Here is a 119,824-nt window from a genome sequence, read left to right as displayed (position 1 = left end):
AGCCTCTCCAGGCCAGGGCTTGGCATGAAGTCATCTGCCAGAAAAAAACCCATGTTTAATTACCTGCATTAATATTCAGGTCCTGAAGTCCTCAGCATTTGTATTTATTCACTTTTATAAATGAAACAAGCTTTCCAGAGCGTGGCTGCTGACAGCAGGTTCCCCTGAGGCCCTGTCTGAGGGAAGCATTTGCCATTTTGCATACATACATACATTTCAATTGATTACAATGGGTTGATTGATTAAATGAAAGAAGGTGATTATTTGACAGCTGTAGAAATCAGCTAGGGTCAGAGTAAACACATGGAAAAGACAGGTTTTCACTCAGTTCAGTTTCACCTTAGATCAGTGGCTCTTTGTCATTTCTTACAGAGGGGGGTTGAGCACTTGATTGGAACAGGGCACTTGTTCCCCTTCTATTTCTCATCACTGATGGACACTGATGGAAAATATTCATTGATCCACATGGGCTGCTCATGATGGCCATGGCTCGAGAGGCTCTGCATCCCCTGGGGATCCACAGGGGTGAGAGATCCACCCACAGCCCCTGGGGATCCACAGGGGTGAGAGATCCACCCACAGCCCCTGGGGATCCACAGGGATGAAAAGATCCATACACAGCCCAGAGGGATGCAGAGATCCACCCACAGCCCCTGGGGATCCACAGGGGATACAGAGATCCATGCACAGCCTGTGGGGATCCACAGGGATGAGAGAACCATGCACAGCCCCTGGGGATCCATGAGGGATGAAAAGATCCATAAACAGCCCACAGGGATGCAGAGATCCACCCAGCCCCTGGGGATCCACAGGGATGAAGAGATCCACTCAGCCCCTGGGGATCCACAGGGATGAGAGATCCATGCACAGCCCCTGAGGATCCATGAGGGATGAAAAGATCCATAAACAGCTCACAGGGATGCAGAGATCCACCCAGCCCCTGGGGATCCATGAGGGATGAAAAGATCCATATACAGTTCACAGAGATACAGAGATCCATCCAGCCCATGGGGATTCACAGGGATGCAGAGATGCTGTGGAAGAGCCCCACACATGGACAGCTGGGGGAGGTGTGATCCTGGGAGAGAGGGGTCCTGCTGCCTGGAGCAGCCTGTCCTGGCAGGACTGCAGCAGTGGAGCAGTGAACCATGCTGCAGCAGCTGGGGAGGACTGTTGCCTGTGGGATGGACTCACATTGCAGCAGGTCACAGAGAGCTGTGTTTGTGAGATGAGCGCACATCAGAGAAGTTCCTGGAGAAGTGGAGAAGTGTCTCCCATGGGAGGAGCCCCACGGTGCAGCAGAACAACCTGAGAGCAGGAGAAACCTCGTGTGATGAACTGACTATAACCCCCTTCCCTGTCTCCTTGTGCTGCTGGGGTAGAAGGGAGGGTGGGGGGAAAGTTTTTTAAGGGCTTGTTTTACTTCTCATTGTCCTGGTTTGATTTTGTTAGCAAAAAATGAAATCACTTCATATCTCTAAGTTGAGCCTGTTTTACCCTTGATGGTATTTAGTGAGAGATCTCTCCCAGTCCTTGTCTCAGCTCATGAACCCTTGGGTATATTTTCTCTCCTCTGAGAGAGGAGAGCTGCTGAGGGGAGTGAGAGAGTGAGAGAGTGAGAGTGAGTGAGAGTGGGAGAGTGAGTGAGTGACTTTTGTGGGTCAATCATGACATGCTTGTATCCAGAGGTACCTGCAGGGGCACCTGCAATTACTAAAAAATGGATCATTAAATAATGGAGTTTGGATATTGCAAGAGGTCAAATCAGAACAAAACTTGTGAGGCTGATGGTTTTGGAGCAAGTGATCTCATTTCATTCCTGGAAGGGTAGGAGTCTAAACAGTCTGGAAGTGGATATAAACATTACAGAATATACTGAAGAAAGATGCATTCTAATACTGAAAGAATAGCATGCTTAAAAACTTCAGATCTGCAATAAAGAACTACTTGGGTGGAGTCAGAGGGATGATTTACATTTGGTTACATGAGTAGGTATCAGTATGTATATTAATCTGTGTATCATATATACACATATGTACACATTCATGTATCAAACATTCAGTTCTAGACTCCTCTTGCTACAATTGCAGAAGAAATGAACTCTCAGCTGCTTTTAATTTCTTTCTATTTGCTCACTCATTCTCCTTCCTTTTCCCTTGGGTCTCCTGATTATTAATCTTACAGGTCATGGAGCTTTATTAAAATAACACACCGGGAAGACATTATTAATTATTTAAAAAGGCTTTATATATTTCTTTTCAATAATTTAAACTCATTATGGTCAAAGCTATTACATTAAACAGCAGATCAGTTAGTACAGATGGGATTGCTGACAGGGAATTGTCACTGTAATGTTATCCTGACTTGGAAGGTGTCCATTAATTAACACTTAAAGCCCAAGTTGGAGTCATAGGAGTTTTTTTCTTGCCATCTCACATATAGTGATTATCTCTCATTAGCAACCCACTGAAAGGGCTGTTGAGGAGTTGGTGACCCAGTGCCACAACCTTACAGACCTTCCATGAGCCCTGGTGCAGGCTCAGATCACTCAGCCCTGCCCTGCCCTGCCCTTGCCTTTCCCAGGACATTCCCTCCCCTCCCAGAGCACCACCCCAGCCTGTGCCTTCACCCCCAGCCCCTGCTGCCCTGCCAGGGGGCTGCAGAGACCCTGGGGCTGGGAGAGGAATGACTGACCACTCTGGGGAGCAGAACAATTTCTGCTGTGACCCAGAGTGAGGGGCTGGCTGAGCAGTGAGCTGCTCAGTGCTCCCCATGGCTGGGGAATGCTCTCTTTGGCAGGACACCTGCACTGGCAGTGTTGCTCATTAATTTTTCTGCAGGCACTAATTAGGGGCCTCAAGTCCTCCTCACTTGCTGTGTCTTTCATGTGTCACTTCCATTTCTTCCATCTGCTTGTTTTTGTTTCTGTCTTTCCTGTTCTGACTCATCTGCCCAAGCCAGGCAGCTCCCTGGCTGTGCCTCTGCAGCAGCAGCTGCTCCATCCCGTGCTGTGGGTGCAAGGCTTGCCCCATGCCAGGGCACAGAGTGGAGCTGGCATTCAGGCAGGGAGAGGGACAGGGATTGCACACCAGGTAAGCCACAGACAGCCCCAGCACTCCCAGCTGACCACAGCTGGAACTGAGAGCAGCAGTCCCAGTCTGAGTCACTCTTTTAGGGAGCCTGGTTCCCTCCACTGGTCATGCAGGAGTCCAGGGTCTCCCAGGCAAGCTCCATCCCCAGCTGACCATGGAGTTGCCCACCAGGACAGCTCCTGTCCTCCCCAGCTGGGTTGGATCCTCCTGCACACCCAGGAGGTTCCCTGGGTGCCTCCCCTGCACCCAGCAGGCTCAGCAGGCACTGGGCTGGGCCCACGAGCCTTTTCCATGGCTGCAGAAGCCACAATCCCCCACCCTGGAGTCCCCAGATGACAGTGCTGGGTACCTGGTGCTTCTGAACAGGAACTTTGATGCTTGGGAATAAAGGCCATGGCCACATCCCCCACATCTACTGCTGCCTTTTGTAAATTCCAAATTACTTGCCACTACCTTCAGCAGGTTCTTTGGAGCTGTTCCCATGCTGACCAGGAGAACATCCCAAACTTTCACTGACTACTCTTCTATCTACTCCTACATATATATGTACACAAAAGACTCCCAAACTTCTCCCAGCAGCCTGTGGCTTGGTTTGGAGGAGAAGGGACCCAACAATGGATTCCTTTGGTCTGTTCTGTGGTTGTGGCTCTTCTTGTCTGCTTCAGACTTTTTTCCTTTTTTTTGCCTTTTCTATTATTTCGATTTTGCTTCCTGTTTTGTCTTGTTTATTCCTCTGTAGAGAAGGAGAGTGAAGGAGAGGAATTCCTTTGAAAAGTCTGGTTAAATGAGCTACTGTGGGAGTCCAAACACTCTTTATTAGACAAGAAAGCTGGTGGAGAAGGAAGTGCCAGAACATTAAGATGCTTGCTGCATCGTGGCTGCAGAGAGCAGCCCTGGAGTCCTCTGAGGAGGGGCAGAGAAGGGGATGGGGACATTTATTCGCCCAGAATTCAATCCCACTCTGAAGCCACAAGCCCAAGCCTTCAAAGAAGGCTTCAAACAATGTCTGGGATGCATACATGTGTGACAGATGCATGCTTTGGGTTCAGCTCAGCTGTGGCAGCATTTGCATTTTGGCTTTCATTGGCTTCTCATGGGCTGCACGTTTCTGTGTCTAAATCTACTTGGGTCAGGTCTGCATCTGAGTCTGGTCCTGCTCACTCTGGCAGAATGCACATTTTTTGGTTGATAGAAAATTTTTTGTCTTTTTTTTGTTGTTGTTGTTCTAGAAGCAGCTGGGCACAAATTACTTTCACTCCAATGTCATTATTTTCATACCATGGGCCTCCACCCAGAGCACTAGAGAGGGGTGTGAGGTGGGTAGAAACGACACTTCCCTCCAGTACAGGAAATAAATTAACAAGAACAGAACAAAAAGGTTTTGAGGAAGATCCCATCCTTTTTGTGTAACCCCAAACAGCTGCTGATTTTCTGGCACTGCAGCTTCACCTGGATGGCCATGGGAAGCAGAGAAGGCCATGGAGAATGCAGCTGCCTCTTCATAGAGGCAATTCAGGGTTCCATGTCCTAAATCCCTTACTGGGGAGCATCTTGTGGCAGTGGGCACAGGAGATTCCCCTGAGTGTGACTAACTGCTCATAAAGCCCTTACTGAGCTGCAGGTCTCCATGAGCTCTGATCTGCTCTGCCTGCCCCACTCTGACAGCCCTGAGCCTTCCCCAGGGCACAGGAGCAGCTCCAAGCACTGGAACAGGAGGTGCTGAGCCTTCCCCAGGGCACAGGAGCAGCTCCATGCACTGGATCAGGAGGTGCTGAGGCTCTCCCAGGGCACAGGAGCAGCTCCCTGCACTGGAACAGGAGGGGCTGAGGCTCTCCCAGGGTACAGGAGCAGCTCCATGCACTGGAACAGGAGGTGCTGAGGCTCTCCCAGGGCACAGGAGCAACTCCATGCACTGGAACAGGCAGGGCTGAGTCTCTCCAGGGCACAGGAGCAGCTCCATGCACTGGAACAGGAGGTGCTGAGGCTCCCCCAGGGCACAGGAGCAGCTCCATGCACTGGAACAGGCAGGGCTGAGGCTGTCCCAGGGCAGAGGAGCAGCTCCATGCACTGGAACAGGAGGTGCAGAGGCTCCCCCAGAGCTCAGGAGCAGCTCCATGCACTGGAACAGGAGGTGCTGAGGCTCTCCCAGGGCAGAGGAGCAGCTCCAAGCACTGGAACAGGAGGTGCTGAGGCTCTCCCAGCTCCCTGAGCTGAGCCTTGGGAAGTTTGGCCTGATGTGCTGCACCAGAACCTCAGCAGGGCATGTGGTAAAAACTCTCAGGGAGGAAGTGCTGCCTTGCACAGCCCCTCAGGATGGATCCTGGAGCTAAGGATTTGCTTATAGGGTGAGCTAACAAGGTGGAGCCACAGCAAGTTTAAACTGATCAGTGACCCAGAAACTGCTTTTGTAGAGACTGCCACATTAAATTCAGAAGTCTAAAAGATGCTAGAGCACAGTAAAAGGGAAGGCACTTGCTGTGTGTACGTGGAAAGAAAGAAGTCATAGTGACTGTGACATGAGGATGGTGAGAACAACTGCAGATTGTGAGGAGTGGGCAGTGACACTTGTGTGCCAGACCCAAGCAGGGATCTGCTTTTGTTCAACATTTGCAAAGACTCTGGGGAACCTGCAGAGTGCAAGAAAAGCATCAGGATGCTGAGGGTTGCTCTCAACACACTGCCTTGCTCAGCTCTTCCTCCTCCCAGACTGCAGCTGGGTGTTTTCATGCTCCTACAACCTGCACACAGCACAGGTGTCCAGTCACTGATGGAGCTTCTCTTGTCCTGGTAAATCAGCAGCTCCAATTCCCCAAAATGCCTTCCATTGTGCAGATGAAGTCTAAGACCTGGGTGTGAGAGCAGACACAAAATCTTGAAAAAAGCTATTGCTGTAGTGAGGACAGAGGCAGCTCCTGTCAGTTCAGGCATAGACAACCTGCAAAGGCTCCACAATATTTAAGGAGTCAGGCCAGAGGGAGAGGTTATTCACAGCAGGTGTTTCAGCTCCAAAATGAATACATGCAGATAAATCCTCTGGGTTTTTCACTGAAGGGTGTGCATAAGCATATTTCAAGAGCTAGAGAGAGACATTTGGATACAAAGATAAATAGGGCAGTAAGAGATTTTGAGAGGATGGGTGGTTTGACTTAGAAATGAACACAGTGGAGCACCACAAAATTTCCAATGATGTTTATTTTTCCTGTAGCCCACAGACACAGTTGGATCTGGCAACAGAGCACATTCCATTTTCCCATGAAGTGTCCATGTGACATCAAACCCAGGCTAATACTGTCATCAAAGGCATTCAGAGAGGGCAGCAGCAGAAGCAATGGGAGATGCTGGGAGGCCAGACAGCAAGGCACAAGGGCAGGGAGCACCTCCTCTCCCACTGCCACAGCAGAGACAGGGTGCAGATATGCATAAAGTCATTTTTCTCATCTATACCAGACAAACACAGCACCATGCAACACAATCTGCAGCTGGAAGTGGGTGGGGAGCAGGATATGGATTGTTATTGCAGTTACTGTTGGGAGCTGTGTGTGCAGGACAGCAGGGAGAGCCCAGGGGGTGCCCAGGTGTCAGTAGCTCACACAAAGCTCTCCAGGGGCATTTGCTTGCTGAAGGGAACCACAATTCTCAGGATGCATCTACTGGGACACACCTTTCCCTTGGAGCCAGATCCACTCAGCTGCATTTCAAATGCAGTTCAAGTATCTAAAATACTGTGGAAAGAGGCATCTGCCTATTTTCTTTGCAGGAGGTGGACTCCTGTGGTGTCTCATTAGGTTAAGGTTCCTTCCCAGGGTGCCCTCCTTCCCAGCTCTGCTCCAGACCTGCACCTTCCACGGCACTTGCTGTCCAACCTGCCCAAGGGCAGCATCACCTCAAACATCATTTCCCTTCTAAAGGAAGGTTGGAAGAATACCTTCTCCTGATCACACTCTGCTGCTCACAATCCCCCTCCTCCCTCCAGCCCAGGTCCCACACAGCCCCCACCCCACCCTGTGTGTGCTGTACAGCTGCACACAGGCAGGGCCTGGGCTGTGGGTACAGGAGGGTGGCACACACAGCATCGCTCCCTTTTACTTTGTTTCACCCAGTCACAGACCTTCCAGCACCCGAATACTCCTCTGCCAAGTGGTTCCTTCATCCCAAGCAATCTGCACAGCAGCAGCCAGCCCAGAATTCTCCACAGTGCAGGGCGACTCGTGCAGCCCTGCTTGCAGCTGGGACCTTTGCTCAGCCCTAGAGACTGAGGAAAAGGCTTTGAAAAGGCAGGCTAGCTCCTGCAGCCAGCACCATGCCCTTGTCTCAGCCAGTTACTGTACAAATGGACAACACACACACATTATTTACAGCCCATTGTTCACATGATGGAGCAGCTCTTGGCTCGGTCTTTCCTGATCTCTGTGTCGCTCAGTAAGTCTGTCCTGCCAGGCATCTGTGACGCCCGCTTCAGTCCCCGTTTGGAGTTGCTGCGCTTCAAGTTCTTGTGCACTCTGTTGACTGAGGCCAGCGTGGTCACATGGAACACGTCCCTCACACTGTTCTCTGACACCTTGGAGGAGCACTCTGCGTAGGCCACCGCCCCAATCTGCCGTGCCAGTGCACTGCCCTGTTGGGGAGGATGAATCAGGAAAACTTTATAAATGTGATTGTCCAGCAAAGGATTTTGAGAATATGGAAATTATAAGCAAGATGGAAATGATAGTAGTTTTCAGCTGTGTGCCTGAGAGCAACAATGTGGATGCTTGAAGGCTCCTTCCTTTGTTTAGATAATGCCAGGTGCTACAAATACCAAATACCAGCACAGATCCTCTCCAGGCATAACAGGAAGGGTCTGAGATAAGGTTTAGAGATAAGAAAGCAATAAAACATGGTAATATAGGGATTTCTATAGGTTGCATGCAAATGTTAGAGAATTTGTATTTTGTATTAGATTGGTTAATGGAAATTAGAATATTCAACATAGAACACTACTTATTGTATTGTAACGGGAAACTTGCTCTCTTAGCTCTTTATTCTTTGTCTTAACTTGGTTAATTCCTTCTCTTAGCTCTTATGTCTCTTACCTCGTCCTCTTAGAGCTCCTACCGCCCTACACCCTCCTTCTGCCCTGCTCTGAGCTGTGGCTGGCAGCTCCAAGCAGGGCCCTTTTTACCCACACCCTATGCAATAAACTGCAAACTTCAAGACCTGCCTGTAGAGATCTCTCCATTTGTCCTGACTGTCCTGCCTGTCACCATCACCCCCACAAACATTCCCACACTGTCCTGCAGCCAGAGAGACAGGGGGAACAGGGAACAAGGTCAGGAGCAGCATCACACAGCCAGCAGCCCTGCCTGAGCAGAGTGGCACCATGGGGACACTCAGCACCTGTGAACAGTGCAAGGCTCTGAGAGAGCTCCAGAGGAGAGGCAGCCTCCTGAGCAGACAGTGCTGCCAGGCCCTGGGTTAGTGGCACTTTGTCCCTCACACAGTGCCACCCCTGCAGCTGACCACCCCTCTGCACAACACAGAGCCAGGCACAGCAGCAGCTCAGAGCTGGGTCTATCACCAGCCTGGGGACATTGCTGGGTCCTCTGGAGGCCACAGGCAGCAGCCCCTCAGACCTCCAGCTGTGGCTTCTTCCCCTCTGTAGTTTTCCCCAACACAGAACCCAAGCAGGAGAGTCACCAGGAGCAGAAAGAGCTGCAGTGAACTAGGAGATGCAGAAGGACAACACTCCCCTTTAGTCAGTCCAATTTGTCAAATCAAGCATTTCCACCTGCTCTGAAGAATGACATTTTGGCTACTAACTGCTCAGCAGAGAGCATCAGGAGTAAGTCAGGGTCTTCCAGAGCTGGGGACAAGAGCAGCTCTGAGCCCCTGAGCCACGATCAAACAGCTGCAGACTGGGTGCAGTGGGTCACAGAGCACTCCTCTCCTCCCTGAGCACTGCCCAAACTCACCTGCTCATGTGTCACAGGGATGAGGCGCTGCTTGGAGAGCTCCCGGAGGGTGTTGAGGTCTGTCCTCATGTCCAGCTTGCAGCCCACCAGCACAATCTTGGCGTTGGGGCAGAACTCCTGTGTCTCCCCTTGCCACTGCAGAGGGAAGGAGAGGCTCTGGTGTGTGTGGCTTTTCCAAACAGGGTGTCACAACTGTTCAAACACTGATTAGCATATCAGGGCTCTTTAATGACTGCCACAGTCAAGGATGGGAATGGCCAGAGTTCCTCTTGGACAACTTTATGCTCGCCTGCTCCAGATTATGCCCTGCAAACCTGCCCCATCCAAGCAGGCAAACCATGCCCCACCCATGCAAGGCCAAAGGAGGCCAGTCCTGGCTGTGGAAAAACAACCACACAGTCTGGTGCTCAGATCTGGGACCCCAAAGGTCAACTCGGCCAGTGGAGAGCTCTTCCCACACTTTTTATTACTGGGAGCCACCTGTTAAAGACATTATGATATTCAGAGCATAGCTACAGCCAGGGAAATTAAGAATTGTACAATGGAAAGAGAAGGCCAGGGCAAACATCCATGTCCTTCATATAAATGGCTTCTTTCAGAGCTCCCAAAGTGAATGCCTGATGTCAGCTGTGTCTGCAGCAGTAAATAAATCCATCACCTGTGACCTCCCCCGGGGGAGACCTGCACAGCTCCATCAGCATGTCAATGCCCCAGTTACTTATCTAGTGGTGCTGAAGTAGAAAGCAGATAATAAATAGAGATTACCCCCAGCTGAAGTGTCATTAGGAATTAGCAATTTCCTGCTACTATAGCTGGTAGTTAAGCATATACCCTGGGCAACTAGAAGCAGAAAGAAAACCAAGCCACCAAGCCCAGTGTCCACAACCTCCTGGGAAAGGGAGTGCCAAAAACCACCCAAATGTCATTAAACCATTATCAGAAAAAGCAGCTGCAAAATATGAAATATCATATTTTCTATAAAGAGATTGTCTTAGGTATCTTCAGGTACCTGCTTCCCAAAGACTTTGGTTCCCCAGGGCTCAGGCACCCCTGGGCAGCATGCTGCAGATCACGGTGCTGCAGCCAGGGCACCAAAGGCTACACAACCTCTCAATGAACAGATCCAGTTCTTTTGGAGCTGGAATTCAAGCACCCTAATTTACATGAAGGATTTGAGCCACAAGGTCTGTTCACACCTGGCAGAGGTCACAGCTTCTGCAGTGACACAGGGCTCCCTAGTCTGTGGAAGAGCTGTGACCTCTTCCTGCATGACTAACACCTCTGGGAGCCCAAAACCTGTTGTGCTATCAAGCCTTGTCAGAACCAAGGCACCACTTCAAGAAAACTTGCTCTGCATGAAAGGCAGAGCTGCTTGCTTGCACTCCCTCAGATGGCTCTGTCCCTTCAACTCTACATGCTGCACAGCAGCCCAGGCATCAGAAGGAAGGCATTAATTAAGATTTCCTTTGCTGAAATTTTGCCTGAGGCTTGAACAGGAAATGTTATTTTCCTTATTTGCCTGATATCACAAGCTAAAACCCATTTCAACTTCATGGTGTCTTAGGAATTCTCCTCACTGCCATAAAGCTGTGAGCCTGTACCAAAGGAAACAAGGCATCTTCTCAGAGGCACTTAAGAAATCCCCCGGGATTTAGGGTTTATTTTAAGTTACCATATCAAAAAAACATTGCCTAACAGCACTCAAAACATCTGTGAGGCTGTACAGGGAAAGCCACGCACTGAGCAGGGTGGACTCACATGAAGAGTATGCAGACACAACTCCCAGCCCCACCTAATTATTGAGGGGTTTGTATTTCATTAAGGTATGAGTGATTCACTTGCATTAATATTCTGCTGACTCCCAAGCTGAGCAGTGAATTCTTTGAATCCACATGAAACACCCTCCCTCCACCCAGCCTGCTTGGTAACCGGGACCTGCTCTGGAAGCCAACACTGAGCCATTGACCAATTTATGTGAAGGGTCTTTGTCCCCTCACCAGGACACTCCTGAGACAAAGATCCACTTCTCAGCCCTCCCAGCAGCTGAGTAAGAGGCACTTGCTTCAGCACAACATTTGGCAAAATGTGGAGAGGCCAAGAGGCCAGCCAGTACAATGTGACATGTTCAGGCTGTGGCCATTCCAGCCTGGGGCTCTCTGAGAACAGGCATGGGAGCCACTGCTCTGTGGTGCTTTTCATGCTTTGGTGTCTCAGGGAGTGTCACAAATGAGATGCCAGCCAAGGTTTTCCCCAGGACAGGATGCAGCTGCCAGATGCTTTCTGCACAGCAGAACCACAGCTCCCTGAATTGCATGGGAGGAAGCAGGGTACAGCCAGCAGCAAGGGATGCAATCACCAGGAAGCCACTTACCCTCACTCCTCTGAGCAGCATTTGGAGGTGCTGGATTTCTCTTCATCTCAGAGGAAAGCGTTGTGTGGGACCTTTAGCCACAAGTGACCCACTGGAGACCAGCCAGGGGTGCTCCACAGCAGATCCCCAGCCCTGGGAGGCTCTCTGGGACCTGCCAGCTGGAATATCAGCTTTGCTGAAAGGCACTAAGGAGCAGGTAGGAAACTCTCAGAGCTCTGCTGGGGCAGGCTTAGGGCCTTGCCTGCTCTCCAGGCCAGTGGCATTGTGCCATCTCATCTTATTAATCCACAGGCTTGAAATTCAGCACCACAGCTCATTATTTTTGTTGATGAGCTATAGAGAACTGATTGCTGTCTTTTTTTACCATGCAGATGCTGAACTGAGGGGAGAGCCAAAAGCTGAGCACTCTGCTTGCTTGGAAACAGGCACCAGGGGCTACTTCTGCAGGCAATCCATAGTTACTGGTGGTTCTGCTAACAGAGATCCATAACACCTTCCAAGGTCTTAATGAAAAATAGAACAAATGCCCTACATTTCTCTCTGTCCCCACACACCTGCTGCAAGCTGCCATGAGCTGTACCACTCACTAGGCTCCTCTCCAAAGGAAATACCTTGCATTCTGCACAGAGCAAGCAGAGCACCTGATCCTCTGAGCACAGACTCCAGCCAAGGCCTGAGCTTTGAGCCCTGGGGCACAGGGAGCCCGTGGTGGCCCACAGAGCACCCCTGGCACTGGCCAGGGCTGGGCACTCACCTTCTTGAGCACACTGTCCAGGGTCTCGGGCCGGCTGATGTCAAAGCAGATGAGCACCGCATCCGAGTCGGGGTAGGCCAAGGGCCGCACGTTGTCGTAGTAGGCCGAGCCTGGGGAGAGCAGGGAGGTGAGCAGGGCCCAGCCCTGCCTGCAGGACAGGCTGATGAAATGAAGGAATTTATTCCCCACAGCTGACACCACAGCCCTCCCCAGGCAGGGGCTGCAGCTCCAGTAACAACTGGAGACACTGCCACGGCCTGCAGACCGCCCTGCTGAAGACAAAGGACATTAACCCGAGCTTTTGACCAGTCACACGCCATAAGGTTCAGCAGAGAGCGGATTTTAGTTTAGGCATGGAAGTCAGAGGTTTTGTCCTTGTTTTCTCATATTTACCCCTTGCCAGAGTGAAGAGGCAAGTTTTGCATGCCTCTCCTTCCCTGGTGAGCACCAGGCAAGCGCTGGTGGAGCTGTGCTGGGGATGCTGCTCAGGCAGGAGAGCCCAGCACAGCCCAGCCTGGCTCAGCACATCCCAGCCTGGCTCAGCACTCACCTGGGCTCCAGCACTTGTCATGCCAGTGCTGCACCACTGACAGTGGAAAGGTGTGGCTGAGAGAAGGCAGGGAGTGCTGCTGCTGGCTTTTATCCTTCCTTGCTATCTTTATACAGGAGAGCTTGAGAGAATTGGTGACAGGTAAAAATGAATTGCCTTCTTTCTGGATTTGTGCTGGAAAAAGTCAGATTCTTTTTGATATATAAAGAAGTGACAGCATTTGGTGAACAAACTATAAATGGAAGGGGATGATTCTGCATTCCACAGGAATTCTGTGAGCAGGCAAAGAGCCCAGCATGAATCCTGCACAGTTTCTACTACACACACACACCTTCAATGCAAATTTCAGGCAGTGAAGTCACTGTGCCATAGCGGTTTTATTTGCACTGCACTCTGTTAGTGAGTGCAGACACCTCAGCAAACAGTCATGGAGCAATCAGCTCACTGCTACTTAAAAACACTGTTTTGGTTTTATACTGTAAAGAAAAATGACTTAAACTTCCTGGAGGGATGAGAAGCAGAGGTTTATTTATGGAAAGAGGAAACAGACACCAGAATCCTTGTTGAATCTGCCTCCTCCAAACGCAGGATTGCCCACCCCAGGCTGAGGAAGCCAGACTTGCTTCCTCCTGCAGCTCCCAGCACTTTCCCACCCCAGGAGAAGGGTGCAGCCCAGGTGTCAGGTGGCTCCTTGATGAAGTTCAGCACCTGATGAATTATGGATGATGGTGGCTTATGTTTCCAGAAGGATGGAAATCTGCCTGGGCTAAGCAGGGGAGGAGATCGGGCTGATTCTCTGCAGGAGCTCCAGTCCTGGGTGCTGTGTGCACACCCAGCTGAGGTGCAGCCCAGAGTGGGGCACAGTCCCCCAGCACAGTCCCCCAGCACAGCTCTGCACACCAGGCACTCCACACACCCCCCAGGCCCCTCTGCAAGACTAAACCTGGGGAGCAGAGCCTGATGTTCCTGCCTCTCCCTACACGGGGCAGGCTGAGGGCTATGTGCAGCCTTCTCAAACCCTGCCCAGTGCCAGAGACTGGCCAATCCAGCCCAGACCATGGTACCAAAAACTACAGAGCTCCAGGACTCCAACAAGCCCAGCCCTTGCCACTCCCACACAGCCAGGGCAAGGTGTCCTAGATTTGATGTGCAATTGGATTCCCAGCAAAACTGGCTACAGGTGTCTCCAGCTCTTACAGCCAACTCACAGGAGCAAAGGCTCCTGCACCCCCTGCTCCCGTGGGGAGGGATGAGTCTCTGTCCCTGCAAAGTCACTGGGAAGGGAAGCAGTTGGGATCAGCACAGAATAAACAGATCCTGATCTCTGCAGAGCCCAGCTTTCTTCCTAGAGGGAAAGTCATGCTCCCTAATGGAAATGAGCCAGTCCCTGTGGCATCCTGGACAGCTCAGGGGACAGGGATGCCAGACAGGCAGGCACAGTGAGCCAGGGCAGCCCAGTGTCCCTGACAGAGGTTCCTGACCTCGCCTCAGGCTCACACTGCTGTTCACAGCTGGCAGAGTCACACCACTGCCATGGCACAGCCAGGTGAGCCAGCCCTGCTTTCACAGGCAGCACCAAGCACTGCAGTGCTGAGCTCCCCTCTGAATGGGCTTTTCAGTCTCGTGTTTGGCATGACAGGACAGGAGGGGAGGGGAGACCCACGACCCACATGCCTGAATTAGCCTGGTCCTTTCTCTGAGCCCTGCCCTGTCCCCCACGCTCACAGGGGTGTCTGACTGCAGATGGGGGCCCTGGTGCTGGAGGAAACGTTCCCACGCACATCCTCTCCCTGCAGCTTCTCAGTTTTACATAAACACTTCAGATAAATCTACCCCCTCCCAGCCAAGGAATGCTCCTTTTGTAGGGGTAGTTTTGGCTCATTCAGCACAGACATTGCCACAGCAAACTGTATCATAGCAACCTGCTGCTCCTCAGCAGCCAGCCAGCCCCTCAGAGAGCCGACAGCGCTGCTGCAGCCCCCCACTACCCCATAAAATCCCCACCGACTCATCCCAGTGCCAGGAATCATGCCAGGAATCATGCTCTCATCACCTGGGACCACAGGAGGAGAGACTCCTGTGCTGGCAGGAGGAGCTGAGGGAAGGCAAGCATGAGGTAAAGAACCTTATCTTTTTAATGAGATCAGAATTTGCTTCACATTCATTAACTTTCTTCTCCATCTCCAAAGAGCAGGAGTCACCCCTGGCACCTCAGCAGCAGCTCAGCCCACAGCCAGAAGCAGCAGCTTCTGCCCACCTCAGGAGCCTGACAAACCCACAGTCAGTGCTGCCCTGTGGGGCAGGAGAGCTGCATTGCTCCCAGCCAGGGTAATGCCCCAGTTTGCTCTGGAAACATCTCTACTGAATCTAAAATTCTGTTTAGGTGATTAGTCTTCTAGGTTTTGCACCTCTTTTTCATTGCTGATGACAATTAAAAAAACCAAAAACAAAACAACAAAACACCCTTGAAAATCCCACCTAAATAACCTAAAAAAGCCAGTGCCTTCAACTCTAGCTCTTCAGTTTTGTGGATTATGAGCACTTGACACCTTACAGATACACCAGCAAGACACTCCAGAGACCCACAGTCTGGCAATTGCAAACACACACAGGAGCCCAAGGCTGGTGTGTCTGCAGATTCAGCCTTCCTTTACTGCATGAGTCATTCTCCCACTTGGCATCCAGATCTGCAAGAAACAGGACCTAAGTGCATCTGTTCATGATTAAAGAGAAAACTGGAGCAAGCCTACAACCAGCTTAAAAATAAAATTCACACAGTTGTCTGAAACTCAGGGCTGGATACAAGCATGAGTAGCTACTGTTTCCCCTTGGCTGGTAGATCCTGGAATGCCTGGCACCACAGCTCAGAGATGCCACTCTTGGGCAGGGGACAGAAATATGCTGCTTCATCTATACCAACATTGTGCTAATCTTCATTTGCTCCTTATTAGCTGTTCTAGAGATAATGAGCCTCCTCACACAGGCACCCTTCATCCAACAATAGGGCATTACAACCCAGGAAAGCCATGTGCTTGCAGAGCCATAATCTGCTCTATAAGGAGCTCCTGCAGCCCTGCTCTGGCTTAAAACAGAGATGAGCACTGCCAAGACCTCAATTTCTCAGCAGCACACTTGTCTTGGGGGGCTCACTGTAAACTCTCCCCAAAGAGCCAGCAATGCTGAGGCACGTGCTGCTTTCTGCAGGGACTGCCAAGAACAGCCTTGGTAGAATGAAACAAATTCATCCCAGCTTTCTGGAGAGCTACACTGACAAACTGAAGAGTTTTGGGTCACCTCCCCACACAGAGGTGTCAGATGGGCACCAGCCTTTAGAGATGACAGAGGATGTCCACTCTGCCAGACAGATCCCACACCCATGGTCCAGCCAAGCTCTGGGGGAGAGGACAAAGCTGCCAAACCAGGACCAAGCCAACAGCCCCAGGACTTCCACAACCTTCTGTCCTGGCTGAACTTTGACATTTGTCTTGCTTGTGCAGCATCACTGCAAACCTCTGAAGTATAGGAAAGGAGGAAACTGCTCTGTGACACAGAATAAACACTCTTCTGGGAAGTGCACGACTGAAAAAACTGCTCATCAGTTTGGACAATTAACCTCTGCTCCTAATTCTTCAATGCACGTACAAAATTAGTGAATTACTAAAGAGCCCAGCTGGCATACCTTCAGGATGAAGGGAATAGTATTTGCATAGGCTGAGGTGGCATTTCTGGGCCCCTCTCCAGATCTTATTACTGGAAGCCTGCCCCTCAGGAGGAGGCTGTTCTGCTGGATTTACCAGTGGAGGAATCCCCAGCTCAGGCAGGCACAGAGCACTTCTGCCTCATCCCAGCCCTGTGTCCTGCTCACATCTACAGCTACCAGTGGTCCAGAGAAGCTTGCTCAGATACAAACTCCCTCCAGCAACAGTGAGGAGTCCCTGAAAGCTCCTTGTACCAGTCCCTGCTGGCTCCTGGGGGAGCATCAGAGCATCTGGCACGGCAGGATTGGGTCTGCAGGTGCAGCCCAGGAGCCCTCCCAGCCTTTTCACAGCCATGCCTGCAGCAGCTGACCAGGGAGACAAATGGGGGTCACAAGTCCCCTCCTGGCACTCGTGCCATGTCACAAGGACAGCTGGCATTGCCACAACCTGCCTGTCACCCTTTCTACAGGCTACAACAAGGACCAAGAGTGGCAAGAGCTTCCTTCAGCACAGCCAGCTCACACTCTGCCCTTAAGGAGCAGGGCTGAGTGAACACACTTATCTTGGTGCAATGCTGCACATTTCAGGTTTACTGTTCACAAGTATTAGATCCCTCCCTAACCATTTGGCTGCCAGATAAGGTTTCTTCCCACAGGGAAGGCTGGGCCTGTACATTTGCAAAGTTTAATGGAGTGGAGATTTTATCTTTAGAATCTGGGGCAAGTGGAGCAGGGAGAGCAGAGCCTAGGAGAGAGCAGATCACCTCCAGGCTGTGGGAAAGGGGCCTGCACCTGAGCTGAGAACAAACCTACCCCACAGAACATCCTTCCTTGTCCATGAGGTCACAGCAGCCAGCAGGCTCAGCTAGCTGTCACTAAAGGCAATGCTCCTCAGCACCCCCATAACTCCAGGACATCCCATGGCCCCACAGAGGCCAAGCCTCTCAGATCTGCAGGGGACAAAGCATGGATGATGCCACAGGGCATGCTGCCCTTCTGCAGCAGAACCAACCTCCATCCCTGAGCCACACAGCACAGCAGCATGCCCCCCACACTGTGCACAGCCCAGAGAGATGATCCTCCTGGGCACTGCCCTGCCCTGTCATGTCCTGTCATGTCTCCTCTTGGTCCCTCCTCCACCCACTTCAGTATCAGCATTTCTGCTGCTTTAAGAACTCTTTAAAGTTCTGTCTGACTGGTTACTGACCTGCGTGAGAATGTGACCCAGCTGCACGTATTTTTAGGATTAACTACGTATTTGTGCTGAGGCACAACACAAGCATGCTGGTTTTAGGCTCTCAGTCTGAACAGGAAGAATGGGAGGAGCTCTTTTGGTATGGAAAGGGCAGCTCCACATTTTTTTCTCTGTCTCAGAGCGCAAGTAGAATTGAACTCTTTCTGAGACATAACTTGTTCTTACACTTTGCAAGAGGCAGCCATGGCAATCCTGGAGCTGCACACTGGGAATCCAGGCACAGACAGCCGCAGCATCCATGGAGATGCCATTGCTAAACTCAGTCCCTTTCAGCTCTCTAATCTCATCAACATTCCTCAGTAGTTCCCTTAAAAAAGGATCTGTTATCACAGCCTGTGGGTTCCCACACAGGCCATTCCAAGGCAGACTGTTTGCTGAGTACAGGCAAAGAGGAAGGCGGAGGGGGATTTGCAATTCACAGTGTTATTCTTGTCTTGAAAGCACATCTGCTGAAGAGACAGTGGCTGTGGAGGGCTGGCAGCCACACAGCTCCTCTGCTGTGAGCTGAGCAGGGCACTGCTGAACCTGTGAGCACCGACCTTTGCAACACTGCAGGCTGCAGCAGACACTGCAACTCTCCACCACACTGCATCCTGATGGTCCACAAAGGAAAGTGCCCTCCAGCAGCTTTCCAAGGCAGCAGTGACCTTGTGCAAGGCACAATGCCAGCCTTGGTCTCCCAATGAGCACTGGCAAAGATGTCCCTACCAGATCTACTCTGCAGCTGAATCTGCATCAGCAAAAGATGCACAAAATAGCTCAAAGGCCTTGGATCACTCACTGCTCTGCCTGCCTGCACTTTGAGGCCACAGACACAGCAGGCAGAGCCTCCCAGCATAGGGGCGTGAACTAAAAGCAAAGAACTCAGTCCAGGCTGCAAGGCACAGTGTAGGTTTCTCACCATTATTATTGAAAACAGAACAAAAAGTCTACCTAGATACAGGGTAAAGCCTCAGACCTGCCAGCATCAGTGCTACCACATCCAGGCCTTGCCAAGGCACTTGGCAGCAGCATGGCTTGAGCTCCTCTCTCCCCTTGCTTGCACCCAGTGCCAGGGAAGCTCTGCAGAACAGGCAGGGCATTGTGCCAGTCCAGTGTGGGCAGCAGGTTCACTGGGCACGCCAGGTCATGGTGGGAAGCACTCCAAGCACAGTGCCTGGGCAGCAGGTCAGCCCTGGTCACTGCAGGCTCTCCCTGCTGAGCACCTCAATGGCTCCCAGAGCTGGGCAGGCCCACGGACACTCCCTGATCCCACGGGGAAGAAGGATTGCATGGCTGAGGAGAATGTCCCTGCCCATGCTCGCCTGGGGGTAACAATGCTCCCCTCCCTCCCTCCCAGACCTGACGCACTGGAGCGAAACTCGCCCACTCCTTGCGGAGCATCGCTAATGATCAGCAGCCATCCACCCTCCTCCACCTGCCGCAAGGAACAAAGCTCTTCCTGCTGGGTCCGGGGCACCCCGGCTCTGGGAGGCACCCAGCCCTTTGGGAACAGCACTCCCAAGCCACCAGACATCCGACTGAACAGGAGTTTCCCCCACCACAAGATACCAGCCCTGTGCAGAGGAGTTGTTTCTGTGCTGAGCGTGTTCAGCCAAAAGAATTTGCCAGAAGAGGAACAAGAAGAGCAGCAAAGCACCGTGTCCTCTGTCAGGCTCCTGAGCAGAGGTGCCAGGGCATGGGCACTCCCTGGAGCTGTAACCCATCCAGTCTGCAGGCTCTGCAGCCCTTCCCTCAAACTGCTTTTCAATGGAGGCTTTAGCAAACAGTAGCACAGGCTTCCCAGGGGACAGGAGGCATGGGACATTCCTGACATGCTGTGAAATGGCACCTGAAGTAATTTTACTCCCATGGTCTGTCTGGAGCTGGGACACAAATGGAAACAAAACATGAAATGCAACCAGCACCTGCAGATGCTGGACAAGGGGATTTTCTCCGAGGCACATTTGAGACAGTGCAGAGTCCCAGCATTTGCCCCGTCAGAGCACCACAGGTTTCACCCTCATGACACATTCTCAGTGCTGGAAACTCTCCAGATTAACCCTCCAGCCCCAGAAAACCTCAATGGACAGAGTTAAAAGACATTTAAAGAAAATCAGAGGTGCCAATATAATGTGGGAGCCATTCAGTTCACCACTTCTGTCCACTCTGTGTCACTACTCCTCCAATGAGAGCTCCTGGTGCCAGCTGCCAATGTCACAGCCTGTGTTTGCCACTTAGGAGGGTCCCTTCAGCTCAAAAGGCTGCACTTTCCAACACACTACTGCCAGCCAGGATGACAGGACACAGGGAGCAGGCAACACCCTGGGCTATACAGGGTTTACCAATGATCCCAAAGATCCCATTGAGAGGCCAGGTAGACTTCAGCCACACTCAGTCATCATAAAGGGAGTTTTCCAGGCCAGATAGCACTTTCCCACTTCTCAGTTCACTCTGTGCAGCTTCCAGAGTCTCCAGCTGCTTCCTCAACTAAGGATGGGGTGAGGGAAATCAATAAAAAAATAAAAAACAATATCCACCTCCTCTCTCCAGGTCTCTGCTGATTTCTCAGGGAATTTCAGCTCCAGTCACTTATCTAAGAAATGGAAAGCATTTAAAATACAAAGTATTCCCCTCCTTCACCCTTCCTCAACACCTCCTTTTTCATTCCTGCTGGGATGGAATTTATCATGAACATTAAACTCCATATGAAAAGCAGTTTAAAATAAAGAGTGGGTAGCCCAGAGAGAAGGGGAAGTGCCCACTGATGCCTGTCATTCTCCATGGGGGGGGCAATGAGCTACTCCTGATCCCTTCAGCCCAGCTGGTTCAACTCGCTATTGTGCAAAACTTCTTTTGCCAAAGCTCCCATTTATAAGGGCCTCTGAAGGCTAATGGAAACTTGACAATGATTTGCACTCTACAGCTAAAAAATTTCAGTTTGATTACTAGGAAAAACCCCTCTATAGTGCTTTGCAGGATTGTTTATTAAGAACTAGCTCCTGTATATTTCAAATCAAAGGGAATTTATCTGGAAAACTACCTGATGAACTCTACAGCAAAGTTGTTAAAAAGGTCTGACATTTTTGACAGAAGAGAAAGAATTAAATCCCATTTCCTTTTGGCTGCAGAGACAAATATTGGAAAAACATCTTCTGTCGCAAAGGGAAAAATGAACATGTGACAGCATCAGATGCAGGTGTCAGACTCTCACTTTAAGGACTTTTTATCATGTCCCTTTCTTTAAATATTTGTAAGACCAAAGCAAATAATTCTGGAGAACTCCTAAAAAGCAAACAATACTTCAAACGTGCTTCCACTGCCTCCAAAGATGAAATTTTTTACATCAAATACAGATACTCAAGAGCAAAGCCATTCAGTGCCTAGCAAAGACAAACCACCCCAGTCCCTTCCAAGGCTGCAGAAGGCCAAGGTTTGGAACTCCCCAGCTGTGGCTGAACACTCATGTGCACCCCAGTGACATTTGGGGTCAATCACCCCTGAGTCCTGGTGCACCCTGAGCAGCTCCAAGGAGCCCTCTGCAGCCCCAGATCAGCCAGGATGACACATCTGGGTCTCCAAACACCAATCAGCCCAGCACCAACCACCCTGCAAGAGCTTCCATGTGTTAACCACCACTCTGTGCTTCAGGCACAGCTCCTGGTCGAATCTGAGAGCCAGCACTTCATCCACAGCCCCAGCAGCTGCCCCCAGAGCCAGGGTCCTCATGGCTCACATCAGCACACTGCTTGTGAGCAAAGCTAAATCTAATTCCCTTTTTGTCTCAGGGAATAAAAATCAGCAAAGCAAGGTCTTCTGGGTCAGGAAGCTCCAGAAGAAGACCCAAGCATATTTTACATGTTTGAGCTAGCCCAAGACTCAGTAAAGCTCTACTCTAGGTAGAGCTATGCTGATCCTATAGCTGACATTTAATGAATGCAAAATTACAGCAAGGAATCTGAATGAACAACAGGGAAAGGAATTCCTAGGTTATGTTTTAATTACCACTGCTCTTGGACACTGAGAGGACTTCATTTGTCATCAGGCTTCCAGAAATTATGAGAATATAGGGAAAGGGCCATCAGCAAGCACATGATGTATATTCATCAGCAGAGCCCAGCACTCACCTGCACTGCCCGCACAAAAGGATCCAAAGGTAAATTAGAAAGTGCATGGGAACTTTGGGGGAAGCCAATATTTCTATTAGCTCTGCATCACCCACTCCACTTGCGACTCATGCCTCCAACGAGGCACGAGCAGGCACAAAGTTTGGGACGGGTCTTGGTGGGCTGGGACAGCCGTGCTCAGCACTTTGCACAGAGCCACAGCTGAGGGCACAAAGAGGCAAAACCAAACCGAGCCAAAAAGGCGCCAGCGAAGCCCAGAGGCTCTGTGGCAGCTCAGTAACAGGTCAGGGCATCCCTCCCGAGGTGAGGGCTCTCTCCTCCAGCAGCGCTCTCCTCGCTCGCTGCTCCGCACACATCGCTGAGCACCGGGATGCGGGACAGGGGAGCGCCCGCCCGGCGGCACCGGCGCTGCCCGCGGCCCCCGGGAGGCTCGCAGGGCTCGGAGCCGCTTTCCCAGCCCCGGGAACGGGAACCGGGAGCCCCTCGGCCGGAGGGACGAGCCGGCCCCGCCGCCCCCCGCGCAGCCCCCGGCCCACCTGAGGTGTCCCACATGTTGAGCTCCGTGCGCTGCTTGTCGATCTCGAAGCTGGCCGTGTAATTCTCGAAGACGGTGGGCACGTAGCTCTGGGGGACGGAGAGCAGAGCAGAGGTGAGGTGAGGTGAGGAGATGCGAGGCGCAGCGCCCGCCCGCCCCCCGCGCCCTCCGCACCTCGGGGTAGCAGTCCTTGGCGAAGACGTGCAGCAGCGCGGTCTTGCCGCACTGCGTGTCCCCCACCACCACGATCTTGCAGCGCGCCAGGTGCCCCTCCATGGTGCGGGGCCGCCGCGCCCGCGCCGCTGCTTTACCGGGCCGGGCCCGGGCTGGCCGCGCCCCCGGCCCCGACGGCACCAACCAGGCGCGGAGCGGAGCCGGCGCTGGGCAGGGCCCGGGAGCCGCCCCCCGCCGGCCCCGCCGCCCCTCGGGCCGTCCCCTCGGCGCTGCTGCCGCTCTTCGCCAGCCCCGGGACGCGGAGGGAGGAGGGGATGGAGGATCCGCGGTGCTGGCTGAGCTGTGGTGCCTGCCCGGGACCGGCCCCAGCGCCGTTCCCTGCCCCGGAGATGCCCTTTTCGGGAGCTGTTCCCGGAGGAATTGGCAGGCACGGGGACAGCCCGGCGTTCAGAGAATCCCGCATCCCCGGTGTCCGCGGCCGAGTGACATCAGCAGGGGCAGGGGACCAGGCTCTGCAGCAGCTGCGTGACCCCAGGCTCTCCTCAGAGCTCTCTGCAGAGGGCAGCGATTTCTGCTCTCCATTCCTCCTTGAGCCCAGACAGCACATCTATAAATTACAGGCTGTGGTTTTAATTATCAGCCTTCTCTGCTGCTAATATTTTGCTGGCCACACTGCAGAAAGATTCACCTGAATGAATTGCAAACTGACAGGCTGCCTGTCACAAAATGCAGTAAAAATAGACACAAGGAAGACAAAGAAGGCCTGGAGAAGTGGAAATGAAAATGTTTTGGCAGCAAAACAAGATTATTAATGGACTGAGGGGGCAGATTGCTTTTGCTGAAATCACAGTCATTTTTTGTGTATAAATATTGGTGCTGTGCATGGTGTTAGGACGAGTAAAGAGCAAAGACAGGGTGCAAGGCATGGGGGGCTGCCATGCAGGTACCCAGGGGTTTCAGGTGCTTCTTGGCTTTCTGACACCCTGCCAGCCGAGCCCCTGGGACACACCAGCCTCAGTCAGTGCTTTGGTGAGCCAGAAGCCTCCATGTAGTCACAAGCCACGCAGGAACCAGGTCTCAGGATGCACCCCTAGGATAGGAGCCAAGTGCAAGCAGGTCTGAAGGTGTGTCTGCAGCACATTCAGCTGCCTCAATGGGAATTCAGGTCCCACCTCATCATCACATACCAGAGAAGACCTGAAAGCTGAAGGAATGAGGTGGTCCCAGGAGGTGAGGTAGTCCTGGAATCCCTGCAGCTCCTGTCCTCAAGTGATCTGATCCCTGCATTTTGTAGGCCAGGAGCTGGTTCAGTCAGTTCTTTGTTCTGCAGCTTTGCTGTGGGTTTTGCTGCAGCATTCCTGGGCCTCCCAGCTTTGTCTTAAGTAAAATGATGAGTGACTGTCTCATGCTTGTTTCCTCCAACCCTCCCTGGGGAAAGGAGCTTGTGCAGCACTGTGACAGGTTTTATAAGGCCTGTAGTGAATTTTTGCCTCCTTATATGTGCACACGTCACTTCATTTCTATGCAGAAGAATGGAAAGAAAAGTTCATTGTCTTGTGACTGCAGGTAAAGAAGTGCAGGGTATTCATCAGTGTCACCTGCAGCAAGGTTTTCCCCTGGCCAGTGCCCTTTCTGACAGCTCTTTACCACGTTTCTCAGTAGGAATTAGGTTTTTGCTCCCAGCCATCAGATTGTAGAAACCCTGCTTCAGTGGAGGCACGACGCTCTCTGCAGGGAGTGCTCAGACCTGTGCAAATCCAACAGCTGCATTTTCCTTCAGGACAGGGAGAGGCAGCAAGCTGCCCCTCTTGCTCAGAGCTGCTGGGCACCATCACTGCTGAGCCTCACATCCCCTTCAGTGCAGAGCACCCCTTGGCAGGCAGCACTTGCAGAGTGTATTCAACAACCCTTCATCATGGTGTGAATTTTCTGAGTAGCTACAGAGACATGCTGTGACTGTCACTGCGTGTGGAGAGGCGACAGATGGCTCTCACACATTTGCTCCTGGAAGTGCTTCCCCAGTGGCTGGATCCTCCCTTGCTGATCCACCCTCTCGGGGTCTTAATTGTTATTATGAATTAACTTCATTGTGTTATATTTATGCCATTTCCCATACAAAGAAACAGGAAGACATCCTGCACTGGGAAAATATACAGTGAGAAACCAACTTTCACTGAAGGAGCCTGAAACCTGGAGCCTGTGACATCTTGCTCTGGAAAGCAAAGCCCCAAAGTTTGGTCCTGGACAGCCAACCACAGGCTCTGGACTGAACCTCAAACGTGGTGAACAAGTGAATTCCTGGGTGAGCAATGTCCTGTAGTCTGTCACATGTGCAAGAAGCACAGATACACCTGGTGAGAGGTGCACTGGTGTCACCCTGGGGTCATGGACAGAGCTCCTGCACGTCACACCATGCAGTGACAATTTCCTGGATTTTTATGATGATTTTTCACTTTTTACTCATCTTCTCTTTGACATTTGTCTCAGTGTGCAATGTCTTATTTCCCAGCCTGGGACAGAAATAAGGGACACGCTTTAGTGTCTCACCAGATCTAGTCTTAAATATCTTTTGGACAGCTAGAAATTGTCCAGTTCAAGCTGTAGAGTATTGCTAACTATGAATAATCAGAGAAAAATCATTCAGACCAGAGTAGTGTGTTATTTGATGCTTTCCCCTAGAAGATGAAGAGGTAGAAAAGCAGTAGAGATGCAGCAAAAGAATACAAATCAGCAGCAATTAGGAAGGTTAAAAAAAGAAAGAAAAAAAAATCCCAGCCAAATCCCCTTTCATGTGTCCAGCCTGTTTACATTCTGGGCTAGAGTAGCACTGATCTGACTCACTGCTGGCATTAATGAAGTTTGCACCTCTGGGTGAGCAATTTAATTTATCTCAGCAAGCCAAAGCTCATTATAACAGTCCATAAATGCTATCAGATGAAAGCAGCATCCTTCAGCAATCTCAGGGATTAAAGCAAGGAGGAATTCAACTGCCAGGGCTTCTGCTGGAAAGACTGCAGTCAGAGCATGTGTGCTAGAGGCTGAGGAAGCACAATGCCTCAATTACTGCTGCGGATTTCTCTGTATTGAGACAGTGATCTGGAGCCTCTGAAGCACTCCTCTGGAGGTGAGCAGCTCCCTTTTCTCAGCCTCTCTCTCTCCAGACATCTGTCCTCAGGGCTCATCAGGCTCAGTAGCAGCTGGAGAGAAATGGGGGGTCCTGGGGGCTCCACAGGTTGGCCACAGCTGGTCACTCTCCTCAGGAACAGGAGGCTCCTTGGAGGGGCACTGCAGCATGAAGGCATAAAAAGAGATTTAGGGTGGGAGGAGGAAAATGGCTGATTCTGCCCTCTTGGATGTAGAAACCTCCTTGCCACACATGTTCTGTCCTGGGCTGGATCCAGTTACTTGGACTGCAGCTCCCAGAGCTGCACTGGCCTTGCCCTTGCTCTCACTCTCACTATCTCCTCACTCTGTGTGGAGGCAGTGCAGCACCCACGCATCGTTCCCATCCCTCCCTTTCTGCCAGGGCTCCCTGCATGGCTCCAGCTCCAGCACACAGCCCTGGCTCTCAGGGTGATGGAGCAAGCCCAGCTGAGTGTTCCCTGGCAGAGGTGCTCAGTGGAAATGGCTTCTTCAGCAGCAGGAGTGATCCCCACTGCCTTCACATTTGATTTTATGTTCCGTTTTGCAATTCTTTTTCATGTGGAGAGTGGTGGAGGCAGGGTGGGCAAACCTTTCAAAATGAATTGCATATCCCAAGCACAAACTGGAGGAAAAGCAGTTTTCAGAATCTTCCTTTCTGCAGGCCCAGGACAGTGAGGCAGAATCCTCTCGGCTGTCTGTGCCTGTGGGGCTGAGCCTGGTGGGAAGGTTCTGCTGCCTCTGAGGGATGGGGCTGCTCCAGCCAGGCTGGGCTGGGCTCAGGTGAGGGTATTGCCTCTGCAGACCCACCACTGTGTCCTGATGTGATTCAGTCCCACCCTTGCTTTTCTCTGCAGAGCTGCTCATGTTCCTGGGGTGAGCTGGGGGAACACCAAGCAGCTGGCGCTGCCAAAACACAGCAGTGGCAGAACCTGGCAGGAGCCAGGGCCCTTGGACAGCAGCAGAGATGGTGATGGAGCACAGAAACCCAGCCAAGACACAGCCACACTGCCCAGCACTGCCTGCTGAACCCCAAAAAGCCTCAGCACACAGAGGCAAGGCTGTGTGTTTTCAGTGAGGTAAGACACACTGACCAGATAATGGGATTCTCATGGATGCACAGCATGTGGATGTGCTAAGCCTGTAATTTTGGGACCATAATTGTCAGTAAATTATTGATGCTGTGACATGAGGTTGAAGCTAAGGAGGCTGATTCTCATTTCACACAATTTCTCCAAGGACTGCAGTGGAGAAAGTGCCTCCTTCCAGAAGAGCACACAGTGGGATGCTGCTCTGTGCACACCTGAAACTGGCCTCGTGCCAGCCGTGGCATTTGCTCGTGCTGCACATCCACAGCCTCTGCTGCCGGGGCTGTGCAGGGGAAGGGGCTGGAGAATTCCCACAGTCCATGCAGTGTGGGAAGGATGCTCTGTGCTGGGAGGATTTCTTCAGTCTGCTGCCAGTGTGAGGAGTGAGCCCCCATCCACCGAGCCTCAGTTAGCACTTGACAACTGCCTCAATTTGTCCCTGTGATCAAAACAGCAGCGCAGGGAACTGCAGCTGTGAGTGGCAGGTATGTCTGAGGGGTTGTGTCAGATCTCTTCCTCCTGCTGCTCTACCTGTCAAATCTAAATGTAATTTACTGTGATACAGGCACAGTGTCACCCAGGAGGCACAGCATTCCTGGTATGTGTGATGCAGGTGGCACATCCTGTCTGTGTCTTCCTCACTGTGCATCCCAACACGCTGCGTACATGGGTGAAGAAAATGCAGAACAGAGGCAGGAAGAATCTTTCTCTTGAGTTCCCAACAAATCCAGGTAGATGGATTGAGGTCAACACTTGCTCTAAAGCCAGGACACCCAGCTGTAGAGCCCTGAAAGTGTGTGTGGACCCTGGCACCCCATGGGAGCTGACTGCAGCCCCACAGCTGCTCCCCAAGCCTTGCCCTGGCCTGTAGCTGGGGGACAGGGAGCAAGGGGGCTCGAGGAGTGCAGAACAGAAGAGGGGGATGGTGGCACCAGGTCAGGGCCAGAGCTGGAATGGGAACACCAGGTGTGGAGCCCCCCCATGTCCAGCAGCCACCAGAGGGGTCTCAGGAACCCTGCCCTGAGAGCTAAGGGTTTTGTGGGCCTGAGCCTCTGGGGTTCTGTCCTCAAAGAGCCCTGGGAGCTGGCACAGGCAGCTGCCTGCTGACGAGAAAACTGCTGCCAGGTTGGTTTTTTATTATCTTCTGCCTGGTCATTGTTAAAATGCCCTTGAGAGCAGAAGAGAGGGACTGCTAGAACCCTTTGTAGAAATTAAAAGACAAGGAACAAAGGGCCAGGCAGGGGAGCTGGCACTGCTCCTACTGTGGCACATCCTCCTCAAGCCCTTTCAGGGGATCAGGGCGGACTGCAGGAGGCTGGAAAAAGCAGGACAGCAGCTTGCAGGGAGGTGCAGGGCTGCTGGAAAGCTGAGTGTCTGGCAGAGAGAGAATGAGAACAATTACCTCGGTGGCCTGTACCCACCTCTGGCTGTAAATCACCATTCAGAAGGGCACTTGGCCATGTGCTTCTGGGCAGCAAAAGCTCACATTTGGAGAGCTTGCTGGAAAATGGGCTAGAGCAGTGAGCACCAATTCCACTGGGAAAAATAGTTTTCTCTAGCTAATGCTCCCTTACTGTTCTGTGCCTGTCCCCAGTGGGCAGCTGCTGTGATGAGCTGGGGATCCCAGGTCTGCAGGCTCAGAGTGTGCCAGCTGCAAATGCCCAGCCCATGCCCACACACCAGCACCTCCCTGGCTGCTCCCCAAAACACCTTCACTCACACCAATTCCAGAGCTGCAGCAAGCCAGGACTGACCTTAACCCTGCTGCTTCTCTACAGTGAGAAAACTGCCCCAGCAGTGATGCCTGGAAAAGGTGTCAGCAGGACACAAAGTGAAGTGGGTAAGGATTTACAGAAAAAATGTTACTGACTGAGCTGATAAGAAAAAACTGACTCAGAAACATGAAAGAGAACAAGGCAGAAAGAGTGTCCTGCCCAGCCACAGAGCCCTGCCACTGTGCAGAAATGTCCCTGTCCTGCCCAATCTGCTCCAGAGCTTCACAAAGCTGGGAAATCTCGTGGAAGAGGAATCTGACTTCCCAAATGCCTTCACTGGAGATCATCCCCTGAACCCTGGGGTTGATAGAGGCTCCCTTTGGACCAGCATGTTTGATCCACCACAAGAGCCTGACAGCTGTGAATATAAATCACTGAAAAAGGAAGGCCAGGAAAGCTCCTAGGAGGAGCCATAGAGATAGAGGATTGTTTTGACTGCATCTTTCTAATCTGGGGTGTGGGAAATGCCCACACATCAGGAAGGCACATCTGTATTTCTCAGAACAAACCAATGGCAAACAAAGGGTGAAGCTAGACTGTGCTCCTGTTGTGCAACTGGACTTGAGTCTCCTCCTTGTTCCCACTGCAGCCACCCCAACATCCATAAATCTGCCACACAGCAGAGCCTGATGTGCAGCCTGCCCCAGCTCTGTCCTCCTGCCTCCTTTCCTGTCTTTGTGCTCCTCTTCCTGAGCATTCCCAGAGCTGTCAGTGTCAGGGCAGCCCATCCCGGAGCCTGGCCCTGCAGGACACAGCCACAGTCATGCAGAGCTCCCGCAGCCCAGCTCAGCAGCCCGTGCTTGGGCTCCTGCACCCAGCAAAGCCCAGCAAAGCCCTTGGAGATGCCAGGGTTTGCTGATCCCTGGGCCAGCCAGAGCTGTCACAGAGCTGGGAGTGCCCTGCCCTGCACTGGAACTGTGCTTGGCTTGGGAATGACACAGAAATTTCCCAGCACACTGATTATCCATCCTCCAGGTGGTTTGCGTTTTCTTTTTGGGCATGGATTTTTTTTCTGCTTCGTGTTCTCTTTGATTTGCTCGCTTGAGCAGTCATCCTGCAGTGGCTGCGGGTGGTTAGGGATGGGTTCACCAGGACCAGACAGCTGAGGTGTGGATTCCACTGCGCTCTACACACATAAAATGGCACCGAATCGGCATTGCCGATGATGAGTGAGCAACATGGGACCGAGCAGGAATCCGAGCGCTGAGCTCACGGAGGAGGCTGATGTCTGCTGGCAGAGAGGCTGGATCCAGCGATCTGTCAGCACACGCTGCCTAATTTATTTTTCTTTAGTAGCAAGACTAGAACTCTGCTCCTCCCTGCGACCTGTGTGCAGCCCCTGCTTCCTCCCTGCCGCCCGCAGCCATCGCGGGGCCGCGAGCAGAGCCACGGCCACTAAACCCTCCGCAAGTGTCAGGATTTCCGCACTATACATTGTAGGAGTAACTCAGGGAAATGATGCTCCAGCAAAACTGCCATTTCAACCATGTCTCCAGGAAGGACGCAAGCAGAGCGTTTACCCAAATCATGTAGCTAAAAAATAAAAAAAAGAAAATAAAAAAAAAGAAAAATAAAAGCCAAAAAAAGGCGGCATGGAGAAGAAGACGGTCCGTGGCGGCGGGGGCCGGGCGCGGCTGGGGGAGCGGGCCCGGGGCCGGCGCGGGGGCTGCCCGGGAGCTCCGCCACGCCCGCCCGCAGCCGCCGCCGCTCCGCGCTGCCCCGCCCGAGCCGCTCCGCCCCCGGCCGCGCCCAGGCTCTGCCGCCGCCGCTCCCGCAGCCGCTCTCGCCGCTCCGCACCGCCATGTCCGACGAGCCGGCCCCGGCCCCCGCCGCCCCCGAGCCGGCCCCCGGCCCCGAGCCGCCCAAGGAGGCGGCCGAGCACCGGGCGCTGGTGCTGACGGGGCACGGCGGCTACGATAAGGTGAAGCTGCAGACGCGGCGCGGCGCTGACCCGCGGCCCGGAGAGGTCTCGGTGAGCGTCCGCGCCTGCGGCCTCAATTTCGCCGACCTGATGGGACGGCAGGGCGTGTACCCCCGGCTGCCGCCGCTGCCCTTCTGCCCCGGCATGGAGTGCGCCGGCACCATCCGCGCCCTCGGCGAAGGCGTCCGCGACCGACAGGTGAGGGCTGCCCGGAGCGATGGCCCCGAGCCGCTCCGCTGCTGCGGCTCCGACCGACCCCGCCCCTGCCCGGCCCGCTGCCCGCGGCCCCGCCGCTCCCCGGTGCGCTGGGGCCGTCCCGGGGCCGGGACTCCCCTTCGGGCGGGGGACCCGGCCGGACAAAGGCCATGGACAAAGGGGCAGGGCGGGCAGGAATCCGGGACCGCTGCCCCCCGACGGGCCGGGCTTAGGGGTCGGAGCCGCGGGGAGGAGCTGAGGATGAGCGTGTGCTTTAGATTCGGGAGGTTTCCCTAAGTTTGGCCGTGCATTTTCCATGATTGATGCTAGTATTTCCCAAAGGCTCCTGCCTCTTGGCAGGATGATGCTTACAAGAACCAGAAGTAATATTTTTTGGTATTTAGACTTCTTCTCCCAGCTTGAGCAAGGAGGGCAGGACGTGGTCCTCATCCCTCTTGCCTTGTTGAAGATCCAGCATGGATCCAATGGTTGGTTTGGGCAACCACAATTTGGGTTTGGGTACTACTAGAAAACCAGAGCCTGGAGTGCCTGTGGTCTGTCTGAGGTTCCTGGGGTGTGCCCAGATCTGTGGTGAGCGATGCTGTGGTGCAGTCTCTGGGTGAGGAAGGAGCAGGCTGTGCTCTGCTGCCTGAGTCCAGACTGCTGCAGTCCCTGCAGACCTTTGCATAGAGAGCAGTGTGCATGCACCAGCTCTGACATAGCACGGGCGTGATGGCTTCTTCTAGCCTTGGGAGCTTGCTTCAAACCACTTTGTCCTCTAATTTTAGGTTGGTGATAAGGTAATGGTCCTGGCTTTGTCAGGGCTCTGGCAAGAAGTCGTGAATGTGCCGGTCAATCAGACTTTCCCAATGCCTGAGGGGATGAGCTTCGAGGAAGCTGCTGCTCTTCTTGTTAACTACATCACTGCCTACATGATTCTGTTTGACTTTGGGAACCTGAGACCCAACCAGAGTGTCCTCATCCACATGGCTGCAGGTAAATAATTCTTGCCAGACCATACTGAGACTCTTGGTTTCACACCATGCAGTTTCTGAATAAGTCACATGGGTGAGAAAATTATTTGAATGGGACTAGACTCACAAAATGTCACCTAGCAGAGATGCAGGCTTTGTGCTGACCCCATTTCCCAGCAGCTGGGGTCAGTCTCTCCCTGTGTGTCCCAGGCATCAACCTCACCAGGCAGAGCCTCTATTCCCCAGGCTGCTGTGCTGTGTGATTGCTACAGGCAGGGATAATTTGCCTATTCAGAGGTTTTTCTGACTGCTGAGGCTGTTTGCTTCTAAATCTTTGTCACTGCTGGTTTTCAGGTGGTGTGGGAACTGCTGCCATCCAGCTGTGCAAGACTGTAGAAAATGTCACCATTTTTGGCACAGCATCTGCCTCCAAGCATGATTTCCTCAAGGAGAGCGGAGTTGCTCACCCCATTGACTACAGAACGATGGATTACGCAGAGGAGATCCGGAAAATCTCTCCCAAAGGTATAATGTGGTGGAGGACTTCTGCAACTGTCTTGCATTTCTTTCAATTGCAAAGAAGCTTCTGTTTACTTCCAATTCCCTGTCTAGGTGTTGACATTGTCCTGGACCCTCTGGGAGGATCTGATACAGCCAAAGCTTTTAACCTGTTGAAGCCAATGGGTAAAGTCATCAATTACGGTGAGTGTGAGCAAGCTGCCCAAACCCAGGTTCTGTGTGATGGTGGAATGGGATCCCCACAGGAATGCTCCATGTCTGGGTGCATGGCTGTCAGGGACCATCACTATTCCTTCCTGCACCCTGTGTTGTAGTTCTGTTATTTCATTAAGGTCTTCAGGATCCTTTGGCTTGGTGAAACACTGAGGGGAGTGAATTTGTGTCTTGTCCCCAGAGCTGTGCTCACAGGCTCCAAGGCTCTTCCCTCCCATGGTGAAATCTCTCTTGGAGCAAAAGCTGGTGCCTGCAGGGGAAACTGGAATGTCCTCAGGGAGGAATACTGGCATAGCTGCTTTGTCTAGGCTGAGTTAATGCACAGCCTTGCTTTTCTTTTAGAGGATGTGTGGGAGATGAGGTTTGAGGCTACTGAATACTTATCTCTCCATTCCCCAGCCCTGGAACACTGTGATTTTGTCCCATAGACAAAGCCCTCACACAACCCCCAGTGGGATTCCAGACACTTGCACCAGTGTGCAGCTTTGGTTGTCCCAGCCACTGCAGTGTGTGATTCCCCTGAAGCAGCAGGGCTGTAGGAGAAGGGGAAAGCTGTCCTGCCTGCCTGGCTGGATGTCACTTGTAACCCTTTCTTCCCTCTGCCAGCACTCCAGTCTAGCTGCACTGCTGTTGCCTTAGGAGGGTCAAAGAGTAATTGTTCTGCATTTTTGCCATAGGAGTGCTGATAATCCAAATTCTGCATATCTTGAGGCTGAGGCAGGTGCCTGTTTCCATTGCAGGTTGTCCGGGCAGGTTCTGCTGTGCTCCAGTTCTCAGCTTTGTCCCTCCCTATGCTGAGTGGCTGTTCCCCCTGTGCATGGTCTGAGCTGTTCCATGGGATTCCTGTTGCCTCTGGTGTTGTGTTCCAACTTATTGTGGCTTTCCTCTTTCCTTCTTTTCAGGTGTAGCAAACCTGATCACTGGGCAGAAGAAGAGCCTCATGGCTATGGCTAAAACCTGGTGGAACCAGTTCAGCATCACTGCCTTGCAGCTCATAAATCAGAACAAGGCTGTGTGTGGCTACAATCTTGGATATTTGGATGAAGAAGTTGAGCTTCTTGGAGGTGTTGTAGCCGAGCTGGTTAACCTTTACACTCAAGGCAAAATCAAGCCCAAAGTTGACTCTGTATGGCCCTTTGATCAGGTGAGTCAGGGCTAACACAGGGGTTGGCAGTGGTACACAGTGAGCACCCTGTTAAAAATGTCTAATAACCATCTGTTCTCTGACATTCAGTCCTTATTCCTTTTAAAATATTAGGGCTGAGTAAAGTGACTGGGTTCTTCTGCTCCAATGCACAGGGCTGGGCAATGCCAGACAGTGTCCCTGTGGAGCAGGGCAGGTGCTCAGCTGTGCTCCATGGGCAGCAGCAACCAGGAGGGGGCTGGGTTCTACAGCAGACTGCAGTATGCCCTGAGAGTCTGTACCCTGTAATTAAGCAGACAGATGGGAAGGTTGTTGCAGCCCTTCCAAGAGTGCAAAAGAGCCCAGGCAGTGAAGCAGAATGAGGATATTAGAAGGGAGCAGCAGGTTTTTCAGCAGCTCTGCTCTGCTCAGGGTTATTGTATTGATGTGTCCAGGCAGAGTCAGGCTCTTCCCTTGGGAATCCTGTGCTGAGGCAGGACTTGATGCAGGGGAGCAGAGAACTCTGTGATGATCAGTCAGTGCTCATACATGAGAGTTAGTCTGATGCAAAGGCTTAAGGAAAGCTTTGATTCCAGGACTGGCCCAGGAGCTTAAAAATAATGATAATAATGATACAATTCTGTGCATATATTGTTTTGTGTAGCTGTGGAGACTTTGTCTTCCTGGCAGGCAGCTGGATTCCTCCTTTTGGAGAGGAAGCTGTGGTGACACACACTGCATTTCCACATTTGTGTGAGCAGAGCATCCCTGTGTGTGTTAAGGTTGTGCTGTGTGAATTCTTGAGGATGGTTTCCTATGGACCTTCTGGGGTAGTTGCCCAGGTCTGTCCAAAACACACCTGTGCAGAGGGACCTGAATGCTTGAGATTTGCTTGAACTGCCAGGAAAGCTGCCTCCCAGTTATGCCTCAGACTGGTCTGAGGATGTTGAGGGGCCCAGGAGGGGCATGGATACTCTGCAGTGGGTGGGGGCCTTACCAGACTCCTTTTGCTTCCAGGTGGCAGATGCTATGAGGCAGATGCAAGAAAAGAAGAATGTTGGAAAAGTCATCCTGGTTCCTGAAGCACCCAAGGAAGAATCTAAAAAAGCAGAGAACTAAGGAGAAGAGATGTATGCAGATTATGAATTCATGGTTAAACTCCCTGATCTCTTTGGGACCAGGAAATGGACAGATCAGTATCTTCCATCTTTCACCAGTACAAGAACATCATGGTTATCATTCAGATGAGGTTTGCATGCTCTTGTTGTGACTGACCCTTTGCCAGATATGCCTCCTGCTCTCTCTTTTGAAGCCTGTTTATTTCATACTGTTTTCTAACCACTTGTTTCTCCACTGAATTTCCAGACTAAACTTATTTTTCTCTGGCAGTGAGGCTGAACCTTCCAAGCAGTTGGTGACTAACAACTGCACAGCCTGTCACTGTAAATTCATGGTGCAGTGTACTGTAACAGCTGCCGAATATCTCTGCAGAAACTGAGCCCTGCTGAAGCATTTGCACTGTCAGCTTTGGGAAGTTTGTTCAGCAGAGGATTGGCCAAATGTAGGATGTTTCCTCCACAGCCAAAGGATAACCACAGCTAGCCTAGTTTAATTGGAGCAGGGGTTTCTCTTCTGTTCACAGTAACCCAGCTCTATTCCCTCTGCTTTTTGTAGGCCACTAACACAGCCAGATAGTAACAGCTCATGTTGTTTTTGCCTTGACCATCCTGGCAATTTGGAGTCTGTGGCATATCGTACTTTATTTGCAGTCACTTCTCTCTGCAGTCAGTAAATACCCTGACAGGTTGGGCTGGGCTTTATCTGACTACAGAATGAAAGTTTAATTTAGGTAACCTGTTTCTGTCCATTTTCTATTTCCAAATTGTATAGAGAGGTCTGATCAGTGTCTGATTTTTAGAGACCATAAGGACTCAACTGTGTCTCAAACGACTGGAACAATTGATGTTGGCTCTGTGCTTTATTATGTTGGGCTCCAAGTTGGTATTGTTAGGGCTTCACCCTTGTCTTTGTATTTCCAAGGGCTGCAGTATTGAATTGGACTTCATTGAGATGGAAACAAAATAGTCCCCTGTTAATGCTTTGTGCAGTGCCCTGTGCACTGAGGAGGTGTTGCAGTTTTTGGGAAGGAACTTTCAAGAGCCAGTCCTGTAGCCTGGGCTGGCTCTCCCTGTGGCACACTGGTTAGTGAAGCTGTTGTCAGGGTAGCAGGTAGACAAACAGCCCAGCTGTCAAGCCTCTTGACCTGCAGTTTTCTGAGCAGTTTTCTGTTGTGTCCTGGCTCCTTTGCTGTGGCAGGGCTTGACTCTTCTTCCCTTGAATCTGTGTCTTGGGGCTGCAGCACTGAGGGTTTAGGAGCTGCCTGGGATGCTCCTCTCTATGCCAGAACTTCTACTTTTCTTTGCTTGTGTGCATTTGGAAACAGAGCTTTGTAGAGACCCAAGCCCAGCTCTGTGAGCACCTTGAGTCCTGGATGATGCTGTCCTTCCCTGCTTGCAGCCCTGGGTAACTCTGGTGCTGTCAGTGCTCTCTTGCCAAGGATTGTAGGTGTGGGGGGGCTTTTGGGCTTCATTTTGGATTTGAAATGGTAAACCCAAGGGCACCAAGAAGAGTTGCCCATCATGGAAGAAGTCCTGTTCCAGAAACAAAACCTTGAGACTAGAATCTTGCTTAACTAGCCCACAGGGAGGGCCCAGGGCCCAAGGAGGGCAGGTACCCACCACAGCCCTACCAGCCAAGAGAGTCCATGCCACAAAGGGCTGGGGTTCCTCTCTGGTTTCCCCCTCTGCCTGCTCCAGTGGGACTCCTGTCTGTCAGTGCAGCTTGGTTCAGGTGCTTGGGCTCAGTCAGAGTTCTTTAAAAATGCAAAGGCACAGCTTCCAGGGGTCTTGCCCTGGCTAACTTTAAATATTGCAACAACCCTGTTCTCTAGAACCTCAGAGGAGTGCTGAAGTCCTCTCACAGATCCTTGTCAGTTCATCTCTTGAACTTCATAAACACAGGCTGATGGAACTCTCAAGCACAACTTTTTACCTTTCTGAATCCAAAATCTTGCTGCCTCTTTCAACCTGCCCCGTTGTGCTACTTTAGATTGAATCCAGCAATGTCAAATGCTGCTTTACCAGATGTGAAAACAGAAGGACTGTCTAAATTGCTGACACAGAAAGTCTGGACCTCTTCCTCTGAGAAACTGGACTTCACCTTGATGAAAGGCACAAAGCCCTACACATCTTTCTGCTCTGCAGGCTGGTAAGAAGGAAAGCTGTTGTGGTGTGTTTCACAGTAACATCCTCTCCCTGCTTTACTCTGAGGTTTGTGCTCAGTGCCTTACGTGGATGGCCTCGGGCCAGGTGCTGTGGCAGGGCTCTCACAGACCCTGTGCCCTGTGTGCCACAGCAAACAGCATCTCGGTGCCTTCTGCTACATGACTGGGAAGTCACTGGGGCCTTTTCCATTCTGGCCTTTCAAAGTATTGCCAAAACCCTCTTTTGAGTCTTAATAGCTCTGTTTTGTGAATGCTGGTGATGTCGTTGGACTTTCTGTGAATTAGCTGTTCTCTCCCCAGGTGTTCCAGCCTCTCTGGGGCTGACCTGGTGGTTCTGTACCCCCCAGTCCATAAGACCTGTTGTAAAGCCCTTGTCTTTCCCAGGGCAGCTGTTTGGCTCCAGAGTGAGCCTTGAGTGAGACTTTATCAGCTGTTCCTTGGCAGCCTTGGCTCTTTGGAAACAATCCTAGCTCCTGGCTCTCTTTGGGCTCACATGTCTTCTACCTAGCAATTCCTGAAGCCTTTATCAGGGCAGGAATGCCAAGCAGTTACTGCCTGTTCGAGTTCAGCACTGGCTATTTTGTGTCTCTTGATAGCAACAGTGTTTTCTACAGGAAGACCAAGATTAAATGTAACCTTGTAATCCTCTGCCCCGTGCTCAATGCTCTGGTCTAGATGGGTATGGTTGGTTGTGTTTTGGTTTTTTACTTTTTTTTTTTTAATGGGCCAGTAAGTATAGAACCTATGTAAAACAACTCCAAGTGTCTTAATCAAGTTAACCAGCCAGTTTGTATACTAAGGACCAAAGCAAAAAAACCAAAATGAAACCCTAGGATAAAAATCATCCCATTCAATGTTGCTTCTTTAGGGCAAAGTTGTGCTACTGAGGAACTGGGAGATTCCTGTACTTATCATGTATGCCATTCCAGAAGTGCAATTTAATGTTTATTTTACTGATTGTCTGACTCAATGGTTGCGCCATTCCAGAAGTGCAATTTAATGTTTATTTTACTGATTGTCTGACTCAAAGGTTGTGCCACGAGGAGTCCAAGTTGAAGTGTAAGGAGTTGGTGAGTGGAGGAGGCACCCAGGGCCCTGCCTGCTGCAGGGGGCTCGGTGCCAGTGCCACTTCTGTCACTGCTGTAGTGACCTCCCAGCCTGGTGCTGCTGGCCTTGGACAAAGTGCAACTCCTTTGCTATCAGCAGGCAGAGATTGTCACATTTTTGGCTCCCTGAAGCTCACTTGTGTTGCAAGCTGACTTCAGGAGGGGAAGGGAGCAGAGGTGGCTCTGCTTGCACAGAGGAGTGTGGTCCCTGCCAAGTGCTCTGGGAAGGAGTTCAGCTCTATGCTTTGTTTCAGACACCTGCATTAAACTAGAATTGATTGGCCAGGGAGAAGTAAAAAGCTCTGTGTGTGTGTCAGGCTTCAGCTAGTGCAGGATCCTGGCTGCTACCATAGGTGTTAAACCACTCTGGTTGCCTGAAGTCTCTGGTATGCTGAGCCCTCGTGATGGCAAAGTGTTATTGGCAAGTAGAACATGAGCATGAGGTGAAACGTGTTAGACTCTGAGTGAGCCTCTTACAGCATATGGTCTGGTCTGTACTGTCTGATTGTGTTGATTTGCAGATTTGTGATATGAGTGATGCTCATCCTACAGACACATAGTAAATCTTTTGTTTAAAAAATATATTTCGCTTTGTATGTGTAACCAAGTTGGACGGAAGACAACTGTGCCACTGCTGTTTACATGACTACAATGTGTACTGCTCCTCTGTCAAATGTTACCATATGCCTTATGTGTTTCAAATGTTAATTAAAAGCATAACAAAACCTTCCACATATGCTGCTCAGGTTTCTGTTGTAGTGAATCCTCTGCCCACAGCTCAGGGCAGGTTCAGTTGACAAAGTGTAATGCTCCCAGCATGAGGAGATGCCTCTGCTCTCAGGGACAACTGTTGATTGTTGGCTTGAGTGCTGTTCCTGACACTCTTCCTGGAGGGTAGCCATGGTGATTTTTGTTTGTGAAGCCTTTAGCTGGGCTCTGCACTTTGTATCTGGATGTCTCAGTAGCCAGGTGGGGCTGAAGTGGGTGCCTGGGCTGAGGGTAAGACAAGGCATGAACAGCCACTACCAAACATGAGAATAAATCCTATTTATTTATCAGCATAGAGACTGGCCCTGGGAGGCAGCTGCTGTGGGTGCAGAAAGCTGTCAATGTTCTCAAGAGAGCACCAGGTCACCTGCTGGCCTCAGAGCAGGTGCTGGGGAGGGGCTGGAGCATGGGGCTGTCAGTGACAAGAGCTGACACTAAGGACAGCTCATCCCTGAGCTGGACAGCAGCTGAGCAGCTGGTGGAAGAGACTTCTGGAAGCTAGGGCTGGACTAGGTGCAGACTCCTGCCCGGGTTTGTGTCTGCTGCTGAAAACCACATAGGGCTCAGCCTGCAACCAGCTGAAATCAGCTCTGTGAGTGCTGGCAGGACACACATCCCAGAGGAGCTGGGGTTTTTGGGAAGCACTGAGGCCTGCATGGGACAGAGGTGCTGCTCTTTGCTACTGTGCAGATTTCTGGCTCCATCTGGGGAATGCAGGAGCTCCTTCGACAAACATTTGCTTCTTCCTGAGCTGTTTCTGTTAAGCTGCAGTTTTCTCAGCAGGAAAAGAAGGCAAAGGGAAGCCACAGGCTGTGGCTGTGGGAGAATCACACAAGGCCCAGTTTATCCAGAACTATGCCAATCTCATACATGTACAGGGCATCTGGGTAGCCATTCCTGCAGGGCAGAGAGGAAAGCACTAAATAAATAAATCCTGCTGAAGTGCCAAAACCAGAGAGGGAAGCATTATGTTTTGCCCCAGCCCTTCAGCAGGAATAGAAGAGAGTGGAAGTCCTGCTTGAGGGATGTCCTGCTGCCTGCAGGCACAGCTCATACCCAGCACTGTCACAGGAAAGGCTGTAAATGAACAGGGCCCAGAATTCTTGTCCATGGGGAACTTAGAGGTTTCCACACCACTTATGGTTGTGGGATGGGCAAGAGCTTTTGCTCCACCTGGAGGGTGCTGGGGCTGGTCTGCCCTGTCATAGCTGCCTTGCAAGCTGAAGCAAAGGGAGGCACCAGCTCTGCCACTGTGGGAGGGTGGAAGAGCCATCCCTGCCAGGATCTGTTGACCTGGAACCCATGGTTCTCCTCCTCCAATTGCTAAAAAACCCACAACCCTACCCAGAACTTAGGATGAGCTGGGCCATACCTGTCTCGGCCTCCATCCCAGGAGGTTTTGTGGGGGATAAGGCCCCAGGTTACTCTTTCCTCTCCATCACAGGACTTGATCTGGAATGTCAGCCCACGATCAAATGCTTTCTTCAGCAGCTTTGCTGTCTTCAGCCCTTCCTTGTTATCAGGCAGGAAGGCACAAAAATCCCCCCCTTTGTAAGGCTGTCCTGGGTGAGGGTGCCCAACCTTAGAAGAGGAATAAGACATTTTAAACAATGGCTGGAGTGCTGAGCCTCTGAGGGGATTTCTAAGATTTGTCTAGGTTGAAAACTACACTGATGAGCATGGTCCCCATTGTCAGCTACAGAGGTCACACATGCTCTTGAGAAGCAGCAAGCTGCCCCAAAACCTGGTGGCTTTTTGCCTTTCATAGGTTAATACCTCTGCTGCTCTGCTGCTTTATATGTAGGGCAGGGAGCTGTGGATGCTCTTTTGCCCCCCACACCACCCTGAGAGACCCCCCCTGTGTAGGCTGCAGTGGGATGGGGAAGCTCTGGGGTGGTACCTACCCCCTGCACGCCATCAGGGATGCTGTAAGCAAGGTAAAGCGTTGAGCTCTGAGAGTATCCAGGCAGGCTCTGAGGCAGGGAGGAGATCTTCAGTGTCCCTGAGATCTTGCAGCTTGGGACAGCTGAGGAGGATCTGCAGCAAGCTGGCTGCATACTGTCTGCTGCAAAACATGCCCTGCACAAGGTGTGGCCACAGGGGCCCTGGCAGGTCACACCTGAGCTCTGGCAAACATCACACTGGCCCAGAGGGACTGTGCTGCTTTCCTGTTCAAGGCTGGGGTCTCTTCTCTGCTGTGATGGCAGGTTAGGCTCCTCCTGCTCATTGCTCCTGCCCCCTGGGAACTGGGCCCTTCCCTGATCTGTGGGCTCTGCTGCAGGTGCCTGTTGGGCCACAGCTGGTCGTGGCTCAGCAGCCATGGCCCTGGGTAGCCAGGTGGGCAGAGAGTGAGGAGCTCTGTCAGCTGCAGGGACTGGAGAGTGCTGCTGTCCCATTGCTTCATTGTGGCCTCCTCTGCTCTTGTCTCTTGCAAACTGGAATTTGTCTGGCAAGACTTTTTTTAGCTGGGTGGTATCAGGCTCCCCCAGAGACAGTTTTGTCTTCCGCTGTTCCTGGGGCTCTCTCAGGTCAGGAGGACTTGGCTTTTCCCCTAGAGCAGAGCCCAGAAAGCCGTTTCCTCCTCTCCCAGGCCCAGAAACAATACGGCCCCTGGCCTCCTCCTGCCCCCAAGCCTGCTGGAACCTCCAAGGACTGGGGGACCTCTTTTCCTCTGCCTCTGGCCCCCAGGAAGCTCTGAGCACATCATCTGTAGAGTTTACTTTACTGCTGCTGTTCAGGTGCTGTAGGGAATTCAGACTGCCAGGAGAGGCTGGGTCCTGGCTTCTGCTTGACTGGATGAGGCTTGATTTCCCTGTATTCTCTGGTGCAGGAGACATGGATGAAGACTTCATGGCACAGAGCCTCCTGGATGAAAACACATGGAAGGCCTCACTCACTCCTGGCAGCATCTCCTTGGGGCAGGCAAGGTAGAGCTTGTACTTGTCTTTGCTGAGTCCAACCTGGAAGGATTTTCCTCGCAAGAGGCTGCACAGTTCACTCAGGGCACTGTCATCTGGACCACTGACAGCGAGCTCTGAGTAGCTCACACTCTGACACACCAAGTCAGGGCACTTCTGCACAAGACCTTCTACCTTCCATGCAGCCTGGAGCAGCCTTCTCCTGTCTGCTGCCTGCAGTGTCAGCACTGTGCAGTGCCCAGCGTAGCGCTCCGAGATGTGCACCCCTCCAGCCCTGCACAGCTCATCAATAGTGGCATGGCACACATCCTTCAGGTAAAACCACTTCAGAGAGTCCAGGCTTATCTCCTGACTCACCCAGCTGCTGCAGTCTCCAGAGCTGTTGCTTTCCTTTGCCCTGGGTAGGGAGAAGCTGTTGGACCGTTGCAGCACAGGTGTGGATGCAGAGGATCTGGAGCCTGAAGGAGAAGAGGTCCATGTCACATCACAGATGCTGGAGATGCCATTGTAGGGGTGGTGCCCAATGGGACTTGAGCCTTTAGAGTCCTCAGGATGCTGGGAAGTGCTGTTTTCTTTGCCTGCAAAGGGCAACAGCACTTTTTGTCCTGGCGGTCTGGCATCTCCTTCCACAAGGTCCCTTTCTGTGGGGTTCTGCTGAGGCTCTGCTGCTGACCCCAGAACTTTATCTGTCACAGGTGTGGGAGACCGATACAGCTGGGCCAGTGTCCTCGGGTCACTCAGACCAGAAACATCTGTCTCTGATGGATGTTTCCCAGAAAGCTGCACCTGTCCCACCAGTGGAGAGTCCTGATTCAGCAACAGTCCCTGGCCAGCCTGAGACCTGTCAGCTTTCAGGGCACTGAAGTTGGCAGCTAGCTTAAATTCACCTTTCAGCTCCGGCCTGCTTGAGCCAAGTCTCATGGGTGAAGTATCCACAGGCACTTTGGCCACGTGTTGTGCAGCTTCTGTGGTGCCAGAGGGCTGGAAGCTGCTCAGTGCGTCAACCGTGTGTGCAGCACCTCCCCTGCTGACGGAATCCTGAAGGAACTGCTTGGCCTGGGACACATCAACAAGGTTTCCAACAATATAAAGCTGCTTCACGTCCTCATGGCAGAGCAAGTGGGGATACAGCTTCTGCAGCTCACATGTCAGAGCCCTGAGAGCCTGGCTGTCCATTCCCAGCCCTTCCTTAGCGATCTTCTCCTTGCGCAGGCTGCCCTCCAGCTGCTGGTAGAGCTGCTGCAAGGCCAGGTGGGCCTGTTGCAAGGCACCCATGTCCCCAGGCACATCTCCAGCTGGTTGGAGGTACAATACAGCAACACCATCACCAGTGACATCCACCACATCCACGTGATGTTGGTGCAGCACACCTTGGTACTCAGCAGCACAGAACTTCTGCATGTACAAGTAAATATCTGAATCCATTGCTAGGGAAAAGTTCTCCAGCTTCCCCAAAAGTTCCACAGCTTCCCCAGCCACTGGGCTCTGAGGTGATGGGGCTTTAGCTGCTGTTTCATGCACCTGGTCCCAGTTTGGCAGCTTTGCTGTCTCTTGTGCTGACTCAGTGGAGTCAGGCACTTGCTGGTGACCATGCTTTCCCATCTCTTTGGCCCCACAGCTGGAAGCTGGCAGGAGGATCTCACCACTGGCTTGGCTCCCGAGGTTCAGGCTGCCTAGCAGGTCTCTGCTGAAGGTCTGCAGCTCAGTGAACGGTCCCTGGACTACACAGTGCATATTCTTTGGGTCGAAGCTGAACTGTGCATTGCTGTAGTCTTTGTGTAAGTCACTCAGGAGGGTTTTGCCCATGGGCAGCTTGCCATAGTCAATTGTCATGCACACGTGTATGAAGATCTGCAAGTAGATAGCAAGGAAGTGAGAGAGCAAGGACCAAACCCAACCCCTTTCAAAGGCACAGGAGAAGGCAAGTGCACCTGGCCCCTGAATTATTGTGACAGAAGAAATGACACACTCTTCCACCTCTCTCTCTCAGCATCCTACTTTCAAGAGAGATGGACCCTGAAACAGGCAGCACCGAACGACCCAGACCAAGAAACTCCTTGACCCTGTGCACCTTTTGACTTGTCAAAAGTTTTCTGCAAACAAGGAATTGGAAGGGGAAATGCACAGAGATAGGGTCACATTTCTATACACTAGGAGCTCTTAAAAAAGCCCAAACCCAAGAAATCCACTATTGTTTCTGCATCTGAAATGCAGTTGTTCTTTTGCCCTTGCAGAGAGTTTCAAGCAGTTTTGGCACCACAGGCTTGCAAAAACGTCTGCAAGGCCAGGCTAATTCCCATGCCCTTTTTTTTGGGGTTCAGACATGAAAACATAAGACATGGCTACTGCCACAGTATCTTGAGACTAAAGGAAGAGGCGAGAACTCTCCAGAGCTCCCTAGACACCAGCATGTCTGTATCCTAAGCTTTCCTGAGAAGGAAAGAGGAACAATACACTGTACATCCAGCTGATGACAAGGCAGAGGCATTAATAGGATCCCCTGTGTGGCACCAGATGGACTGGGGAAAAGTGCCTGTTCCCTCCAGCCTGACTACCCTTCATTTGACAGGCACAAATGCCAGATGACTGAGCACACAGCCTGCCTGCCTGTCCCTGTGCTATTAACACAGAAAAAAAATCTTCATTTGAATATGAATGAAGATGGATTTAAGTGTAATTAAGATGAAAAGAGAGAGTGAAGCTCCCTTCTCGAGCTGTCTGCCAGGCACAGGAGTGTGTGTGGGAGCAGCTGGGGCTCATGGCCCCTCAGTACCTCATCGGGGCTCAGCTCTGCAGCGTACAGCGTCACCTCCAGTGGGTACTGTGTCCTTCCAATTGCCAGCACGTGGTTTTTCACCTTCAGGATCCTCTGGGCCACTGGTAGGAAAAGCCACCCAAACCTGTGTCAGCCCAGCCAAGGGACAGCAGTGGGGCTGTGGGCAGTGGGACAGGAAACGGTGGGGCTGGGGACAGCAGGACAGGGGACAGTAGGACAGAGGATGGCAGGACAGGGGAGGGTGGGTGAGGCAATGGCAGGGTTGGGGATGGTGAGACAGGGGATGGCACGGCTGGAAATGGTGGGAGAGGGGATGGCAGGACAGGAGATGGCGGGACAGGGGATGGTGGGGCTGGGGATGGCAGGGCTGGGGATGGCAGGATAGGAGATGGCAGGGTTGGGGATGGTGGCACAGGGGATGGCAGGGTTAGGGATGGTGGGACAGGAGATGGCAGGGCTGGGGATGGCAGGGCTGGAGAGGGTGGCACAGGGGATGGCAGGGTTGGGGATGGTGGCACAGGAGATGGCAGAGCTGGGGATGGCGGGACAAGGGATGGCAGGGTTGGGAATGGTGGCACAGGGGATGGCAGGGTTGGGGATGGTAGGACAGGGGAAGGCAGGGTTGGGGATGGCGGGACAGGCCGGGCCCCCAACGGTCCCTCGGGCTTTACCTTCTGGTGCCTCGAAGGTGATGAGGGCGCAGGGCGGGGACCCGGGCAGCACCTGCACATCGGCAATGTCGCCGCCGCCGTTGCGGGAGCGCAGGAAGTGAATGGTCAGCTTGTCGGCCGCTCTGTCGGGAGGCAGCTCGGCGGGGAAGCCCCGCACCCGCAGCGTGCGGCCCGCCATGCCCGCGGGGGTCTGCCCTCCCCTCGCCACACCGGGCCCTCACCGCCCTCTCCCACCCCGGCCCTGCGGCCCCGACCCCGCTCCGGCCTCCGCCCCGGCGGGGAAATGAAAGCGAAAGCGGAGCCGCCCCACCCTGGGCCCCGCGGGAAGCGCGGCCCGGCCCCTCAGAGCGCGGCCCGGACACGGCCCGACCCGGCCCCGACACGACAGACACGGTGGCTGCTGCCAACAGACGCTTTAATTTCCCCCGTGCCCAACGGCCGCACGGAGCTCCTCGTGTAAGGCTGACTGGGCTGGCCAGCTCTGGCCTGCAGCCGGCCAGCACTAGCCCATGTCCTCCACGAACACGGCCAGCCCCGTCCGCCCCGCCGGGACGTAGGCGAGGGCATCCACCTCCCCGCCGCCGCGGCTGGCCTTCTGGAAATGGATCTCCAGGGCGTCCCTCATGGACTCCTCACTCAGCACATCGGGGATGCCCAGCAGCAGCACGGTCCTGGGGCAGCGGGAGGGCTGCAGCTGTGGGCAGAGCAGGGGGTGAGAGCAGAGCAGGGCAGGGAGAGGGGCTCCGGGAGCCCTCCCGGCTGTGCTGCCCCAGCCCAGGCTGGGCGGTGCTGCTTGCACAGCCCTTACCTGCAGGTTAGAGATGTCTCCGCTCATGCACGGTGAGATTTTGACTTTGTATTTCCCTTTCCCAATGGGCACTTGGATGTGTCCTTTTTCAATCAGCGGCTCTGCCACTGCAGATGGAGAGGAAAGCCCTGAGCTGCCCAGGTAAGCTCCAGAACCAGGAGAGGTTCTGTCCCTGTCATAGGCACCAAGGCTGACACTGCCCAGCTCATTGCTCAGCTCACCCACACCAGCACAATTTTGGGGGAGGCAGGACAGCCTGGGGCTGTTCCCTGTTCCCTAAACACAGCTTCATCTGCTCTCAGGAGATTTCCTCCCAGAGCAGGCTGGGCTGCTTCACCTTTGCCAGCCACTCAATCTCAGCATACCCCTCAGCATACCTCCATCCTGTGTGAAGGTCATCACCACCTGGTCAGAGTCCTCCAGGAACTCCCTGCTCTCCACCTCACTGCCCCCATTCTTTTTCTTGCTGAAGAAGAGCTCCAGCTTGTCCAGCAGTGCCTCCCTGGTGATGTCCAGGCTGGGCAAGGCAGACAAAAGGATGCTCCTCTGGCTCGGAGTCAGCCTGATCTGTGGGTGACATGGGCCAGTGAGTGCCAGGGCAGGGCTGGCCCCAGAGCTCAGGGGAGCAGCGCTGGGCATGGCTGGGAGCAGTGCCCCGGTCAGGCAGGCTCAGATGGGGGAAGCAGTGTGCCCAGGGCAGCTCCATGGCATGAGGAGCAGGAGACCCACGGGCCCTACCTCCAGGGCAGATGGCAGCGGGAGCTCCATGGGCACTGCCTGCACTCGCATTCTGCACTGGTCAAGCTCCTCCAGCTCCCCACAGCTCAGCTCCACCGTGTGCTCCCTCATCTCTATGATCCTCTGGGCCACTGTGAGCAGGGACAGACCTCAGCACAGGGGAGTGACTGCCACTCCCAGTGCTTTCCAGGACAGGACACAGCACAGCAAAGGTGTTGTGGAGGGGGCACAGCCCCACACAAGGCAGGGAGAGGGGCAGCACCAAACTCTGGCACAGGGAGGGGACACAGGGCAGGCCCCAAAATGATCGAGGACACCTGGCTGGAGCAGTGCTCTTCTCACACTTACCCTTTGCCTCCTCAAAGGTGATGAGAGCTGAACCCCCCGGCAGAGGGTAGTGGATCAGTGGGGTGAGCATCAGCTTGTTCATGTCCTCCTTATTTGCTGTGAGTCCCTTAAAGATCACTTTCTTTTCCGGCAAGGAAGACGACATCTAGGTTCAAGTACAGACAACACCTGGAGGAGACTAGACCCTGCACAGGAGCATATCTAGACAAACAGACTAGAAATAAACTCATGGCTCAAATAAACGGCTGGAGAATCTCAGCAGAGTCTCTCCTAATGTCTGGCTGTGCCTGGAAACCCAAAGCCATGACCAGAGCTCCTGGCCCTGCTAGAGGAGCCACCTGCTAGCAGGAGCTGTTCCAGTCATTACACAGTGCCCTTGCCAGCAGACTCAAGTGCCCATGCACACTCTGTTACCATCATAGGATTATTCCAGAGGGCCTTGTTCTTCAGTTCTTCCAGTTTATTTTTCAGAATCTGCTTCTCCTGCATCAGCCTGTTATTCTCCTCCTTTATTGTAAAAATCTGGAAGGAAGGAAGGAGCGGGAAGTAAGGAACACCAGGATACAAGGGGCTGCAGTACACTACTCTTCTGACCATAGCACTGTTCTTGGGCACACACTCCAGCCCCTTCTCCTGGTCTTGACTGCCTGCAGCTCTGCCCTGATTCCTCTTTGAGGACAACCCTCCCCTCACCGTGGCACTGCACAGGCTTTGTATTTCCCATGAAACCTCCATAGGATCCCAAGTGATCTCAGAGCAGTGACCTGTGTGACACAGCCCCTGCACCCCCTGCCACCCTTCCAAGCCTAAGACACATCCACTGAGCACCAACCTGGTGGGCTCTTTCTTCATCTCCATGTAAAGTCAGTTGTTGCACCAAAACTTTATGAAGTTCTTCTTCTCTTTTCAGCTCTTGTGTCCTTTGCTCTGCAGCTTCCTTGGCCATTTGTAGGTTTATATGGTCTTGCTCCAGAGCATGGTAAAGCTCCTGTGAGAAGCAGCATCAGTGTCATCCCCACCAGCCACCCAGCCCCAGCACAGGCTGTGCCTTTGGGAATGAGCCTGGACCCTCTAACAGGCTCTCCTCTCCATGAGATTACTCCTCTCTGACACTCTGAGCTCCTGGGAGGGCTGACCGGGCAGAACCTGGATAGTTGGGATCCGACCGACCAACCCCCCTCGGGGGGCCGGACCCACCTTGCACCGCTCGATCTCTTCCCGGAGCCGTTCGGGGCTCTCCGAGCCATCATCCTGCGGGGCCTCACTGAGGGGCAGCCGGACGAAGGAGTTCTAAAAATAGGAGAGGTCTCAGCCGCGCTGTGCCGGCCCCCGCCCGCAGCTCCGCCCTTCCTCACCTCCTCCGAATCCATCCCGCGGCCGCACCGAGCGGAGCCCCGGGCCCGAGGGCAGCCCTGACCGCCGGGGCCGCTCTCCCTGCTCGGTCCCTGCTACCGCAGACCCCGCATCCGCTCTCCCCTTTCGCTTTCGTTTCGCTGCCTCGCCCCGCCCCGGCCCCTCCGAGCGCAGTCCCGGGGCGGCGGATGGTCGGGCCCGCCCAGTACCTCATCATCACCCCCATCATCGCCCCACCTTCCCTTGGCACCCACCTGCCCTGCCAGGAACGGACCAGTGAATAAATATAAGCTCCTCCTGTCCCCCTCTTGGATTTACAACCCGACCCAGCCCGTGCCCCCCAGCAGGCCAGCAGCCAGTACTGCCCCGTTTGGGAAACTAAAATCCAACATCCACAGCTCATTCATCATACCAATCACTGTGCACCCAGCTGACACCCAGAATCACCCACTTGCCTGCCCTCTTCTCTCACATGGATCACCCCAGTTTTGGAAATAAGAGATTTCCCCTGTGGCAGCTGCAGAAGAGAAGTGCAGCCCTGGCCACATCTGGAGCAGTCCCAGAGGTGACACCTGCACCCATGGCACAGCTGCACAAGGCTCCACAAATGTACTGACACTCACCTGGACTGCAATGGCTTTTCCCAGCTCTTAGAGACACAGAGCAAGCACGACCACACCACACAGACCACTGCTTGTTTGGTAAATAACAAAAAAACACATGGTTTTTAATAAACATTTATTGATGCAACTTTGCTACACCCTTAGAATCGCAGCTTCTGGAAGAACCACTTATTCTTGCCGGTTTTGTACCTGAAAGAAAACACACAGGTTAGAGAGGGATGTGTCCTTCCCAAACAGCAGGTAACAGCCCCAAACCCATACCTGAGCTGTCTTAATCAGACAGAATGTAGCACCCAGCTCACCCAGAGGCAATCCACCTGGTCTCTTTGGCCTGGCCGACAACTAAACCCTTTAAATATTTTACAATATTAAATATTGAAATATTTAATACTTTAAATATTGAAATTCCAAGGGAGGCAAGTGCCAGGCTCCAGATTTCTCACAAAGGACACCTGCACAGTGGCAGTTTCCACCCCAACAGGCACAAGCACAGGACACAGCCATCCCACTGGACACCTCGTGTGGCAGGGAGAGAACTCTCTTGGACAACAGCTCAGGGGCTGCCTGAGACACTAACTGTGTGTCCCACTGAGGTCACACAGCTCCTTCCTCAGAAGGAAAAGAGCAGAAACCCAAGCACTCACTCAAAATGTCAGCACTGCCCTGGCCCACCCAGCCCAGTGATAAGAGACAGGATGAACTGGCAGCAGGTTGTCAGATCATCCTCTGGCACCTGGAAGGCCCCACATGTGCTGGCACAATGCTGCACACACACACAGGTGAAAGGAACACACTCAACAAACATGCATGCAAAGAAGCTGGGGCAGGAGTGTCAGCTTGGAGACTCACAAGCTGTGGAACAGCTGCACCAACATCACTGAAGAGATGAGCTCCCAACTCACCTTTCCTCAAATTTCACCTTGGCTTCACGTCTTGCTTTGCGTTTCAGAGCGGGATCCCTGAACACATCCTTATTGACCACTGTTTTATCCAGGGGAATATCCACAGAATACCTGAGAGAGAGCAGAACCAGTCAAAAGGGACACGGTACCTGGCACAGGGCTGAAAACCAAGCAGAGCCAGGATCAGCCAAACACTCATTTTAGTGTCCAGTCAAGGAGCTACAGCTTGTAAAGGTGTCCTCAGTTCAGGAATCAACAAACCACTAAAGCAGTCTGAGTTCAGCCCGTAAAGGAAAGAGCCACACACTGTCTGAGGGATATGCAGCTCTGTTCCATGTGGTGCCCAGGAATTGCTCTGGGAGCTCTGAGGCACAATAAGCCAGCTTCAGACCCGCACATATCTCAAACTGCTCACTTGCTAACACCCCATAAGCAAAGGTAAGATCAGTGTGGCTGAAATAAGAGCCAGTTGCCTCATTCCAGAAGTTCATTAATATTTCCACTCAGGCTCAGATCCCCAACTCCCTGGTTCTGCAGAGCCTGAGCCTCACACTCACTCAGCCACGGCATTAAAATCCTTGGTAACTGCCGGTGTTCAGCAGAGAACACAACCACAAAAGCAGCCAAGACTCCTCGGGCCCTGCCGGCAGCATCACTCCCGGGGCCGCACTCACCGGGTGGGCATCAGGTGGTTGTAGTTGTAAACCTTCACGAAAGACTTGATCTTGGACCTTTTAGCGATCTTTTTCTTGCCCATGGCAGCAGTCACCTTACGCGGGTAGCGGTCGATGCCGGCCACCAAGGCGTGGCTGTACGGTCGGTCCGAGGTGCCATCGTCGATGTTCTGGAAGACAGGCCGCGACGGCGATAGCACCGAGGGGTCGCGGCCGCGCGGGCCCCGCAGGACCCGCGCCCGTGCCGCCCATGGGCTCCCGCTCGCCCCGGTAGGACAGCGCGGACCCGCCGGCTCAGCCCCACGCTCACCTTCACGATCACGGCCTTGCGCCCCGAGTAGCGGCCGGCCAGCACCAGCACCACCTTCCCCGGTTTCATGAACTTGCCCATCTCTGCGGAGGCAGCAGTTGGCAGTCAGACCGCGCCCGCCATCCGCGCCCCGGCCGCCACCCCCGCGGATGGCGGCGGATCCCGCGCCCGCCCGCAACTCACCGAGGCTCCGCTGCGATGGCGCCCAGGCCGGAAGAGAAATGGAACGCCGCGCCCCCGCCTTTGGCTCAGCGGCATTGCGTCACTTCCGCCGCTGCACCGGAAGCCGTTGCCGGCGCCGTGTCGCGGTACCGGGTGTTTTCCTCAGCCGCCCCATCCCCGGGCACGGTGATGCTGGATGTCCGCCTCATTCGCCCCCTCCCCGGGCACGGCGGTGCCGGGTGTCCACCTCCCCCGTCCCCCTCGGGCACGGCAGTACCGGGAGTCCACCTCCCCCGTCCTCCTCAGGCACGGCGGACGCCGCGTCACAGCCCCGGTAACGGACAGAGCACACAGGACTGCGGCCCACAGGTACTACAGCGGTATTTAATACACCCCGCGGGACACCGGGCTGCGCTGACCCCCACACAAAAGCCTGGAACAAGGAGCTGAGTCCGTGGGACAAAGCGCCCCGGCAGCCCAAGGGACACAGACTGCAGAGCCGGTGGAAGAGCCCCCGGGCACCTCTGGATCGGCCCCCATCTTCTACATCCACCGCGGGCAGGTCAAGGCCCGTGTGACCGGGCAGCTCCCAAGGTGCCTCAACACCTGCCAGCTCCCTCCTCCATGAGGGGTTGTGTGCAAAGACTGTGAGAAATAACCACAAAGGAGCTCAGCAGGCCCTGTGGCCAGGCCTCTGCCCCCTAGCCCCAAAGTCACTGAGCACAAAGTCACTGGGCAGGGCAGTTTGGCCCGAGAGCAGCAGGGAGCAGGCAGGGTGAGGTGCTGGCCAACCTGCGGCATCAGACAACACACTGCCAACAGCACGACACCCTAAGATTTCCCTAAAAGCAAGTACCAAAGACACAAACTTGGTCTTACAAAAGCCAGGCTTCTTGAGCCCAACAGCTGCCTACTAGTGGAAAATGGATGATCTACAATTAAAACACATCAAAAAGCATCTTTGATGTTTTTCAGCTGCCGAACAGCCAAGTCAACCGGGAGGTTGAACTTCAGGTTGCTCAGGCGGCTGAGGAGGGTGAGCGCGCTCTCAAATCCAGTGTTGGCCATGTAGCTCCAGGGCTGGTAGTGAGACTGAACCAAAGCTCCAGATTTACAGATGAGGTTGAGCCACGAGACCAGGCGCTGCTCGTTCAGCGCCATGCACACCAGCGCCTTCAGCTCCGAGTCTGCGCTGCGCTTGAAGGGGCTGTGCTCCGTGAGCACCGTGTGGATGGCTGTCAGCAGGCTCTGCTTTGGGGTAGCCACCACTGCTCCCGTCACAGGCAAGGCAAAGGACTGGGAGAGCTTGCGAGCTGGGGATTCCACAAAGGCTTGTCCGTTCTTAGCGTTGTAATACTTGACAAAGAGTTCCCAGGGGTGCATGGTCCGCGGCGAGGGCGTGAACGCGGGAATCAGGCACGCGATGGGGGCCAGCACCAGGCTCATGCCTGGGGAAGAGGCGTAGAGCCCGTGAGCCAGCAGATCCCGCAGAGCGACCGTCAGCTCCCTGCGCACGGCCAGAGTCAGCTCGTCTCTGCCTCCCAGGGGAACGTCCTGCAGCTCAGAGGAGCAGATCACATGCTCTGCCTGCTGGTGTTTCAGGGCAAGCTGCCTCACCCGCTCCACCGACAGCTCCAGTTTCTCAATTAAGGGGGAGAAGTCCTGCTTGTCTTGGTCCTTCTGCCAGAGGGTGCGAGGGATCTGACCCGTGGCACAGCCGAACTGGCTGACAGCAAAGATCTGCAGCACGGCCAGCATGCGGCGCATGAGCTGCAGGCCCGTTTCTTGCATCCTTCTGGCGTCTTCTGGGTTCACTGACCAGGTTAGAAAAGAGAAAAACATACTCTCATTAGGGAGTTAACAACTCTGCTCGTTCATACATACAAAGGGAGTGCAAATACCCAAAAATCCTTCAGGCTAGCATTCTGAGTAGCAGCATATGCCTCGTGCTACATTACTGTATTTCCAGCAGGTTCAAGGGGTAAGGGATGGCTCAAGCTCTAAAGAACACTGGATCCCCCAGCTCAATGTACCTGCTCACAGAACTCAGAGCTTGAAGTGCACAAATTAGTGTGTTTTGCACCAAGTATCAGCAGTCTATTCCTGACCCCCACTGAGGAGTGAGCCCACCCTCCATGCCACATTCTCAGGCTCTGTGACTATTCTGAGAATCCCATGGAAAGAGGGTAAAAGAACAGGACACAAGCCTTCAGCAGAGGGAGTGCAGAAGCACAGAAACCAGGAAAAAGGAGCTGACAGTGCTGACCCCAGCAGTGCCCACCTCTGTTCCCAGAAGGCCGAGTGCTGGGTTTGTAGGAGCCTCCACAGTCACAGTGGCCATCTTCTGCCTTGCCAGAGCTTCCAACTTCATCTACAAAAAGGATTTCACATCATTATTTTACATTTCTGAATTTCAGCTGCATATCCCAAGTATTAAGGTCAACACTCCTCAGATCCCTCTGGACCTCTTTTGTCACTCTATCAATAATTTTCTTCACCATCAGTTTAGAGAGATTTGTACTTTCCCATGACCCAAAAGCAATTCCTGCATCTCCTGACATCCGTGACCTTCCTCCTTATGACTACATGAGGGAATTACAAAGCAATTCAGTCTGCTCATTCAAAAACTCATTACTGACCCTGAATGAAGTTGATGAACATTTCGAGGTCCCTTATCTGGGTCTTCAGTTGTTCCACCAGCTGCTCCTTCACCCTGGCTGGATTCACAATCTGTGCTATGGCAGCATCCACCCGCTGCCGCAGTTCCTCTGGAGAGAGCGTTGCAAAATCTTCACTCAAGTCCATGTCAAGCTTCTTTATCAACTCATTTATAATCATCTGCAAAACACAAGTGAGCAGTGCGATTTCACCTTGTGGCAGTGCTGCCCCAGAGCTTCAAGGATTCCTTTCCCAGAAGTTCAGAAATGGGATACCTGTGCTGCACAGAAATAATTGCAAAAGACACAGGACAGGTTCACACATGTAGACAAACTCTTGACACTCTGTTATAGCTGCTGGTGAGAAATACAGACTGATGAGTGCCTACAGTCTGTAAGACACTAACAAGGGATAGGAAATACAGCAGGAGGATTTGTGAGCCTTACCCGTTGCCTTTCCATAACCACAGACTGTGGCAAAGAATCATAGCTGCCCTCTTGGTAAGCAAAGGTCTCTAGGTCATCCAGCTGTGTCTTGAGCTGCAGGATCAGCTCTCTCTGCTTCTCCTTCTGGACCTCAATTTGCTCCTGCTTCTCTCGCTCACCCTGAAAAAAATTATCAGTAAATAAAATGGAAGTCTTATTGTCATACTCAAGCCACAGAGAACAGGATTATGACATGAGGAGTATCTCCTGCAGCTCATTGTACTTCACTAGTGAGCACTGCAAACTAGCCTGAGAGAGAAACGTGTCTGAGCACCAAGCAGAGGTACCAGCTACATCTTCTCAACTGATAAGGGGGGGAAGCACCTCTCCAGACCACTTGCACCTACGTCCTGTCCCATAGGGCCAGGATCCAGGAAGAAAGCGGCCAAATAACGTGTACATATCACAGATCCTCTGAGTCACCTGTGCTGTACCAGGGCGTGGAGCAGTGACACACCTCTCAGGGCTCTAGGGCACATCCCTTCGAGTCTCCAGGGGCCTGTGCCCGCCTGGTGCTGAACTCTGTGCAAACCCGAGCACCGCGGGCAGTGCAGCCGCCGCTACTGGGGCTTCAGGCCGGCTCAGGCCCACAGACCGACCCCGGGGCTATGCCCAGCCCTGCCGCGGGCACTCACCGGAGCGGCGCCGAGACCGTGGGGAAGCGGCGCGGGGCAGCCGCGGAAGGCGAAGTCCTCGAGGTCGCGGAGCAGGCGCTGCTGCTCGGCCGGGCCGGCCCGGGCCACCTGCCGCAGCCGGAACTGCACCTGAGCGAAGTGCGAGGCGAGCGCCAGCAGCGCCCCGTGCAGCCGCCGCCGCTCGGCCCGCAGCCGCGGCACTGACTGCGGCGACTCTCCTCCCGTGGCCGCCGTCTCTTCGTCCTCCTCATCCTCGTCCTCCTCCGCTGACACGGCGCCCACCGGCGCCCAGCGCTCACCGGGGCCCAGCGAGCCGCCCTCTCCCTCCATAGCCGCCGCTACCGGCGCCGTGACGCCGCCGCCATCTTGGCACCGGGGGCGGGGCCATGGGCGGGGCGGGGCCAGCGCGCCCCCTCGCGGCCCGGCGCGGTGGCGGCGGCGGCCCCGGGAGCGCGCACCGGGGGCCGGGGGGCGGTGACGGGCCCGCGGGTTGGCTGCCCCGGGTTGGCTATCCCGGGTTGGCTGTCCCGGGATGGCTATCTCGGGTTGGCTATCCCGGGATGGGATAGCCCTGCGCCCGGCAGCTGCGCCCCCGGCCCAAAATAGCGCGGGGCGGGGTCGGCACCGCCATGGCGAGGTGAGCGCGGCTGGACGGGACAGGCAGCGCTAGGAACTCATGCACGGCTCCCCGTGCCCGGCCGAGGCACCGCCCGCAGGGCTCTCCGACCTGGAGCAGCGGGGAGCGGTGCCGGGCCAGGCAGAGCGGCCAGGGGCGTGTGGGACGGGAGAGGGGAGCGGCACGGGGCCGGTGTGCACCCCCCGCTCCCGGCCGGCACCCGCCCGGCTCCCGCTGCCAGTCCCGGGGCTCGGGCCGGGCACAGCCCATGTCCGCCGCCCCCCGTGCCCCGCGCGGGCCCTGCCGGGCACCGGGGAAATGCCCACTGGTGATAGCCGGTGCTGTGTGCTCTTCCCCAAGGCAACCTGCAAAGACGCTGTGGTACGACCGGCCGCGGTACGTGTACCTGGAGTTCTGTGTCGAGGACAGCACGGACGTGAAGGTCGTCATCGAGGATGACAGGCTGGAGTTCAGGTGAGCTGCCCTGCCGACCGGCACGGCCCTGCTCGGGGGGTGCTTAGGAGGATGGGGAGGACTCTGTGAGAGGAGAGCCCGCGTGGTCTCAGCTCTCTCCTAAGCCCGGTCGTTACGATGTTTTGGCAGTTGCAAAAATGCAGACGGTGTGGAGTTCTACAACGAGATCAACTTCTATGCCAGGGTCAACTCCAAGGTGAGGTTTCCCGCCACCAAACTGTTCTCTGACAGCCTCTGTCAGGCTCAGAGTCAGAGCCAATCCGTGTGGTCTTGAGCAACACTGTTTAACTGAATAACGTCCATCCTCTGTTTAACTGAATAATGTCCGTCCTGAGAGTTTCAGCAGGGTGAGCCTCATACCCCCCAGCCCTGGGGCTGATACAGTGCTGCCTTGAGCCAGAAACAACAACCTGTCTCTGTGGTTCTGTGACCCCACAGCCTGCTGGGCTTTAACCCTGTGCAGGGAGGAGCCCAGCAGACACTGAAGCACCCCTGATCTCTTGGCAGGACTCACGGGAGAAGCGCTCTGACCGCTCCATCACGTGCTTTATGAGGAAGTGGAAGGAGAAAGTGGCCTGGCCGCGCATCACCAAGGAGAACATCAAGGTGTGTGTGGTGCCTGGTGCCCGTGTGCTATCACCACTCAACACCTCGTGGCTCCTAGGAACCAACCTGTTCCCAGGACATTCACAGAGACCTCCACAGGGAGCCCCAAGACATAGCACCCAAAAAGCCTGTCCTGATAATCACCACTATTCCATAGACTTCTGCCCTCCAGCAAGGATGTGGCACCCCTTTTCCTTGACGCACTCAGGATCTGAAAGAGTGCCTGTAGGCAAAGGGACACTAATGCTCCCTGCCCCTCCCCAGCCTGACAAGGCCCCCCCAGTGCAGGAGCTGCCTCTGGGCTGTGTGTCCCTGCGGTGCTGCTCCCCCCTCTCAGGGGATGCTCTTTGTGCCCACAGCCAGCCTGGCTTTCCGTGGACTTTGACAACTGGCGAGACTGGGAAGGGGACGAGGAGGTGGAGAGAGCCATGGTGGAACAGTATGCAGAGGTGAGCTGGGCCACCAGCCTCAGGATCCTGGGGCACGTTGTATGGTTGTGTGGGATGGAGGGACACCCGGCATTTGGGGATCCAGCCGTTTGTTTCCCATCCAGATGCTGGAGAAGGTGACAGACAAAGGACCCCCGCCAGCCATGGATGACCTGGATGTAAGTACCACCTGCCAGCTGCTTCCTGATGCCCTGCCGAGCACAACCCAGCCTCAGCCTCCCGCCGGCTCCGGGACACCGGCAGCACCTCCTCCTGCACCCCCCGGGCAGCGTGTCCTGGAGCCGGCACGGAAACGCTCCCGGGACAACTGGCTGGGGACACCCGCTGCAACCGGGGCTGGCCCGGTCTCGGCCCAGTCCCTGGCACCTCGCTCCTCCCTCCCGCAGGATGACTGACGCCCTGGGGCCGCCGTGGCCGCAGGAGACCCGCCGGTGCAGCGGTAGCACCGGGGAGCAGCGCGGGCCGAGTTCTCCGAGGGAGCGGAGCCGCCTCAGCTCGTGCCTCCCGACCCTGGGCGGCGGACGCGGTCCGGTCTCCCGTAGCTGGTTACTCTCGCGGGGCACGGGGCAATAAACGTGAACTGCCGTAGCTGTGTGCCGTGCGCTCGGGCCGCCGCCGCGCCGGGCACCGGGAGCCGCTCACCCGCACCGGGCCCGGCAGCGCGCGCCGCCGGCGGGAGCGCGCCCGCGCGTCACCGTGCAGGCCCCGCCCGCTCGCGGCCGCCACCGCCGGTCCCGTCCCTGTCTCTCCGCGGCCGCCCTCGCCGCCAGTCCCGGCTGGCTTGTCCCGAACGGTGGCCATGGTGTTCCAGTGCCAGCGGGACAGCTGGGCCCGGCAGGTAGCGTCGGGCCGGGGCCGGGGCGCGGGGCAGGCCCGGGCGGGCCCTCACGGCGCCGCCATCTCTCTCAGTTCACCACCAGGGTGGTGTCGTGCCGGGCGGCGGAGCTGCGGCCCGAGGGCGGCGGGGAGCCGGTGAGCGGGTTCCAGGTGGTGCTGGAGGACACCATCCTGTTCCCCGAGGGCGGCGGGCAGGTACGGGCCGGGCTGGGCTGGGCCGGGCCGGGCCGGGCCGGGCCGGGGCCGGCGGCACTGACATCCCGTGTCCGCAGCCGGACGATCGCGGCCTCATCGGAGATGTGCCGGTGCTGCGGGTGACTCGCCGGGGCTCCGAGGCCGTGCATTTCGTGCCGGCCGCGCTGGAACCGGGCGCTGAAGTGCTGCTGTCGCTGGACTGGGAGCGCCGCTTCGACCACATGCAGCAGCATTCAGGTCCGTGCCGGTACCGGGGGACACCCGGTAACCCCCCGCGATGGGGTGGTCACTACCCAGCGTGTCCCCAGCCTGGTCAGGACAGGGAGAAACAGCTGTGTGTGCACAGTCTGTTCCCGGGACTGCTGGGGGCAGCAGGTGTCCCTCCGCGTGCTCTCCTTGGTTTGTAAACAAACGCACCGAAAACAGGTTTGGAAGGGAAAGTTCAGCCTGCCTTGCTGCCCCCAGTGTGTACTGCAGTGCATCCCGGAGCCCAGGGTTACGAGGCCGGCGCTGTCTCCTTGCTGCTCCTGGGCACTGGCAGGAGCCCCTCAGCGCCCAGCACTTGCCTGTCATGGAGAATGTCAACAGGAAAGGCATGACCTGACTGAAAATACCAGTGGCACTCACAGCTAGTGCTTGCCCGTCTCTTCCAGGACAGCATCTCATCAGTGCCGTTGCAGAACAGATGTTTGGATTCAAGACGACTTCATGGTGAGCAGGATAAAGGTTCCTTTTGACCCCGGTATTTTCTTGTTTGGCACGTGCCACCATGCTACCCTGCACAGAGTCTGAATGCTGAAACACCAAAAGCAATTTGGACATTTCACTTGAGTTCAGTTGTTGCAGGAGATGTGGCTGACCTGGGTGTTGCCCGACAGAGAGACACGAAACAACTAGGTTGTTTAGTGCGGTGCTTTATTGAGGGCCCTGGGGTCTGAGGACTAGTGTCCAAAGTCAGAGCCCACCATACCCCTTTTCCGACAGGTTTTTATATCCTTTACAAAGTGATTTACATACAATAGTACAATAGCATATATTCTTCAAGACAATACAGTTACGTAAATCTCATAGATATTATTTCTATAAAGTCATAAATTCTACACGCTTGTCTACTCAAAACTATAGGTTACCCCCCTTTAATCCCCCTTGCTTGTCATCCCACCACCAGAACCCTTTATCATTGATTATACATTAACCTTTATCATTTATTTATTTTACTGTGTTCTGCATGCCCTACTAGATCCTTTAATTATTTATTTTGCTGTGTTCTGCATGCCCTACTAGATCCTTTAATTATCAGCTTGTGGTTCTTAGTACATTCCCAGGGCCTGCTTGTGAACTGCTGCTTTCTAAGCCTTAGCATAACTACTGCTATTGCTATATCTACATTAGCTCTTTTCTTGTTATTTTTTGGTATCAACTCCCCCCTTTTGAGCATTCTTCAGATTTTCTGCAAGGATGCTCAATTCTTCAGGTAATGGTTTCTAAGTAGGATGGTGAGTCTTCTCTTTGACTTGGTAGGATTACTTCTTTCCGGGTTAGTGCTCTCATGACACGTCGAGTATGAGTTCCTTCTCTAGCAATCATTCCTAAAAGACATCTATACATAATCATGCAGACTACAATAATCAATACAATCATTATTACATATTGTACAATTGATGATATCCAACCAGAGACCTGGATTCCTAGGGAGCTAAATAGTGCTCCTACCCAATTATGTTGAGCTTCTTCCTGGACTTCATGCACTTTTATTTCAATTTGTTCCAATTGACTTATATCCTTTTCTACTTCTTCTGTGACATTTGGGATATGTACACAGCAATGATCAACCTTTCCTTGGAGGTATCCACAGACTCCGTGTTCTTTTAATAAGAGCAAATCTAATGCCATTCTATTTTGGACTGTCATTCTTGTTGTTGCTTGCAACTGTAAATTTAGATCCCTAAATCCTTTCTTTGTAACTGCGGCTAACCTCTCAGTTTGTCCCAATAATTTATACAGCATCTCCCGGTTTCTATATGTAGAAATTTGTGCAAACAGGGATTCCAGTACCCATCCAAATTTAACTCCTGATGAGGGTTCATGCCACTCATCTTCATCTCCCAATCCTAGTTCTTCTGCCACCTCATTTGTTTCTCTCTTTGTTCGTGGCTGTATCTCTCTTTGTGTTAATTTAGACTGTTTCCAGAGAGGGCAGAGGGTAGGGACCCCTAACGTAATCTGTGTGACTGGGCCGTTAATGGGCATATGGGTAGTCCATTGTCCATGCCCCATTACCCACACCGAATGCCCTGGACTCCTGACGGTAGTCGCCTGACAATCTTTCCAAGCCCCCTTTATTTCTCCTGTTATTGTATGATTATATCTTTGACATTCACAGCCCCATTTTAGTAGTATCCGGACTGGCACTAAACCAATTTGGGATTCAGGGGTATCACATGTGATGATTTTGCTACAATTCCAGCTAGGTGTAGGGGTCATTCGATCCCGTCTTACTGCTTCGGTCCCTAGCATTCTTAAATGTTTTTGTTCCCTTTGGCCTGACCATTCGATACACCAATGTACTGGTCCTATGTAGCTGTAAGATTCTAACAAGCTGGGACCCCAAATCGTTTTCCACTGTTCCCATTCTTCCTTCCCTTCTTGACATACTATCTCATAAGAATATTCAGTGACTGGTTTTTGTCTTTTTTTCTTTATGTCATAAGAACACCATCCTACATCCTTGAACCGCCCAATTTTTGAAAAAACTGCATTTGGTAATTTTTGGCATTCACTCCTTTGTCCTGGTGATGACCATTGCCCTCGAACTGTATAGGTTTCCTCTACCATCTTAGTATGGTTCTGCATTACTTTATTACATCTTTTTGTCCCATTTATGGTTTCTGGAGGCATTTCCCCAACGGGAATAATGCCCCATGGTATTGGATCTCCCGCTGCTTTAGGTAAAGGTAAACAGGCAGTGATGGACGTAATATTTTGTACTTGCCCAAAATCTCTAACTAATCCCACTATTAAGTTTTCTTGTCCCAATTCTTGTTGTGTTTTTCCAACTTCTGTCACCTGTCGTACTCTCCTATTCTTTTTTAGAATATCTACATTTATTTCTCCGTAGTCAAAGCTTTCTCTAATCCACACAACACATGAGAATTGTCCTACCTGGTCAGCTTGCATATGAGATATCATCAATGTGGTGCTACCTCTTTGCTGTTTCATATCCCAAAGTGTCACGATCCCTTCTGTAAATACTTCGTCTGTGGTGATTTGTCTCCAAGCTGTATTTACTTCTTTTAATCCAGCTCTCTGGTTGCTAGAAAACAGACAGGTTAAATTTACTCCCGCACCTTCCGGCACTATTACATCTGGCTCTGGAACTATGATTTTAACAAACGCTTCTCCCACCTGCATTATACAGACTAATGTTAAAAGAACTAAGGCCTTGCCCTGAACACCATTTTTGTTGCTGACAGAGGCTGTACTTCCCATCTTGGCTGGACCTTCTTGATTCGAGTGTAGTGAATCCAATTTTCGATCCCTTGGACTTTCACTGCCGTGTAGGTGGTCATGATCACCTGGTGAGGACCGTCCCATACTTCTTTCAAGGGTTCCGTATTCCAGTTCTTCACATATACTTGATCTCCTGGCTGGATGTCATGGACAGGATTTTCCAAGGGCAGAGGCCGGTTCCACTGCAATGCTCCTCGCAGTGCTGTAAGGACTTTATTTAGAGACAAAACATAACTTAGCAATACTTGATCTCCTACTAAGTGAGGGTCCCCTTTGTAGGTTGCAGCATGATATGGCTTGCCATACAAAATTTCGTATGGACTTACTCCTATCCTTTCTCTGGGTTTAATCCTGACTCTTAGCAAGGCTAGAGGTAGTGCCTGAGGCCACTGTATCTTCGCTTCCTGACAAATTTTCTTAATCTGCCCTTTTAATGTCTGATTCATCCGTTCTACCTGGCCGCTGGATTGTGGTCTCCAGGGCGTATGGAGATCCCAGGCTATCCCTAATACTCTGGCTACCTCTTGGACTACTCCAGCTACAAAGTGAGGTCCCCTATCTGAGGACATTCCTAATGGGATCCCAAATCTAGGAATAATCTCCCGTAGTAAGGTTTTAATTACTTCCTTTGCCTGGTTAGTCCTGCATGGGAAAGCTTCTGGCCATCCTGAAAAGGTACACACATACACCAGTAAATAACGGTACCCTTGTGCTTTTGGTAGCTCTGAGAAATCTATTTGCCAATAGTCTCCCGGTTGCGGCCCAACTCGTAGCTTTCCTAATTGTATTTGCCTTCGTGTCACTGGATTGTTTTTAATACAGACTGGACACGTGGCATTAATCCGTTTTGCCATTGTTAACATCTGGTTGGAAATCACCTCATGTTTTAAGAATTGTACTAATGCGTCTGCCCCCCAATGGCACTTGTTATGTTCGATTTCTAAAATTGTTTTCATTACCTTTGTTGGCAACACAACTTGACCTACAGCTGTGACATACCATCCTTTTTCATTCTTCTGGGCCTGGAGAAATTGAGCAAGTTTCTCATCTTCAGGTGTATAGCATGGTTTCTGCTCAAGAAAGGAAGTGGCAGGGTTAAATCGTGCTGGTAATAAAGCTAATTGTGTCCATACCTCTCGGGCAACCTGTTTGGCAACTCTGTCAGCCAACTGGTTTCCTTGGAACGCTTTTCCTTCTTCATTTTGATGTCCTCTTACATGCATCACTGCTACTGCCTGAGGTTTATGCACAGCTTCCAATAGTGCTAATATTTGTTCTTTGTGCTTAATTTCTGATCCTTGAGAATTTAACAGTCCTCTTTCTTTCCACAGAGCTCCATGTACATGTATTACTCCAAAGGCATATTTTGAATCAGTCCAAATATTTACTCTTTTCCCTTGGCTCAATTCTAAGGCTCTTACCAGAGCTTGTATCTCGGCCTTCTGGGCTGAAGTTCCTGGGGTTAAGGCTCGAGCTTCTATTATTTGTGTCAAAGTCACTACTGCGTATCCCGCATACCTGGTTCCGTTTTCCACAAAGCTGGATCCATCTGTAAACAGTTCCCATTCCGGATTTTCCAAAGGCTCGTCTTTCAGGTCTTTCCGGCTGGCATACACCTGTTCAATGATTTCCACGCAATCATGCGTCAATTCGCCTCCTTCTTCCTGGCTGCTGCTCCTAAGAAATTCTGCTGGGTTAAGATGATTAGTTGTTTTTAATTCAATATCGTCCTGTTCTCGGAGAAGTGCCTGGTATTGTAACATGCGGCTTGACGAGAGCCAATGCCCCCCTTTTTGTTCCAAAACTGCAATGACCATGTGGGGAACAAATACTTCCATCCTTTTTCCCAGAGTCAATTTTCTGGCTTCCCGAATCAGGAGCACTGTTGCTGCCACAGCTCTAAGACAACCCGGCCATCCGGCACTTACAGTGTCTAGCTGTTTTGAGAAGTACCCTACCGGGCGTTTCCACGAGCCCAGTTTTTGGGTGAGAACCCCTATTGCCAGTCTCTGTCTCTCATTCACATATAGTTGAAAAGGTTTTGTAAGATCTGGCAATCCTAGTGCTGGGGCTTCCTTTAAGACTTGTTTCAAACTCTGGAATGCCTTTTCTTGCGTTTGTCCCCACTGAAACACAGGACTTTTGGCTGCCTCATACAGGGGTTTTGCTTTTAGTCCAAATTCCGGGATCCACAAGCGGCACCACCCCACCATGCCCAAAAAGGATCTTAACTCTTGCGGATTTCGTGGTGTGGGTATGGTGCAAATTGCTTGTATTCGATTAACTCCCAACTTTCGCACCCCTTGTGAAATTTCGCAGCCTAGGTAAATTACCTGAGTCCTTACCAGCTGAGCTTTTTCTTTCGATACTCGGTATCCAGCTTGTCCCAGCATATTAAGTAATCCGATAGTGAGTCTGAGGCAAACATCCTTTTCTGTGGAAGCTATAAAGATGTCATCAACATATTGTAGGAGAGCAAATAAGAAAGGTGATTCTTTTACCTGAGTCGTCTTCCATTCTTCTAACTCTCGAGCCAATTGATTTCCAAAAATAGTTGGTGAGTTTTTGAATCCCTGTGGTAGACGCGTCCAGGTGAGCTGCTTCTTGCGTCCTGTGTCTGGGCTCTCCCACTCAAAGGCAAAGTATTTCCTACTTTCAAGTGCCAAAGGGATACAGAAAAATGCATCTTTCAAATCAATCACTGTGAACCACTTAAACTTTTCTGACACAGCTGTCAACAATGTATACGGATTAGCTACAACTGGGTGTATATCTTTAGTGATGTTATTAATTGCTCTTAAATCTTGAACTAATCTATACTTACCATTTGGCTTTCTGACTGGGAATATCGGAGTATTGAATTCTGACTCACATTCCTGTAAAATTCCCAAGCTAAGAAATTGTTCAATCATGGGTGCTATTCCTATTCGTGCTTCCAATTTCAAAGGGTATTGTCTTACCCTTACTGGGGAGGCTCCTTCCTTTAGTTCTATTACGGCTGGTTGTGCCGCCTTTGATTTTCCAGGTACTCCTGTTTCCCATACCCATGGTACTACAGCTTGCTCTATTTCTTGTGGTATTTCTGCTGCCTCAACTTCTTTTATTACAAACAACTTAGCAATATTCTCCTCGGGAAATTCCAATCTTACTCTACCCTTTTCAAATATTATCCTTGCCTGTAACATTGACAATAGATCCCTCCCGAATAGCGATTCTGGGCTATTTGGCATATATAAAAATTGATGGTCAAATTCTTTCCCCCCAAATTTTATATCTAATGGACGCAAAAATGTTCGTTCCTCAACTTGTCCCGTAACCCCCACTACTTGGATAGTAGAATCACTCAAAGGTCCTAGCTTAGTGTTAACAGCTGAGTGTGATGCCCCCGTATCTACTCTAAATTCTAACTGTTCCCCATCTACTTCCATTACTACTTTCAGATCCTCATCTAGTCAACTTGAATTTTGATAATTCCCCATCATAAAGGCCTGGGCGACACCTTGCGGATTTCCCGGGAAAGCACCTGTATTATTCATCATTCCCTGATTTCCATCCCCACTAGCTATAATTCCTCCCCCAGAATTCATTCCTTGGTTGAGAGGACACTCATTTTTCCAGTGCCCTCTGTTTTTACATATAGCACATTGATCTATCCCTAGCTGCATTCTTCCTCTTCCCACGTTCAATTGACCCATAAGTTCTCCCGTACCCATCAGCCTCCCCCCCCTTGCCATCCCTCTTCCCCCTCTTAGTCCACGTCCTCGGCTCCCCCCTCTCATATTGTTTCCAGCCACTTGCTGTAACGCTGCTAACATAGTAGCCTGTTGTTTCCTGGCCGTTTCTTTTTCCCTATTATTATATACCTTCCACGCAACTTCCAATAGCTTATCTAAATTCCGAGTATCTTCTCCCTCCAATTTCTGTAGTTTCTTTCTAATATCTTCCTGAGACTGCCCCATAAAAATTAATGCTAGCTGTAATTTTCCCGACTCTCCTTCAACTTCTAAATTGGTGTATCTACGAGCTGTCTCCTTAAGCCGCTCTAAAAAGGTTGACGGAGACTCATTCTTTTCCTGCCTGACCGAATACAACTTAGTCCAATTCAAAGTTTTTGGTATTCCATTCCGTATCCCTTCCGTTAACAATTCCTGATAAGCCTTAAGTCTCCGAGACCCGCTCGTCGAGTTGGGATCCCACTCCGGATCTTCCCTAGGTACTAAATCATTTACTGTACCATCCACAAGCCGTAACCTAATCATTTCTCGTGCTTTCTCTGTCATAGCTTTAAACACCATTTCCTTTTCAGTAGAATCCATTATTGTGTCTAACAAAACTTGTAAATCATTCCAGTCTGGGTTCTGAGTCTTAATTACCATCTTTACCACCCGCGCAGTCCGTTCAGGGTCCTCCCGATACGCCCCCGCTGATTGTTTCCAGATTAGCAAATCATTCGGAGAAAAGGGAACTTTCACTATGACTCGTTCCCCCTGCGGTCCGACTGCTTCACGCAGTGGGACCATTAAATGAGCACTCTCCTCCTTTTTCTTTCTTTCTACCTCCCACCGCCCTCTCCGAGTTCTTTCACTTAAGGGGGTTCGTGGTATATCTGTGGTTTCTACTTTTGCTTCCCGACCCTCCCTTTCTACTCCTGGCATGCTTTCTCCAGAGTCACGTTCCTCTATTGGAGGGGCACTAGGGGCTACCAACAAAGAAACATCCTCCTCAGGTTCCGAAAACCTAACCGAGCATTCCTTCTCTTTTTGCCATCCCTTACATCCTTCACAATTCACCTTTAATGTTTTCAAAACCATGATCCCGCACTCCTTTTGCCACTCTGGTTTGTCTTTCAAATAATAAAAGAGGTCTAAATACGGTATTTCATCCCATTTTTCATTACTTTGTAGGAAATGCATCAAAGGTGTAATAATGTCAGGATTCAGTGTACCATTTCTAGGCCATTGCATACCATCGGGTTCATATAAAGGCCACACATTATTACAGAAATCAATCAATTTCCTTTTACTTAGTTCTTGACCAAAATTCCCCGCATTCCAATGTTGTAATAAACAGCCCAGAGGCGAATCGTCCGGGATTTCTATCCCGGAACTTGCTAGAGTTTTAAACGTTTTCAAAGGCATCATTCCCAGACAGAATAGACAGGAAAAGAAAGAAAATCTATACAGATAGAAGGATAGACCAACCAACCAACCAACTTGTCACCCTCCGACGCCGCGGGGGAACAAGTGCCGGACCAGCGCAGCTTTCGCCGCGTCTTACAGCCGGCGCCTAGGCTTTACCCAATTACCCAAGACGTCTTTAGCCCAACCCAGCGGAGCCGATGCTTCGTCTTACGGGCAGGCACCCAATACCACAAAAAATAAAGCACCTTCGGGCTTACCTCCTGCAGTTGTCCGACAGGCGCGGGGTCGGGCACGAACCGATGACTCCCCGAGAATCACTCGGTGCCGGCGTGGAGTGGATCAGGACGCGAACCGCCCCAGCAGCCCTCGGAGTCCTGCCGCGGTCGCCAGAAAACTGTTGCCCGACAGAGAGACACGAAACAACTAGGTTGTTTAGTGCGGTGCTTTATTGAGGGCCCTGGGGTCTGAGGACTAGTGTCCAAAGTCAGAGCCCACCATACCCCTTTTCCGACAGGTTTTTATATCCTTTACAAAGTGATTTACATACAATAGTACAATAGCATATATTCTTCAAGACAATACAGTTACGTAAATCTCATAGATATTATTTCTATAAAGTCATAAATTCTACACGCTTGTCTACTCAAAACTATAGGTTACCCCCCTTTAATCCCCCTTGCTTGTCATCCCACCACCAGAACCCTTTATCATTGATTATACATTAACCTTTATCATTTATTTATTTTACTGTGTTCTGCATGCCCTACTAGATCCTTTAATTATTTATTTTGCTGTGTTCTGCATGCCCTACTAGATCCTTTAATTATCAGCTTGTGGTTCTTAGTACATTCCCAGGGCCTGCTTGTGAACTGCTGCTTTCTAAGCCTTAGCATAACTACTGCTATTGCTATATCTACATTAGCTCTTTTCTTGTTATTTTTTGGTATCATGGGGAGAATCTGTACAAAGTGTTTGCTCTGTCTTGTCCTCCTTAAGTGTTTGGATTCCATCTGGTGCTTTGAACATAACAGGGAGAGGGGAGGGGAGGGGAGTCTGTTTTGTTTCAGTCACCACATTCCCAGTAGTGGGACGCTGGTGCTGCACCCAGCAGCAGCTACAGCAGCAGATGTTCTTCCTTGCTGCAGGGAGCTGGGCCGTCAGCGAAGTGTCATTGAGCTGGACACCCCCTTGGTGACAGCAGAGCAGGTCGAGGCCTTGGAGAAGAGTGTGAACGAGAAAATCCGGGACAGGGTCCCTGTAACAGTGAGGGAACTGGCTGCAGATGACCCTGAAGTTGAAACAGTGAGTGGTGCCAGAGAACTCATGGGATTCATGGGAGCAGAATAACTGAGTACAAATGTCACCTTCTTTGTCACTCTTTTCCTCTGCCAGGTGAGGAGCCGGGGGCTGCCCGATGACCACGTAGGGCCAGTGCGTGTGGTGGACATCAAAGGCATTGACTCCAACCTGTGCTGTGGGACTCATGTCAGCAACCTGAGTGACCTCCAGGTGGGTGGCTTCAGCTCTGGGAGCCACAATCCACATGAAGTACAGCCAGAGTCCCTGGGATCTGCAGGCTGCTCGAGACTGTGCTGATGGGGAAGGGGGTGGCAGCAGACCCAGGCTGAGGGAACCCCAGAAGGGTCATACACGGGCTGGGCACCTCAGGTGCTTTTATTTCCTTGTTGCAGAACTCAGCCCTCTCTGCAGCAGTGATGTTTTTGCACTGCCAGGGTGGTTAGCCATGTTCCCTCTGCTTAAAGCTCTGATATTTTTGAGTGTTCATCATGGATGAGAAATCTTCTATGCAGAGAAATGGTGATAAAATCCTAGACCTGCCTTTAAGTATTTGTACTTTCTCAGTCATTGTTTGGAGTCTGTTTGCCAGCAGAGACATCCAGATGCCCTGTAGAGTGCATCCCATGTCTAGAAAATTGCACAAATTCCACAGTACCACCATCCCTTTTTGTATGTTGACCTTGTGGCTTATTTTAATCAATTTATTTTCACTAGCAGGGAGTCAAAATTCACCACAAGGCATAATCTGGCAGGAACTGTCCACTTATGTGAATTACTAAAATGCTATTCTGACCAGGATGGTTTTCTTTTTCAGGTTATTAAACTCCTTGGCGTGGAAAAAGGGAAAAAGAACAAAACCAACTTGGTTTTCTTGGCGGGAAACAGAGTGCTGAAGTCAATTGAACAAAGTCACAGTACTGAGAAGGCTCTAACCTCCCTGCTCAAGTAATACCCTTTCCACTTCTGTTATTTCATCTTCACTCTTCCTCCTGAGAGATACCACATAAGCCTCAGGGTACATGTTGTGGGGCTGTGTGTGATGTTACCTGTTTTGCTCCTTTAGGAAATGTTTCCTTTGTCCTTCAGAGCAGTGATCCAAAATCTCCCATTTCTTTCAGAAATGGACCAGGTGAGCACGTAGAGGCTGTGAAGAGACTGCAAAGCTCTGTGAAACTGCTCCAGAAGGTACAAGAGTAGCTGGGAAAAGTGGGTTTTCACTATTTCCTCTAGACCTTTAGTTGTGGCAGCTGGGAGTCAAATCGTTGGCTTTCATTTTTGTGGCTATTATGAAAAGTGCTCAAATCTGTGGGAACACAACTGCATTCACACTGACTTCTCCAACTGCAATACAGTTCATTTGCTTTTCTTTCAGAATAATCTGAACCTTCTTAGAGACATTGCTGTTTTGATAGCCCGGGACTTCAAGAATAAACCTGCTCCAAAGCCACTATTTGTGTTGCACAGGTATGGGGGAGCTCAGGGAAGAGGGACCAACAGTATCCCACACGTTTTATGGCACTTGGATCTCTCACACATATGCAGCTTATTTTCACAAGGAAGAATGTTAGCAAAGTAAATAGAATATTAAACTGCCTTGGCCTGCTGCAAAGTTGTGTAATTAAAGGTATGTTTGTAATTCAGTCACTGAATTCTTCTGATTTGGTAGCTGAGGGATTACTGTATCCATCTAATTCTCTCTGCACTTGATATTTTCAAATACCACCAGGGAGCTCTATTTCTTAAAGATAACACTCACATAATTCCTAACATGTCCACAGGAGTGCCCAGCAAGGATTTACATATATAGACAAATAAGAGCAAGAGACCAAAATCCCTGATCAGGCACTTGGTTTCTGATTGAGATTTTGAACTCTAGAGGGGGGTCTTGCTTCTGTCTGAAGTGTTTTTTTATCCATCCCTACAGGAAAGAGGGTGATTCTGAATTTATGAACATCATTGCTAATGAGATTGGGACAGAGGTGAGTCACTGATGAAGACTGAACTGACAGCACTGGTTTTTCACCCCAGTTACACACAGACAGGGGCTGGCCAGGCGGCTGTCCTGCCACAGTCACAGTCTACAGATCTGGTTCCTTTGTACCTGAGGTTACCTGTTCCCAGCAGCCTCAGTCTGTAGGGCAGTCCTCAAGAGTGAGAATTCACAGCACTGGGGAAGAGCCTTAACCGCCAAGAGCTGGGCAGAGCCTCGTTGGCTGAAATAGGTTAGGATAGGACTGGGCAGGAGTAGAGTAGGAAGAAGAGAAGGTTTCAGTCACAATCACCTAGTTCAACTGCCAACTGTATCTTTTTAACTTGGGATACCTCAGTGCTGTTCTGTCCCAGCAGTGCATGACTGGGCACAAAAGCTTCAGATGCCACTTCCCTTTTGCTTTTTTCAAGCAGTCTCAGTAATGTACACAGGCTTCCAAATTGTCAGCTTGCTGTTTGTGTCCTGTGCCCAGTGTCTGTCCTCTTCTTGGGTGAAGAGCACACAGATTTATCTGGAGCAAGGCCCATTTCTGTCCACAGGAAACCCTGCTATTCCTGACTGTGGGAGATGAAAAAGAAGCAGGACTCTTCCTTCTAGCTGGACCTGTTGAAGCAGTTGAAAATTTAGGTCCCAGGTAACATGTTTTGTGATTTAACTTGAGTAAGAGTTCTGGTGTTGCAGACTGAGCTGCTGCTCTGTGTGATCCAGGCACAGATCTGTGTGTGCTCTGGAGCAGGCTGGGCTCCAGCCTGTGCTGTTGTTGCTGCAGGGTGGCAGAACTGCTGGGTGGGAAAGGAGCTGGGAAGCGCGGCCGCTTCCAGGGCAAGGCAGCCAAGATGAGCCGGCGAGGAGAAGTGCAAGCTCTGCTCCAGGAATTCGTTAGCCATCAAAACCCTGGAGCATAAGAAACAATTCTTAAAATAGGTTTGTCTTCCCTTTGTTTGCATAGGCACCACTAACTCCCAGAGAATAAAGACCTGAACCCAACAGCTGCTGTGCACGTGCTCTGCATGGGCTGGTTTGGTGCACACGGAAATGGGGAGGGGATCTGCTGCAAGGGCTCATTTCTCAAGGGATAAAAGCAGTGCTTAGTTAACCACTTTGTGGGGTTCCTATACCCACAAGAGGCCTCCTGCTGGCAGTACTTTGGGGCATTTTGCATTGCACCAGGTGCTGAGAAGGAGTTGCTTGGCACGAACGCTCAAGTATGAGGCAGTTGGTTCCCCTTGACACCTTGGGCTGGGCAAGGGCAGAGAGCAGCTGGAAAGGAGAACAGGTGCCCCACAGGCAGGAGCTCATTCCTCACCACATACCAAGTCCTTTCCCTTGGTGGAATGCAGTTGTTACTGGTCATTTTTTAACCATGGGTAGTTTCTTGGGCTGATGCAGCTGTAAACTCAGGATCAGGCTGAGCTGTCCTCAGTGTTCCCTGAGCTCACCCTTCCTGCCCAGCCAGGCCCTGGAGCTGCTGCAGTCTCCTCTGGAGGAACTAAAGGGCGCTGTGGAGCCACAATGGGGCACAATAGGTAATTTGAGAATTTACCTTTCCCGTTCTTGCTAGAAATGGCATGATAGGTTTACTCCGGATGTTGGTAATAAACAGAGAAACAGAATAAAAGAAACTTCCAGCCTAAGGAAGTTTATCTGTAATGAACAAAGGGATGGAAGCAGCCCAAACAGGTCGGGTTCCCACCCATGGTTGCTGTGACTGCTGCATGGCCACAGCCTTGTCTGAACTATTGGGATGGCATCAGAACACAGGGACCAGCACAAGTCTGGAGCTGGCTGTGGGGTCAGAGTAAGGGCTGGTGCTTTAGGAGCAATCATACACATGCACACAGAGTCTGGCAGGAAGAAAGTATCTGCACCTCCCTGTATATTTTGGACTATCTCAGACTGAGCAAGGATGTTTACTGATAAAGTTGATAGCTGGCCTGCACAGCTTGGATGGCAGCAGGCTGAGCCCACAGGACTTCCTGCTGCAGAGGGAGCACTGGGCTGGGGTACTGAGGTGGGAGGGGCATGTCCCCAACCCCACACCACAGCCAACTGCCAGTTCTGTCCCCAGCACCCTGGAGGCTCAGCACAGCCCCAGCTGAGCCAGTTGGTCTCAAAGCTGAGCTTGTTCTGTAAGCAGCAAGGTAACAGAAGTTTTTCCCTGTTCCTGGCACAAAGTACACCCAGAAGCCTTGGACAAACAGCACAAAAAGCAGCTCATTGCCACCATGTGCTGTCAGCGTTCAACTGCACCTCAGAGCAAAAAGTAAAGGCCTAGGCACTGCCCTTCCCAGTGGCTTGAACATGTCCTGCAGGTGTTGAGGGTCTTCAGCACCCAGGAGGAATGTCCTTCCTCTACCGTCTGCAGGCCATGCCGCAACCCTGTATCCAGGAGCTGAGCCTCCCATCCCATGGTGCTAGCCAGCAGGACACTCAAACTCACCAGCTAAACAACCTTCAGCTTTAATAAAATACTCCTGTGCACAGCCCCACCCCGTGTCATGTGTGCACAGGTGCATGTCATGCCTGTACACATGGGTGTGTGTGCACCCTGCATGCATCACACAGAGGTGAGCACCAAATGTCCCAGGGCTGGAGGGGTCCAGCACACTGGCACTTTATCTCCATGTCACAGTGTCTGCCGTTCCTGTCACAGAGCTGCCTCTCCAGCAGACCCCAGACACGCTGAGGTGAGAGCCCTGCTCCCAGTGGTGCTGTCCCCAGCCCTGCAGTGTGGAGGTGGCCTGTCCCCACGAGCTGCAAGGGAGTGCAGGACCTCCTGCTGCTGCTGCTGGGTCCTGGGCAGGTGCCCCCCACGTGTGAGTGCAGGAGGGACAGCAGGGGAGTGCTGGGCCTGCAGGGCTCTCTGTGCCATCAGCCAGCCACAGCCCAGCGTGGCTGACACTGTGGGTCCGTGTTGTGGGAGCCACCCAGCAGCACCAGCAGCCCAGCCTCCATGCTCTGCTCCCAGCGCAGAACCAGCCTGTGCAGATTCAGTGGGAAGCAAACAGTGGCTGAGGTGCACCCAGGGCTGGGGTGCCTGCCTGCCTTAGGCAGCCTTTTTGTCCTGTGTGCCCAGGAGCTGGGACAGGCAGTAGGGGATGAGGCCGACGGTGGCCAGCGGCACGGCCGCGCTCTTGCAGAAGGAGAGGGCGTAGAAGAGCAGCTGCATGTGGGAGGGTGGCTTGAAGGCATCGAAGATGTGGAGGAGGAGGAGGGAGGCAGCGATGCAGCCCAGGCGCAGGGGCAGCTGCCAGCCCTGCTTCAGCCGGGAGCTCTCCTGGTACATGTGGGAGTTGAGGGCCAGCCCCAGCCCGAAGAGGATGCCCAGGTTACGGAGAAGGCTGGCAAAGGGAGTGGTGTCGATGTGGACCCACTCAGGGTTGCTGCACCACTTCTGTGCTTTCTCCAGTGTCCAGAGCAGGTCCACTCCAAATGTCCACAGCAGCAGGTAGAAACCCAGGGTGAAGCTGAAGAGGAAGAGGGTGATGCCCAGGTACCGATTGAAGCTGGCATGGTAGATGAAGCGGATATGCTGGAAGGTCTTGGCCACAGCCATCCCTGCCAGAAACAAAGTGGGAGCATTGGTCAGGGCTGCAGGTACAGTGTGGCTGCAGGAAAAGGGATGGGGGGTCTGATACTCACCTGAGAATACCCCTGCAATCACCTGGTGGGGGAAGTGAGCAGCAATGAAGACTCTGGACATGCAGACGCAGACCTGAACTGCCCAGAACCCAATCCAAAGCACTGTCCACAGCACCCTGTGAGGGACAGGTGGCCATGTTGGTGCCAAGCCAGCTTGCACTGCCCATGGCACTGCCATCACATGCTCCAAACAATGCCTGGCTGCCTGCTGAGCCTGTCCCCATGCAGACCCCAGCTGGGGTGCTGCAGTCCAGCTATCAGTCTGCAGCCTTGTGCCTTGATGGGCTTGGCTGTGCCTGTCAGTGCTGGAGCTGCCTCTGTCTAGCACAGGTGGTTTTGGCACACAGCTTACCAGTATCCGAGAGTCCTTGACTGCTTCTTTCCCCCAGCAGCTGAGAGGAGAGCTGTCACCATGACGTAGTACACACCTGCTGCACCCATGGCATGGCCAGATGGGCTCCCTGGGCAAGAAGAGAGACCCAGGTCAGACTCTGCATGGGCCAGAGGTGAGCACAGGCAGAGGTGTGTGCTGAACCACCACAGCTTCACCAGGGGTCAAGGTCTGCTCTGGGCAGGGGCTGCCCTGCCTCCTTCCCCTGCAGGCACAGCCAGCATCCCCAGGAGCACAGCACTAAAGGGACCTCTCTCCAGAGCTGTCCAGGGGCATGTGCTGCCTGCAGGCTGCCAGCCACAGCCCTGGCCAGCCAGCACCCCCCTCCTTGTGTGTGCAGGTCACCATGGACAAGCACCCCCTGCCCCTGGCTGCAAACCCCTGCCATGGCTTGGGGAACCCTACCAGGGCCAGTCTCGCAGGTGAGCGGGAACTGCTGGATCTCTGGTGCAGAGTTGTTGCCATAATAGTCTGTGTCAAGGACCCACCAGTATGGTCTCTCCCCAAAGAGAATCCTGAAAAGAAAAAAGGGATCTTTGGAAGTCCTGGGCACAGTTGCATCTCCTGGGAGATGGAAGAAGCAAAGGACCCACAAGTGATCCAGGGCATCCTGACGGACACAACACCCAGCTGATGGCTTTGTTCTGACAGCTGACAGTGCCTGCCCATGTCCCCACTTCCAGCCCTGAGGGGAAGAGGAAGAACTTCCTGGAAGCAAGTCAATATGAGCTCCTGTGGTGAGGGGCTCTGTGAAGATCCCCCCCACTCAGCTCCACAGCCCTGGCTGATGGGAACCTCTTTACAGGAGGCTCCATCTCTCTGCTTGCCTCTAGGAAGAGGGAAGCTGTTGCTGCATGGCTTGGGAAGAAGTGACCATTGTCACTGCCCAGCTGGGGCTGAACTCTGGTCTTTGTTCTACTCCAGCCCTGGGGCTGAGAGCACCATCTGACCCACATTAATCCAGGTGTGCCAGCACACAGTGGGAGCACTGGCTCAGGGCCACTCACCACTTGAAGACGAGGTTGAGCCAATCTCCGATTACAGCCACCCAGATGAGCCTGATGCCCACTGCTTCACTGAAGTGGAACCAGATGGGGAAGAGGACAAAGAAAGCATTCCTGAGATCAGCAGCATAAGAGATGAAGAGGAACCAGTCCTGGGAGCCCTGGAAGCGCTGCTGCAGCCAGTGTGTGGTTCGGATGCCGGCGTCGTGCAGGAGGTTCATGCTGGCCTCCATCCTCTCAGCGTGCCTCGGGCTGTCCCGTGCTCCACTGTGCCACTGGGGTTTTATACTCTGCAGGGTCTTGTTTGCAGCAGGCAGGTCACTGTCCCAGCACTGATCTTTGGACCCAAAACCACTCTTTCCAAAGGTACATCACCAGGGGGTTGTAACAAACATGTTTGGAACACCTTACGTAAAAGGGGAAAACAGGTTTCGAGGGCACGTGGAGTGTGTGTGCTCCAACCCCAGCACCATCCCCTGCCCCACACCAGCCCCTCACCCAAGGGGATCCTGCAGCCCTGGCTCCTCCAGCTATCCAGTACAACAGTTCAGCTGCTCTGACTGAACCACGGCCCTTGGTCCATTATCCCACACTCTGAGTGTGACAGTCCTGCAGATCTGCCAAGTCCAGAGCTGACAATTGCTCTGGTTTCTCTGCCCCTGTGAGGCACCACTGGAGCATGGCAAGGATGCACAAGAGCATGGAGTGGGTTCATGGAGCAGAGGGCAGCCTCCCACCCCCCTCCAAGTTAATTTAACCTGGTTAATTTAACCAGGACTTTGCATAATGGGAAACTTTCAGAGCCATTCCTGTGGTTCCCACAGTCCCAGACAACCAGGCCTGGGATGCTCCTGGTGCCAGCCATGTTCTTCTCATCTCTAGTGGGGGGCTAAAGGACCTTTGCAAATAGAGACAGCACTTCTTCTCCCAGCACTGCTCCACTGAGTTAATCCCTCCTGCCCTATCAGACCCTGGCTGTGGGTAGAGAGCCAAACACACAACTCACCCTGCCATGCCCATGGCCGTCCCCTCCACCCCAGCTGCACTCTGCTGACCCTGGTAGCAGTGCTGGCTCTGCAACTTTCTCATCCACAGCTGCCAGTGCATGGACACACACCCCTGCAATAGCAGCACAGGGTGCCCAGCCAGCACCCACCACAGCTGAGCAGGCAGCAGGGCATTAATGATCAACAGCCAGTGAAATGCATCACTTATCTCCTTCCTGAGAAAATTCATGTCAAGATCCTTGAACCCCTGCCCTATGTTGTTTGCCTCTGTGAGAGCTGTGTCCAGTACTGAATCCTGCTGACAAACAGCAGGAGTTACAGGCCCCATCCTGCCCCTCTGCCCATGCACAGCCCGGGGAGCCATGGGGTCTGACAGCCAAACACCAGCAGAGCTCCCTGGGATATGGGCATGGATGGCCTGTGAGAAAAGCAATCAAAGCCACAGACTCAGCCCTGCTGCAGTCATGTCCTATCCAGCCTTGCTGCACCCAAGCAAGGTGGTCCCAGACCTGGACTGAGCTCCTGACCTGCCAAACATCCCAACAAAACAGAAGTTTGCACAGGAACTGAATTACTCTTGCAAAACAAATTCCCCAACAGCTCATTCCAGGGTCCTCAGCTGAGAGTGGCTTTGGCCAGCGTGAAGGAATGTAACAGACTTGGCTTCTATTCCAAAAATATTTTGAAACTATCAGTAATAAATCCTTCACAGGAGATTTCACAGTGGAAAATGGGGCAAAAGGTGTTGGGGGATGGGGACTAGCACTCCAGTCCCCTAGGAAAAGTCACTGCAGGAAAACTGGGGCCATAGTGGGGAGAGGGCAGGAAGCAGAATGGAAGGAGTGACCTCTTCCCTCCCAGCACAGAGGACAGAGTGGCTCATCCCTGTACCCCCTGTGCAGTGCCAGGTGCACATGCCACAGGTCAGGACTGTGCCAGAGGTGCCAGGGTCCACATGATCCCAGAGCTCCTCCATGCCCTGCCTTGAGGATAAATCCCTGGCCCCAAAGTCACTGTGTGGAGCTGGTTCAGGGCAGAGCAGCAGGAGCTGCCTGGGCACTGCAGGGCTCTGCATCCTGGCTGCTCTGACATTGCTCAGGGTCCAGCTCATGCCCTGCCAGCAGCACCACTGGGGATGTGCTCTGTAAACTGGCTGGCTGGATTTCCCAGGGAAGGAGAGGGGCCAGGCTGGGGGAACCCAATTTCTGTCCCAATTTCTGGGTCTGTGCACACCAAGCTCAGGATCAGCTGGCTCTGGGACATGGTGTGCTCGTGATTTCCAAGGTTCTGGATGCAGCAATGGCCAGGGCAGTGCCAGTGTTTGGTCCAGAACATTCCCTGACAGCTGCAAGGTCCAGGCTGGGCTGTGGCAGTGTGGTCATTGCGTCAGTGCACGAGCAGAGTCCAGGCACCCCACACGTGGGCACGCCGTGGTGGGCAGGGAGCCAGCTGGACACAACCTGCCCCTCACACAAGGCCTGGCACAGCCCCTGCTGACACCCCAGGGCACCCAGGGGTCACTGCAGCCTCACACTGACCCATGGCCTGAGCTGCCCTCTCCTCCCATCTCCTCTCCCACCAAGCTGAGCTGGCTCCTAGGGACAAATGCCACAGCTGTTAGGGCTCAAGCCCCTCAAAGTGTTCTCTGAACAGACCCTTCCACTACAGCAATCCCACCATACCCCCAGGGACACTTTGGTGAGTGCTCAGCATCTGCAGCCATGTGCCAGGGCTGGCAATGGCCTCACCAAGCTTTTTGGTGTCCCCATCCCAGGCTGGCACAGTGGGGATGGGCTCTGTGGGCTGTGGGATCCTGCAGCCCAGAGCTGCACATGCAGCTGGGGGTGTAGAATCAAGGGTCCCCACACAGGGGGGCTGAGCATGCTGGGCAGCAGCCAAGCCCAGAACTGATTAACACAGCTCAGAACAACTGTTAAACATTAACTCCCTTGTTTGCTCCATATTGCCTGGCAGGAGCCTCCTGCCAGCACTGGGGCCCAAGAGACACAATCACACAGCCATGCTGGGCTCTGTGCTGAGCTCTGGGGCAGCACCACATCCCTTGGACCCCCACAGAACTGAGCCAGGGTCATCCCTAACAGGGCACCACCCACGCTGGGGTCTGGCCCTGGCCCTGGAGACAGAGCAGCACCCATGAGCTACACGAGTTTGTTCAGGAAAAGCACCTGAGTGCCTGTTTATTGGGAAGGGTGGACATGGCACAGCCCAGCCCAGGGAGTGCCCATCCAGCGGCCCAGCCATGGGCTCCTCCAGCAGCCTCCCAGCAAGCCCAGTGCACCATCTCCATCTGCAGAGCTGGCACTGCAGCAGCAGCCAGAGCCTGGCACTGCCTGGGCCCATTGGCCTCGATGCTGCAATGATTGCAGTGGATGTTTTGTGGCAGGCTCACAGCAGCACCACACCACTCACCCTTTCCACTGTGGGCAAAACCTCAGGTGGATCACAGCTCCAAGGGCAGCTGCAGCTTTGTGCTATGGGCAGCCTTGGCCAGCACTGTCACCCTGTGTGCACCAATGATGGGAAGGGGGTGGAAGTCCCATCCCAGAGGAGGGCAGCAGCTGTGGGCACCCCACAGTACACAGGGTGACATCCAGGATGAGATAAAAAAAATAATTCCCAGGGGCTATTTTTCAGAGGTTTTGTGTCCTCCTTCCAGTCCTGGAACAAGAACTGATCTCCCAAAACCTGACCCTGAGCATGTGACACCCTGGGCAGGGGGAGGGCAGGTCCTGGTGTGGGACAGAGACCCTCTGAGCACCCACCCAAGAGCCAGCAGCAGCCCTGGCCCATCAGAGCCCGCCAAGAGGCGGTGCCAGGCTGAGGTTGAGGAAGCCCCCAAATTGGAAGGGGGGCAGGTGGGGGGCACAGGTGGCAGCAGAGGACAGGCAGGCAAGGGGATTGCCCCCACATGCCCCTGCATCCTGTTCACTGCTGAAGTAAACACTGTCAGATGAATCCACCGAGGGGTCCTCATTGAAGTAGTTGTAAGGCCTCAGGAAAAAGCCAACACCATTCCCCACGGTCACTGTGTTGGGGACGTCTTCAGCGTGAGGGACGTGCAGGAACCCCACAGTGATCCAGGCAACCAAGTCCTGGGAGAAGAAGAGGGAGGCCTGTGTCTGACAGAGCTGGACTCTGCCAGCCCAGCAGCTGCTCAGTCTGGCTCTGGGACTGGTGCAGCTTCTGTCCAGGGCAGGAGCCAGGATGGCCCCCACAGGGTTCAGCTTCTCTCCAGCCCAGGGAGCCCAGCTTACCTCGTTGGTGATGGTCTCGTTGTTGATGAAGTCAGCAAAGGCGAGAGTGGGCGTCCAGGGGTCGTTCTGGTTGTAGATGCTGGTGCTGGTGGGCTCCTCCTCCTTCCTCCGGGTGACAGCCAGCTGGTACCTGCCAGCACAGGGATCAGAGAGGCCTGTCCATGCCAGCACAGGGCAGGGCAGGGCAGCCATGGCATTGCCAGCTGGGATGCACTGGCAAACTGGGACTGGATGCACCCCTGGGGCAGGGAGGGAAAGGGCTGGTGAGGGGCAGGAATGCAGCAGCCCCAGCATCTTCGAGCTGTGTGGGGGATCCCTTGTTGCCTGTGGCTTTTCCAGCACGGCTGGGAAACCTGAATGGATCCAGGTGCAAAGGTTGCCATTCAATGCCCAATGCAGTCCCTTAAGCCACAGCTACTTCTGCCCCACACAGAATAACCCCACCGTGAGCTCCATCAGCTCACCTGGCAGTGAGACTGGTCTGTGCTTATCCCAAGCATTTTCCAAAAGGCATTCTGTCCTCATGGGAAGATATCACAACCTGGCAGTGCCCGTGCTTCCCTTAGGAATTTGTTCTGCAGCCTACTTCCCCTCAAAGGGAAAATCACACGGGGCTGCTCTAAATCAGTCTGGTGTAGGGTCAGATTCCTGCCTTTGAGCTACTATGAGCAGATGTTATTGAGCAACATCTCAAGGAAATTTCAGAGCCAAAAGCTATGCATGTTTGCTGTTTAACCCTTCCCTGCAGCCTGGTGCAGACCTGTCCAGGGGTGAGAGCCTCCCTCCAGCAGGAGCAGAAGCAGCTGAGGCCCTGGCACCCACCTGCCCCAGCTGACAGAGCGTTCCATGGAGCTGTTGGTGGGCAGGTGCTTCCCAGCAAAGCTGATGATCTGGATCCTGTAGCTGCGTGGGTGCTCCCATTTGTTGAGATTGGGGCTGACAAAGGAGAGGTAGCGGGGCAGGGGGACATTGAGTGGGAATGCTGCCTCATCCTCCTTCTGCAGCCTTTCCCTGCGGAGGTGTGGCCGCTCAATGGTGTTCTGCGTGCTCCAGGGATCTTTGACAAACTCATACTCCATATCCTGGGTCTCCAGAGAGTTCAGCTGCCCTGTGAAGCAGAATAGAAAACCTTCTCAAGCTCTACACCCCAGGCAGACCTCAGCTAACCCACAGCCATGCACAAAGGTGACCAGACCTACCGTCAACATCCAGGTCCACCTTGTAGTGGATGTGGTGGAGGTGCATCGTGCCCAGCGTGTGGGGCCCAACCCTGTTGCCATAGTCAGTGCCTCGGCCATGGAAGAAGGAGGAGCTGATGTAGCCAGTGGCGTGCACCCGGACTTCCACAGCCCCGCTGCCGTGGAACATGAAGTCCCAGATGTAATCATAGTTAATGAGTGTGGAGATGGTACGGATGACCAGCGTGTTTTTCCGCAGCCCGCCGTAGTAAAAGGACTGTGAGTCGGAGAAGTGGCGCCTCAGAGGGAGGGAGGAGTCATGCTCAAAAATGCAGAGTGAGTTTTGGTTGGTTTTGGGAGTATCTGTCTCTACCAGGTAGTGCCTGTCCACGTAGGTCGCTGTGTAGGGGCAGTCCAGCCCCCGGACCAGCTCATAGGCAAACCTGCCGATGCCAAAGCTGCCATCCAGGTAGCGAGTGGACATGCCCCCGGGGCAGTTGGAGCCATACAGGGCCAAGGCTTCCTGCAGACTCAGCTCGTAGACAATCCTCTCCCCACGGTACCTGATGTCGAAGAGGCGCGGGCCGGTGTTGGGGTTCATGCCGAAGGCGATGCTCCAGCCCTGGAAGGTGATGTGGTTGTTCCTGACGCTGTAGCGGGGACCCTGGGGCTCAAACTGCACTGGGCCCGGGGACCCAGGAGGGCGCCGGGGCTTCATTGAGCCCAGCACAGAATCAGCCTGGGGGTGCTTGAGTCTGACAACCTCCAGTGCACCGGCCACAAACTCCTGTTCCAGATGCTCTGTGCTGGCAAAGAACCGGCCATTGTAGAAGACTTGGAGCAGCCGCCACTGGGAGATGTGGAGGTCCCCATGGTCCACCAGCACCTCCAGCCCCACTGGAGACAGGTAGTAACCAGTGCCAGCCACATTGTGGAAAAGGACAAACCAGGTCACGCGGTCACCGGACTTGAAGCCCCGTGGGGCTGTGGTGAGGATGGCCAGGTTGGTCCCGTCAGACTCGCAGCACGCAGTGAGGAAGCGCGGAGCCTTTTTCAGCTCCCTCTGGATGAGGGCGTTGATGTCCAAGTACTCCCTGCCGGTGACGGGTCTGCGGTGGTACGGCAGCTTCCCCCCGTACTTGTGCTCCGTCACGTCTCGGTGGTACGCTGGCGTCGGCAGCGGCCCCACCACGAACTCGCTGATGTTGGGCTCTGCCTGGTTCCCAAAGTACAGCACAGCCAGGGCCTCTCGGGGGGGACGAGCCTCGCCGCCGTCCAGGAACCGCAGCACCTCTGCCTTGGCGGGCACCTGCAGATCCACGGAGGCGATGCAGTTGTCCGAGGGTCTGGCACGGGAGGCGTCAACCAGCGGCACCCCGAGGTGTCCCTGCAGGTACCGCACCACTTGGGACATCTCCTCGGCTGTCAGGTCAGCAAACACCAGGCTCTGGCCATCCTCGACGTCCTCCTGCTCCAGGGGCAGGTGCTGGCAGGTTCTGGGGGTCCTTTCCCTGGTCAGCAACACGCAGACCAAAGCGAATATTGTGGCTAATGCCAGACCAAGGAGGATGAGGACGGTTTTCAGGCTCATGCCTGCTGAGGCACTGAGTGCTCCTGCAGTCTGGCAGGACACGCTTCCAGCTGTGGAATCCTCCCAGCAGCTCACTAGAGCAAGGGGCTGGGTTGGCTCAGGTTTATTTTCCTCCCCTGTTTTTTCAGCAGGGAGGAACTCGCAGGGAGGGTGCACAGGGACGTTCTCGCACATTGCCAGGATTTGCTGGGAACCATAAAAGGCAACTTTGCTGTGCTTCCCTAGAGAGTTATAATTTAAAGTAAGCTCAATGTTTGTACATCTGCCCTTCCTCTCTGGTCCCAGATCCTACATTGCAAAGCTTGGAGAGGATGGATCCAGTTATTAGGGGAAGTAAGCACATCTCCCTTCTGTTCCTTGTCTTAACCCTGCAGATGCTGGGCAGGCAGCAGTGGCTGTAGAGATAAACCTTCCCTGTGCAGAGCGGGGCTAACCACAGCACCACTGCCCCATCCTGGCACTGCCCTGCCATCACCATCAGCACTGACTGCTGCCAGCATCCCCACGGTCCTGCAGCCAGGACAGAGGGGACAGCAGGGACAGCAGTTTGTCACCTTGCAAAGGTGCCCACTGAGCCTGAGTTACATCCTAGCACAGATGGAGCTGTGAGAGGGGGCACCAGAGCCCAACCAGCATCCTGGCAAACAGGCAGTGGCACTGGCCCTGCTGCATCTCCAGCAGCCATGAGACCCTTCCTGCAAGGTCCCAACCAGATCCCTCCCTTGTGCCCAGGCACTGAGGGCCTGAGAGCCACAACCCACACAGTCCTGGCCATGACCCAGCCTCCTCCCAACAGCCACAGGGCTTGGTGCCAGTGCCCACCTCAATCCATGCCCCTGAGCCCTGGGACGTGCCCCAGCTTGTCCCTCCTGCCCTCCAGCTGGAAATCTCCATGTCCTGATGAGCACCCAGAGCCACACTGCTGGTCTGTGGGCACAGGAAACACGGCAGAGACCAGCATCACCCCCCAGGAGACCCTGCTGAAAGTTGTAAGAACGAGACACTTGAGAACATTGGACCAGCACCATTTTCATTTTTTTAACCTGAGATATGCACTACACAGCACTTGCTTCTACAGCAGAGGAACAGGATTTTCTCCTCACTTTCCTCTGGCAACAGACTCAAATTCAAGAATTACCAGATAACATAGACATCCATCTCACATCATGCTAGGAAAATCACTTTTCCCTTTTCAAGAGCACTATTTCCAAAGCAACAATAAAATGTCAAGTCACTGGACAACTGAAAATTGAGACAACTTCACTAAAAAGCTGAAAATCAGAGACAGAATGGTCAGCCTGGGGTCTCTGACCACATCTCCTCACACCATCCTGTAGCATTAAAGCCTGCTCATATTTCGAAAACCATCATAGGTGAATGGAGGGAAGTTTGGCAAACAAGAGGCAGTTTTGGGCAAGCAGGCAAGAGGGTTGATTTCACATGCTGTAAAGTCCTGCTCGCTGGTGAAAAACACACCATCGTGGGAGTATATAGAGGGGTCCAGGTCATAGTAGTTGTAGGGTCTCAGGAGAAAACCGACCGAGTTTCCCACGGTCACAGTGTTGGGAATATCCTCAGAATGCGGAATGTGAAGGAAGCCAGCAGTTATCCAGGCAACCAGGTCCTAGGCAGGGAAGAGCCACAAGCCCAGGGTTACTTCAGAAGCTGCAGCAGCAGTGGCCAAAACACACATGGGGCAGTGGGGAGTGACAGAAGAGGAGGAGGGAGACTCTATGAGCACCAGCCAGCTGCATTCCCACACACCAAGCTCCCCTCTCCTGGGAAAGAACTCCTCCCTTCCCCTAAGACCTGCCACAGCCATGGCTGCAGATACCCACCCAGTGGAAGGGGCCTTGCCATGACCTCCATGGCCTCACAGAGATGTTCATGAGGTTTTGCCAGCATTTCTCCACAGGGAAAAATGAGCTTCTGCTCTGCACCCACTCTCTGTGTCCTCTGACCAAAGTACCAAGCAGCACACAGAGGAGGGGATGCTCAAACCCACTTTCCTCTTTCCTGCTGCTCTCACAGCTGGGCCCACTGCCCCAGGGGCAGTGCTGGGGTCTCCCTGCTCCTTGGGGCTCCCATTGAGCCTGGGTGCTACACTCCAGCCCAGGCACACCAGCTTACCTCGTTGGTGATGGTCTCGTTGTTGATGAAGTCAGCAAAGGCGACAGTGGGCGTCCAGGGGTCGTTCTGGTTGTAGATGCTGGTGCTGGTGGGCTCCTCCTCCTTCCTCCGGGTGACAGCCAGCTGGTACCTGAGGACAAGAAACGAGACTGGAGCAGCCCCCCGAGGCAGGGCAGAGCTAAATCAGCTCCTGAAAGCCTGCAGAGCACAGGCCTGCTCGGATGGAGCAAGCCCAGAAGAGTGCTTCAAGGGACATCCAGCAATGCCTTCCCAGCTGGCAGGGCTGAGGGGGTCTCTGAGAACCTGCCACGCCAGCAAGAACAGCCTGACCTTGCCCAGCTGATGGCCCTCTCCATGGAACTGGCTTCAGGGATGTGGTCCCCTGCAAAACTGGTGATCTGGATCCTGTAGCCACGCTGGTGGCCCCACTTGTTTTTGCTGTTGGCTGCGAAGTAGATGTATCTGGGCATCTTGGACTGGAGTCGGAAGGCAGCCTGGTCTTCTGTGTCCAGGACTTTCTTGGTGAGTCGTGGCCGCTCTATCTGCTGCTCTGGGCTCCAGGGAGCCCGTGTCATCTCAAATGCCATGTCATGGGCCACGAGGGAGTTTTTCACCCCTGCAAAGCCAAAACAAAGTGACTGAGGAGAGTCCCCACAGTCCCCAAGGACATCACAGTGCCTGCTCTCCCTGTTCACCCTGGGCTCTGAGCACTGACCCTTCCAGGAGCAGCTGCTGCTCTGCAGCTCCTCATGCCATGACAACATCCCACGTGGTGATCTATGGCTGGACACTTGTCCAAGCCAGGCAACACCACTCTGCAGCAGACACTATGAGAGACAAGAGGGGACAAGGGATGAGCCTCGCCCCAGGGCAGAAGAACAGGTTTGCTTCCTGTGCAAGCATAGTCAAATGTACTAGAGCACGAGCTTTGTTGCTGCTCATCCTGCACAGTGAAGGGCCCTGGAGCAGCCCAGGGGCTGCACACATTTGCACATCACAGACATGAGCAGTGTTGTGCTGTTCCCAGGCCCTGCCCAAAGAAGAGAGTTGGGCCCTGCCCAAGGTTCCAAGCAACAGGAGCAGCATGGGAGCAAATCATCCTGGGGACAAGGTGGCAAGAGTCTGCTGAGAGCATTTGATGCCAGTGCCTGGGCAGGTCTGGCAGAGGGGTTACTGGTCAGCACCTCCTGCCCATCCCACCATGAAGCCCCTCAGAGTTCTGCTCCTGTAACACCTGAGTTCACAACTTTCGTAAGGGCCATTTCAAAACTGAATCTGTGCCCATCTGTGAAGGTTTGAGCCCCACAGAAGAAGATCCATGCACAGCTCCCCTGGCAGTATTAACAGTGACAGTCTGATTTCATCTGACTTCTCCCTGCCCCGGCAGTTTTGCCACCCCCTGTTGCAAGCACACCACCCTACCCTACAAGTGGAAAGGAAAAACTGCATAATCACCAAATAAGTTAAGTTTTTGGAGTCTAAAAGTCTTTGGAGAGTGATTTTTAAAAAGGAGGGAAAAGAGCCAGACCTACCTCCCACATCCAGGTCCACCTTATAGTTGACAAAATGGGTGTGTATGGTACCCAGGGTGTGCTCCCAAAGCCTGTTGCCGTATCTCAGGCCATCCCCATGAAGAAAGGATGAGCTTGGGTACCCCGTGGCCTGCACCTTGCCCTCAATGGCCCCGTTCTGGTAGAAGATGAAGTCCCACACATAGTCATAGTTGCCCACGGTGGCAATGGAGCGAATGACCAGAGCGGAGTTCACCAGCCCCCCGTAGTAGAGCGCCTGCAAGTTGGAGTAGTGGCGCCGCAGAGGGGAGCCCAGGTTGTGCTCAAAGATGCAGAGGGAAGCCTTCCTCTTGCGGGGCCTCAGGCTGTCCGACAGAGCGTGGGTGTCCACCAAGGTGGCCAGGTAGGGGCAGTCGACCCCTGGCACCAGGGGGGAGGTGTAGCGGCCCAGGCCAAAGCTGCCGTCCATGTAGCGCGTGGACATCCCTGCCGGGCAGTTGGAGCCGTACACTGACAGCGCCTCCTGCACGCTGATCTCATAGGCAACCCTCTCCCCCTTGTGTCGGATGTCAAACAGCCGCAGGCCTGTGCTCACACTCATCCCAAAGGCAAAGCTCCAGCCCTGGAAGCGCACGTGGTTGTTCCTGACGCTGTAGCGGGGACCCTGCGGCTCAAACTGCACTGGGAACAGCGCAGCCGCAGCAGCTCGAGGCTTCATGGACGAGAAGTCCCCGTCCCGTGGTGCCTTCCTCACCTTCTCCACGCTGATGCGACCCTGCACGTAGGCACTCTCCAGCTGAGCCATGTCCCTGTAGTACTGCCCGTTGTAGAAGACCCTGCTCACCGCCCACTGCGAGATGTCCAGGCTGCTGTGGTCCACCAGCACCTCCAGCCCCACCGGGTGCACAAAGAATCCACTCACGTTCTGAAACAGCGCGAACCAGGTGACCCGATCTCCAGACTGGAATCCGTGAGGGACTGTGGTCTGAAATGCCACATTGGTGCTGTCATATTCAAGGACTTCTTTCATGAAGGTCGGTGCTGCTGCAAATGCCTTTGTCTTCAGGAACGCTCCCAGCTGCTCGTACTCGCTGCCCAGCGCGGGTCTGCGGTGGTACGGCAGCTTCCCCCCGTACTTGCGCTCCGTCACGTCTCGGTGGTACGCTGGCGTCGGCAGCGGCCCCACCACGAACTCGCTGATGTTGGGCTCTGCCTGGTTCCCAAAGTACAGCACAGCCAGGGCCTCTCGGGGGGGACGAGCCCCGCCGCCGTCCAGGAACCGCAGCACCTCTGCCTTGGCGGGCACCTGCAGATCCACGGAGGCGATGCAGTTGTCCGAGGGTCTGGCACGGGAGGCGTCAACCAGCGGCACCCCGAGGTGTCCCTGCAGGTACCACACCACTTGGGACATCTCCTCGGCTGTCAGGTCAGCAAACACCAGGCTCTGGCTCACGGATCCTGTCTTTTCCTCAACGCTGGGCTGGGATTCACAGCTGGGCGATCGCCCACCCCTGCTCAGCAGCATGCAGGACAGAATGAAGATGATCACAGCAGCCCCGACCAGGAGAACGTAGGGAAGTTTGGGGTTCATCACTCCGAGTGCAGTGACAGCACGTTCAGTTTGGCTGAAGAATCCAGAGCTCGTCCCTCACCTGCAGACCAGGTTCTTTATTCATTTGCAACTGTGGGCGTAACGACAATGCTTGGGAGGTGGGCAGGGAACTTGTAGCACCCGTGGGGCTCTCAGAGGAGATCACAGGTCCCAGCCAGTTTGGCTTGTTTCCTCGCCACCCCAGATGCACCAAAGGAGCCAGCCAGGCAGCCACTGCCTGGTTCACTCACCAAACTACTGATGGGTTTCTCTGCTGCAGGGTGACACCACAAAAAGCCTCAGTCTCATCTGTCCTAGGGGCCTTTGTTTCTTTCGGTGTCTCCCAGGATCTCCATCTCTGTCTCCTGTGGGATTCTGGTGATGCCACAGGGGAAGGCTCAGCCAGCCTGGTCCTTCTTCACCCAGTGCTCCTGGACCAGCCCCTGTCCCCTGAGGGTCCAGTCTTTGCTGCCACAGCCCAAGACCTGCTGGCTCCCAGCATGTCTACCTGCCGGTTCTTCCTGTCACCATTCTCTGTTGCCTCCAAGTCCCTCCCAGCCCTCAAGGAAGGGACCCGGCAGCTCCAGCCTGGCTCTGGCTGTGGGCAGACCAGAGGCAGCTCCCTGGTGAGAAAAGGCTGCACTTGCTGAACCATTCCTGTCCCGTTCCAGCAGAGGTGATCTTTGCACAAGAGCTGCCCTGGACAGAAACAGGGCAAAGCAGCTGTTCCTGCAAGGCTCCTAGCCCCACACAAGGCACTGACACACACTGAAAGCAAGGATGGAATTTTGGACATCAGGTCCAACAAACACCCTCCTGCTGGGGAGAGTCTGAGGCACAGGAAGGAGGGGCCAGAACCACCACAGCACTGCAGCAATTCACTCCATTTGCATTTGTGTTACAGTAATTTCACGAATACAAGCCGCACCAATTTGACCAAAATTTTGGTGGAAACCCGGAAGTGCGGCTAATATTCCGGGGCGGCTAATCTATTAACAAAATTCTAAAAGCTGCCAACACGGAAGTGAGAGCCCGCGGCAGCCCCAAGCCAAGCTGGAGCCCGGCCGGCCCCGGCAGAGGTGGGAAAGCCTGGCAGAGGCGGGGCCAGCAGTGTCGGGGGCGGGCGGCAGAGCCTGAGCCAGCAGGGCGGGGGAGCCCGGGAGAACTGGGGCTAGCAGTGCAGGGGAGCATGGCAGAAGCAGGAAGGCCGGCGAGTGGGGCTGCCTGGCAGCGGGGGAAGCCCAGCATAATCGGGGCCAGCAGCGTGGGGGAACCCGGCGGTGCGGGGGCCTGCAGTGCCGGCCAGGGCGAGGAAACGCGGCGGCGGTGCAGACGGGAGGGGGCGGCCGGCGAGCGTGGTGGCGGCGGCGGCAGCCCTGCCGGCGGGGCGAGCGAAAGCAGCGCTCGCGAAAGCGCCGCCCGGCGAGCGAAAGCGCCGCCGCGAGCCGCGAACCGCGAGCCGCGAAAGCGCCGCCGCGAGCCGCGAGCCGCGAACCGCGAGCCGCGAGCCGCGAGCCGCGAGCCGCGAGCCGCGAGCCGCGAGCCGCGAACCGCGAGCCGCGAGCCGCGAGCCGCGAACCGCGAGCCGCGAGCCGCGAGCCGCGAGCCGCGAGCCGCGAACCGCGAGCCGCGAGCCGCGAACCGCGAGCCGCGAAAGCGCCGCCGCGAGCCGCGAACCGCGAGCCGCGAAAGCGCCGCCGCGAGCCGCGAACCGCGAGCCGCGAAAGCGCCGCCGCGAGCCGCGAAAGCGCCGCGGGGCGGGCGCGGCGCGGCGCGGGGCGAGCGAAAGCGGCAGCGGGGCGGACGGCGAGCCCGGCGGCGGCAGCCCTGCCAGCCGGGCGAGTGAACGCGGCAGCGGGGCGGTGCTGACGGGAGAGGGGGGCCAGCGAGCCCGGCGGCGGCGGCAGCACCACCCGGCCAGCCCCGCCGAGCCGTGGCGCTGAGCTGGGCCACCCGGCCCCGTCGGCAACCATGAGCGGGCCGAGCCTGCCTGGCCCCGCCCCGAGCCAGTAAAGCCCGCTATGCCGCGATCCTGTTACTAATTGGCCAATTTGTGAAAGCTGCGCACGGATTCTCGCAACGAACGAAAGTGCGGCTAATATTCGGGGTGCGGCTTATCTATTGACAAAGACAGCAACATTGTCGAGGCACCGGGGGTGCGGCTTATAATCCGTGCGGCTTGTATTCGTGAAACTACTGTAATTTAGGAATTATGTTTTCCTTCTCACTTTCAACTAGGCAATAATTGCCCTTTTTCCCTGCAAACCCCACAGCAGCCTCAGGTCAGGAGCCAAGGACCTGTGTGGGCAATGTCCCACTTGAGCTGTGACACAGCTGTGCTCCCGGCGCTGCAATGGGGGCTCCTGTGGGAACTGCTCCAGCTCCTGCACGGCCCCGAGCCCTCCTGCCTGCAGCACGGCTGCCTCTCAGCACAGGGAACAAGGCTGAGATTTACACAACTCTACTCAAGAGCATTTCACAGCAGCCAGGGCTCAGATTCCATAAACAGAGAGGGGCACTGAGAGCACTGAAGTCACAGAAAAGGACCTTGCCCCCACACAGGAACTGTATTTTAGCACATTCTCGAGCCTTGCTTACAGGAAGGAACCAGTATCAACCCTGATTTTGACCATAACAACAGCAGCAGTATCTTTCAAGGCCACACAAACCCCTGCATCACAGGAGAACATGTGCTGGACCAAATGCTTGCTCTGGGGTTAGCTGCAGCTTGACCAACGTAACTCTTGGATTACTTTCCACAATCCGGGAGACAGCTGGGATCCCTGGGCTGTGTTTCTCTTTGGACTTGTTCACATGTAGCCACTGCCCACCAGCGACCTCTTTGGTCCTGTGCAGATGTAAAACATTTTCCTTCTGCCTTTTACAGAAGTGGTTTTCAGTAATGGGCACCGTGTGTGCCCCACTGTCCCCGCACCGCAGGTGCTGCATTCGCTTTCTGGGGGACTCAGAGGTGCCTCTGAGGTTGAGCATCCCTGCACTTCCAGGGTGGCTGCCAGCACTTCACTGTGAGCAAGGGGCTGCTCCTGGGCTCCAATAACCCTGTGCAGGCATCCAGTGCCAGATGTGACTGCACATGGGGGCAGGGGAACTCGCTGGGCTGCTGCAGTGGCTTCACAACTTGGGATCCAATGCTCGTGTGTTTCCTCAAGAGAAGAAGGGGAGAAAGCTGCAGGAACTCAGCCCCATGGAGCACCAGGAGAGCTGCCCTGCTTTACATGGGGCAGGGAGAGACCAAGAGGATTTTCCCAAGGGAGGAGGAGTGCCAGGACCAGCACCAGGCGCTGCGAAAGCAGGCTCACACTGTCTGTGCTCAGACAGGGCCGACTCCCTGTCTGCCCGCCTGTGCCTGTGGCAACACACACCGTGCCAGACATGAGGCCTCAAGGAAACACAAACATTTTTCAGCTGCTACCTTTCATACTTTCCCGGAGCTGAACACAGAGCTCCCAGAAATTCCCACTGCTTTCCACTCAATGACCTTGACAGACTGCTTTATATATCGAAAAATAGTTTTGCAATGAAAGAAGAGGGTAGGAGAATAAAGAAGCAGAGGTCTGATGTAAGTTATTTGGGACTGTATGGACAAGAAGGCAAACTTCAAAGCTCTGGGGTTTATCAGAACATTGGCAGGCACTAAAAAAAAGCCAGACCTACCTCCAACGTCCAGGTCCACCTTATAGTTGACAAAATGGGTGTGTATGGTACCCAGGGTGTGCTCCCAAAGCCTGTTGCCATATCTCAGGCCATCCCCATGAAGAAAGGATGAGCTTGGGTACCCCGTGGCCTGCACCTTGCCCTCAATGGCCCCGTTCTGGTAGAAGATGAAGTCCCACACATAGTCATAGTTGCCCACGGTGGCAATGGAGCGAATGACCAGAGCGGAGTTCACCAGCCCCCCGTAGTAGAGCGCCTGCAAGTTGGAGTAGTGGCGCCGCAGAGGGGAGCCCAGGTTGTGCTCAAAGATGCAGAGGGAAGCCTTCCTCTTGCGGGGCCTCAGGCTGTCCGACAGAGCGTGGGTGTCCACCAAGGTGGCCAGGTAGGGGCAGTCGACCCCCGGCACCAGGGGGGAGGTGTAGCGGCCCAGGCCAAAGCTGCCGTCCATGTAGCGCGTGGACATCCCTCCCGGGCAGTTGGAGCCGTACACTGACAGCGCCTCCTGCACGCTGATCTCATAGGCAACCCTCTCCCCCTTGTGTCGGATGTCAAACAGCCGCAGGCCTGTGCTCACGCTCATCCCAAAGGCAAAGCTCCAGCCCTGGAAGCGCACGTGGTTGTTCCTGACGCTGTAGCGGGGACCCTGCGGCTCAAACTGCACTGGGAACAGCGCAGCCGCAGCAGCTCGAGGCTTCATGGACGAGAAGTCCCCGTCCCGTGGTGCCTTCCTCACCTTCTCCACGCTGATGCGACCCTGCACGTAGGCACTCTCCAGCTGAGCCATGTCCCTGTAGTACTGCCCGTTGTAGAAGACCCTGCTCACCGCCCACTGCGAGATGTCCAGGCTGCTGTGGTCCACCAGCACCTCCAGCCCCACCGGGTGCACAAAGAATCCACTCACGTTCTGAAACAGCACAAACCAGGTGACCCGATCTCCAGACTGGAATCCGTGAGGGACTGTGGTCTGAAATGCCACATTGGTGCTGTCATATTCAAGGACTTCTTTCATGAAGGTCGGTGCTGCTGCAAATGCCTTTGTCTTCAGGAACGCTCCCAGCTGCTCGTACTCGCTGCCCAGCGCGGGTCTGCGGTGGTACGGCAGCTTCCCCCCGTACTTGCGCTCCGTCACGTCTCGGTGGTACGCTGGCGTCGGCAGCGGCCCCACCACGAACTCGCTGATGTTGGGCTCTGCCTGGTTCCCAAAGTACAGCACAGCCAGGGCCTCTCGGGGGGGACGAGCCCCGCCGCCGTCCAGGAACCGCAGCACCTCTGCCTTGGCGGGCACCTGCAGATCCACGGAGGCGATGCAGTTGTCCGAGGGTCTGGCACGGGAGGCGTCAACCAGCGGCACCCCGAGGTGTCCCTGCAGGTACCACACCACTTGGGACATCTCCTCGGCTGTCAGGTCAGCAAACACCAGGCTCTGGCTCACGGATCCTGTCTTTTCCTCAACGCTGGGCTGGGATTCACAGCTGGGCGATCGCCCACCCCTGCTCAGCAGCATGCAGGACAGAATGAAGATGATCACAGCAGCCCCGACCAGGAGAACGTAGGGAAGTTTGGGGTTCATCACTCCGAGTGCAGTGACAGCACGTTCAGTTTGGCTGAAGAATCCAGAGCTCGTCCCTCACCTGCAGACCAGGCTCTTTATTCATTTGCAACTGTGGGCGTAACGACAATGCTTCGGAGGTGGGCAGGGAACTTGTAGCACCCGTGGGGCTCTCAGAGGAGATCACAGGTCCCAGCCAGTTTGGCTTGTTTCCTCTCCACCCCAGATGCACCAAAGGAGCCAGACTGGCAGCCAGTGCCTGGTTCACTCACCAAACTACTGATGGCTTTCTCTGCTGCAGGGTGACACCACAAAAAGCCTCAGTCTCATCTGTCCTAGGGGCCTTTGTTTCTTTGGGTGTCTCCCAGGATGCTCCATCTCTGTCTCCTGTGGGATTCTGGTGATGCCACAGGGGAAGGCTCAGCCAGCCTGGTCCTTCTTCACCCAGTGCTCCTGGACCAGCCCCTGTCCCCTGAGGGGCCAGTCTGTGCTGCCACAGCCCGAGACCTGCTGGCTCCCAGCATCTCTACCTGCCGGTTCTTCCTGTCACCATTCTCTGTTGCCTCCAAGTCCCTCCCAGCCCTCAAGGAAGGGATCTGGCAGCTCCAGCCTGGCTCTGGCTGTGGGCAGACCAGAGGCAGCTCCCTGGTGAGAAAAGGCTGCACTTGCTGAACCATTCCTGTCCCATTCCAGCAGAGTTGATCTTTGCACAAGAGCTGCCCTGGGCAGAAACAGGGCAAAGCAGCTGTTCCTGCAAGGCTCCTAGCGCCACGCAAGGCACTGACACACACTGAAAGCAAGGATGGAATTTTGGACATCAGGACCCACCAAACACCCTCCTGCTGGGGAGAGTCTGAGGCACAGGAAGGAGGGGCCAGAACCACCACAGCACTGCAGAAATTCACTCAGTTTGCATTTGTGTTAATTTAGGAATTAGGTTTTCCTTCTCACTTCCAACTAGGCAATAATTGTCCTTTTTCCCTGCAAACCCCACAGCAGCCTCAGGTCAGGACCCAAGGACCTGTGTGGGCAATGTCCCACTTGAGCTGTGACACAGCTGTGCCCCCGGCGCTGCAATGGGGGCTCCTCTGGGAACTGCTCCAGCTCCTGCACGGTCCCGAGCCCTCCTGCCTGCAGCACGGCTGCCTCTCAGCACAGGGAACAAGGCTGAGATTTACACAACTCTACTCAAGAGCATTTCACAGCAGCCAGGGCTCAGATTCCATAAACAGAGAGGGGCACTGAGAGCACTGAAGTCACAGAAAAGGACCTTGCCCCCACACAGGAACTGTATTTTAGCACATTCTCGAGCCTTGCTTACAGGAAGGAACCAGTATCAACCCTGATTTGACCATAACAACAGCAGCAGTATCTTTCAAGGCCACACAAACCCCTGCATCACAGAAGAACATGTGCTGGGACCAAATTCTGGCTCTGGTGTTAGCTGTAGCTTGACCAACGTAACTCTTGGATTACTTTCCACAATCCAGGAGACAGCTGGGATCCCTGGGCTGCGTTTCTCTTTGGGCTGGTTCACATGTAGCCACTGCCCACCAGCGACCTCTTTGGTCCTGTGCAGATGTAAAACATTTTCCTTCTGCCTTTTACAGAAGTGGTTTTCAGTAATGGGCACCGTGTGTGTCCCCACTGTCCCCACACTGCAGGTGCTGCATTCGCCTTCTGGGGAACTCAGAGGTGCCCCTGAGGCTGAGCATCCCTGCACTTCCAGGGTGGCTGCCAGCACTTCACTGCGAGCAAGGGGCTGCTCCTGGGCTCCAATAACCCTGTGCAGGCATCCACTGCCAGATGTGACTGCACATGGGGGCAGGGGAACTCGCTGGGCTGCTGGAGTGGCTTCGCAACTTGGGATCCAATGCTCGTGTGTTTCCTCAAGAGAAGAAGGGGAGAGAGCTGCAGGAACTCAGCCCCACGGAGCACCAGGAGAGCTGCCCTGCTTTACATGGGGCAGGGAGAGACCAAGAGGATTTTCCCAAGGGAGGAGGAGTGCCAGGACCAGCACCAGGCACTGCGAAAGGAGGCTCACACTGTCTGTGCTCAGACAGGGCCGACTCCCTGTCTGCCCGCCTGTGCCTGTGGCAACACACACCGTGCCAGACATGAGGCCTCAAGGAAACACAAACATTTTTCAGCTGCTACCTTTCATACTTTCCCGGAGCTGAACACAGAGCTCCCAGAAATTCCCACTGCTTTCCACTCAATGACCTTGACAGACTGCTTTATATATCGAAAAATAGTTTTGCAATGAAAGAAGAGGGTAGGAGAATAAAGAAGTAGAGGTCTGATGTAAGTTATTTGGGACTGTATGGACAAGAAGGCAAACTTCAAAGCTCTGGGGTTTATCAGAACATTGGCAGGCACTAAAAAAAAGCCAGACCTACCTCCCACATCCAGGTCCACCTTATAGTTGACAAAATGGGTGTGTATGGTACCCAGGGTGTGCTCCCAAAGCCTGTTGCCGTATCTCAGGCCATCCCCATGAAGAAAGGATGAGCTCGGGTACCCCGTGGCCTGCACCTTGCCCTCAATGGCCCCGTTCTGGTAGAAGATGAAGTCCCACACATAGTCATAGTTGCCCACGGTGGCAATGGAGCGAATGACCAGAGCGGAGTTCACCAGCCCCCCGTAGTAGAGCGCCTGCAAGTTGGAGTAGTGGCGCCGCAGAGGGGAGCCCAGGTTGTGCTCAAAGATGCAGAGGGAAGCCTTCCTCTTGCGGGGCCTCAGGCTGTCCGACAGAGCGTGGGTGTCCACCAAGGTGGCCAGGTAGGGGCAGTCGACCCCTGGCACCAGGGGGGAGGTGTAGCGGCCCAGGCCAAAGCTGCCGTCCATGTAGCGCGTGGACATCCCTGCCGGGCAGTTGGAGCCGTACACTGACAGCGCCTCCTGCACGCTGATCTCATAGGCAACCCTCTCCCCCTTGTGTCGGATGTCAAACAGCCGCAGGCCTGTGCTCACGCTCATCCCAAAGGCAAAGCTCCAGCCCTGGAAGCGCACGTGGTTGTTCCTGACGCTGTAGCGGGGACCCTGCGGCTCAAACTGCACTGGGAACAGCGCAGCCGCAGCAGCTCGAGGCTTCATGGACGAGAAGTCCCCGTCCCGTGGTGCCTTCCTCACCTTCTCCACGCTGATGCGACCCTGCACGTAGGCACTCTCCAGCTGAGCCATGTCCCTGTAGTACTGCCCGTTGTAGAAGACCCTGCTCACCGCCCACTGCGAGATGTCCAGGCTGCTGTGGTCCACCAGCACCTCCAGCCCCACCGGGTGCACAAAGAATCCACTCACGTTCTGAAACAGCACGAACCAGGTGACCCGATCTCCAGACTGGAATCCACGGGGAGCAGCTGTCACAGGTGCAAGATTGGCTCCATCATACTCCATCACTTGTTGCATGAAAGCTGGAGCTGAGGGGAACACTTGGTTCTTTAAAAACCCTCCCAGCTGCTTGTACTCAACAGCCAGCGTGGGTCTGCGGTGGTACGGCAGCTTCCCCCCGTACTTGTGCTCCGTCACGTCTCGGTGGTACGCTGGCGTCGGCAGCGGCCCCACCACGTACTCGCTGATGTTGGGCTCTGCCTGGTTCCCAAAGTACAGCACAGCCAGGGCCTCTCGGGGGGGACGAGCCCCGCCGCCGTCCAGGAACCGCAGCACCTCTGCCTTGGCGGGCACCTGCAGATCCACGGAGGCGATGCAGTTGTCCGAGGGTCTGGCACGGGAGGCGTCAACCAGCGGCACCCCGAGGTGTCCCTGCAGGTACCGCACCACTTGGGACATCTCCTCGGCTGTCAGGTCAGCAAACACCAGGCTCTGGCCATCCTCGACGTCCTCCTGCTCCAGGGGCAGGTGCTGGCAGGTTCTGGGGGTCCTTTCCCTGGTCAGCAACACGCAGACCAAAGCGAATATTGTGGCTAACGCCAGGCCAAGGAGGATGAGCACGGTTTTCAGGTTCATGCCTGCGGCTGGTCCAGCAGCATTCAGCTTTCAGAGCAGGCTTTCCAGCTCCTGCCTCTGTTAGTGTATGCTGCACTGGCTGGATTAGCACAGAAAGTACAAAAGACTGGGAGAGGCTAGGGGAGGAGATCTGAAACCCTTGGTGACCAGAAAGGGCAGATCTCCTCTCAGCTGCAGCCTCCTCTGTCCTCCTTCACGGCAGTGCCCTGAAAGAACTTGTGGAGATGTAGGGTCAGTGACTCAGACAAGTTCCACATAATTCCGTTACTTTTTCAGTCCAGCCTGGCTTCCTGAGGCTGCCTGTAAAAACGGAGATCCTGCAGTCAGCCTGAGGTGGCTGTGACCACTGTGAGGCTCTGACAAGCTGGGAATTGTTGCCACACTGTACAATTTCACCTCTTTACAACTCACCGATTTTCCTTGTTTATCAGGCTGCTTCCTTGTAAACATTCTCCCTGGCAGCACCATTCCCAGCTTGGAGTTACTTTTTATTTAATTTTTTTCAGTCTTCCACATGGAAGCCTTTGCTGAAACACATCCTTCTGTGTAGAAAAACTTTGGCAGGAGTGGAGATGTAGTTCAGGATGAGAATCAGGCCCCAAAGCGCTGTGAACAATCAGCTCTTAGTTTGCACCTCAGAACAGCTCTGAGCCAATTAATCCCCAGCATTGCACGGCCACAGGATCATCCCCCTTTTGTCTCTGCCTCCAATTCACAGATAAACTGAGGTGCAGCTTCCAAGAAGTTCCTTCAAGGACAGAATGACCCTGAACCTGCACCTGGCAGAGCTGAGGGCAGTGCCCACCAAGCCACAGCGCCCAGGCTGGGCAGCCACAGCTGCCCTCTGCCACCTCAAGGACAGTCCCTGCTGACCTCACAGTGCTGTTCACAGGCATTGGCAGAGCAAGGCAGCCACAAGGACTTGGTGCTCCATCCTGCCACGCAGCAGATGCTCGGGGTAGACAAGACTCACCACCTTGGCTACAGTCCCGGAGCTGGTGCTGAGTAGGACAAGGCATCCAAGAGAACCAGGGCTGGAGATTCAACCCAACATTTCCACTCCTGCTGCCAACATAACCTCACCTCACCCTCTTCTCCTCTTCCTTTGGACAGTTTCCTGATGGGAGACTGTGCCCACCAGCCTTTGGTTCTTCCTCTGTGGCAGATCCTGCCTGGGGCTCAGCCCCTCTGTGGTCCCCTGGCCGTGCTCAGACACCAGAACTGGCCACGTTGCTGTGGGACACACTCCATTATCCTCACCACCACTGGCAGTCTGAGCCTTCTTCAGGGCAGGCTGCAGCTGTGAGACCAGGCACACACTTGTCCTCTCTGTGCCAGCAAACAGGGCTCTGCCTCACCAGCCACCAGGCCAGGAGAGCCTCACAGCCATGGCACTTGCTTCATGCAGTCACAGTGCCAGCAAAGGGGCTCACTGCAGCACAGACTCAGCAATGGGCAGGGGCAGGACAGGAAAGAGAAGATGTGGCTGAATGGGACACAGCAGCCACAGCTGGCAGAAGTACCTGCTCTCACTGGCTCACAGCAGCAGAATCAAATGCCTCTGAGCAACCACAAACAAGGCAAAGCAGCACTGATTTCCAAGTTAGTCTTTCAATCCATGAAGTCAGTGAGGCTTTAAGGATTACCTGGGGTTAGGCTTGGAAGAAAAATTCCCTTTTGGTTTCTGCCTGGAACATGGTACCCATTTCACTTGGAGCACAGAGCAGAAGCACTGTAGTCCTGGAGCAGGTTTGGAGCACAGAGCAGAAGCTCTGCTGTGCTGGTCTGGAGCACAGAGCAGAAGCACTGTAGTCCTGGAGCAGGTTTGGAACACAGAGCAGAAGCTCTGCTGTCCTGGTCCAGGTTTGGAGCACAGAGCAGAAGCTCTGCTGTGCTGGTCTGGAGCACAGAGCAGAAGCACTGCAGTCCTGGTCCAGGTGTGGAGCACAGAGCAGAAGCTCTGCTGTGCTGGATCAGGTCTGGAGCACAGAGCAGAAGCTCTGCTGTCCTGGTCCAAGTTTGGAGCACAACCAGGACACACCTGCTGCCTCCCAGGAATGGGACCAGGGTTCTGCTGCCACACTGGGACAGCCTAGGTGAGACTGGGGCAGAACCTCCATGGCTGCTTGACAAAGCTCATGTGGACCTTTCCTTTAAGAAGCACACAAAGCAGATCATTCAGGTTTGACTTCATCTCTTGGGTTTGCATCTCTAGCTCCTCAAAGCCACGGTACAGGCTGCAATTACAGAAGGGCCCTTTCCAAGCAGCACAGCAGTAGTTTAAGAAAACTCCACAGGCCTTCCTGCCCCACAAATCACAACTCAACCCTGCAGCTGGGCTGAGAGAGATCCAAAAATAGAGTGTGGGAACACTCCTGGTTCTCTGCATGTTGGGGGCTTGGAAAGAAAGAGAAGCCCTAATCTGTACTGACATCCCCATGACAAACCAACCACAGCACACACCCCAGGGCTGCTGGATAAGGATGGCAGCTTTCCACACTGCCTCTGCCCCACTGCCATGGAAGCCTTGTCTGATAACAGGTTTTTTTTTTGTACTGTCTGTTTCTGCTGGACTTTTCCAGCTCTGGTTTAGAGCTCTGTTTCAGAATGAACAAAACAGCCTTAAATCCACCTCCATCTTGCAGTAGGAATTTCAGGAAGCAGAGTCATTAACTGAGTCTGCAGACTCAGAACCTGTGTCAATAACTGCCTGATGAAAAGCAATGAGGGATCTTTGGAGGCCACACACTCCATGGAACTGCTCGTGTACCCTCTCCAAAAGGAGCCTGCAGCAGCTTAAAGCTAACCTAGAATTAAAGAAATTGCACGTCTCTGTAACAGCAGCATAACTTGTTTATGACCTGCTCAGTGCACGTACTGCTTCCCACATGCCAGTGCCCAGTGTGATCAGCCCATCACTGACCCACATCCCATGCAGAGAACTCACATCCTACCCATGTTTTATTTTGGCTACGTGGTTGCTTTTGTCCATCTCATATTTGCTAAATTGCCCACATTCCCCACACACAGCAAGGGAGAAGGGAGTGCTGTTTTTCACGCACACAGAAAGGTAGAGGCAAAAAATAGCATCTGAAATTTAGTGAAACCCAAACCAGCCACAGACAGGTTTTGGCTTGGGGAAACTCTGAGACAGCGACAGCTGGGGAAAGGGCACAGTAGGAAAAGCTCTGCCAACACTCCCAACACCAGCAAGGCTCCAACAAGCCCCAAAACAGAGCTCAGACTTCAGACAGCTCCCACTCCCAGTGCCTCACCTCATGGGTCAGCTTATGCAAAGCACAGCAGTGGAACCTGCCTGACCCTTCCTCCATTCCAGCTGTGCTGCTGGCAGTGCCTGTGGCTGCACACAGCTGCTGAGCCATTATTCTCCTTCCCTGCACTTCAGCTGGGATGTCTCAAGGACCAGTGAAGCAGAGCCCTGACTGCACAGTGACTGCTCCCAGACTCACTGGGATGACAGACAACAAACCCTCCCCTGCCAAGGTAATTGTCCTGGATGCTCCATCCTTCCATGGGAGTGCTGGCAGCTTCCTGGGAATTCAGGTTTTTTGACTCATGCTGCACCACACCAAGTCCCCCCAGCCACTCCTTCCTTTGGCTCCACTCCAGCTGCCTTGGCCCTGAGACCTGTTTGCAGCTCAGTGCCCCCTCCCTGCACAGGTCAGGCACCTGCAGGGCTTTCCCACACCGCAGGAACTTCCCTGCACAAGCGGCTGCTCCTGCTCCTGGGCAGCCGGAGGTGCCACAGCCGGGAGCCCCGGTCTGCAGGAGCTGTCCCAGGGCCAGTCAGACTCTGCTGAGCAGCACAGTGACCAGGACAGGCACAACCCCAAACAGCCCTGGAATGGGGGCTGGCTCACAGGGGCTGCAGCCCTGCAGCTGGGGGCAGCACACTCAGGAAAAGCTTGAGTGCCCCCCAAGAGGCCTCTGTGCCCCGGCATGGAGGGAAGATAGGAACAGGATGATCCCAGAAGAGCAGAGGGCACTGTGGCTGGGGACAGCAGGGCAGCTGCTCCTCCTTGGGTGCCACAAGCAGGGAACAGCCAGGAGAAGGAGTCTGTGTGCCCCACAGAGACATCAGGTGCTGCATCCAGGACAGCCAAGACCTGCCCAGAAGACACCTGCCCGCCAGAGAAACCCTGAAGCAACTGCAGGCTCAGAGAAACACCATGCAATGTCCCCACTTCTGTTTGAAGTGGGACAGATGAGACAGATTCTATCAAACATAAACCCATGTGCAAAATCATGCCCAGTGTGGAGCATGCTGAAGGAAGAGAAACAACCTACGCAGCAGACTAGTTTATAACAGTCAAAAAGAGGAATGAGGAGAATGAAGGGAAGGAGCAACTGAATGTGAGAACTGGACACTAAAACTGCATGGCCTAAGAGCCCAGCATCACACACAGGGGGCTGCCTTGAAAGAATTCCAAGTACCTTATTTTAATTTCTTGACATGGTAAAAGTTTACATACGTTCAATCTCGCAAAGAAAGCTGAACAAATTAAAAAGAATCAATACAAAGAAACACAAGGGGAAGTGCTGCTCCCAGACAGCAGCTCAACGCAGTTGGTTTGTTACTGAATATTTATTAGCGGGAAGACTAAGAGTTGACTTACTACAAACAACAACAGAAGAGTCTATAGCAAGGGCCAGCAGCCCGCTGCACTCTGGGCAAATCCCTGGGAAACCAGCAAGAGACAACATGGCTCTTAGATGTGGAAGCAGAGAAAAAAAAAAGCTAAAAACAAAGTAAAAAAAAATAAGGGAAGAAAATTCATTCCATTTGTCACTGTTGTTACAATGAGATTAACACAACTCTTAAGGCTACTGCACAATAAGAATATACAGGTGTAACAGCGAGACCTGGGAAACAGCGAGGTTCCTGAAACAAATGATTTTATGTTCCCTGATTAAGGGACTTAAGTAGAAATACTATAAATAAGAAAATTTTGAAGCCTGCAGCGTTATGGGCCCACTTGCCACACACAAAAACTGACGCAATACAACCAGTCATTTCCAAAGGGGTTTGTAATGGACCACGAAATGTTCTGGCAGCTTAGAGGAGTCACGAGGCATAGGAGTGTGCTCTTTGCAGGGGAAAGACTGCAAGGTCTGCAAGGTACCAGGTGGGTATCAGCCACCCTCACCATCAAGCACCAGCTGTGGCAGCCAGCTGTGGCAGCCAGCACTGCCCAGGGAGCACTGCCAGGGACAGGGGGACTCAGTCTGACATGCAGAGATATTTTAGAACTTTAGCATCAGATCTCCAGCCCCTCCCTTCCCTCAGCCCAAGCAAACTAACCCATGCTGAAGGGGCAGTTGGGACATAGGTGAAAGAACATTGGTTATAGCCAAGAAAGTGGCTCTAGTCAAATGGCAGAAGCCACCTGAGCTCATGACAGCCAGGACAGCACCAGCTCTAGTTCCAAGCATTTGCCTCACGCTCTGCACTGATCCAGACAGAACTGGTGAGGCAGAGACCTGTGGGACAGGCTCTGCTGAGCCAGGAGAAAGCTAGAAAAAGAGTGCAGATGGCTCAGCAGCACCAGAGCACAGCTGTCAAGGGGCAGCCTGGTCAGTGCAGAGCTGGTGGCAGAGGGGCCTGGCCACAACCAGCAGTGGGGAGAGAGCTTCCCTGCTGTTGCACTGTCAGGCTGCCCTTGTGCTGGGCTGTTTGCCCTGTTCCAGAGACCCCAATGCAGCCACCAGACAAGAGATGGGACAGGACAAGGGCTTGGTCTATAGTGTTGTTCCCACTCAGGTAGGAAGCAAGGCATGAAGGAATGTCCCTGCCTGGCTGCAGCAGCCTCTGGGGCGTCCAGTGCAGCATGGCCTCTACTACCAGAGACTAGAGGAAGAGGGAGAGCTCCTGAGACCTGAACAAAACCAATCACAAAACTAGGCAAGAATTTCTTTAGAGTTTAACTAAAAATGCAATACTATTTCCAGCCAGTTTCCCATCTCGATAGTCACGTAACAAACCAAGGCAATGACGGTCTTTAGTTGACTGAACAGTTCTCAAGTTAAAACGTTGACACTTAATAGAGGGTCTCAGCATTGCTGCTCCGAGGCCTCTTGATCTTCTCAATGTTTTTAAGGATCATGTCATGCAAAGTGACCTGCAAAAAGGAAGAACAGGACTCAGGAAGCCATCCAGTTTTCACCATAAACACTGTTTACCACAGCAGTACCACTCCCCTTGGCACCACCCTAAACTGGTTAAGGTAAGGGCTTCCTTCAGCCAGACCTTACAGAAGCCAGTCTGTATAACATATAATATAATACCAAAAACTTTAGTTCAGAAACCCTAGGATTGGCTTGTACTGTATGAACAGCTTGGGATCAGATTCCAACAGAGGGGGCACAAACATTTTGCACTAGGGCTCTGTGAACACTGCTAGAAACACCTGCATCTCTAGGAGATGGTGGAGAAGCAACAGTTGGTTCGTCTCGCTGGAGCCCAAGTGGGAAGCAGCCAGGCTTCCTGCCAGGAGTGGCTGCACTCAGGGGGAAAGGAGAGAGGAGCAGCAGCAGGACCACAAGGGCTCTCCACTGCTGCCTGAGGAGGCAGTGTGAACTCTGTGTTTTCACTTACATATTGATTTCTCAGCTCTGAAATGATGAGGCGCAGACTAATGTACTCCTTCTCGTCGATCTCCGTCACGGTGCGGCGATAGTCCTCCTGCCAGGAGCACACACGGCTCAGCCCAGCCTCCCTCACAAAGGAACCCCCCACCTTCAGCTTTTTGCCCTCAATCCTTGTACGATCCCGCCTCTTCCCCAGGACCCTCAGCTCAGAAAGGACAGTGACAAAGCAGCTCCAAGAGTCCCAAGAAGCAGCAGCATTAACAAGTCAATCTCCATGTCCCCGGTGACTTACCACATGAGGGTACTTGGCTATTTTGGAAACCAACTTTGCTCTCGTGATATAGTATCTGGCAGGAAAAGAGAGAGATTAAAGCTCAGATAAACACCACCAGCATTATTTTCAGGTCCAAACTGCCTTGTAACAACAGCTGGGGGACCTTTCCCAAACACATTTATTTTTCAAGGAGATCCAGAAAAGAAGTCTCTTCTTGCATGCTCACCTAGAAATCTGGTCCAGGTAAGATGCTGCCTCACTCTCCACAGTCCGGAGCTCAGCAACTGTTTCTTCCTGCAGGGAAGGAAGTTATTAGCTCCAGTAGGCTGCAGCTGGCCTTCAGGGCTGAGGAAGCACTGTCTCAGCAGCACCACCTCAAGTTCAGGTCTGGGTTTTAAAACCTAACCTAATCCCATGACTGCAGCTGCTGGACACCATGAACTGAAAGATTCAGAGGAACCCCAGAGATCCAAGTCCCTGGAGCACTGAGCAGTGTCTCACCTGAATAGAAACACCGAAGTTGTTCCCATCCTCTATCCTGGGAATGAGAAGCTGCACCCACATTTTCACCTGCAGTGGAGAGATCACAACACTGACCAATGCCAACATCTGCATAAAGACTTCTCTCAGGAATGTCAGCAAAAGCCTCCCAGGACCCTGCCTTTGCAACAAAGCTCATGATCAACTGCTGCAGGTCCCTTATGCACCTATAACGCTTCCAAGATCACTTCCCATGTGCTATGCATCAGCACAGGCCCAGCTTCCCATGAAAAGCTCTCCTCACCATGCCACAGGAGCTCCTGGCAGGAGTCTCTGCCTGTGCAAAAGAAGGGCAAAGCAAAGCCTCATGAGGCCTGTTAACAGACATCCTTCTCCTTCAGGCAAACACTGGAGCTCCCCAAGGGTCTCACCTGCCTTCCAGACCCTGTCAAACAGGGCAAAGCCCTGCTTTTCCTCATCTTACAGCACAGAGGGACCTGCTCCTTTCACAGCTCCACCTCTCCAGGAATAAAAACACCCCACTGCCTCCCCTTACTCCAGGCTCACACTCACCGTATTGCACTTCTCAATGAGCAGCCTGATTTCTGGTTTCACTTTTTCGATGATGTCCACCAGCTGCTGGTTGCTCTTCAGCATCCCATTGGGCATCACAAACACTTTGGTACCTGTGGCAGAGATAAATCCCCAGCGTCAGCAGCTCGCAGGAGCGGCCGCAGCGGGGTCGGACCGAGGGGCCACCTGAGCCTCACTCATCTCCCAGCAAGGCCAGAAAGGGACTGAGCCAGGCTGTGGCCACCTGTAGGGAAGGGGAAAACGGGACATGGGATAACAGCAGTGACTACAAGGGAAGGAAAAGAGAAAACAGAGCAGGATGAGACTCAAGAGCTCGAGGATGCTGAGCACAAAGGGTTTTCCTGGTGCACACATACAAGAACTTTCTGTCTCAGCTTAATCCAAAGCCTGGAATCATCTTCCAGACAAAAACTGCACAGAGCCACCAGGAGATCAGCTGCCTCTGTCAGCAGGCCAAGATCCAGCAAGTACTACTTATGTCTATCAGAGAAGTACTAATTATGCTTCTAAAAGCTGGAACCTGCCTCTTCCACATCCAAACATCTGTAGGTCAGGCTCTGGCCTGTATGAGCAGCAGTTGCTGTGCGGGTAGGGCAAGTGGGGCTCGCATGATTTGCACCCCCAAGGCTCAGTGCAGTGGTTCAGGGAGCAGGCAGCAATACAAGGGACTCGGGGATTCTTACCCTGAAAGGTCTCTTCGTGGTCTTCAAGCTTCCTCTTTTTCATATTTGGCTAAAATATACAAAATGTTTTACTCACAAACTAGTCGTAAGCTGTAAAAGTGTTGCAAAGGAAAAAAAGGAAAACTCAGAGCCCTGCCATGTTCCTGGTTTCTAAGCACTCTTCCTTAAAGCTCAGGAAGGACTACAGAGCAGTGTTACCTCCAGCAGACTTCCCAGGCTTGAGAGATCAATCTCTAAAAGCCTCTGGGTCAAGGCCTGTTATTAAATAAGAATATCCTGCCCCAGCACAGAGCAAACTATGCAGTTTTAACAGAAGCTGGGATCACAGCCAAGAAAGTAATCTTACCCCATCCAGCCCATCATGGCTGTTGGTGAGAAGAATTGGGTCAGGCACTGGGAGGTTCATGTCCGAATGGATCTGAGTAAGATCATGAATATTCAGGATGGGTTCCTGTAATATAAAGCAGATTTGTTATTTGATTATGAACTAAAAAATTCTGCCACACCAAACACAAAAGATTCAGGGCTCCCTCTTGTCCAACTGTAAGAGCAGGATGAATGAAGACAAAAGGTCTGGCAAGAGGCTGTGAGCCCCCCACCCATGAGTGCCATGCTCAGCTATTGGTGTCCCTTCGAGACCCCAACACTGCCAGGGACAGAGAAAGAGAAATGTGAGAATCACACAAAGCAAACTGCAAAAGGCAGCACCCCTCCAGAGCTAACAGCACTGCAGGGCATGCGAGCAACCAGCTGCTGCCTTGTGTTTCTGTAACAAAGTGAAGAAAAAAAAACAGCCATGAAAGAAACACCCTGAAGAGATCTGCCACATCACTTTCAAAATGTAGCTGAAAATGGAAAAGGATACAGAGCACAAGGCACACCCTACCTTAAGGAATCCATCGAGTTCTAAAAGCTTCTTTGGAAAAAAGTTTGCTACGAGGTCTTCAGCCTATGAAAGGAAGAACAAAGACTGATGTGAAAGAAGGCCACGCTGCTCCCACTAGCAGGCAGCAACAACAGGGAAATCATCTATGCACTAGCAGGAAACAAAGAGAATGCAAGTTCTTCCTTCTGCCAAAAACAAACAAAGCCCAAGGTGAGAAGAGAGCCACGAGGCTCAGGAACCTCACCGCAGTGAGTGACTGATGCCCTGAGTGTTGCTAAGCTTCCAAGGCAGGCTCAACCCACAGTCGAGTTTGTCAGAAAGCCACGGCTAAAAAACCACTTTCCTGCTCGACCTGTGACACTCACCTCGCTCGTGATCCTCTCCCTGAAGGAGTCAACCTACAAAATGAAACAGGGACAGGTCAGGGTCGCTCTCGAACAGCAGGGCCCGGCGAGGCCGCGCACGGAGCGCTGCAGCCGCATGACCCTCCCAGCCCAGCTCCGCTCCCCCGGGAAACGGGGAACGGGGGGGGTCTGCGAATAGCGAGCGGGAGCTGCCCGGGGACGGCCGGAGCGGCTCTGCGGGCAACTGGAAACCGCGCAGCTGCCGCCGGGGTGGAAGATCCGCCGGGCCGCCCCGGAGCAGCGGCCACGCTCTGCTCGGGGGCGGCCACAGCACAGCGCCGGCCGCATCCCCGCCCCCGGCGGTGCAGGGCCGGGCGGGGGTGGAGACACCGGGGGCTCGTCGGGGCGGGCGGGCCGCGCTCGGCGGCCAGGGTGGAACGGCCGGGAGGCACCGTGGGGCGGCCCCGAGCCCGCCCCGCCCCGGGCCGGCGCCAGCACAGCTCGGCGCGGACCAGCGGGGCGGAGGCGGCAGCCGAGCCGGGCCAGGCCGGGCCGGGCGAGGCCAGGCGGGGCGGGGCAAGCAGCGGGGCGGGCGCACCTTAAGCTTCACCTCCGGGTCCACCTTGAGCAGCGAGGCCATGGCAGGTCCGGTCTCGGGGCCGCTCCGCTTCCCCGGGCCCACACCGGAAATGACCTCACGCCGCGCGCCCGCCAATGCCGCGCGCGCCCGCCGCCCGCGTGACCCCCCCCCGCGCGCACGCGCCGCCGGGTCCTGGCCGCTGAGCGCCGCCCGGGGCGGGGACGCAGAAAATGGCGCGGGCGGCTCGCGCAGCCCTGCCAGGACCGCGCCCCGCCTGCGTCACGTCCGGCGCGCGGCGATGGCGGGGCGCGGGCGGGCGGCGCGATGGAGGGAGCGCGGGCGGGCGGCGGCACCGCGCACGTCAGCTTCGTGTGCCAGCGCTGCTGCCAGCCGCTCAAGCTCGACACCTCCTTCAAGGTCCTTGACCGCCTCACCATCCAGGAGCTCACCGGTACGGCGGCGCGGCGCGGTGGGATGGGGGCCGGGGCTGGGGCCTAGGCCTAGGCCTGGGCCTGGCTGACGCCTTCTCCCTCACAGCCCCGCTGGTGACCGCCGCCCCTGCCAGGCCCGGGGACCTGCACGAAGAGGAGAGCGCCCTGACAGAGGTACGGCGGGGCCGGGCGCTGCGACAGCTCCCCCGGGCCTTCCGGTAACGATGTTTCCTTGCCTCCAGGAAGCGTTCGTGGAGAACCGGCAGGATGGCGTGTCCAGGAGGTTCATCCCGCCAGCCAGGTACAGCCGCCGCCACACTCCCGTCAGGGCCGGCCCAGCTTGGAGCCGTCCTCTCCCTCCGGGCAGCTGAGAAAGCACCCCCCGTGACTGGAGGACGCACTGAATAGCCCCTGTGAGCCCCTAGAGTTTCCCCTGCAGGATCCCCGTGGCCCTAGGGCTCCTTGTCAGTTTGAACTGGACAGTCCTTGGGGCACTGCTCCTCAGCTGTGGCTCAGCACAAACCCCACAGAGCCCCTAAAACATGGGATCCCTCCAGCCTCCTGCTCTCCCTTTTACCTGATTCAGCCCCAGATTCTGGTCTGGTGCTTGAGCTGCCTCCCCTCAGCATTTAGCACTCATCTGAGTAACATTCTTTCCAAGAATGATGTCCACAGAAAGTGCGAACAGTTTCACGCTGATTGGAGAGGCCTCGGATGGTGGCACCATGGAAAACCTCAGCCGGAGACTGAAGGCAAGTGGCTCACGGGCTGGTAAACTCAGATCCTTGGGAACAGAGCATCAGCCTTTCCTGATGCTCTGCAAAACTAAACTGCAAATTTTCCCACGGTGTTTGCTTTCTAGGGGCTTGGTATGAGTAGTTGAGCAGAGATTGATTATTTTAATCAATATTTGACCTGCAGAGAAGACTTCTGCTAACTCAAGCTGCTGAAAACCAGCAGACAGCTGCCTGTGGTTTCCCTTACACTAATGTGAGCCCTTTCTCCAGGTCACTGGTGACCTATTTGACATCATGTCTGGGCAGACAGATGTGGATCACCCACTGTGTGAGGAATGCACAGACACTCTGCTGGACCAGCTGGACACACAGCTCAACATCACAGAGAACGAGTGCCAGAACTACAAGTGAGTGATCCAGACATGACCCAAGACAGAGCTGCTGTAGCTTGAGGCACAATCAGTGTGGAGAGCTTGGGGCTGACAAGAGGTGCAGGGGCTGCCATGGAACCAGGGACTGGCAGTGCAGGACTTCCCAGGATACCTGTTTTGGTAATCCTGTTGTTCTTCTTTAGGAGATGTTTGGAGATACTGGAACAGATGAATGAGGATGATAAAGAGAAGCTGCAGACAGAACTGAAAGAACTGGCACTGGAGGAAGAGCAGCTGATTCAGGAGCTGGAGGATGTTGAGAAGAACCGCAAGATTGTGGCTGAGGATTTCGAGAGAGTCAGGGCAGAGGCTGAGCGGCTGGAGCAGGAGGAAGCTCAGTGAGTGAACTGCACCTGCAGCTTGTGGCAAGGGTTGGAGGCAACAGATAAACGAGGTTGTAACATGAGAAACCTGTAAATGTGCCCAAATGCCAGTGGTTCTCTCTCTGCAGAAGACAAAATCAAACTAGCCCATGGAGCTGTCACTCTGATGTAGAAACCAGCACTCAGCACATCTTGTCTTGCTTTTGCTCAAAGGTACCAGAAGGAGTACTGTGAGTTCAAGAGGCAACAACTGGAGCTGGATGATGAGCTGAAAAGTGTGGACAACCAAATGCGCTATGCCCAGATGCAATTGGATAAATTAAAGAAAACCAACGTGTTCAACGCAACCTTTCACATCTGGTAATGTGGGCACTGGAATATTATATCCATTTTCTTGGAATCTGCAGTGTGAGGTTGTTAAGTCACTGCATTTGACAGGAGAGATGCAAGCCAGCTCACAGTTGAGCAGAGCAATGAATGCCACCTCCCTGGAGTGGCAGCTGAGTAACGTGTGCCAGGCTGTGGGACTGGGAAATGGCTCCTTCACCAGCCCCAGGAATGCTTTGGAAACCCCTGTGCCAGCCAGCAGTGACAATGGCATCAGGGTTGACAGAGCAGGTAGCTTAGAGGGGCTGGCTACAGAGTTTTATTGTGATTTTATTACAAAAAGAGAGCAAGTGTTTGGTATTTGCATACACTTGTTAAGAATAGGCCCAAACCCTCTGTGTACATGGCTGGGACTGTGTGTACTGTGCTGTTGGGACACGGCTCCTATTTGGTTATCAGGCCAGGAGCTTTTCCCAGCCTAGCACACTTATTTATAATTCTTCTTATCACAGGCACAGCGGGCAGTTTGGCACAATAAATAACTTCAGGCTTGGCCGTCTCCCCAGCGTTCCTGTGGAATGGAATGAGATCAATGCTGCCTGGGGGCAGACTGTGCTGCTGCTGCATGCCCTGGCCAACAAAATGGGCCTGAAGTTTCAGAGGTACCTGCAGTACCACACACAGTTCATTTATGACCCAGAGGAAGACAGGCAGACTCAGGTGCCTGTGAAATCTGTCTCCTTTTTTTCAGATACCGCCTTGTCCCCTATGGCAACCACTCCTATTTGGAGTCCCTCACGGACAAATCCAAGGTAAGAGATCCAATACAAATCATGGGACATTGACCTTGAGTGCCAGAGCCCTGGTCACATTGGGGATGCAGGAAACAAAACTTGGTCTCTGTGAATGTGGAGTTCAGGAAAGCTGGCTGTCCCAGCTCCTCCAATGTGGTAATATCTCACTCCACATCCTGTATGAAGCCACTGGTGCTGCCAGCCAGCAGCATTAAAAGTGACAGAGCTGTTGAATGACACACCTGGCCAGAGGCAGAGGCATGTTTGGGGTGATTGGCAGGTAGATGGTGTGATTTGGGATTGGTGGAAGTCAGGAACATATGCCTGCACGTGGTGGGCATATGCACAAAACCCATCTCGCTTGCTCTGTGCCACAAGCCATTTCTCAGCATCCCATGCCAAATTTAAGCCTCACATGAGGTTAAAATCTGTAGTGGCCATATCGAAAACAAGTGCTTGGTGTGCCTGATAAAAATCTCTTTCCCAGGAGCTTCCCCTGTACTGCTCTGGAGGCTTGAGGTTCTTCTGGGACAATAAGTTTGATCACGCCATGGTGGCATTCCTGGACTGTGTGCAGCAGTTTAAAGAGGAAGTGGAAAAAGGTGAAACTCGGTTTTGTTTGCCTTACAGGTGAGTGTTGCCACAAAACTGTCAAATTCAGCCCTGTGTGCTCCCCCTAGCACTGCTTGCTGTTTCAGTCCTGGCTTTCAGAAATCATCTGGAATTCTTTATGATGTGTGTTTGCTAGTTTCATTGAAACTTAAAGCTAGCCCCTTGGGTGGAGTCCTGAGGCTTGCTCAAGTCCTGTAAAAACAGGGTAGTATTATTGTCAGATTTAAAATTTAGTGCTTGATGTCATACTGAGATTAAATGTTTGCAGTAGGAGTGCATTAATTAAAGTTTATGTGTGATACAGGATGGACGTGGAGAAAGGAAAGATTGAAGACACAGGTGGCAGTGGTGGCTCTTACTCAATTAAAACACAGTTTAACTCTGAAGAGCAATGGACAAAAGCACTAAAATTCATGTTAACTAACCTGAAATGGGGCCTTGCCTGGGTCTCATCACAATTCTATAACAAGTAACTGTGGTCAGAACTTGGCCTGGCAACTGTGGAGTGTCTGCATTGTGTTGGAGAAAGGCAAATTCAGATGTCTCTTAATATCAGCCAGTACAAAATGTTTACAAAACCAAAAATCCACAAGACACTTTATTTAAAATACCATTATTACAAGTAGTTTATAGAAAAGCAATATGCAAAGTTGTATCATCGAGTTGAACAGAATAAAACCCAGCTATTAAATGGATTCTAAACTGTTATTTTTGGGGTTTATGGCCATGCACATAAATCATTGTCAAACTTCAGAACACCCATCAGTTTGATGCTGCTCTGTTACAGCTAATGTAAGGTTGGAAAAGCAGACCTTACAAACCTGGGCAATAATTGATAAAACTGTCAGAACTCGGCCTGGTCATTAAAGAATAACTACAATTTGAAATAAAGTATTTTCTACGTCATACCAGCACTTCTTGTGCTACTGCACTTAACAAGGTTTGATACCTTTACAGCACTGTAATTCCTGTTCCTGCACAGGGCTGCACTGAGGAAACTATTCCACACTCCAGGTGTTTCCAGCCAGCAGTGCCTGGCACAGCACAAATCCCTGGCACTCTCAGGGACACCCAGCACTGCCCCATTCTGTCCCCATCACAATGCTGTCACTGCTGGCTGTGGTGGGGCAAGAGCAAACAGGGCCCAAGTGCTGGCACACAGGGGACAATCAAAGGCAGCTGAGACAGGGATTTTATAAAAGCAGCAGGAGGAGACAGCACAGCCTCATTTGTAACATGGGTGTGAGAGCTGGTGCCAGCAATCCCAGTCCCAGCTGAGCTCCAGGCATGGCAGCACCTTTCAAACACAGCTACTCTGAGGGGTCTCTGGTTAAAGGGAACTTAGATTAAAAACTTAAAAGATGCAGCTTTATAATTATATATAATACAATTATAATATTTATAATTAGCTTTTGGGGCATTTCTAAACACTATGATGCTGTTGGGCCTCCCTTCAGGGTATGAGTCCAATGCCTAGCAGGATGAGTTTTGCTAATTAACACAACTGCCAGGCTGTTCCACAGTTCAGGTAACCCTGAGCTGCGCTGGGTGCCTGGGCAGTGTCACAGTTGTCAGCAGTGTGACAGTTCCTGTGCTGTGCCAGTGACTGCATGGACAGGGTGGTTTATTTCTGAGGCAGAATTCTGTGCTCAGGAGATTTGGTTCCACAGTTCCCACGGTGCTGCTCAGGTGTGGGGCTGCCAACTATGCGCCTCACCACAGCGTAGGAGAACTCCAGGATGCTTTGTGGAGAAATGCCAGTGATGCAGTTTAAATGCTCCACAACCTAGAAAAAAGAAAAGATACAGCATCTAAAGTTTACAGACTAACAAAAAGAACTGCTCCATGGGCACATTTCACAGGGAGTTGTCCCATGGGATTGCTTCTCTACCTGCCAGTGAAACATTGCCTGTGGGGTTTTGTTCTGGCTGTGAAGGTGAGGACAATGAGTGCCAGCACATGCTGTACACAGAACTGCCCCATGCCCCCTGCTCTCACAAGCCCACATGCTTCCTGATAAAAAGACAGAGGTGTCTCCTCCCTCATGCCACTCCCAGTGCAGCCCCACTTGCTGTGCTGAGACAGATAAACCACCTTGGCATTGTGTTCCCGTAGAACCAACGTGTTCAGCAGCAACTGTACCTGCTCCCAGTGCCCAGGGGTCAGGATGAACACACCTGTACTGATGACTCCAACAGCCAAGAGCATGAAATCTTCCTTCACTGTTAAAAACTTGGCTCTGCAGAAGGAAAAGTTTGTTCAGGTGCAAAACACTGCTTCACGTTCAAAAGCACCTGCTGCTCCAGTTGCCAATGCCCAGGACATATTGGTTTATTCAGGTCCAACAACCAAAGCCTAACACCAGAAGTTGGAACTGACAGTGTGAGGCTGGATTTTAACAACCAAGTGAAACACTTTCCTTGCCCATGAAGCAGCTGTGGAAAAGCACGGTGCTTTGAACTTGGATATTCAGATTTTTAAAACATGCCCCCAAAATGGCATACTGAGAGTTATGCTGCTATTTATTAGCTTTTTTTAAGGATTTTAATTTCAAAGGGTTAAGTCATTGTCAGGTAAGGCCCTTACATCTGCAGTTTGCTTGGTGTGGAGTTTTCAATGGCAACCTTCAGCAAAGTGTCATAGATGGTCTCTCTGGTCAGGTAGCAGAAGTCCAGCAGCTGCACACACAGCTGGTGCAAGGGTTTGGCAGGAAGCAAGCAGCCGTTGTATCCTGGCAGAGATCACACCATCAGTCCCACATTTTGAATCACTAAATTGAATTACAAGTCTAGATATTGTAAAAGAGAGGATTCTGAGGACAACTGCCCTGTCTCTGAATGCCACAGGATCCCTCAGCCTCAATATAATTTTATTCTGAAATTCAGGCCAAGAAAATGGTGAGTGATTGTAGAAAATGTGGCCTGGCAGCACATTTGGGAGGTTTAAACTTAATCTTTTACTGAATTAGTCATGACTGGCTGTCCAGCAACATTCATCACATTGTACAAAAGATAAAATTTTCATCTAAAAAGTGAAGCCCTGGACAGTTCCACATGCAAAAATCTGTAATGTGAGACATTTTGGTTCAGACCAGCAACAGCTGTATGACCCTGCTAAAAAACCTCCTTCCCATTCTCTCTGATACTCTCACCTAGAACCTCCAGGAGCAATTCCACGTAGGCCAACGGAGTTGACACATTGATGTGGAAGTGCAGAGTGTTTAAAACAGCAAGCTCTGACTCCAGCAATTCCTGTTTAGTGTAGGAGTATTTTAAGGATTGCAGAAATTTTAAAGCTGTGTCACTGGTCACTCTCTGAAGAAAAAAAAAGAGACAAAAGGTCTTCCAGGCAGTAAGGCATTTGGTAGGAACAAAGTGCTCTATCAGCTCTCTCCTGCCAAGTGTGAGGCTGCAGCTCACCCGCCTGTCCTTTGAGCTGGCATGGCACATCCAGCTCTGACCTTCCCCACAGGTTTCCTCAACTCAATAAACCACTGCCAGGCAGGTGTGAACCCGTGTGGACACACAATTTTTGACAACCACAGGCTGAGATTTTCCTGCACTTTCCCCCCCCTCCAGAACTGGGAACATTTCCCAGCAAGTTGTTATTGGATGAGCAGCAATTTGCCTCCCTAAAGGGAATGTTGTGACCTTGGCATTTCATTATCACTACTGTCTTTCAAAAAGGAAATCTATTTTTAAGAGAGATTAATACACTGCAGGTTTAACCACACTGCTAAAGCAAGGACTGGCTGAGCTGGCTTACACTGTAGTGCAGAGAGAGTTTGCTGGCGAGCTGGACACACGACACGAGTCGCAGGACAAAGGTGCTGGCTATCTGATCCCTCACAGAGCTCCAGCTGCTCCTCTGCCCTTGGTCACGACCTTTAGTGTTCCCTCTGTCATCACACATCTGTTCTACCTGCTTGATCATAAACCTACAAAACCACAATTGCTCACAGAACAGTTCTGTCTGCTGAGAAAAAAAGAAGAAAGGCAATTCCACATAAACTTAAGAGTGTATGTAGAACTCATAATTCGGATTAGGTGAGTGAAGAGACAAAGCCTTCAACATGCACATGAGTCATGTGTGGTTTGGGTGAGGGGGACAGAGGGGGACAGGGCATGGGCAATATAACCCCATCAGAGAATGGGAAATGTGCTGAGTGTTTAGGACTAAATTACCGTTCAAGTAACTCCACTGCCTGGTACCGCGTTGATTGGTCCAAGCGCCATTTTTCAGCCAAAAGGAATATAAACTCTGCAAAAAGCACAGCAGTCACTCAGTCTCCTGAAGCTCACTGTACAGCTGTCATCTGCCCCAGGAACTGCTGCAGCTAAGTCTCACCCACAATCCGTGTCTCTTTGAAATACCCGGCCTGCTCGGGCAGCTCACTCAAGTACTGCTCATTCTCCGTGGCCAAGTGGATCAGTGTGTCCTCGATAATTTCAGGAGCAACCCCACTGAACACGGGGCCTGAGTCACGGCTCCGGCGTTCCGGTGGCACCGGAGACCCCATTCAGCGGGTCAGGCCCGAAGCCGTAATGACAATGACTTCACCAGCCCGACAGGGAGAGACCGGGACAGGGCTCCGCCACCTCCTCCCGGCAGGGCTGGCTCCCGGCTGCCTGGAGACGGCACCGGGACGGGACGGGAGGGGACGGCGCTCGGTGCGGCTGGCGGCGGGGCAGGGCCGGGGTGCGAGGAGGGTCGGAGGTTCGGGCAGGGCCGGGGGCTCGAGCAGGGCCGGGAGTTGGAGCAGGGCCGGGGGCTCGGGTAGGGACGGAGGTTCGGGCAGGGTCGGGGTTCGGGTAGAGCCGGAGGTTCGGGCAGGGCCGGGGGTCGGAGCAGGGCCGGAGGTTCGGGTAGAGCCGGAGGTTCGGGCCGGGCCCGGCCGGGGTTCGGAGCAGGGCCGGGGTTCGGAGCAGGGCCGGGGTTCGGAGCAGGGCCGGGGGCTCGGGTAGAGCCGGAGGTTCGGGCAGGGCCGGAGGTTCGGGTAGAGCCGGAGGTTCGGGCCGGGCCGGGACTCGAGCAGGGCCGGGGGCTCGAGGAGAGCCGGAGGTTCGGGCCGGGCCGGGACTCGGGCAGGGCCGGGATTCGGGTAGAGCCGGAGGTTCGGGCAGGGCCGGAGGTTCGGGCAGGGCCGGGGTTCGGGTAGAGCCGGAGGTTCGGGCAGGGCCGGAGGTTCGGGCAGGGCCGGAGGTTCGGGCCGGGATCGGGGGCTCGGGCAGGGCCGGGGCAGCGCCCCAACGCCTCCCGTCACGTGACCCCGCTCGGCCAATCAGCAGCCACCGATGCCGCTACCGGCACGCGCCGGGCCTCAGCCGACCGCTCGACGCCGCGCGCCGCTCGGGCCCTCCGATTGGCCAGCGCTCCCGCCGGATGTGGCGTCACGTCGGCGCGCGGACACGGCGGGGGAAGATGGCGGCGCCGGGGGAACCGGGGGAGGCGGCGTTCGCGCGGCGCATCGACCCGTCCCGGGAGCCGGGGCTCAGCCCCGAGCAGCGCCGCCTCATGGCGCAGGTGGAATACGCCCAGCGCCAGCGCGCTCTGCAGCGCCGGCTCCGCAGCCGCAACGTGCTGCTGGCGCTCGGTATCGGCGCAGTGACATTTGGCATCTGTATCCTTGGCGGCAGGACGAGGCCAGGGGCGCTCCGGGACCGGGGGAGGGAGGGGTCGGGGGGGGACTCAGGGCCGCGCCCGCAGCTTTTCCTTAATTCCCCCCACAGACGGTTACACCTTCTACTCGGTGTCGCAGGAGCGGTTCCTGGATGAGCTGGAGCAGGAGGCGGAGGCGGCGCGGGCCCGGGCCCGGGCGCGAGCTGAGGGCGCCGCAAGCTGAGCCGGGAGCGCCCGGCCCGGCCCGGCCCGTGACTGAGTTGCCGCCCTCGCCAGACAGGACGGGCCTCGAGGCAGATGCGGCTGAGGGGTTCGGGTCTGCCCCGTGCTCTGCTTTGGCCAGGAGAAGGCCCCGGGGGCTGCCCGCAGGCAGGGCCCCCCGCGGGCAGACCCCGTCCCGGGTCCTTTACCGGGACCGTGCCCATGGGAAGGCCGGGGGCATCCAAGTTCCACCACTCCCCACAATAAACTCTCTCACTGGAGACCGCGTCAGTGCCCGTTGTCAAGCATCTCTTGAGCTGAGCCCAGCTCAGGATCTCGCCCCGCTCGGGCTGCTGCGGGGGGATTTTCTGTTTTGCTCTTTATCGTCACAGAGTGAGGCAAGCAGCCACAGGTCCTGCCCGACAGACACACGCAGACTCAGTTTGTATTCAATCCATTTTTATGAAATCACTTTCCCAACACCAGTTCATAACAAAGTGCTCCCGGATCCTGGTGCTCCAACAGGCAGGGCCGCAGGGAGTTCAGGCCACTCTTCAGGGTGGGCGGGATCCGGTGCAGGGCTGAGGTGGTGGCAGGGCTGGCACAAGCCGGGGGCCTCAGGGCGGGCTCAGCTCCTTTTACAGCCACGAAGAGTGCAGGCATGTCACACATGTCCTCCAGCAAAGGGGCTGGGGACAGTGGGCAGACACCTGTGGGACAGGCCTGTACCAGGGCAGCACTCCCATCCCTTGGAATCCCACGGCTTCCCTTCTGCAGGCTACAGCCAAGGGGAGCAAGGAGTCTGGGCTCTGCAGAGCTGACACTGCCCTCAGGGACGTGCGGGGGCTCTGCCCACCCTGGGGCAGCAGGCACTTGGATGAGGTAGTTCATGGAATCATTCTTGGCCAGCCAGCTACTGGGGAGAGAAGCAGCCGTGAGCCGAGTGCCACAGGCTCACCCAGGAACGCCATGGGATCCGCCCCTGCCCCTTACCATGCGCCCGAGGTCGTCGGCGAAGGTCACGCCCTTGTTGAGCCGCTGCTCCTGCGAGCCGGTGCTGCTGCCGCTCAGCGAGTTACGGCGCATGATGCCTGCGGGGACAGCGGCGCTGAGTGAGGGCACGGGGCTGTGCAGCTCAGCCCGGAGTTCCCTGTCCTGCAGCCCCCACCCAGCCCGGGTGCCCTGGAGGGAGTGGGGAGCGGGGCTGGCACCTGCGGGCTGCCCCAGCTCCAGGCGCTGCAGGCTGTTGCGTCGGGAGGGGTTAAAGCTGCCCTTGGAGAGGCGGCGCTGGCGGCTGGACAGCATCGCTGCAGGCGAGACGATGCCCGGCGGTGGCTGCTTCCCCATCCGCAGGTACAGCTCCTCGATCTCCTTCTTCTGAGCGCTCTGCAGCAGCTGCACCTCAGCCAGGTGCCTGGGGAGAAGACAGGGGCTGGTAGCGCGGCCCCGGGGAAGGGACAGCGCACTCCCACCCGGGCTGGGTTGGAAGATCTGTCACCTCCCAGGTGGAGCCCACCCCCTTTCTCACTTCTGGCGCAGGTTCTGCAGCTCCTCCCAGATCTCCTCGTCCTCACTTTCAGTGTCATCGCTGCTCACGTAGGACAAGCTGCGAGAGTAGCTCATCCACACCTGGCTCAGCATGGCCTGTGGCACATTTTCTGTGCTCTCTTCCACAGGGCCCTCCCCTGGGTCGCTCCCCACTGGCGCCGCAGGCACCGTGCCCCCCTCGGCTGCCACATCCTCAGTCTTGGGGTCTTGCTTTGCTGCCTCCAGTGCTGCATCCGAGTCACTGCTTGAGCTGTGGCTTGTATCAGGGACCGCGGGTGGTGGGGAGGCACTCGCTGCTGGCTCCGTGCTGTGCTGCTCTCCATCACTGCTGCCCAGCACCGGTGAGGACACAGCCAGGTCCTTGGCTGGTACCACCTGGAACCGGCCCAGGACCTGGGGCTTGGCTTCTGCTGGGGACAGGGGCAGCTGGTGGGGTTCAGGGCACATGGGCTGGCCAGGGCATTGTGGTGCCCTGGCACAGGCACAGCCACACAGCACAGCCCGGGCCCTGCCCCACGTTACCTTCATTGATGGGCGAGAGCTGGGCCTTGGGCGCGCTGGGGGCTGGTGCCTCCGAGATGATCAGAGAGTGGCTGGGCTTGGGGGCACTGGGCAGCACCTGTGGGCACCTCAGTACCATCAGCAGCCCCACCCCAGGCCCCAACACATCTCTTGTCCTCCCCTCTGTGCCCTGGGATCGGCTACCCACTCAGCCCTTCCTGCATCCCAGTGGTTCCACAAGCCATGAGGCCCCATCCCATCCCATCCCAGTGCAGCATCTGCAGCAACCACCCAGCCCAGCCCTCCTGACACTGAGCTCCACCTGTAGCGGCCCTGGAGAGCCCTTGTACACCCACACTCACCGTGCTGCCCTCTGGACTCCCAGATGTGGATGTGCTTGGCAACTGCAGAGGGCTCCCCACGGCCTCACTGCCTGTGGGGCACACTGGGGCTGGTGCCAAGGGAAGGGAGGATATGGGTACCCCCGCAGTGGGGACATCAGCTCCCACTGACCCCAGGATCCCACTGCCAGATGGAACTGGCTTGTCTGTGCTGGTGAGGTCGGGGTAGACAAAGCGTGGGGCACCCAGGACAAGACTCTGCGGCCGTGGCAGCAGTGCTGGGTAGAGCTGCCCACCTGAGCTGGCAATGGAGGAGACAGTGTGGGCCATGGTCATCACTGCCAGGGAGAAGACATTGGCCAGGGACAAAAGGGGGGTAGTGGAGGGCAAGGGTGTGCTGGTCACAGGGCTGCTCAGGGGGCTGCTGGGCTCACAGGGAACAGGGGATGTGGGGAGAGGCTGGGGGGACAGAAGGGCTTGGGGCAGGGCTGGGGGGACAGGCCCCCCCGGGGTACTCTGGGGAGTCAGTGTTGGTGTCAGTGCTGGTGATGACGTGAGCCAGGAGGGAGCCATCGAGACGAGGGGCCAGGTCTGCACTGAGCCTGCAGGGAGAGAAGCATCAGGAGCAGCTCCCCAGAGCCATTTCTCATCCCTGCCCAGGCACCCAGAGCCTGAAGCCAGTGACCAGCTGGCAGCCCGAGTACAATGAACATGCCCACCCTGCCAGCACTGGTACCTGTGGGGGACTCTAGTGGCACCGGGGCTGCCAGTGGCTCCACAGGACTGGCCAGGTTGGTCTCTGAGGGGGAGCGGCTCAGCAACGGCAGGACAGGGGACTGGACAGCAAGGCTGGGACTGGTGCAGCTCAGGTCTGTGGCATAGGAGTGACAGCCAGTTCAGCCAGGGCAGGACATGTCCTTTGAGACCCACCTGCCCTGCATGGGGCTTGGGGAGACAGGAAGGGCCTGCACAGGGGCACAGACGTACCACTGAGTGAGGATGAGGAGGAGATGGAGCGCGAGAGCCCCTGCAGCTGCAGGTCCACCTGCGAGAAGGATGAGCTGAGCCCAGCACTGGGGCAGAGGCCCCAGCCAGGCTGTGCCAAGCCCCTGCTGGGCCCCACCCTGGACCCTCCACCTCTGGGGACAGGAGCTGGAGACTCTTCTGGGCTGGGGAGTGCCTTGACTTGTCACAGGAGCGGGCAAGTGACCACAGCAGGACCCTGCACCC

General features: G+C 54.0%; 18 protein-coding genes across 26 annotated transcripts in view; 5 read left to right on the top strand and 13 right to left on the bottom strand.

Annotated features, from left to right (window-relative positions):
• Window positions 1-6,266: 6,266 nt before the first annotated feature.
• RND2 (Rho family GTPase 2) lies at window positions 6,267-22,617 on the bottom strand. Its single transcript, XM_033078741.2, has 5 exons — window positions 22,486-22,617; window positions 22,313-22,400; window positions 12,169-12,278; window positions 9,044-9,178; window positions 6,267-7,707 (listed from the first exon to the last, which is right to left on the bottom strand). The coding sequence occupies exons 1-5, from the start codon at window positions 22,585-22,587 to the stop codon at window positions 7,459-7,461; spliced, it is 684 nt and encodes a 227-aa protein (XP_032934632.1). The 5' UTR covers window positions 22,588-22,617; the 3' UTR covers window positions 6,267-7,458.
• Window positions 22,618-30,290: 7,673 nt separating this feature from the next.
• On the top strand, window positions 30,291-38,555 carry VAT1 (vesicle amine transport 1). Its single transcript, XM_033078748.2, has 6 exons — window positions 30,291-30,608; window positions 31,394-31,601; window positions 31,934-32,104; window positions 32,192-32,281; window positions 33,214-33,455; window positions 34,452-38,555. The coding sequence occupies exons 1-6, from the start codon at window positions 30,291-30,293 to the stop codon at window positions 34,551-34,553; spliced, it is 1,131 nt and encodes a 376-aa protein (XP_032934639.2). The 3' UTR covers window positions 34,554-38,555.
• Window positions 38,556-38,885: 330 nt separating this feature from the next.
• LOC117006273 lies at window positions 38,886-45,134 on the bottom strand. The gene is made up of 5 exons (XM_033078649.1): window positions 44,957-45,134; window positions 44,283-44,386; window positions 40,496-43,360; window positions 39,964-40,172; window positions 38,886-39,488 (listed from the first exon to the last, which is right to left on the bottom strand). The coding sequence occupies exons 1-5, from the start codon at window positions 45,132-45,134 to the stop codon at window positions 39,419-39,421; spliced, it is 3,426 nt and encodes a 1,141-aa protein (XP_032934540.1). The 3' UTR covers window positions 38,886-39,418.
• A 220-nt stretch (window positions 45,135-45,354) lies between these two features.
• On the bottom strand, window positions 45,355-48,822 carry IFI35 (interferon induced protein 35). Its single transcript, XM_033078731.1, has 9 exons — window positions 48,206-48,822; window positions 48,048-48,140; window positions 47,683-47,838; window positions 47,265-47,372; window positions 46,851-46,995; window positions 46,503-46,633; window positions 46,142-46,331; window positions 45,765-45,871; window positions 45,355-45,650 (listed from the first exon to the last, which is right to left on the bottom strand). Exons 1-9 carry the CDS (start codon window positions 48,218-48,220, stop codon window positions 45,459-45,461), a joined length of 1,137 nt encoding a protein of 378 aa, XP_032934622.1. The 5' UTR covers window positions 48,221-48,822; the 3' UTR covers window positions 45,355-45,458.
• Window positions 48,823-48,924: 102 nt separating this feature from the next.
• RPL27 (ribosomal protein L27) lies at window positions 48,925-51,004 on the bottom strand. 2 transcript variants are annotated; one of them, XM_033078751.1, is made up of 5 exons: window positions 50,896-51,004; window positions 50,713-50,795; window positions 50,403-50,572; window positions 49,729-49,839; window positions 48,925-49,015 (listed from the first exon to the last, which is right to left on the bottom strand). In XM_033078751.1, exons 2-5 carry the CDS (start codon window positions 50,791-50,793, stop codon window positions 48,967-48,969), a joined length of 411 nt encoding a protein of 136 aa, XP_032934642.1. In that variant the 5' UTR covers window positions 50,794-50,795; window positions 50,896-51,004; the 3' UTR covers window positions 48,925-48,966. The 2 variants fall into 2 exon arrangements, with proteins under 2 accessions (XP_032934642.1, XP_032934643.1); XM_033078752.1 differs by lacking the exon at window positions 50,896-51,004 and having other exon boundaries at window positions 50,713-50,796.
• A 234-nt stretch (window positions 51,005-51,238) lies between these two features.
• Window positions 51,239-55,035, bottom strand: RUNDC1 (RUN domain containing 1). The gene is made up of 5 exons (XM_033078719.1): window positions 54,653-55,035; window positions 53,979-54,137; window positions 53,514-53,712; window positions 53,156-53,245; window positions 51,239-52,688 (listed from the first exon to the last, which is right to left on the bottom strand). Exons 1-5 carry the CDS (start codon window positions 54,980-54,982, stop codon window positions 51,823-51,825), a joined length of 1,644 nt encoding a protein of 547 aa, XP_032934610.1. The 5' UTR covers window positions 54,983-55,035; the 3' UTR covers window positions 51,239-51,822.
• A 90-nt stretch (window positions 55,036-55,125) lies between these two features.
• Window positions 55,126-57,385, top strand: PTGES3L (prostaglandin E synthase 3 like). Its single transcript, XM_033078750.2, has 7 exons — window positions 55,126-55,289; window positions 55,629-55,742; window positions 55,872-55,938; window positions 56,250-56,348; window positions 56,708-56,797; window positions 56,902-56,955; window positions 57,184-57,385. Exons 1-7 carry the CDS (start codon window positions 55,282-55,284, stop codon window positions 57,190-57,192), a joined length of 441 nt encoding a protein of 146 aa, XP_032934641.1. The 5' UTR covers window positions 55,126-55,281; the 3' UTR covers window positions 57,193-57,385.
• A 125-nt stretch (window positions 57,386-57,510) lies between these two features.
• Window positions 57,511-70,756, top strand: LOC117006343 (alanyl-tRNA editing protein Aarsd1-like). Its single transcript, XM_033078727.2, has 12 exons — window positions 57,511-57,635; window positions 57,707-57,829; window positions 57,907-58,066; window positions 58,483-58,540; window positions 67,626-67,782; window positions 67,873-67,989; window positions 68,594-68,724; window positions 68,898-68,964; window positions 69,152-69,243; window positions 69,704-69,758; window positions 70,309-70,403; window positions 70,539-70,756. The coding sequence occupies exons 1-12, from the start codon at window positions 57,597-57,599 to the stop codon at window positions 70,672-70,674; spliced, it is 1,230 nt and encodes a 409-aa protein (XP_032934618.1). The 5' UTR covers window positions 57,511-57,596; the 3' UTR covers window positions 70,675-70,756.
• On the bottom strand, window positions 59,170-67,123 carry LOC122149448. Of its 2 annotated transcripts, none has more exons than XM_042779921.1 (2): window positions 66,738-67,123; window positions 59,170-61,550 (listed from the first exon to the last, which is right to left on the bottom strand). In XM_042779921.1, the coding sequence occupies exon 2, from the start codon at window positions 61,421-61,423 to the stop codon at window positions 59,300-59,302; it is 2,124 nt and encodes a 707-aa protein (XP_042635855.1). In that variant the 5' UTR covers window positions 61,424-61,550; window positions 66,738-67,123; the 3' UTR covers window positions 59,170-59,299. The 2 variants fall into 2 exon arrangements, with proteins under 2 accessions (XP_042635855.1, XP_042635856.1); XM_042779922.1 differs by lacking the exon at window positions 66,738-67,123 and adding an exon at window positions 65,713-66,399.
• A 96-nt stretch (window positions 70,757-70,852) lies between the features above and the next one.
• Window positions 70,853-75,135, bottom strand: G6PC1 (glucose-6-phosphatase catalytic subunit 1). The gene is made up of 5 exons (XM_033078755.2): window positions 74,810-75,135; window positions 74,208-74,317; window positions 73,764-73,872; window positions 73,412-73,527; window positions 70,853-73,327 (listed from the first exon to the last, which is right to left on the bottom strand). Exons 1-5 carry the CDS (start codon window positions 75,037-75,039, stop codon window positions 72,816-72,818), a joined length of 1,077 nt encoding a protein of 358 aa, XP_032934646.1. The 5' UTR covers window positions 75,040-75,135; the 3' UTR covers window positions 70,853-72,815.
• A 3,102-nt stretch (window positions 75,136-78,237) lies between these two features.
• Window positions 78,238-82,052, bottom strand: LOC117006334 (membrane primary amine oxidase-like). 2 transcript variants are annotated; one of them, XM_033078713.1, is made up of 4 exons: window positions 80,256-82,052; window positions 79,911-80,176; window positions 79,089-79,218; window positions 78,238-78,926 (listed from the first exon to the last, which is right to left on the bottom strand). In XM_033078713.1, exons 1-4 carry the CDS (start codon window positions 82,029-82,031, stop codon window positions 78,624-78,626), a joined length of 2,475 nt encoding a protein of 824 aa, XP_032934604.1. In that variant the 5' UTR covers window positions 82,032-82,052; the 3' UTR covers window positions 78,238-78,623. The 2 variants fall into 2 exon arrangements, with proteins under 2 accessions (XP_032934604.1, XP_032934603.1); XM_033078712.1 differs by having other exon boundaries at window positions 79,911-80,196; window positions 80,288-82,052.
• A 6-nt stretch (window positions 82,053-82,058) lies between these two features.
• Window positions 82,059-92,617, bottom strand: LOC117006335 (membrane primary amine oxidase-like). Of its 2 annotated transcripts, none has more exons than XM_033078715.2 (4): window positions 90,765-92,617; window positions 84,318-84,603; window positions 83,988-84,117; window positions 82,059-83,481 (listed from the first exon to the last, which is right to left on the bottom strand). In XM_033078715.2, exons 1-4 carry the CDS (start codon window positions 92,332-92,334, stop codon window positions 83,197-83,199), a joined length of 2,271 nt encoding a protein of 756 aa, XP_032934606.1. In that variant the 5' UTR covers window positions 92,335-92,617; the 3' UTR covers window positions 82,059-83,196. The 2 variants fall into 2 exon arrangements, with proteins under 2 accessions (XP_032934606.1, XP_032934605.1); XM_033078714.2 differs by lacking the exon at window positions 90,765-92,617 and adding an exon at window positions 85,520-87,548.
• A 1,804-nt stretch (window positions 92,618-94,421) lies between these two features.
• On the bottom strand, window positions 94,422-97,769 carry LOC117006336 (membrane primary amine oxidase-like). The gene has a single exon (XM_033078716.1). It carries the CDS (start codon window positions 96,277-96,279, stop codon window positions 94,474-94,476), a length of 1,806 nt encoding a protein of 601 aa, XP_032934607.1. The 5' UTR covers window positions 96,280-97,769; the 3' UTR covers window positions 94,422-94,473.
• A 2,946-nt stretch (window positions 97,770-100,715) lies between these two features.
• Window positions 100,716-106,858, bottom strand: PSME3 (proteasome activator subunit 3). The gene is made up of 11 exons (XM_033078736.1): window positions 106,748-106,858; window positions 106,171-106,203; window positions 105,806-105,868; window positions 105,266-105,370; window positions 104,920-104,968; window positions 104,216-104,328; window positions 103,664-103,732; window positions 103,389-103,456; window positions 103,181-103,235; window positions 102,896-102,982; window positions 100,716-102,419 (listed from the first exon to the last, which is right to left on the bottom strand). Exons 1-11 carry the CDS (start codon window positions 106,787-106,789, stop codon window positions 102,339-102,341), a joined length of 765 nt encoding a protein of 254 aa, XP_032934627.1. The 5' UTR covers window positions 106,790-106,858; the 3' UTR covers window positions 100,716-102,338.
• Window positions 106,859-107,033: 175 nt separating this feature from the next.
• Window positions 107,034-111,079, top strand: BECN1 (beclin 1). The gene is made up of 11 exons (XM_033078726.1): window positions 107,034-107,180; window positions 107,267-107,334; window positions 107,403-107,461; window positions 107,822-107,912; window positions 108,168-108,304; window positions 108,472-108,666; window positions 108,865-109,011; window positions 109,491-109,640; window positions 109,730-109,790; window positions 110,260-110,402; window positions 110,689-111,079. Exons 1-11 carry the CDS (start codon window positions 107,054-107,056, stop codon window positions 110,855-110,857), a joined length of 1,347 nt encoding a protein of 448 aa, XP_032934617.1. The 5' UTR covers window positions 107,034-107,053; the 3' UTR covers window positions 110,858-111,079.
• CNTD1 (cyclin N-terminal domain containing 1) lies at window positions 110,970-115,033 on the bottom strand. Of its 4 annotated transcripts, none has more exons than XM_033078734.2 (7): window positions 114,732-115,033; window positions 114,569-114,644; window positions 114,150-114,321; window positions 113,536-113,698; window positions 112,971-113,115; window positions 112,527-112,623; window positions 110,970-112,170 (listed from the first exon to the last, which is right to left on the bottom strand). In XM_033078734.2, the coding sequence occupies exons 1-7, from the start codon at window positions 114,901-114,903 to the stop codon at window positions 112,009-112,011; spliced, it is 987 nt and encodes a 328-aa protein (XP_032934625.1). In that variant the 5' UTR covers window positions 114,904-115,033; the 3' UTR covers window positions 110,970-112,008. The 4 variants fall into 4 exon arrangements, with proteins under 4 accessions (XP_032934625.1, XP_032934626.1, XP_032934623.1 ...); XM_033078735.2 differs by having other exon boundaries at window positions 112,562-112,623; XM_033078732.2 differs by having other exon boundaries at window positions 112,071-112,170; window positions 112,276-112,623.
• A 727-nt stretch (window positions 115,034-115,760) lies between these two features.
• Window positions 115,761-116,491, top strand: LOC117006362 (cytochrome c oxidase assembly factor 3 homolog, mitochondrial). Its single transcript, XM_033078754.1, has 2 exons — window positions 115,761-116,004; window positions 116,114-116,491. The coding sequence occupies exons 1-2, from the start codon at window positions 115,767-115,769 to the stop codon at window positions 116,224-116,226; spliced, it is 351 nt and encodes a 116-aa protein (XP_032934645.1). The 5' UTR covers window positions 115,761-115,766; the 3' UTR covers window positions 116,227-116,491.
• A 155-nt stretch (window positions 116,492-116,646) lies between these two features.
• WNK4 (WNK lysine deficient protein kinase 4) overlaps window positions 116,647-119,824 on the bottom strand; it is a 12,072-nt gene continuing 8,894 nt past the window's right edge. Inside the window, exons 13-20 of one of the 2 annotated variants that reach the window (XM_033078705.1) lie at window positions 119,582-119,639; window positions 119,331-119,465; window positions 118,616-119,196; window positions 118,275-118,371; window positions 117,733-118,159; window positions 117,416-117,618; window positions 117,198-117,295; window positions 116,647-117,117 (exon numbers count right to left, since the gene is read on the bottom strand). In XM_033078705.1, the coding sequence (XP_032934596.1) occupies window positions 117,100-117,117; window positions 117,198-117,295; window positions 117,416-117,618; window positions 117,733-118,159; window positions 118,275-118,371; window positions 118,616-119,196; window positions 119,331-119,465; window positions 119,582-119,639 (1,617 nt within the window). In that variant the 3' untranslated portion in view covers window positions 116,647-117,099. Of the gene's footprint in view, window positions 117,121-117,197; window positions 117,296-117,415; window positions 117,619-117,732; window positions 118,160-118,274; window positions 118,372-118,615; window positions 119,197-119,330; window positions 119,466-119,581; window positions 119,640-119,824 lie in introns of both variants that reach the window. The other variant, XM_033078704.2, reaches the window with a different exon arrangement.

This window comes from Catharus ustulatus, chromosome 23 (assembly GCF_009819885.2).
Source record: "Catharus ustulatus isolate bCatUst1 chromosome 23, bCatUst1.pri.v2, whole genome shotgun sequence".
NCBI lineage: Eukaryota > Metazoa > Chordata > Aves > Passeriformes > Turdidae > Catharus > Catharus ustulatus.
Note: the sequence above shows the minus strand (reverse complement) of the source record. Positions and strands in the feature narration are given on the sequence as shown.

Bases quoted from the DNA above. Each gene is read 5' to 3' on its own strand.
- BECN1 (XM_033078726.1), top strand. From the start codon at position 107,054: ATGGAGGGAGCGCGGGCGGGCGGCGGCACCGCGCACGTCAGCTTCGTG. The intron at 107,335-107,402 runs GTACGGCGGGGC...CCTTGCCTCCAG, and splicing joins AGGAGAGCGCCCTGACAGAG to GAAGCGTTCGTGGAGAACCG. The intron at 108,667-108,864 runs GTGAGTGAACTG...TTTTGCTCAAAG, and splicing joins CTGGAGCAGGAGGAAGCTCA to GTACCAGAAGGAGTACTGTG.
- PTGES3L (XM_033078750.2), top strand. The intron at 55,939-56,249 runs GTGAGGTTTCCC...ATCTCTTGGCAG, and splicing joins ATGCCAGGGTCAACTCCAAG to GACTCACGGGAGAAGCGCTC. The intron at 56,798-56,901 runs GTGAGCTGGGCC...TTTCCCATCCAG, and splicing joins TGGTGGAACAGTATGCAGAG to ATGCTGGAGAAGGTGACAGA.
- LOC117006336 (XM_033078716.1), bottom strand. From the start codon at position 96,279: ATGAACCTGAAAACCGTGCTCATCCTCCTTGGCCTGGCGTTAGCCACA.
- RUNDC1 (XM_033078719.1), bottom strand. From the start codon at position 54,982: ATGGAGGGAGAGGGCGGCTCGCTGGGCCCCGGTGAGCGCTGGGCGCCG. The intron at 53,246-53,513 runs GTCAGTAATGAG...TCCTTTTTGTAG, and splicing joins GTTCATCAACTTCATTCAGG to ATGAAGTTGGAAGCTCTGGC. The intron at 52,689-53,155 runs GTGGGCACTGCT...TAACCTGGTCAG, and splicing joins TCGGCCTTCTGGGAACAGAG to TGAACCCAGAAGACGCCAGA.
- RND2 (XM_033078741.2), bottom strand. From the start codon at position 22,587: ATGGAGGGGCACCTGGCGCGCTGCAAGATCGTGGTGGTGGGGGACACG. The intron at 22,401-22,485 runs GTGCGGAGGGCG...TCCGTCCCCCAG, and splicing joins CCAAGGACTGCTACCCCGAG to AGCTACGTGCCCACCGTCTT. The intron at 9,179-12,168 runs GTGAGTGCCCAG...TTCCCTCTGCAG, and splicing joins TGGACAGTGTGCTCAAGAAG to TGGCAAGGGGAGACACAGGA.
- LOC117006362 (XM_033078754.1), top strand. From the start codon at position 115,767: ATGTGGCGTCACGTCGGCGCGCGGACACGGCGGGGGAAGATGGCGGCG. The intron at 116,005-116,113 runs GTATCCTTGGCG...TTCCCCCCACAG, and splicing joins CGCAGTGACATTTGGCATCT to ACGGTTACACCTTCTACTCG.
- LOC117006273 (XM_033078649.1), bottom strand. From the start codon at position 45,134: ATGGCGGGCCGCACGCTGCGGGTGCGGGGCTTCCCCGCCGAGCTGCCT. The intron at 44,387-44,956 runs GTAAAGCCCGAG...TTTTCCTACCAG, and splicing joins CACCTTCGAGGCACCAGAAG to TGGCCCAGAGGATCCTGAAG. The intron at 40,173-40,495 runs GTAGGTACCACC...TCCTCTTCTAAG, and splicing joins TCCCTGATGGCGTGCAGGGG to GTTGGGCACCCTCACCCAGG.
- CNTD1 (XM_033078732.2), bottom strand. From the start codon at position 114,903: ATGGGGTCTCCGGTGCCACCGGAACGCCGGAGCCGTGACTCAGGCCCC. The intron at 114,645-114,731 runs GTGAGACTTAGC...TGCTTTTTGCAG, and splicing joins CAAAGAGACACGGATTGTGG to AGTTTATATTCCTTTTGGCT. The intron at 114,322-114,568 runs GTAATTTAGTCC...GTGGTTTTGTAG, and splicing joins GCAGTGGAGTTACTTGAACG to GTTTATGATCAAGCAGGTAG.
- VAT1 (XM_033078748.2), top strand. From the start codon at position 30,291: ATGTCCGACGAGCCGGCCCCGGCCCCCGCCGCCCCCGAGCCGGCCCCC. The intron at 31,602-31,933 runs GTAAATAATTCT...GCTGGTTTTCAG, and splicing joins CCTCATCCACATGGCTGCAG to GTGGTGTGGGAACTGCTGCC. The intron at 33,456-34,451 runs GTGAGTCAGGGC...TTTTGCTTCCAG, and splicing joins CTGTATGGCCCTTTGATCAG to GTGGCAGATGCTATGAGGCA.
- IFI35 (XM_033078731.1), bottom strand. The intron at 46,996-47,264 runs GTAACAGAGTGT...ACTTGAACCTAG, and splicing joins TCTGGAATAATCCTATGATG to ATGTCGTCTTCCTTGCCGGA. The intron at 45,872-46,141 runs GTATGCTGAGGG...CTCCATCTGCAG, and splicing joins GACCTTCACACAGGATGGAG to TGGCAGAGCCGCTGATTGAA.
- G6PC1 (XM_033078755.2), bottom strand. From the start codon at position 75,039: ATGGAGGCCAGCATGAACCTCCTGCACGACGCCGGCATCCGAACCACA. The intron at 74,318-74,809 runs GTGAGTGGCCCT...TTTTCTTTTCAG, and splicing joins CTCAACCTCGTCTTCAAGTG to GATTCTCTTTGGGGAGAGAC. The intron at 73,873-74,207 runs GTAGGGTTCCCC...CTTCTTGCCCAG, and splicing joins CACCTGCGAGACTGGCCCTG to GGAGCCCATCTGGCCATGCC.
- PSME3 (XM_033078736.1), bottom strand. From the start codon at position 106,789: ATGGCCTCGCTGCTCAAGGTGGACCCGGAGGTGAAGCTTAAG. The intron at 103,457-103,663 runs GTGAGACACTGC...CCTTCCCTGCAG, and splicing joins ACTTCGGTGTTTCTATTCAG to GAAGAAACAGTTGCTGAGCT. The intron at 103,236-103,388 runs GTGAGCATGCAA...TTTTCCTGCCAG, and splicing joins TACCTGGACCAGATTTCTAG to ATACTATATCACGAGAGCAA.
- LOC117006343 (XM_033078727.2), top strand. From the start codon at position 57,597: ATGGTGTTCCAGTGCCAGCGGGACAGCTGGGCCCGGCAG. The intron at 57,636-57,706 runs GTAGCGTCGGGC...CATCTCTCTCAG, and splicing joins GGGACAGCTGGGCCCGGCAG to TTCACCACCAGGGTGGTGTC. The intron at 70,404-70,538 runs GTAACATGTTTT...TTGTTGCTGCAG, and splicing joins GTTGAAAATTTAGGTCCCAG to GGTGGCAGAACTGCTGGGTG.
- LOC122149448 (XM_042779921.1), bottom strand. From the start codon at position 61,423: ATGGGACGGTCCTCACCAGGTGATCATGACCACCTACACGGCAGTGAA.
- LOC117006335 (XM_033078715.2), bottom strand. From the start codon at position 92,334: ATGAACCCCAAACTTCCCTACGTTCTCCTGGTCGGGGCTGCTGTGATC. The intron at 84,604-90,764 runs GTAGGTCTGGCT...TTGGCTTTGCAG, and splicing joins GGTGGACCTGGACGTTGGAG to GGGTGAAAAACTCCCTCGTG. The intron at 84,118-84,317 runs GTCAGGCTGTTC...TCTTGTCCTCAG, and splicing joins AGGGCCATCAGCTGGGCAAG to GTACCAGCTGGCTGTCACCC.
- RPL27 (XM_033078751.1), bottom strand. From the start codon at position 50,793: ATGGGCAAGTTCATGAAACCGGGGAAGGTGGTGCTGGTGCTGGCCGGC. The intron at 50,573-50,712 runs GTGAGCGTGGGG...CCTGTCTTCCAG, and splicing joins GCAAGGCCGTGATCGTGAAG to AACATCGACGATGGCACCTC. The intron at 49,840-50,402 runs GTGAGTGCGGCC...GCTCTCTCTCAG, and splicing joins AACCACCTGATGCCCACCCG to GTATTCTGTGGATATTCCCC.
- LOC117006334 (XM_033078713.1), bottom strand. From the start codon at position 82,031: ATGTGCGAGAACGTCCCTGTGCACCCTCCCTGCGAGTTCCTCCCTGCT. The intron at 80,177-80,255 runs GTTAGCTGAGGT...AACTCTCTGGAG, and splicing joins ACCTTTGTGCATGGCTGTGG to ACCCAGGATATGGAGTATGA. The intron at 78,927-79,088 runs GTAAGCTGGGCT...TTCTTCTCCCAG, and splicing joins ACGAGACCATCACCAACGAG to GACTTGGTTGCCTGGATCAC.